Consider the following 144,179-nt stretch of genomic DNA (forward strand, 5'->3'; position numbering starts at 1 on the left):
GACGCAGACAACATGCCCCTCGTTAAAAACGACGCCCCATTTCAAACAAAAATATAATATACAAGTTATATAATATCATAAAATAAAACCAAATATGACTTTATATTACTAAAATGAAAATATGACCAAAACAGTCAAAATAGCCGAAATATGCATTTATATTCAACATAAAATTGCTTTAAAGCGCTTCAGGGACCCATCATTTAGTTATTTTCCAAACTTCTGGGAAAATGAGCTCAGGAAAGAATGACTTTTTCCTTAACAACCGAATTATTATTATTATTATTATTATTTTAATAATAATTTAATTTAATTTAGTGAGTGTTGTAAATGGTATCTTTCTTAAACCGTGCCTGCGCTAGTTATTCTGACATGCGGTATTCGTGATAATGCGGTGTTTTTTCTGTTCTCACCTGCTACCCGTCTTTAGGGGGACACTGGACTGCTGGAATTTTGTCCCGATAATGGGTTCCTTAACGTGTAAATCCCAAATGCTAACCGTCGACGCTGGATCGTAGGAACTAGCGTCTAACCAGCTGCGCTAGGCAGCCGGTCATAATAGCAGACTGTCTTAATTAAATTAAATTACATTAAGTAATAATATTAATATTATTATGATTATGATTATTATATTCGCGTTTCAACACTTTTCAACGCCCTTCCAGTTGCTGTGGATTTTAAGAGTATTTTCGTCAATGCTAGTGGTTTATATCGGCAAGAATTTCACGGCCGTAATTAAGCTACAGTCCCAGCATTTGACTGGTGTAGAAATGGGAAAACAAGGGAAATCATTTTGAAGGTTGCCAATTGTCGATCTCGAACCCACCGTCTCCCGAATAGGTCACAGTTATGCGGACCGTTCCATGCAGCCAGCACGCCTGGTTTTAAGGGACGTCTTAAATTTACTAACACAGGTCTTTTGTGTTTAACCACTGCTTAATGTCAACCGACTGCGCTAGGTTTTTATCCCATAAACTTGAACCTTAGAGGCACGAATGTGGTAAGGTCATGGCGGTCTATTCTCCGGGAATTTACTTGTGCGAATGATCCTTGAACGCGTGTTTTAGTCTGCTATTCTGACCAGCTGCCTAGCGCAGCTGGTTAGACGCTAGTTCCTACGATCCAGCGTAGATAGTTAGCATTTGGGATTTACACGTGAAGGAACCCATTATCGGCGCAAAATTCCAGCAGTCCAGTGTCCCCCTAAAGACAGGTAGCATGTGAGGACAGAAAAAAATACCGCATTATCACGAATACCGCATGTTAAAGCAACTAGTGCAGGCAGGGATTAAGAAAGATACCATTTACAACACGCACTAAGAGAGTAGACCTACTAGGGTGTTAAACTTACACCAATGCATCTTTCACCAACCATTCTGATTGTAATTACTCAAGTTTTTTCATGCTTACTCAAGATAAGTGCTGAAAGGCTACCTTATTCGGCTGCTAGATCCATATCCCAACCTCTTTTTTCCACCGCTTTTCCCACTCTGGTGGGGTCGCGGACGCGGACTGTATCGCACGTGTTGGTCTGTCCTGCTTTTACAGCTGGATGCCCTTCCTGACGCCAACTCTTTATTCACTATTGCGTATTTCTGTTATGTTTGGTAGTGGATGTGTTGTGTGAATATGAAGATAAATGTGTTGAGACAAACATAAACACCTAGTCTTGAATCCATATGAATTAACCTTCCACGGTTGAAATCTCCGGTTCGGCCTGGAATCGAACCCGGAACCCTCTGAACAGAAAGCAAGTACGTTGAACATTCAGCCAAGGAGCCGGACGATAACTGTGATGGAACACAGAAGTAGTAGGCCTACAATGCATCGTCAGAATGTGGTACTATCCTCGAAATAGCATTGAAACTCAAAGGAAAAATTGTATAATACTCTCTGGTTCAGATAGCTTGAGACTCAACATAAACACAGCTTAACCACTTGCGTAAGTGTAGGGGGCAACGCGTCCACCTGTCACCCGGCGGCCCCGGGTTCGATTCCCGGCTGGGTCAGGTGTTTTAACTGTAAATGATTAATATCCCAGGCCTGGGGACTGAGTGTTTGTGTCTTCTTTAACGTTCCTCTCCTTACATTCAACTCTACATTTCCTCCATTCCAATTACACGCAGGTTCATATCACATGGTCCAAGTAGGGGCAAAAGATCTCTATAGGTCGACGCCCCGAACAAATAGCTGTAAAAAAACTACTTGCGTATAGTGCTACTGACCTTGTGCTAACATTCACTGCCTCACCCGGTACAGCAACACATTTAACTACATTTTACAATATTACTTTGAAAATGTAAACCTAACAGGTATACTATTTAACGGTAGTTTTTATTATTTTCTTGGAGATTCCAGTATCGCACATGCTCACAAACTGATCAGTCACAAACTAGCCACTTACAAGGAAATGTTGTGCGGCTAGAAGAGTACTTGCGCGGGGGATGTTCTAACTCGTGAATACTCTGCAGTTTCATAGTCATAGTACGAATTTAAAAACTAAAAATAACTAGATTATTAATGAAAGCGAAAATATATTCTTTGTGCAGATTATTTGCATGTAGTACCAACTATATTCAAATTAAAATAATGTGTATATTTTCTCACTTAGTGGGTATGTATTACATTGGCAACCGACCCTCTATCCCTGTTCTTCAATCTCTCGCTTCACCATGTCTCAAGCTCTTTGGTATACAGAATATAGTAGATGTGTCTGACCCCGCCTCATATATGAACTGGAAACTGTATACCTCACAAAAGCCAATGAGAGGAAAGCCCAGGTAGCAAAAAATATGTGCAGGAAGAGCAAGACAAATAGGATCAGATAGGCCATGAGGAACTTGCTAAAGGTAGGCAAAAAGATAAAAAAAAGTAACAAGGTCTTGATTGAGATGGTCTCGTCATGTAGTTAGAATGAGCGTAACAGATCGCCCAAATCAGTGTGGAACACTGAAGACAGAAAACGACGACGTTATGGACCCAGAATTAGGACTTCGCACAAGTCTGAGCGGAGCGAAAATCCTGAGAGGCGAGTGAATGAATTGGAGAACAATTATCTGGAACCCTGACCCCACGAAATGTGAGCTAAGTGAGATAATAATAATAATTCATTATTTCCTGTGGCTGTTACCAGCCTGATGCAGCCTTGTAAGGCAGACCCTCCGGAAAGGGAGGGCGGCGTCTGTCATGTATAGGAAACTACGTGTAAGTGTGGTGAATAATAGTATTTGTGTGTGTTATGCGAGTTGCAAGAATGTAGGAGACAGCAACAACATTCAGTCCCCGAGGCAAGGGTATTACCGTTTAAGATTAAAATCCTTCGACCCGGCCGGAAATCGAATCCGAGGACCGAAGGTAAAGTCGCTGATCACTCAGTCATGGAGCCAGACAAGTCGACATGCACATCTGAGACGCTGATAAAAATGAGAACTTTTTAATAGGCGAATTTCTGTGAATCCGCCGTTTGGAAACATATTGTTGGAAAGTTATTGTATACTTTTTATCATTGAACTTCATAACCTCCCTTTCTTTCGTGGTCAGTATTACAGGGAGCCACGCCTACGGCTTCACGAATCTTAGAGCCACCACTGCCATCCATAGTGATGTCGAGACTGATGAAAAGCACGTGTCTCAAGCACGGTCCGCTCAGTGTGTATTTATAGTGATCTGACACTGCCGAGACTTATGATCGTGTGATTTTAATGACACATAAAAAGAAATGCTTGCTTGCCTGCATGTGTCCGGGATTTTAATTGTCATTGTGTCCTTGGAGAGAACATCAAGGGGTCACAGTGTATGGTAGTGCCAACGATGACGGTGAAGCCTTAATTCACAAGTAGTGTTCATGAATCTTCAGCTAGCTGATAAAAAATGAAATATTGCTGAGATGAGCGTGAAGGTCCAAACTGGTTCACGATTACACTAGCAAAGCTATAGGTAGAGGCTGTGAAGATCCTTGGAGGAATAGAAGGTAAAGGCCCTGTTTATTTAATCTGTTACAAGAACTCTAACGCACTGTTTGTTGGCGTTAACAATTTAGCAGCATATTAAGATTCTTGCGTTTTTCCTGATATTTCCTGGGAACTGTTACATAACGCGGTCTTAATTCTCACAAGAATCACGATCATTGAGAATCTAGAAGGCAGTGGCAGAACCATGCAGTTTTTTTAGCGTGTTCCGTTGTGCTTTTGTTGGAATACAGCTGTAAACAAAGGCGCATTAAGTCAACATTTATTATAATGTTTTGTCTTGACTGTGAATTTTCTGTAGCTCTATAGACCAGTATGAAACAAAAAACCGAAAAGAGAATGCGTGGTCCAAATTTCTCTTCTTTTGAAAGTTATTTCAGAGTGTATAGGCCTACCTGTTATAGAAAGAAAGCAAACTAATGGATCCGTGCTCAAAGTTAAAAGTGACACTTGGCAGAACATTTGTAGTGAATTCAATGTACATACCGACATTAGGCAACTTACGATCAAGCAACTGAAACAGAGTTAAAATAATCTCTTCTGTTTCTAACTCTTTCTGTAAGAAGCCTATCATATTCCAAATATTCAAGATACAGAAGTTATATGCTTTTGCTGGCAAGACCTAGTGTTTACAGTGCACTATGTCTTCTGGTATGGGCTAGAGCAATTTTGTTACTTTCATTGATCTGTCTCTGTCTTATCCTTGGCTTTGACAATATGAAAGTGACGGAGGTGTGAGCGATGCTAGTAATGTCATTCCTTCTGCAGCCAGTCCCTGCTATGAATGGTGTGAAAATGTTGCTGAAAGGGTCGGTTGGTGCATGCATTTCAGTGGGCATGGCAGACTGATATGTAATTGCAACTTCTGGCTCAGTGAGGAAAGCAACGGGAAACTACCTCACTCCTCATTTCACTAGTACGCCTCTTCAGTAATGCCTAGGCCATCTATGACAGCTGATGGCAGAGCTGTTAAGGATCCAACCAGCCTTAGGACTGAAGACGTTATGCATCTAATGCACCTACCATATTTTGAGCTAACAGAGAATTTAACTGCTTGAACGTGGGTAATTAACTGAGAGTTGAGCAGATTTTAAATCTCAACCAATGTTGATTAAATGCTAATTTGCTTAAGTTCACTGCTAAATTATTTCAACATGCCGTTAAATGTTGACTGAGGTTGAACAAGGCTTCCACTATTCGTAACCTCGGCAGTAAGTGGGATAGAGCGGTTGCCTCTACGCCTGACCACCTTTGGCCCCAGGAATTAATCTGATACTCTTCTTTGGTTAGGCTGAGTGAACATCAGGGCAATGTGCCTCTCCAGAAGTGGAAATCACGTTTCTACACCTTCGACTTCCTGAAGGGGAATTAAACCCACGCCATTCCGAGTGAACCGAACACGCATTTACCGCCTCGGCACTGTTATGTGTTCAGAGTAGTTGTAGTTTTACAAGTCTGTTGATATCGTGATGATTATACACATCACTCGTGCCAGTCTTCTGCTGTGTAGAGTGGACGGACGTTAACATATATATCCTATTTGCAAAGAACTTTAAGCTTTCGGCGATGCTGTGTCAACAATATTTCCTGGGCAGCAGTTATTTGTATGACAACACAGTGGAGTGCATAGTGATTTTTCTTTTAATATTTTGAAAATGAAAGTTAAAGAACCTGGGCAGTTTCTGTGACAGGCGTGGATGCTGTGTGGTGTAGAATTAATGAGTGATGTGTCCAAGATCTGTCACCTTTTGCGAAACTTGTAACAGTTATTCAAACATAATTAACAAAAATGTCATGTGCACAAACGAGCATGAAACAATGGCATTATTTGGAAGATAACAATTCTCATACTGACCATCATCGTACAATCCAGAGGAGTAGCCTTCATTCGAACATTTTACAACATGTAATATACCTTAAGTGCATATTAATATGTAATTTATTTTGGTAACGTTTCTTCCATGTTATGCGTTTATTGGCCTATTATTGCATTTCTTCTGCCAAATTAACGATAAAAAGTCCCGTATCAATAGTGTAGGACTTACACACGACGGAGAAGACTTAGCACTAAGCGTGTGGCGTCACAACTCTTAGTAGCAGGCTTATATCTTAAGATGGCTGTGACTAAGGCATATGGTTGAATGCATAGTCGTTGATGTATTTCTTCTTGAATTTTTTCTTTATACTACGAGGCACTTGTCTTTTACCAGGAAATTAAAGCTATGTTTTACCGAACGTGTTGGCCGTACGGTTAGGGTCGCGCAGCTGTGAGCTTGCATTCGGGAGATAATGCGTTCGGCAGCCCTGAAGATGGTTTTCTGTGGTTTCCCTATTTCACTCCAGGAAAATGCTGGGGTTGCACCCTAATTAAGGTCACGGCAGCTTCCTTCCCACTCCTAGCCCTTTCCTATCCCATCGTCGCCATAAGACCTATCTGGGTCGGTGCGACATAATGCAAATTGTAGAAAGAAGAAAAAACTATGTTTTTTGATACCGTGATAATTTCGGGATTCATTATGAATGGAAATACTTTACATTAATGAGAATAATTTGTTAGTAGTTGAACTCTTTCTGTCACACGCGGTCTGTACGTTTACTTATTTCCCTCCCATCGGTTCTTTCGCACTCTCTCGCACAGCCTGGACAGCCATGTTGCTCCTTCAGCTTGGTGGCCCTATATTAAGTAATATTTAAATGGCCTTATGCATAATTGATGTGTAGTCTGCGAGGACCATATATATGAGAGATATTAAAATCCGGGTGAGCTTGTGGATACAAGAGACCCTTAGCGTTCTGATGAGCTACCAAGTTTCAGAATCCGGAAATTTGCAAACCAAAGTAAGTGTGTACTCAGAGTGTGTTCCAAAATGCAGAATGACGACAATAGAGCCAAATATCCTATCATTGAAATTTCTCGTTATTAGTAGATGTATGGGATCTGTTGTATTTGGTCCATAACTTCAGCCAAGGTTGTAATATCTTATTACAGCACGAGCTCACAACAGATATTTTGCAGAAATCTTCTGTTAGGTTACAGCAATAGGACCATGATTTTGGGGTATTAGGCGCTTAAAAAACGGGGAATTACTTCTCCTGTAGGCTCTCTCCGCAGTTATTGGTTATCCGTTACTTTGAGTGAAGAGTTTCCTTTGTTTTTCATGCATGCATGAATTCTACCCATTCATTCGGAATGGGATAGCCTCTCCGTAGCTGCCGGTGCTTCGTAGCTATAGGCAGAGTGCATTTGGTTCATCCATTCATGCATTCATTCATAAATTGATCTATGCTCATTCATTCATTGACGCATTCAATTAGGAATGCTATCCGTGACTGGGAGACAAGTGTTTAAGCATTCATGCATGAATGCAAGTTCAGTCATGCATTCATTCATTCATTCATTCATTCATTCATTCATGAAGCCATTCATTTATTCAATTCATGCATAGTGTTTCTTGAATGTGGAGAAGGACTCTGTACAAACTTGTGACAAATAAAAATAAATATTTACTTCTCCTCTAGCAAGTTAGCATTCCTTATTTGCTAAAACGAAGGGACTGTGCAGTCTGCACAGAGCAGAATGGGATTCGGCTCACAGCGGCTAGTTTTACTAGCCTTGCAGCTCTGCATTCGGGAATTGGAGGGGCTGGTCCCCACCGTCAGCTATCTTCAGAATGGTTTTTCCTGCTTTCCATTCAGTAAGGCAAATGCCAGGACAGATCATTTTATAGGCCACGGCTGCCGCACCTCAAATCGCCGCTACAAATCGCCTTGGCCTGAGAGGGTGTTACCTTCTAGTAAGCCCGACGTACACTTCCAGGGTACAGGATGAAAGCTTTAAAAAACAGCCAAAAATACAGTCTGCCACTGCTAAGCAGCGTCTTCGAAGGGTGTAGCAGTCAAACTGATGAGCCCAAATGGCACGTTCTGGGCGAAACGCTGCACACGCACACGGCCTAACAAGGCTTGGTTCTATTGCTGTGATTTTTTAAATCTGTGGTCGTGAAATCTTTGACTAAGCGCCTGTTATTCAAAACTGACTGTCCACTGAAATTCTGTTGGAGCTACTAACAGTATCTAGAGCAATAATTTCTACATATCAAGGCTGAGAGCAATGTAGTTGTCGGTTCTAAATTTTTAAGGGAGACAGAATCTGAAAAGGTTTTCATGAAAAAAATCATGCGCAGAACAAGTTCCTTATAACAATCGAAGGACACAAACCTGTATATGAACATTTTTGATTTCTAATATTTTATTAAGGAACTTTCATTCCTCCCATTAAGCTCGGACGTTATTATTTTGTATCTGGAATCAACGCCGATGTAGATTAAGTCTAGTTTTAAGGTCATATGCCCGTCCTGACGCCAACCATGTATGGAGGGATACATTCACTAGTGCGTTTTTCGTTGGTGGATAGTAGTGTGATGTGTGTAAATGATTGTGTTTATCAACGATTACAAACGCCCATCCCCAAAGCTAGAGGAATTAACCAAACGTGGTTAAAATACCTGATCTGGTCGGGAATCGATCCAGAGGTCCTATGAACCAAAGGCCAGTTACTACGCTGACCGTTCAGCCAAGGAGCAGGCCTAATTATTACTACTACTACTGAAAAAACCTACAACCTGTTTTCCAGTCATTGACGGGTCAGGGATGTAATGAATGGATCATATATAGGCTGTTAGTACGATGGGGTCGCCACTCCCAAAGTGATCTATTAATTACTGATGGAGAGTGTTGCTGGAATGAAACATGACAGGGAAAACCGGAGTACCCGGAGAAAAACCTGTCCCGCCTCCGCTTTGTCCAACACAAATCTCACATGGAGTGACCGGGATTTGAACCACGGTATCCAGCGGTGAGAGGCCGACACGCTGCCGTCTGAGCCACGGAGACTTTCTTACTACTACTACTACTACTACTACTACTACTACTACTACTACTACTACTACTACTACTACTACTACTAATTATTATTATTATTATTATTATTATTATTATTATTATTATTATTATTCATACATACATAATCATTATAATTATAGACCGTTATGCCTTTTGGCGTTCAGTCTGCAAGCCTCTGTGAATATACTAAACGTCGCCACAATTCTCTATTTGCACCTAGTGCTGTGGCCTCATTTAGTTCTATACCTCTAATCTTTAAATCGTTAGAAAATGAGTCTAACCATCGTCGTCTTGGTCTCCCTCTACTTCTCTTACCCTCCATAAGAGTCCATTATTCTCCTAGGTAATCTATCCTCCTCCATTCGCCTCACATGACCCCACCACCGAAGCCGGTTTATGCTTACAGCTTCATCCATCGAGTTCATTCCTAACATAGCCATTATCTCCTCATTCCGAGTACCCTCCTGCCATTGTTCCCACTGTTTGTACCAGCAATCATTCTCGCTACTTTCATGTCTGTTACTTCTAACTTATGAATAACATATCCTGAGTCCACCCAGCTTTCGCTCCCGTAAAGCTGCTGCTTTATGACAATGGAGTTAATTTACCATCCTTTCCACTTCCTCACGCGTAATTTCACATCATTATTTTCCTCCTTCCCATGAACTTGCCTGTTCGCAACACCACCAGGAAGATTTCCTTTTACGTTGTGAAGATGTTCAAAATATTCCCTCCACCTCTCCAGTGATTCCCTGGGATCTATTATGAGTTCACCTGAATTACCAAAAACACTGTTAATTTCCTTTTTCCCTCCCTTCGTAAGATTCTTTATTACTGTCCAGGAAGGTTTTCCTGCTGCTTGACCTATCCTTTCTAGGTTATTACCAAAATCTTCCCATGACATCTGTTTGGATTCAACAATTATTTGTTGCGCTCTGTTCCTTTCATCTACGTACACTTCCCTGTCTGCATCAACCCTTGTTTGCAGCCATTTATGATAAGCCTTCTTTTTACGTTTACAAGCTGCTCTCACTTCATCATTCCACCAAGATGTTCGCTTTTTCCCATCTTTACACGCAGTTGCTCCTAAGCATTCCCTTGCTGTTTTTACTACAGCATCCCTGTATGCCACCCATTCTCTTTCTATATCCTGAACCTGCTTACTGTCGACTTTATCACTAATCATATCCATGTACTTCTAATTTCCTCGTCCTGGAGATTTTCTATCCTTATTCGTTTGCAGACAGATTTCACTTTCTCTATCCTAGGCCTAGAGATGCTTAGTTCACTACAGATCAGATAGTGGTCTGTATCGTCGAAAAATCCCCGGAAAACTCGTACATTCCTAACAGACTTGCTGAATTCGAAGTCTGTTCAGATAGTCTATTGCGAATCTGGGTTATCTAGCCTCCCATGTGTAGCGGTGAATAGCCTTATGCTTGCAGAATGTATTTGTAACTCCTAAACCCATACTAGCACAAACGTCCAACAAACGCCTTCCATTCCCATTAGCTTCCGTATCTTACCAACATTATTCACCATATTATTATTATTATTATTATTATTATTATTATTATTATTATTTGCCCTAACGGTGTTTAAAATACACAAATAGATTAGGAGGCTTCTTTTCCATACTCTGGAGTTGTACTTAACAATATTGTTTATGGTAACTGATTTATGAGGGTCTGCCTGGCCGTGGCGGTAAAGGCGTGCTCGGTTCGCCCGGTAGGACGTGGACTCGATTTTCCGTCAGGAAGTCGTAATATTTAAGAAATTAGACTTCCGGAGGTGCACATTTTCCTGAGGTTCACTCAGTCTACACCAAAAATGTATACCAGGTTAATTCCTGGGGGCAAAGGCGGCCAGACGTAGAGATAACGGCTGTACCCCATCAAGTACCGAGGTTAAAGATAGTGGAAACCTCTACCTTCTACCCCTCCAGGGGTCTTCGTGGCCTGTATGGAGATTACTTTCCTTTTGTTAACTGATTTATGACCACAGTAGAGTACAGGTATGCGTTGTACGACTGTTGATAACGTTATCCATGTGTCGCTCCTCGCCAAGTCAGTCCTCCGAAGTAATCTATTCTACGTTAAAATAAGAAAACTTGAGATCTTTATATTTTCTTCTTACGAAATAATCTGAAATTTCGTTTAAAAATGAAGTAGTATTTGTTAAGAAACCCGACTCAAAAACAGGTCTCTTAACGTTTACAAAGTTACAATTGTGCCTTCTTTTAATGTGTTGCTTTTGAAATTTCTCAATTTCCTAAACCATTTCAGTTACGTGTACTGTTGAAGGTCTCACAATATCACCATTTATCAGATGGTCAGCAAAAAAGCATCTCGCATAAATAGACGTCACAAAGAACATAAGACGATGTACTGGACCGTAATGAATCATTCAGATGCACCCTCAGTGCTCATTGTCGCATTCTGACACAGTACTGGATATAAATGCTCGTAGTACTGCTCTTATTTAGTAAGACACTGGCTAGCTGGCGAGGGGAGCTCACTTTCCTAGTGAAGGTAAAAAGTGTATGCATATAAATGCGTTAGGAGAATAAATATCCGGTCGATGGAGTTTTGGAATATCAGGAACTTCAACTTCGCAATCGCGATATTGTTTCTACGAATTTCCCACTACAAGATGATTGTGATCCAGAATTCTGATATGCAGTCTCTTTATATATTAGATTATTTAAAAAAAGGAATCCAACTTTTTACACATAAAAGATGCAAATGGGTGTCCCAGTATAATAATTTCTTGTGGCTATTTCTAGCAGAGTGCAGCCCTTGTAAGGCAGACCCTCCGATGAGGGTGGGCGGCATCTGCCATGCGTAGGTAACTGCGTGTTATTGTGGTGGAGGATAGTGTTGTGTGTGGTGTGTGAATTGCAGGGATGTTGGAGACGGCACAAACACCCAGCCCGCGGGCCATTGGAATTAACCAATGAAGGTTAAAATCCCCGACTCCGCCGGGAATCGAACCGGGGACCCTCTGAACCGAAGGCCAGTACGCTGACCATTCAGCCAACGGGTCGGACGGTGTCCCAGTGAGTGTGGTTAAGCATCTTTCTCTTTCCTCCACTTGATCGCTACGGGTATTTTGGTGGTACGGAAATAAAGATCTAATGTTTCTAAAATGGGTCACAGATCACTGCAGAACCGAGGACTTAGCGGGGCCAGAATGCAATGATCCACAGGGTTGGTAGATATAAAGCTGTGCTGATAGATTACTGGAAGATTGTACCCATTGCTAAACTATTATTTCGCTTGAAATGTGCCTAGAGATGTAAATTTTCCCTTAAAGTCCTAAGTTATGAGTGCTAGAAATATTTAAATGGCTTTTTGAAGCCAGAACTATTTCAGTTACATCTTACATTATCTTTAACTGACATGTCTTAGTGTTACCATAGACTTCCCTTGTCATCGTTGGGGAGGAGATATTTTGTTCTAAATCCCTGGGCTGTCCCGTTTTCAAAATTTTGCGTAAGTGAGATCGAGAATCACCCCTGTTGCTCAGTGTTACATGTTTGTGAGTTTTCACTAATTCCACTATCAAGAAGAAATTGGTAAAACCTGTACTCTTCCTTGTGTTGATAACACTTTACGCTTAGTGGCAATTTTCTCTTTGAAGATGATGACCATCTTTAGACGAAACCAACATTATACATTGGAGAATTGACCTAGGGATAAATGGCACCACCTGAAAACATGCCAATGCTACCTGTAAAATAATTTACTAGAAATTCACAATCGAAATGAGTGGTCGCAGAAATGTAATTCCAGTTTGAATACACGAGATCGCTCGAACCCGTCACTGAGTGAGAAATAACATGCCATTGATAACTGCTGTACCCATCATTGTAGAAGAAAAAGTTAAAGTGAATTTGTATTAATGGTTGAGTAGTGTCTTTTTAGAGTAGTGTCTTTTTTTTCAATACAGAAAGTTTTCTTAAAATAAAATTTTACATTGTACTCTCCATGGAACCACTACAGACTTCTCATCGACAAAAGTTGTCAGACAAAACAGACGCTGAGTTCGTGGCATTGATGAACATGTTCCAAGCTTCTTCCCTAACGCAGCAACAGAAACTACTACTACTATTACTACTACTAGTACTTTCATCTGAGCATAGGAGCCGGGTTTCTTATACTTCTAGAACGTTTCGTGAACTGCAGCAAAATGACTATTTAAACTATTAGAAAATTATATTTGATGACCTTGCGGGATTAATGTAAACTCCTAGACTTATTCCGCACATACTACAGTGTAATCTCGGAGGAATTTTGTGTACTGTAACACTGCATACAATATGAACTTTCACAAATGTTTACTAACACGATACATTTCTTTCCAAATATATCAGACTTAGGACAGTCGATGACAGTCGATTGGATACTATGTTTTAATACTAACAAAAATCCATACAAATATGAGTAATCGGCCAGTACTTACTAACATCTTTAGTATAACACTGGTGTGGTTAAAGATGTATGCTTCTCTGAAATGGAAATGGCGTTTGGCTTTTAGCGCCGGGAGTGTCCAAGGACATGTTCGGCTCGCCAGGTGCAGGTCCTTTTATTTGACGCCCTTAGGCGACCTGTGAGTCGTGATGAGGATGGAATGATGATGAAGACAACACATACACCCAGCCCCCGTGCCAGAGAAATTAACCAATAATGGTTAAAATTCCCGACCCTGCCGGGAATCGAACCCGGGACCCCTGTGGCCAAAGGAGAGCACGCTAACCATGGATCCGGACGTATGCTTTTCTGTCGTTATAGAATAAAACATTAAATTTAAATACGATTGCAATACCTTGCTGTAATACCGTATTCCTTTTACATATGAAGATCAATGTTCTGGATTTTTCTTATTTATCAAACTCCGTTTTTTTATGATTTGCTTTACGTCGCACAGACATAGATAGTTCTTATGGCGACGATGGGCTACGAAATGACTAGGACAAATAGAATAAAATTCTTTGTAGCAGCGTGGGTAAAATACTATCTTATGTTCTTCACGAAGCCTAGTAAGTACTAGACTTTCCTACATTGAATGTCGGTAGGCCCGTAAAGGATGTGCCGACGTATTTCGCATGCAAGCGAATACACCCTCTAGCTTGAAGCGAGAGAAAGTGTAACCGCCTGGCCATCATCGAACAATGTACTTGGTTCTCAGGCTCTTAGCTCGGTTGTGCTCCTCTTGCCCTCGTTAGAGTTCCAGCAGCACGTTCGACCCAGAAATAAGCAGGAAGTTAAGTCAGGTCTGTCGTTGACCTGCTATTTCTTCCCTCTGCCTGCTTTAGAGATAAATCATATCATTTACTCCCGTACACCATAACTGATGGCCCAAAGCTAATGTCATCTTCGCTGTGTAGAAAAGAAAGGCATTTTAAATCCAGACTCCTTAAAGTGATGAACTTCCGGTTTAGTTAATTACGTTGAATATCTGTCCGGAAACATAGGGAACTAAATTTCTCTTCCGTCCGGCACACTTCATACTGAGACAGTACTTTCCCATAAGATAACACTAACCATTGTTCAGTATCCTCTGGTTGTCATCATAGGAGTAACATCCATTGACTACCGAGCTCGATAGCTGCAGTCGCTTAAGTGCGGCCAGTATCCAGTATTCGGGAGATAGTAGGTTCGAATACCACTGTCGGCAGCCCTGAAAATGGTTTTCCGTGGTTTCACACCAGGAAAATGCTGGGGCTGTACCTTAATTAAGGCCACGGCCGCTTCCTTCGCACTCCTAGCCCTTTCCTGTCCCATCGTCGCCATAAGACCTATCTGTGTCGGTGCGACGTAAAGCAACTACAAAAAAAATCCATTGAGGAAGGTACTTTATTCCACTGAATGATTTATGAAATGTAACTAACATTAATTCGTTTTACTGCAAGTAATCCAGATATAGCCAGGGTTAATGTGCGAAAATATATCAATAAAATCGGCGAATATTGAAGGCACATTCATTTCGAATACTCTATTTCACACAACGTTTCAAATTTTCTTGTATTATATTTTATTATACTTGTTGTTAATCTGAACCTACAGTATTTTAGATTTCAGAAATATATTGCTCAATATATGTAGTTTTACGCGAACATAGGATTCATTTTATTTCTCAGCAATCATGAAGATATGAATACGTGAAGTAGGAAAAAATAATTATTCATGGCTCATAGTATCAAATTTGATAACATTCGAATGGGCAGAATAGGAAAATTAGATCATTAACAATTGTGGATGGGGTAGGACCGATGACGTCGATGTTTGGTCCCTTCAACGAGTACTCATCAAACATTTTGCTAAGGTAAATTAAACTAATTTTGGTCTCTCATTTTAAATCGATAATTTTCTTCTGTGATAACTGCAAACCAACAATGTTTAGTTAGATTCTTATAACATGTTTTATTGCTATCAAATGCATTAAATTGGGAGATATCTTGGTAACAATATCTGCTTGTAGTAGCATAGTAAAAAAAATTGAGAAAATACATAAGAAGAAAAACTACAAGTTGCATGAAAAAAATAAGAGATTTTTCTATCAAAACCATTTTGTGATAACGAGATAAATATAAAAAGGAAAAACATGAAAACAATAAAGTATACACGACAGATAAAAGTGAAGAGTAGTGTAACATCATATTACTTCTCTTCATATACACTACCAACAACCACAGAAACGCGCAATAGTGAATAGATTACTCTACATAGGTTTGGCGTCAGGAAAGGCATCTGGCTGTAAAAGTGGATCAAATGAACATCCAAGTACTTACCCCAGTAAATTGGGAAAATGGTCAAAGAGTAGTAGTATAACATTAATAATAAAAATGGTATGGCCTCAGCTATCGTGTGCAGGCATTTTAATTTGACGCCATCTGGCTGCCAATTTCGACGTTTCGTTTTACTCCAGGCCAACCAGATGGCAGAGTAAACTGAATCTCTCTTGGTGTCTGTAGCTAAGTTTTAATGACTTTTGTCGGGTAAAGATCATATGGATTACCAGAGATCTTTTATGTACCGACATCGTACGACGTGCAGTGTCCAATGGACTTTTCTCCGCCCTTCAAAAATCAGACTGTCTCTGCCGGTTAGGGGGACTATTTTCGCAAGTGTTTGAACGTCATTCCGACTCGGGTCATTTAGCGACGATGGGATAGGAAAGGGCTAGAACTGGGCAGGAAGCGACCATGGCTTTATTTAAGGTTCAGCTCCAGCATTTGTCTGGTGTGAAAATGAGAAACCTTCAGGGCTGTCGACGGTGGGGTTAGAATTCAGTATCTACCGAATGCAAGCTCACAGCTACGATACCGGAACCTCGTAGCCAAGTTGCTCGGTTAGTGAGACGTAAAACGGTTATTCTTCTTCTTCTTATTATTGTTGTTGTTGTTGTTGTCATACGCCTGTTCTTCATACATTATCACTGAATAAAAGAAAGGTAGAAGAGTTGGTGATTCGAGGTGCAGAAATGTTTCTTTACTGGATCTCCATGCACTGATTTAGATTTGCAAACCATGTCAGAATTCTGGTGAACGTAGTTCAATTTATTACGATAGCAGAATGGACGATGTCATACAGCCGAACTAGGATTAGATCAACTGGTCATCCGTAATATTCTGCTGGAGTTTGTTTTGAAAATAATCTCCCCTGTAAGATTTGTTTAAATTTCTAAATATTGATGAGGAGCTGCTCAGGCCAGTAACATTTTCTAGAATATTTAGACGCATTAAGAGTTAAGGGTTATTCTGCCTCCTGGAACCATCTGAATAAAGCAAGGAAAACATTGCCATTTGCAGTTCATTCGGTATTCGAATCCTTGGTCTGTGAATAAACGACTTCTATCAGGTGTTATTTACTAATTTGTGCTAAGTCACTGTTGTAAACAACTTAGTATATTATTGTCATTATTAAATTAGTACCTCGAGAGTTCAGTGATAAGGTGTAACTTAATTTTCGTATAAGTGGCCGAATTGTAGAGAGAATGTAGAAAATTTGTTCTTCATGATGTTAGCAACGCTACCCCGCAGTATAACACTCTACCATCAAGGATGTCGCGAATTTTACATTTTCAAACTCAGTATGAATAACTGTGACGTATGGAAATAGTGTTAATTAACTTCCAATTATGAATATTAAATACACCTGGTCGAATACAGATCATAGACGTTAAGCAGTGCACCAGGTTTCGGCCAGTGCCTGAAGAAGTAGAAAGTGGTTTTTAAAAGCTTCCAGAGATATTTACTATGGCATGGAGAATAATTTTAAAACCTTGATCCATAAATCACTTGGTACACCTGACATAAGAACTCTAATAGAATGACTTTTGATCAGTTGTGAACTGCAGTTGGTGAGGTTTTCATCTCCTGTGCTTAGGAATGCAGGATCAAATCCCGTTACAGTCGGTTGGTAAATCAGTCATTAAGAGAAATAGGCCCGTATCTGTAGATTTACGGGCACATATATCCTCCTTACCCCCTACCCCACTGAGCGAGTTGGCTGCGCAGTTCGGGGCACGTAGCTGTGAGTTTGCATTCGGGAGTTAGAGGATGTGTACCCCAATGTTGGTAGCTCTGAAAATAGTTTTTGGTGGTTTCCCATTTTCACACCTTGTTCAGTCAAGGCCACGGTTGCTTCCTACCCAGTTCCAGACCTGTCCTATCCCATCGTTACCATAAGACCTTTGAATGGGTGCGACGTAAAGCAAGTAGCAAAAAAAAAAAAAAAAGAAATACCCCTTCCCTCGCTCTGGCGCCTGTTATGACCGATAGAAGTTGAAAAGACATATAAAGGTATTATTATTATCTTTGGTTTCGGTGGATTTTTTGAATCTCCCACGAGTGTAAGACTTGACTGAAGGACTAACACGAGTGCATTTAGCCTCGGGTAGCACAATTGAGACGAAAAGTTGGTTGAAATTGCACTTCAACTCCGAATGATGGGATGATGCACACCATGCAAGGTACACGATAAATGTCAAATAATCACCAAGGTTATTACGACAATTAAATTGATAAAAAAGTCAACCCTCTAACTCGCAATTTCCATCCAGAGTCAACTGGGACAAGTAACGCAATGTAGTTTTCGACGAGGTCTGCGGTTCAAATATCCCTTGAAGGGACCCCCGCGATGTCTAAACCATACTTATGTTCTGAAACCCACTCGGCACGTATGTAGGGGCCATGAAACATCAAGGAAGTCAAAAATCGGAGGACAAATACAATACTTCTTTCACTCCTATCGTTGTTCGAAAGTTTAAAAATTGGAATAGACCAAGAAAAGGAACAGTCGCGGAGACTCCCTCGTGATAAATTGATGATTGCAAAAATCTACGTCACGTTACTTCCCTCAGTTGAATCTCGATGGATGTTGCGAGTGAATTGTGGGTTCCTATTCTCATTTTAATTGACCTGGTCCTCATGACCAGTGATCATTTGACGGTACTTTTCGTACACACTGTATAGCAACAGTTGGTTCCTTCTCAGTCTTAACTCTATTTAAGTAGAAGTACACTCACCAAAAAATCCACAGTTCTAGCTCTTCAGGCAAGCAACTCGATGTTGAAAACATCCTACGGATATGAGCTACGAAGTTTAGGTAAATAAAATAAAATAAATTACGAGAATATATTCTTTATTTATTCCTTAAAATTACAATCCTTTTCTTAATCATTGTAATCCAGTCGATTAGATTAGCAGTTTGCCTTTTTCTAGCACTACGAGCGCTAATGTTAGTCAGTTCATTGTTTCACTTAAGCACCAATACGAACGCTAATGTGCGTCAGTGTAGAGTTTCACTTAAACCATTATAACTACATTCGGTGTAGAGATTTTTCAAAAAATCAGAAAAACGCCTGAGGGTATTGAACAAGGAACACATTACAGAAATAATTATGTAAATAAGTAAATTTGGCTAGGGTATGAATAAAACAGAAAACTAATAAATAAACAAGCGATTTTAGGCTGTTTTTCCGGAACTGCATTTAGACCGGAAGTGATTTTCGAAATTTTTTAAAAGTTTTATAGAGCTATCAAAGACACAATTTGAAATCTTTTCGGGCCATTTCGCCCTTCAACTTTCGGCACAATTGAGGAAATTGCTTAATTTTAAATTTTTTCGTAGTATGGAGACCCTACTTTGCTAAGAAATGTTTTCAACGTTAAAAAGAAAATCAATAACCGTAACGACAACATCATATCTTTGCGAACATATTTTGGGCTCACAGTAGACGTTCCGACTTCGAGACAGTTTTAGAGCATGTAACGTAGAATTCAAATGACACGAACGTGATATTACATTATGCATATTCCACGTGTATTGGCCACTATTTCAGTCCCTGCCACTTCCATGTGGAGCAATGGCTTTCCTGAATTGCAGGTAGCGGGAAGGTGATTCGATCTAGAGCAACCAGGGCTACGGACAAGTATACGTCGTCACAGAAGTGGATGAAGTACTCGCTCGCATTGTAAGCTCCTGTGTCATGCCTCACCACTCCACTCAAGCGGTAGCGTTGAGAGTTTTCACTTCACGTATCGGAGTGACCCCTTTGGTCCTGTAATGAATAACCCTGTAGTTCAGAACATGGCTGAAGAATATATTCAGTCACTCTAATTCTGCATTGTAGAGTATGGTCATACATCTCCAATGTCGTAGCCTTAGCAGATCATCGTATCAGAAGAGTTCTGAGTTTTTAGGTAATATTGGACGTAGGCAATTCTTGCGTTTGTGACCGCATGCTGTTGGTCGTGGGAGAAGCCGAAGGGAAGTGGCCACGGTAATGTAGGTTTACATTCGGCTTAGGTTGCTTGTTCTGTGTTCCTTTGGTTTAACTAGAGAACATTATTAAGATGCCTACATACAAAATAGTCAAAGACATTTGGTAATTAATTTATGTAATCGTATTATCGGTAATTATTGGGGTAAGTTATTTTGCTACACTGCATCACGCATCTCTTGATATCTTCGCTCCCCTTATCTTCTAATGTTGGGCCGATGACCTTCGATGTTAGGCCCCTTAAAACAAACAAGCAAGCAAGCAAGCAAGCAAGCATCTTTTAATGTTTAATTTATGAAGGCCATTTAGATTGGCAATAGAATTGTGTTCACGGGATCATTATGAACGTTACACTACTGTTCACTTAGACCAAGGGTTCTTAACCTGTTCTGATCAAGATCCATACTTAACTGGGTGATAAACTTGCACCATCGACGTATTTGTTTTGAAGGTAAACAGTGATAAAATTTTGTTTAATTTACTGTACAAATTGTTTATTATTAAGTAGAGTTGTACTTTATCCGTGAATAGCCTGTGCCACAAACGAGATTCCGAAGTTTAGAATTTCCTGAAAAAATAATTAATGGTGAAACTGATGTTTCAGAATGTTCCGATCAATCTCTTTCTACACACCATTGAAATTAACTCTACCTAGAAATACAGTAGACTATTTTATTTACTTCAGAGTCTGTCTGAGAATTCATAACAACTCTCCACTTAATAGAGCAAAAGAGACTATGCTACATTATTCATCCATGCGTTAATATTTTGAGTATGACTGAAGCTTCATTTATTTCTTCTTATATACCTCTAAATAGTATTTATTAGAGAAGGCGAAATTTAAAATACTTCGTGTTTCACAATTATGTCCTTTGTGAAATATCGTGTTGCGTTATCCTTTGTTTACAGAATGTATTACATCTTAGCTTTTCTCCTTATTAAATTTTTTTTTTTTTTTTTTGCGAGTTGCTTTACGTCGCTCCGACACAGATAGGTCTTATGGCGACGATGGGACAGGGAAGGGCTAGGAGTGGGAAGGAAGCGGCCGTGGCCTTAATGAAGGTACAGCCCCAGCATTTGCCTGGTGTGAAAATGGGAAACCACGGAAAACCATTTTCAGAGCTGCCGACAGTGGGGTTCGAACCTACTATCTCCCGAATACCGGATACTGGCCGCACTTAAGCGACTGCAGCTATCGAGCTCGGTCTTATTAAAACTAGCACCTTATATTGTGATATAAGAGACTAGCAATTACCCGCGGCTTCGCTCGCGTGGATTTCGTAATTTGACCAAAGTAATCGTTCCTCAGCATTGTACTAAGACATAATCTGAAAATTCCTATGTATAAAAACTCACCCAAAAATTGAGTTTCATTTACCCCAGAAAATCTTTTTATACCATGTTTGTGGTATTACCTTTTGGGGCTAAGACGACCATGCGACAAAGAACTGTGCATGTGAGAAACAGTCTTGAGACATACATAAGTATCCCCATAAAAATAATTCAACCCCTTGATCAGTGCTACCCCCACCCCTATCTAAATGCATTTTCCGAAAACAGAAATACATGTTCCTTTATTTTTAAGGGATATTCCAATTACCAATTTTCACGTCTGTTACATCTTCAGTTTTTAAGATATAAGTATCCTCATAAAACATAATTCAAATAATTTTCACATCCTTTCACACCCCCCCCCCATTAAGTGTCTTCTCTGAAAACAAAAAGGTACATGTTCCTGTATTTTTAAAGGACTTTCCAAACACCAAGTTTCATATCTCTAACATGTTAAGTTTTTGACATATAATGTAGATATACAGGTACTGATTTTAAAAATTCACCCGCTTTTTCAGTTCTTTTCAGCCCCTCAACTGGATTTTCCGAAAACAAAAAAAAATACGTGTTACATTATTTTTAAAGGAGATTTCAAATACCAGTTTTCATGTCTGTACGTCTGTAACACCTGTATACTATTAAGAATAATTTAATTTCTTCTTCTTCTTGACTTTCCACCCCTCTCTCGCCTTAAGTAGACTTTCCGAAATTTAAAAATACCTGTTTCTTTATTTTGAAAGGAAATTCAAAATACCAACTCTCACGTACGTAACAGCTTCAGTTTTTAAGATAAAGTATCCTCATAAACATATTTCAAATCCTTATTTACTTATTTTCAACCCCACACCCCTTACGTCGATTTTCCGGAAAAAAAATGCGTGTTTCTTTATTTTTAAAGGTGATTTGAAATACTAATTTTCACGTCTATAACATCTTCAGTTTTTGAGATATAAGTATCGTCATAAAAATAATTCAACTCCTTTTTTACCCTAGCCCGTTTAGTTGATTACCCCCTCACGGCCCCCCCCCCCCCCGCCTTCAAAAATTTTCACGTGTGTAACCTTACGTTTTTGAGATGTAAGTTTCTCCATAAACAGAATTTAAAATTTTCACTTTATTTCACCCTCCCCGTTAAGTGAATTTTCCGAAAACCAAAAAAAAACTTTTTTTCATTTATAAAGGAGCTTCCAAATGCCAATTATCAAGACTGTAACATCTTCAGTTTTGATATATATGTATCCTCATAAAAAGGAATAAACTCCTTTTTCACCGCCCCCGGCCCCAAGTTGACTTCACCTCAATAATGCTTGTTTCTTTATCTTTCAAGCAGATTTCAAATACTAATTTTCACGTCTGCAACGTCTTTAGATTTGAGATATAAGTATCCTCATACAAAGTATTCAACTAATTTTTCAATTAGTTCACCCCCCTTAAGTGGATTATTCAAAGACAAAAGATTACGCGTCTCTTTACTTTGAAAGAAAATTCCAAATACAAATTTTGGTGTTTGTAACATTTTCAGTTTTTGAGATATAAATATCATCATGATACGAATTCAACTCCTTTTTCACTCCACCCCCGCCCGTTAAGTTGGTTTCCCCCACCCAAAAAATGCGTGTTTCTTTATTTTTAAAGAAGATTCTTAATACCAATTTCCACGCCTGTAACCTTCAGTTTTGAGATATTCGTTTCTACAGAAAAGGAATTCAATTTTTTAGTTCCTTTCACACTCCCCACTCAAGTGAATTTTCCATAAACAAACAGTACCGGTTTCTTTAAAAGAGCTCCCAAATACCAATTATCACGACTGTAACATCTTCAGTTTTTGGGATATATGTATCCTCGTAAAAGGTATTCATTTCCATTTTCATCCCCCGCCCCCTACCAAGTTGATCCCCCCACCAAATGCGTTTTTTTTTATTTTTAAGGTGATTCCAAATACCAGTTTTCACGTTTGTAACGTCTTTAGGTTTTTGGGTATATACAAATATATACATTCTCATACAAATAATTCAACTAATTTTTCAATAATTTAACCCCCCCCCCCCCGTTAAGGGTTCTTTCCGAAAACCGAAGAATACGTGTTTCCTTATTTTTAAAGGAGATTCCAAATACCAATTTTCACGTCAGCAACATGTTAGGTATTTGAGATATACTGTAGATACGCTAATTTTAAAAATTCATCCCCTTTTTCAGTTCCCCGTAAGTGGATTTTCCGAAAAATTTATGCTTCTTTACAGGAAATATCAAATATCAGTTTTCAAATCTGTAATATATTACGTGTCTGAGATAATTTGCAGACATAATCTTTTTAAAAATTAACCCCGTTTGTCATTCCTGTTCACCGCCTATTCTTCGGATTATCCAAAAACGCAAAAATACGTGTTTGTTTATTTTTAAAGCATATTTCAAATACCAATTCTTACGTCTGTAAACTTTTAAGTTTTTGAGATATAGATGTCCTCATTTTAAAAATTCACCCCTCTTTTCACCCCCTTAGCGACGGAATATCGAAAAATCCTCCCTTAGCGAGCACTTACATGTTAATATGAATGTATTCCCGAAATTTCATTTCTTTGTGTCCAGTAGTTTTGGCTCGGCGATGATGAGTCAGTCAATCAGTCAGTCAGGACAAGTTACTTTATATATATAGACTAGCAAGATACTCGTGCTTTGCTACGGTATTATACTGAAATTTATAATTGAATGCTTATTGTTTTAGATATATAATCCGCCGAAATTCGCGATCTGACTCGTTTACTGCGAGAATCCGCCAAAATACGCGATCTGACTCGTTTTCTAATAGATTACGGCAAGTTTCCTCCCATTCTTCAATCTTTCTCTCCAACAATCGATTTCGTACTTCCCGGGCTAGGTCCAGGTATTCCACCCGGTCAGTTGGGTCCCTAAATCTTTTGACATCTTTTCCTATAAGCATTTTTAATATGGATAAAATCCTTCAGGAGATCCGGCGTGGTGTCGTCTTGGGTGCCTTGGCGGTACTGAACTCGCGGCCGGACTGCATTCTTAGTCAGTACCCATCCAGGACTCGTTTCCAACGCGGTCCGCACGTTTGACGACGGTCCAGAACATTATTATTATTATTATTATTATTATTATTATTATTATTATTATTATTATTATTATTATTATTATTATTATTATTATTATAGATGCATTGTCATTGTTGAGATTGTGACCAGCATCATTGTCGCGCGTAGACAAGTGTGCGGGATTTCTGGCGATACGAATGACATACTTCCGTGCATTATTGACATAGAGGTGAAAAATTGGACGGTCAGTCTCATTCCCATCGATTATTTCAAATCTGTTTAAATTTTTATTTATGTGCCAGGAGAATCTTTTGTACTCTAAGAACGTTCTCCGAAGGAAAAGATGGCTCTTGAAAACGAACCCAGGAAAAATTAAAAATGATCGTTTTATGATCAGAATAAGCACATCGAAAATCTACAGCCTGTTTCCAGTCATTCGACAGGGTCAGGAATGGAATGAATAAAGCCCCCATTTAGCGGCGACAATAGGAATCGTGCCAGCTGCCGAAACCTGTCGCAATCCTCTGGGGCAATGATTAATGAATGACGAATGAAATGAAATTATATTGGACAGAGTTGCTGGAATGAATGATGACAGGGAAAACCGGAGTATCCGGAGAAAACCCTGTCCCGCCTCCGTTTTGTCCAGCACGAATGTCACATGGAGAGACCGGGATTTGAACCACGGAACCCAGCTGTGAGAAGCCGGCGCGCTGCCGCCTGAGTAACGGAGGCTCCTTATAAATACATTATGAACAGTAAAAATCAATTGGTCTCACCTCCTTATACACCCCACCGCTGTTAAGTTTATTTACCCCCTCCCCGCAAAGAAATTAAAAGAAGACTTGTTTCTTTATGTTTAAAAGAGATTTTAAACGCCAATGTTCACGTCTATTACCTTCATTTTTTAGATCAAAATAATTCACTTTTATTCATTTTCACACTCCTCCCCTCCCCCTAAATGAATGTTCCGGCAAAAAATACTTGTTTCTTTAATAGTAAAGGATCTTCTAAATACCAATTATCACGTCTGTAAATTCTTCAGTTATTTATTTATTTATTTATTTATTTATTTATTTATTTATTTATTTATTTATTTATTTGTCTTTTTGAAAGTACACAGGCAGTAAGCCCAATACAGTACCTTCTTAACACAACAGTACTTATAATGCATACATGTAAGTAAAGATAAATACATAATAATAATAATAATAATAATGCTGAAGATAATAAAGACAAGGAAGAAGAATGAATGGAAACGCATATACAGAGAAAATGACAATCCAGAGTACAACAATGATTATTTCTACACTATAAAAATACAGGAATTGAAACAAGGATATAAATAAAGTAGTAAGCGACTATATTAATAAGTTAAAGAGCACCTATTATATAGAAAAGGAGTCTGAATTTATAAATTAGAAACACAGGCCTTTAAATGTGTATTAATGACAGTGTGTGATTCTGAAAATAAATCTATTCCTGCAGCAAATCTGTTGTAAAATCGTAGCATTTTAATAAATGGCGAGTTCAAGTGATGAGATGTTCTAGATCTTGGAACTTAAAATACTGTGTTCATGCGAGCTCCAGCTCGTGGAACATGAAAAGAGATAAAATTGAGCAGTCCTGTGTAATTACATTTATTTCTTACGATTTTGTTTAACGTTTTTAGAGAAATAATGATTCTTCGGTTGCGCAACGACGTAAGGTTAAAGTTACTTCTTAAATACCGTGTTAATGTATCAAAAGGGCAAAATGTCTTATTTGTTTTATAATACAGATACCACAAAAACTTGTTTTGAACAACTTCAATAGTATGTATTTGTTCGTTAGAACACGGGTGCCAAATTACAGATGCATATTCTAATTTACTCCTAACAAGGCTAGTAAATAACTGAATAACAATCGATGATTGAGTAAATAATTGAGAACTCCTTATTATAAACCCGAGCATACGGTTGGCATCGTTCGTTATTTTTGTAATATGGGCGTTGAATGTTAATTTTTCATCAAATATTACTCCTAAGTCTCTTATTGCCGAAACTGTTTCTAGTTTGGTATTTTTTATATAGTACGACGCAATCGTACCTTTCTTTTTCCTGGTAAAAGTTTCTAATTTACATTTCTTTACATTAAGAGACATGTGTCTTCATGAAAGGAATTAAACTCCTTTTCACTCCCGCCCCCCAAGATGATTCCCTCCAAAACGGGGTTTTCTTTATTTTTAAAAGAGATACCATATACAAATTTTCAGTTCTGTAATATCTTCAGTTTCTGAGATATATGTATCCTCATTAAAGGTATTCAACCCATTTTTCACCCTTTTCCACCCTTCCTATTGTGATTTTCCGAAAACAAAATAATACATGTTTCTTTATTTTTAAAGGAGATTCTAAATACCAATCAGACATCTATAAACTTTAAAAGTTTTGAGATATTGATACACTCATTTAAAAATTTCACCCCATTTTCACCCCCTTAGCGACGGAATATCCAAAAATCCTCTCTTAGCGAGCACCTACATCTTAATATGAATATATCCCCAAAATTTCATTTCTTTATGTCCAGTAGTTTTGGCTTGGCGATGATGAATCAGTCAGTCAGTCGGTCAGTCAGGACAAGTTATTTCATATATATAGATATGTTGGGTTATGTTTAATGTTTTTAACCTTGTTTGTGTGTACCAAGCGTATTTAAAGAATAAGTTTGTTAATTATTGTACATATAGTCTATTTAACAATTGTCGGGAATATTGTAATTGGTATTCGTGACCTCTTATATTCGCAATTAATAAATTAAATAAATAATCCCAGTGGAGAAAAGGTGTAAATTACATATTATGGAACAATTAATATTTTATACAGTTTGAAAATTAAAATATTTTATAATGCTAAATGTCAGAAGTTATTATTCACATTTCATTTCTGAAGTGAGTCTAAGGCACACCAGAGCTTATTCCAGGCCAGACCACAACCAGTTAAATTCCATTACATATCGAACAGGTAATTATGAGGCTTAATTTGTTTTCATGTTCAGAAACATTACCCTGTAGGTCGAATATCTTTAGGTCAACCCAATACAAAGTAAAATCCTTGACGGAGCTGGCAATCAAACCCGTGTTCTCCTGGACAGAAGTTGGAATGTTGTCTGCGGTGTTAGTCATGTGACATTTGAACACCCTCGATCTGTGCTCATGTTCTCAGTTTAGAAACATGACCCACTAACCTATTGGAGATATTGTTAACCTCCACCGTGTGGCGCAGGCTATTAAGCAAGTACACTGTCTATTCACGTGCGTGTTCCGAAACTTGTAATATGGTGTCATCCATCACTTTACGGGAATTGGTGTTGAAATGTCCGTGAAAATCCTCGCTGAGCATTGTCATACGGACCAGAGATCCTAAACGTTCATTTTAGTCCTTTTTTTCCATTCACAGTTTCATTGCTATAAACTGGAGCGAACAACATTCATTAATGTTTCACTTGTAGCTGTGATAGACCTAGTATGATATTCAGAGCACGACAGGGTCACTGATGCTCTGCAGCACTTTCTAGCTCAGAGAGGAAATGAATCGCCAACTACCTCATTCCTCGCCTTACCTAGTCTGCTACCTGCATTTAGATTTCACTAGGAGGTGCATTTTGAGGGTCTGTCTTAGGGGGTGATGATCGTGATTTAGCGAATTCTCTTCATTTTATGAACCCTTCAATATCTCATTCCCGTTCATTCTCTACCTGTGGTGGTCTTGAATTTTAGGGTCTTGGGATATTGTAGTCGACACATCCGTGGTTTCAATGTGACTGTGTTAAGACTCTCTGTTAATCTGTTCGATTGTAGGGTTTGTACTGGTGTGTGTTTTTAATTAACTGGAAAACAGCTATAGGCTAAATATTAGTTCATGTCCCAGTATTTGTTAGCAGTTCAAGACTGACAGACATTTATACTCACTTTTCAATTTTCGTTAATATTTCAAGCCCCCATGATAAGAGTCGGGAATCGAATCTGAACCTACTGGGCGTGAAAAAACCCGTACCTGACCAGTCTTAAAATTAATATTGAGAGAAGATTTAGTATTTTTGCTTGGTTGAATGGTAGGCACTGAGGCCTTCGGTTCAGAGGATCTCGGTTACGGTTTGTGGCCGGGTCGGAAATTTTAGCCGCGTCAGGTTATTCCCCTCGGTTAAGTGACTGAGTGTTTTAACATTGAAAAATGTTTCTTGGATCACACAGTATAGGGCCCCACTAGCAAAAACGTAAAGTTGAGCTATTTCACTCAATTTTGATTAAAGTATTGAAGGCAGAGAAGTGGTGAATGTGTCGAATGCGTGTTTTGGAGAGCTCTATCAATAATGGAAAAAAGGAAATTTTGCAAATCACATCCGGTCCAAATTTTAATCACAAAATACTGCTAAAAACGGACAATTTTTAAAAACGAACTTGTTCCACAATTATTATCCGATGATCAAAATAAGTAGATTGATCCTTTGTTAAAAATGTGAACGCCAGATTTTTTTAATTTCGCAAAACTAAGGTCTCCAGTTCGATTTGAAGGGGGCCATGTATGATGTGACAATAGCGTTGCTAGTGATAGTCAACCAATGAGTTTCCGATTTGAGGTTGATACCTTTATTGTCCCTTGATTTTATGTGGAGATTTCAACTTTGACTTCAGTCATTAATTATTTACACGAGAAGCATCGTTTAACTTATACTCGTACTCGTAACGAACGACTCTCGATGTATTTTTCAGCAACACGATACCACTCAAAATTATGTATTATACGCCATACTTTAGCACTCACAGAACTATACTTGTATCGGTACTCAAACAAAAGAAATGACATGTTGAGGATAAATCACTCACGAGTCCGGCAGCTGATGAGACGATCGACGTTTATAGACATAGTTAGTGAGGAGTTCGAGAAGTAAGCTCAATCATTTGAAAAGAGAGAAGCGCAGGTATATCTTACAAAAGATGTGTGTATTTGTATATACGTATAGAAGAAAAGATTGTGTACATTGTAAGCCATCCCATAGTTCACTCCTCCTTCACGTCCTGAAAGTTTCCTTTCCCACGTTTCGTGAAGGAACTTTTTCAATGTTCGGTTGTTTGTCCACAGGACTAGAACTGTGGATTTTTGCTCGTCATAATACACAGCCCTTCATGTACACACGCAATAGGGAATACCTCTTTCCACACGGGTTGGCATCATGAAAGACGTTCGGCCGTAAAACTGGGCCAAACTCACATCTAATGCCAACCCCAGGTAATCGGGAAAAGGCCAGGGAGAATAATTTCGTTCCTTAGGTTTCTTTCCCTGTATTATTGTGAGATTCATGTAAGTTAGTTCGCTATTTATTTAGGATTTAGATGTGAATACCCAAAATCTCCTCGAATACGGTGTTTTTGACGCTGAAATGAAGTTTATGTGCATTCAGAGTTTTACGTCATGAATATCAAAAAGGAAATCTGAAATATATTCTTCATGTTGAGCAACCTTGAAATCTTTCAAGCAAATTACATTTTAATATAATAATAATAATAATAATAATAATAATAATAATAATAATAATAATAATAATAATAATAATGCTTTTATATCGCGTTAATTACTGTTATGGTTTTCGGAGACGTCTAAGTGCCGGAATTTGGTCCCAAGGAAGTTCTTTCACGTGCCGGTAAATCGACCCACACAAGGCTGGCGTATTTGAACTCCTTAAAATACGATCGCACTGAGCCGGTATCGAACCCGCCAACTTTTAAATCGGAAGCCCAGCGCTTTTCCATGTGAGCCACTTTGCCCGGCAAAACTAAATTTTATTCAGCTGTTGGGTCGATTAGTCTTTAAAGCTGCTGCTGGAGAATGAGTTCTGTTATCTGGAACGACAAACACAGATGTCGTATTGCATTCAGCTATTTTGCTACCGTTTTATCCTTAGCTTATTCTGTATTCCATGTGCCTGGTTCACGGGCTAATGTTTTTAGATAACTTCAAATCATTGGGCATGTACTTACGTAGTCGGTGAACCTCATCTCCACTTGTTGACCTATGCAGTATAGAGAAGAGCGAGAGATCCCAAAGTCCCCACTGTAATTTGGCTTCGGCGCCGTGCCTTCTTCCCTCACTTGCCTTCGGCCATGGCTAGGTTGTTCCTGCACTGCTTACTCTTTTCGGCTAATAAACTTGAGTAGTCACTAACTGCTACATTTAAGGATGAGGGTTGATAGACGTGCACAAAGTAAGAAATAGCATTTAAATATTATTATTATTATTATTATTATTATTATTATTATTATTATTATTATTATTATTTACGTGCATTCAATTATTATCGGTTTCAGGAGGGACAATAAATCTAAATCCTGTCTCTCACAGTATTTCTTCTTCTTCCTGAACTGTTTTCCAATTAAGTTACTTGAAATCGCCACTACATAGGATTAAATTAAGTTATACGACCGTATGCCCTTCCTAACGCCAACGCTATTTGGACATATTGTATGTATTCTCTATCACGTGTTTCTGTGGTGGTTGTTAGTGTGATATGTAAGTAAATGAAGATATATATTAAGGGGATTTATACATTAAAATATACTTGTTTAGGTTCAACTAGTGGATCACATCTTCCTTCGGCTGTGTACCATTTTTAACTCAATAATTTCCAGTTTTCATTCAAATGTCGTTTGCTCCAATCAGAGCAGTGAGAATGGCATGTGAGTACAACACTGCTCTGTAGCTTGCGTGACGTTGGTTGTTTGATTTACTCTCTTGGTCAGTGAATAAAGCAAGAATCTGACCTCATATTTCGTAACTTAATTGGATGATTCGCTTACAATTTTTCGGAATTCCTTAGATGAAGCTCTTCTTGCGGATGAAGCGAAATGGTCGCCTTTACTTAAAAACTAAAGGGCTTAAGGCAATAAATCACAAAAATAGCAATACTTTCAAAATTAACGTTTGAATTAAGGTTTTACTTTCCTTTTGGGGATATTGTGTCTTTTTGAAAAAAATGTGAAAAGTATTTTTAACAGCCATTATTATTCAGTTAAATCAAATAAAATAAATTTGTGTACACTGTACAAAGCACTAAATAATGTACATGTCGGCCAAATTTCAATAAACTCCCTGAAATAATTGCAGAGATTTGTATATTTTGGGAAATATACGTCCGCTACAGTGAAACTCCTTAAAACGAATACAAATACCCAGACTCCGAGCTAGAGGAATCAACCAGAGGCTGCTAAAATCCTCGGCCTGGTCGGGAAACGTGCCTAGGGCCCTCTGAATCTACGACCACTACACTGACCATTCAGACAAGAAGCCGGACTGTCCCTCATATTATTTAAACACACTTAAATGTCAGCCTGCTATGGTGTAATTCGATCCCGCAACCTTAAACACAGGAAGCGATTCGCTTACAATTCAGCAGTGCATACTGGAGTTATTGCAGTTGTGTGTTTGTTTTTCTAATATAGATTCGAAAAGCACTCCGCCATAATATACTCAGCTGTGTATGAACTACATCGCAGCCACACTTTGGGGAGTAAAGTTCCATTTATCTGGAATTGAAATGAGCAGAATTATTTCCAGGACGGCCTGGAATCGCATTAATACCTACTCGTCTCACGAAACAAGACTTCGCAGGTGACATCAATGCTCTTACTTACCTAGCCTAGCCGGCTTTCTCAAATGTGAAAATAGCTATTTCTTTTTTATTGAGAAAATATTAGGCAGCATATGCATATTATATTGTGAAGTACGAGAAACTTAGTGTTTTCCTTGTACCCAGTATGAGTACATAATGTTTATTTATCTTTGTGGGGACTGGAGTCTTCATTCTTGGTTTACTTCTAGCACCGTTCACGTATGCTTTCAGGTTACCGGTACTCATTTATCGTTCGGAAAACCATGATCATCAGTCTGGTGGCTTGTGATCCTATGGCATGAGTGTATGTGTAATTAATTGGGACTAGAATTTAGAAAGCCGAGCTCGATAGCTGCAGTCGCTTAAGTGCGGCCAGTATCCAGTATTCGGGAGATAGTGGGTTCGAGCCCCACTGTCGGCAGCCCTGAAGATGGTTTTCCGTGGTTTCCCATTTTCACACCAGGAAAATGCTGGGGCTCTACCTTAATTAAGGCCACGGCCGCTTCCTTCTCACTCCTAGCCCTTTCCTGTCCCAGCGTCGCCATAAGACCTATCTGTGTCGGTGCGACGTAAAGCAACTAGCAAAAATTATATATATATTGTTTTTTAGAAAAGTGGCCGTAGGTTTGAAATATCTCCCAACTATTAATTTTTAACTAATAAACGTGGGATTTTTTATTATGATGATGATTGTTGTCTAAAGGGGCCTAACATCTATGCCATCGGCCCCGAATGGTTCGAGGTGAAACGAAATATAACAATAATTACAATTTTAGAATGTATCCACTGACTAGTATTTAAATTAAATGATGATGAAAACAATGTTTATGAATTTAAATTAATCAGTGGATCTAATTCTCAATGCGTTATTTTCTTATAAAATAATATAAGAATAGAATAAGTCATTGCCCTTGGAGTGAAATCATATGTATCATTCAAATTAAAAGTTAAAGAACGCGTTGAAATGCACAAAGACTAAGAGTCAATAGAATAAAACGTAGTTAAAAATACAATAGAAATGTAAAACAAATAGAAAATACCGTTTTATACACTATATAAGATTCCACTATCCCTCGTAAAACAGATGAGGTCTGCTGACTGCTCGTCATCTCTGTGGGATTTTTAATTGAAGTTCCGTTCCTATGTTTCAGAGTTTTTAACGTAAAACGGTAAACCCCGTGGCTAGTGACAAAATTGAATGTCTAATCTCTCTCTCTCTCTCTCTCTCTCTCTCTCTCTCTCTCTCTCTCTCTCTCTCGATTCAGTATTAGTTGTTTAGTATCTTGAAAATATGCCCATGATCAGGAGGCACCGCTTGGAAATTCCGCTCGCATTATGAACATCGACACATTTAATGGCGCGAAAAATCGTCACATTAAAATGCTCAAGTATGTTATCCGCTTCACGGCTAAGTTGATGTTACGATCCCGTCATTCCAGTAGGCCGCGAGCTGTACGTGGCACGGCGAGTATTGAGCGATTACTCGGCATACAACTATTAATATTGGTCACTCACGTGACAGCCGCCTCTATTCCTATTGTAGCTAAGCGGATCCGCTCGCCGGATGTTCTGATTTAACAAATCCGCACGCCGCTCTGGAAATTGCCAAGTGTGCCTCGTCTTTCATAATGACGCCAAGAAACGAAAGCACCTCCTGTCCTACAGATTACCTAATATTTTGAAAAATCATATCTAAGTGTTCTGGTAATATCTGTGGTGTGGAAAAGATTAAAATATCGCTGCAATAAGTGAGTTGTAGTTAATAACGCTTCAAAGTGACAGCAGCCTAAGGATGGTATTCCGTGGCTTCTAATTTCCACACCCGAAAAATACTGGGGTTGTACCTTAAGATCACGGGGGATTCCTTCCCAGCCCAAGCGCTTAACAAACAGCGTCTCAGGAAACCTGCGGGTGTTAATAGGACGTTAAACGGCTAGCAAGGAAAAACATCTATACTAATACGAATTATAAAGAGAAAGATTTCTATTGTTACAAGTAAAACTCTGTTTCATTACTCTAATTTATTTCAGTATGACTTAATAAATGCACACACACATATATAAACACACACAATTCAACCAGCTATGAATGGCCACACTTACTATTTACTGTCTATTTACAATTCTCTTTTCTGTACACACACCAGGAAGTTCCGGCCGATGGGAATTACCTGGGGATGGCTATAATCCTTACTTTGACTTTCCAAAGTCCAGTCAATTCGTGCAGCAGCTGTGTGTAGACCGCTGGATTTGAACACAGTGCCACTGGCAACACAATACACGACGACTGTTCGTTGGTTCAACTCCACAGATAGTCCAGTACTTTACAGAGTCACATGCAGCGAAAAACTAAACAACTCAACAGGATTCAACAGCAGGACGATACTCACATCAGCGAACATTAACACAGGCCCTTTTATTCTCGCACTCACGATAGCGGGTTTCCTCGCTGGCTCACGGCGATCCTCAGTCCACAGAATTACACGAACACACAGTTCATCTCAGCGACCCTGAAACCTATGGACTCGACAATATTTTCGATTATTTTATATGCCACACCTCCCCACATCCACCCATAGGGTGGCTTACCCCCACACTGCTTTTTTTCAGACGGTCATATGTGTAACAGAACCTCTCCTTGGTCTCGCCTACATTTACGCACGTGCCTACTTCGAACCGCAGGCCTGTATTCTACTGTAGAATCATTGAGCAGACATTGCCATGGTTACGGCTGGTCATTTCTTCATCCGATTGCTAGAGAGGGATAATGTGATGGCAATATCTCCATCCATAAAGGTTGGTTTTAGGCCCTTAAAACTTGATTTTCGGAGCCCGGGCCTTACCGAGTTTTGTTCTTCGCGTCGTGTAAATCCAAGTTCAGCCCACATCGGCATGGGGGTGAGAAAGGGTGAGAAAGTCCAAAATGGCCTTGATTATGGATTTATGTGTGTGCACCCCTCTGGGCGAGGGTGAAAAGGGGGTGAAGTATCAGTCAACGTCACAATAACGAAATCTACAAACATTCGCTGCACTCATAATTAACAGGTAATAAAGTACCTAAAAGTGAAGAATCAATAAAATGCCCGGTCAGTGCCCGATAATATACCTAGTTATTTATAGTTAGGAGAGAGACTGCTGTAATTCTGTGGTTTTGAATTATTGTTATTATAGTAATTTCTTTCATGGTGGGTTTCGAACTACGAAGCCATCCATTTTGTCAAACCATAAATAAAAAGATGTAACATTTCTACTATAATGTGGTTCAAACCTCGATCACTCCATATGAGATTTGTGCTGGACAAGGAGGAGGTGGGAGAGGTATTTCTCCGGGTACTTCGGTTTCCCCTGTCATCTTCAATTCCAGCAAGACTCCCATGAAAGTGACTGAAGTACGAGCGATGCTAGTAATACCATTCCTTATGCAGCCAGCCCCTGTTATGAATGGTATGAACATACCGATCATAGGGTCGGTTGGTACATGCATTCCAGTGGGCTTGGCAGACTGATATGTAATAGCAACTTCTGGCTCAGTGAGGAAAGCAAGTGAAACTACCTAACTCCTCATTTCCCTAGTGCCTCTCCAGTACATGTACTGCCTTACTAAGCGTGACTGACGATAGAAGACAGGCTATTAATGAGCAAAAACTGACAATTCTAGTATTATTGGACTTCAGTAAAGCATTTGACTCTGTAGATCATGAGTTGCTCCTATCCAAACTTTATCGCCTAGGTTTCTCCTACAGTACTCTGAGATGGATGAGAGCCTATTTACACGAACGTCAATAACGTGTCGTCAATCAAGGTACATTTTCTTCATGGCAATATGTGTAAACAGGTATCCCACAAGGGTCAACCCTAGCTCCTTTGCTATTTTCTGCCTATATCAACGGTCTAGCTAAACAACAGACACATTGCAAACGTCAGATTTATGCTGACGTCGTATATTGTACATCCATGCAAAACCAACAGACGTTTCGACAGCAATCGAGCAAATTAACACGGACCTAGAGGCCGTAAGGAAATGATCTTCCCAGCATTAACTTATTTTAAACCCGAAAAAATCCCAAACCATAGCAATTGCCCACCCATGACTTATTTCCAGTAATTACCACATGTCCATCCCTGACGTACGACTTCAAAACCAAGCTTTGCCCTTCTGTAAGAGCGTAAAATATTTGGGAGTAATCGTTGACCAGCACCTCTCGTGGACGGATCAGACAATATCTGAGTAGACGAGTTTTTGCCATGTTGCACACTTTGAACTATTTCAAACTGACTTTCCCGTTCAGTTTAAAGAAGAAACTAGTCGAAACGCTCGTTCTTCCAATATTCGATTATTGTGACGTAGTTTACAAAGACTCGAAAGCCGAACTTCGGGATAAACTACAACGTGCACAGAATGCATGTGTAAGATTTATATGTAATTTGAAGTTTTCATATCATTTTACTCAGTCTTACGTCAATTCTCGGATGACTACGCCTCGAAGACAGGCGCACGGTGCATACCCTGACTTCATTGCACCGAATCCTTATCTTACAATCCCCATCTTACCTGTATGAACGATTTCATAGCCTTTCTGAACACCATGATAAAAACACCAGAATGCTAAACACGACATTGCTCACTATTCCTAAGAATAAATCCTCAACCTACAACAATTCCTTCACTGTTGTGGCCAGCCGTAAATGGAACTTCCTTCCGCAGGAGTTCAGAGGGATATCAAACCGCAGATGATTTAAAAGTAGGCGCTCAAAATATCTCCATGAGACGAGCTCGTAGTGTGACAATTCTTCTTCGTCGTATTATTATTATTATTATTATTATTCAGTAGTGTTAGAGTACTCAGCTGTAGTTCCCTGCATAGTTATCATGATCCCCATCTTGTAATGCTTTTTGCCCACATTAGTAACATGAAAACTGTAACATTCGTCAGTTTGAAAATTGTTTGGAATTGGACAAATTAATTGAAAATAATAGTAGGTTTATTTATATTATTGTAATTCACTGTATTTTAATCTCTTCGTAGGCATTATTTTATTGTACTTAGGAAGCAAAATGCTCATATATATTGTGTATTTTATGTAGGCCTACAGTAGGATAGCGTAGTAACTTCTCTTTTTTTTCATTTATTCAATATGTTAATATTTTTATTTTGTTATTTATGTATTTCACTGGTTAAGTTTAAGACAGGGACACGTGTCCCTAACCTTGCCAGTAAAAATATGTCTATCAAGGCTATCTATGACAGCTGCTGGCGGAGCTGTGGAGGATCAAACCAGCCTTCAGGCTGAATACCCAACATACTGTCAGTCATTAATCATTGCCCCAGAGGAGTGCAATAGGCTTCAGCAGCCGGCACAGTTCCTATCCTCGCCCCTAGATGGGGGGGGGCTTCATTCGTTGCATTCCTGACGCGGCTGAAACTGGAAACAGGATATTGATTTTCATTTTATTTTCCTACAATTATATTTCTGTATATATTACTAAATCTCTCTGCGTTTAGATTATTATTGTTCACTGCCGTTAAACTTACTGTAATTTTTCAGCTTCAAAAATGCGACTGCGGCTCTTTCTTCGTGTTACTGTATGTGCCATTTAACTGTAATTCGTTCCCGCAAACTTAAACGTTGGAAGCGGGCTCCTAATCAGCTGTGCATGTTGGACTTCATGCAAAATATCTTAGTTTTCGTAATATGGACTCGGAATGTACTACCCTACAGTGTGCTAAACTATCTGCATAAATTTGCTGCCAAATTTTGGGGAGGAGAGCTGCATTTCACCGGAACAGAAATGAAACGCTTTTCAGAATGCCCATGAGTGTGAGTTAATACCTTCAAGACTTCCGCAGTTACCGTCAGTGCTCTTCTAGTTATCTGTATAAAGTATGAAAGTAGTCGATTTTAATTGAAAAATTAACCAGAATTAGTTGAACATAAATAATAAAATAATCTTGGGTTTTTGTATAGGTGATTTCATTCAGGACATCATTTTGAGAACTTGCCGTCACAGGTACAAATGTGCTGCTGAGATGAGTGAAGATGGTCATGAAAGATCGTCTCAATAACCTTGAATGAATTCTACTTGTAGGAGAGAGAGGTATTTAAAGTCTGTTCTGAGGTCATCCGGTTTACCCGTTTGAACGTATATCAGCTGTTCAAGAATATAATTTTGCTGAAGGATAATAACCGTGCTAAGCGCTGCCTTTCTGACGGAACCTTCGCGAAATACCTAACAGATATTGGTGAAATATTCAATACGATTGGAACTTCAGCTGTAAAGTATTCATTGCACTAATTTTAACCGGCCGTAGTGGTAATTACAGATGCTCGAGTGTTGATAAAAATATTGTGATCATAAATACGCACGACAATAAGCACACCATTGTGCCATTGTTATGATCACGATACCAAGAATCAAGTAAAACTACATAATTTCTTGCTTGCATGCTTATGAAGTACGGTGCTCTGTTCATGCTATCCGTTAAACCTGAAACCTTCACACGGTTCGTTTCTAGAAGGGTTACTTAACTTTCTGTTAAGAGGTGATGATATTTTCCAAATATATTGGAGAATTCTAAGCGAATATAAGCCTGAGAGGATTTCTCCCTTTTTTTTTTTTTTTTTGAAGGAATCTATTTTGAAGTTACAAGAATATTAATGCTTCATTTCGAAAGATATTTTATGATTTATTGTAAGTTCAACAGTTTATTCATCACTGTATTAATGCAACCGTGTCAGCGTTGTACCTACCCGTACCTACACTAATTGACATCATTACGGCTGGTTACACGCGTCATGTATTGTAAGTATATTGTTAGAGAGAAGTGGAGGAAAGAGTTTTGATTAGTTTATTTATCACTAACGGTGTAATTTACTGTACCCATTACATATGATGTTATAATAAAAAGTAGGGAAGCAACGTCCAGTTCTTACATATTTACAAGATACTCATATGTAAAAGACAGCACGAATAAACAACTTGAAAACTACAAATACGTTTGAGAAGACTGGCGGATAAATGAATGAAAACCTACAACCTGTTTTCCAGTCATTGACCGGGTCAGGGATGTAATGAATGAAACTTATATAGGCTGTTATTACAATGGGGTCGCCACTCCCAAGGTGATTTATTAATGAGTGATAAATGCTATGAAATGATAATGGAGAGTGTTGCTGGAATGAAAGATGACAGGGAAAACCGGAGTACCCGGAGAAAAACCTGTCCCGCCTCCGCTTTGTCCAGCACAAATCTCACTTGGAGTGACCGGGATTTGAACCACGGTATCCAGCGGTGAGAGGCCGACGCGCTGCCGTCTGAGCCACGGAGGCTCCGCGGATAAATGAATATGATTTCTAATTAGTCTACGTAGCATACAGCAGAAAGCCAGGAGCACAACAGCTAGTTAATACCAGCTCTTGTGTATGAACCTAAGCCATAGTTACGTAATAGTTGGAAATACCAGACATGAAAGTAGCGACAATAATGAATGTGGGAACAATGACAGGAGGGTACTCGGAATGAGGAGATAAAGGCTAAGTTAGGAATGAACTCTGTGGATGAAGCTGTGCACATAAACAGCCTTCAATGGTGGGATCATTGTGAGGCGAATAGTGGAAGTTAGGCGATTTAGGAAAAATATTGGACTCGGACATAGAGCGTAAGAGAAGCAGAGGTGACGATGTCTTGGCTTTATTTTTTATGATTTTACAATAAGTGCTGTGGAGCTAACGAGGCCACAGAGTTTTAAATAGACGATTGTGGAGGCGTTTAGTTATTAACCGAGACTTGCAGACAGAATGCAAGAACGCTGAAAAGCATAACAGTCTATATTGAAAATGTATATATAATATATGTGAACGTATTGTAATTCGATAATGAAGAGAGATTACTTAGAGGGGTCCATGTGATGCCTGCGAATTTCATAAGCTGACGGGAGTAATGTATCCACCGACACGCTGATTTTATTCAGTGATCTCGGTGCATGTATAAAAATTAGTTCCTATTTTTTCGATTTTGTACGTCCGTAGTGGGAATGTAACAATTTGTTTCGTGTTGCAAGTATGCGGCAGTCACTTCAGTAAATTAGGGCAGTGCAGTTAGTTACAAACACAATTGTGTATCAAACTTGCATTTGGGTACCTTTACATAACATTGTAAATCTCAGAAATCTGAATGTAGGCCTATGCCTTATGCTCTTTTCAGTTTAAAAAAAAATCTGATGTGTATGGTAGACGCTGGCTTAACAATGTCCAAGATTTTAGAAGTGACTTCTAACTTCGGTACAGACTGTAAACCTATGACTAGTTCCGTAACATCGAAAACAATTGTTAACAGTTGTGTTTCACTGTTGGATAACTTATGCCCCTTTTATAATCTGATCATTTAAATTGGGACTTCAGTTCCAGAATGAAAGTAAACTAGTGAAACTACGTGGTGTAAATTAGCGAGATATCGAGAAGAGCTTGACAGTTCGGGAGAGGCTGCCGTGGAGAAAAGGATAGAATGCTTTCCAGATAACAATCAGGAGGAAAAAGTGCAATGATGATTTTGAAAAAGTCGAATTGCAAGTCACAAACGAGAGACCACTAACTACTGTAAGGTTTGGAACACTGCGGACAACATGTTACATAAAGGGTGCCGGGCCGGTTGGTTGTGGTAAATTGCTAGTTCACGGTACATGAATTAGAGCACATTAAAGGTCAACAAGCTATTACCTATACAGCAAGGTGACTTATTCATGATCCAACCGTAGTTCTTTGTAGCAATCGCTGAAGTCACTAAAGGCATTATACCTTCCATTATAAAAAGCAATAAGCTACAGTAGAAATAGCATTGAACAGTTTAAAATCATTTAAATTACACAAAAAAATTTACTTAGGTGTTTTACTTTCAAAGAACCGTGCATCTTCACTCGCGAGAAGATGAAGAAGGCAAAGATTAATGTCTCGATCCCATACCGAGTGATGATGATACAGTATATCATATTTAGCATATTTGAAATACGAGGTATAGGAGCAAAGGGTGCTCCAGTACTGACTGAAATATAAGATATAGGATATCATGTGAGTGCATTTTTTCAAAAATATTACCAACCGACTACAGAAACAACACGGGACTATAATGAAAGGGAAGCAAGACCAAACTTTCACTTTTTTAGTGATTGTTGATACCGTGATCATAGCTATCGACGTAATTAATGAAATATATGTGTGTAAGGTGAAATATTACTTTATTAGTTTACTCTGTCAATATATGAACTCTGTCACTAATTTAACTCGAAAATCACATAGTTATTAAATGACTCTATTAAACAAATTCCTTTTAATATTTTTTTCTCTATGCTTTTCCACACTCTGCAGGAATCACAGGGGGGTCTTTACTGACACCAATCTTTTGTGGTGGGACGTATTGAACTTCTTCGCATTTATGTGGTGGTTGGCAGCGAGTTATGTTGTGTGTAAATGAAGTAGTGTGTTTTAAGATAAGCACGAATATCCAGTCCCCGAGTCGAAGGAATTAGCCATGCGTGACCGAGAATCGAAAGTGGAACCTTCTGAACTGAAGGCCGCCGCGCTGACCAGTCAGCCAAGGAGCCGGGCTGTGATAGGCAGTTTTAAAGTATACAAAAATATTAACTCATCTATATGTAAATCCCTGAGAATAACTTCAGAATAACATCGTTGATTGATCTTTCCACAGACTAACCTTTATTCTGCTTTTTGTCTGGGATCATAACCACAAGGAATGGTACAGATCGTACGGAGAACGGAAATCCATTTGCACAAAGTAACATCAATTTAACTTTCTCCTGACCAGCGGAAAGTTGAGAATTAATTCGTGAACCTAGAATGTTTCTTTCTACATTGTTTCTGGTCAGTACGTACAGGATAGAATATTTCAACACTGATGAAGCAGTAAACATCACAACTTTCCAGAAGGTGATTTACTAGAATTTATCGCCTCGTTTGGAGGTAATTCCTGATGACATTTTGAGCTTCTTATAAGCCTTGGTACGTAGATATACAAAGAGTTGTTCATTTTGTCGCAGATAAGTAGAAATTAACCGGCTGTGTAGCGTACCTGATGGAGGCGCTCACTTTCTATACGCAGGCTTACAGAATCCGATCCTAGCGCAGTCAGTTTACATTTACGGGTGCTTGGAACGAGAGAACCATTTGAGTACATTTATTGACACTTTATATAATTCCTTCTAAGAGAAAATATCCGGTACCCCGGTGTCAAAATTTATAGCAATAAACAAAATTTTTGTACAGTCTGCTTTACGTCGCACCGACACACAGGCCATGGCTGAATGGTTAGCGGGCTGGCCTTTGGTCACAGAGGTCACGGGTTCGATTCCCGGCAGGGTCGGGAATTTTAACCATAATTGGTTAATTTCCCTGCCGCAGGGGACTGGGTGTATGTGTCGTCTTTACCATCATTTCATCCTCATCACGACGCGCAGGTCGCCTACTGGAGTCAACTCAAAAGACCTGCATCAGGCCTCTCCGGAGGCCACACGCCATTATTATTTACAGGTCTTATGGCGACGATGGGATACGAAAGGGCTAGGAGTGGGAAGGAAGCGACTTTGGCCTTAATTAAGGTACAGCCCCAGCATTTGCCTAGTACGAAAATGGGAAACCACGGAATACCACCTCCAGGGCTGCCGACGGTGGGGTTCGAACCCACAGTATTAATTATTTACGTAGATTTTAACATATTTTTCAAAGTTCTTGACCCTGTGCTTTCGTTAACCTTTGACTTAGGTGACGAGGTATTTGTACAGTATCTGTGGCATTGCTCCTCCCGACTTCGATTCTTAACAAATAGTCTAGGGCGTGGATCACAAATTTATAGGCCCTATTCATTGAGGTCTAATTTACGAAATCCTAATACTGTTTTAAGGGCCAGAAACATCAGTGTTTCAGTACCTCCGTAGTCTGGTCAGATCAGGAACACCCTGCTACCGTGTGTGACAGACGGTACTACCTGCGACTGTCTGGCTCAGGGTCAGGCGGCCAGTACCAGACCTGGCAAACTAGGGGTGAACCAACGGCTACGGGTGGATGAACTCTCCCTTAGTAGGTTTGATGAAGCCTTTGTGTAGGAAATGACACGTAAATCAATCATAGTTCAAGGTACTCTTGCCCTTGGGGCGGAAAACTTCCCCTAAAGGCGGATAAACCATATTTGGTCAACGGCATAGGAAGTCCTCAACGGCGGACCAGGCGTAAGTATTGTAAGTCCCTACTCGGCTGGAATGGCGGACGAAGGCTGCAGTAACTAGGAACCCTATAATCGTCTCGCATCTGCTTGCCATTGAAAACGGTGCCTTAGTCGTCAAGTACAGTGCGCTTGTTGAAGTGCAGCAACACTCTCACTCTAAAAGAACCTCACACACAGCAGTCTTCCAACAACAGATTGACTCTTCCAAAAGTCCTGCGGCGATCGGGAAGTTGTGACGGGGGCAGGATTGTGATGTCTGGAAGTCTCTAGTGATAACTTGGCACGTAGGCGGTAGATGTGTGATCGGTCGTCTTGCTTAGGATTGTGGCTGTAGAGCAATTCGGTTGCTGCATCTACCTCTGAGCAGTCCTATTTAGGGTCCATTCTGCTCACCTCACATGGGGAAGGGGCTAAAAAAGGTGCCCTAAACATACTCAGCCATTTCTAGTACCGATTGGATAGCTGCGTCCAATGGTATCAACTCAATGTGGTCGAACAAGAAATAAATTATATGTTGCTACATGCAACGTAAGAACACTTAATGATGACACTTCAAATGAGAGACCGGGAAGGAGAACAGTTCTTGTGGGTAGAGAGTTACAAAGATATAGACATAGCAGCACTCCAGGAGACCCGTCTTTCTGAAGGTCAGTTGAATGAAAACTGTGCTGGATACACTTTCTTCTGGAAGGGTAAACCTACCAATGAACACTGAATACATGGAATCAAGAATAAGTTTCTCAGAGACCTGCTGGAGCTTCCAACTGGACATAATGAACGCATCATAACATTAATACTTTGATTAAATGGCGACCAGCATGCCACAGTAATTTGCGCATATGACCGCACATTAGACTCTGATGATGACATCAAAGGAACATTCTATTCAGATCTGGACGACATCCTACCAAACATCAATCGCCTAGACAAAATCATCTTGCTTGGTGATTTTAATGCCAGAGTGGGAAAGGACCACAAAGTATGGAATGGTGTCACTGGCAAGGAGGGAGTTGGCAGTGAAAACTCCAGTAGTATTAGACTCTTCTCAAAATGTGCCTAACATGGATTGATAGTTACACACACTATCTTTCGCCAAAGGGATCGCTTCAAAACATCATGGAAGCATCCTAGATCGAAACACTGGCACCTCATTGACTATGTAATCGTGCGCAAGCAATATCTACGGGATGTTCTCATCGCCAAAGCAATGACGGGAGGTTATGACTGTTGGACAGATCACCGACTTATTAGATCATTGATGCTTTTGTCACTGTCCACCTAGAGGAGGAGACAACAGAAGAGCTGCAGACATTCTTTTGACACCGAGAAGTTTGGCAGTACAGAAATAACTTCAAAATTCAGAGAGCTTCTTCATCGGACTTTGCCGAAGGAATATCAATCTGATGTAACGCAACACTGGGAGAGTCTGAAGACCACTATTCAAGATGCTCGCAAAGAAACATTAGGATATATGACCAGGAAACCTCAGGATTGGTTTGATGAAAATGATGAATAAATTGAAGCATTGATCTCAGAGAAGAGCCTTGCAAGCATGTCGAAGGGACATGAACCTCACTCTAAGAAACAAGCTGTAAGCATTGCCAACGCAAATGTCCAAAGAAAAACTCGTGAGCTCAAGAATGCATGGTGGACAGCAAAGGCAAAAGAGTTGAAGTATCTAGCAGATAAAGATACACGACAGTTCTTCCAAGTGACAAAAGCAGTTTATGGTCCCACCACCTTTGGGAGGAATCCCCCTTGGTCTAGCGATAAGAATACACTTTTAAAAGATAATACTCCATCATGAATAGGTGGAAAGAGCATTTGAAGACGTCTTGAACCAGGAATTGATTATTGATGAACGAATGTATGATATATTAAAACAAGCTTCCATCAATGAAGAACTTGACTCCCCGCCAACACTAGATGAAATTAAGCATGCTGTCAATCGAGCAAATTGTCACAAAGCCTCTGGTCCTGATGGTATACTAGTGGAAGCTTTCAAAGAAGAAGGTGAGGAACTCATAATACACAGACATGAACTGATTGTCAACATTTGGAGTACTGAAGAAATGCCTCCTGATTTTTAGAGACAGTCTGGTAGTTTCCATATTTAAGAAACTGCAATAACTATCGGGGAATATCCTTACTGTCGTGCCTGGGAAAGCTTATTGCTCGAATCTTGGCAAATCGTATTGTACCCCTGGAGGAGAAAATACTTCCAGAGAGTCAGTGCGGCTTCAGGCCTTCTAGAGGAACCACAGATATGATATTCACAGCTCGTCAACTCCAGGAAAAATGTAGAGGAGAAAACAGACCTCTTTATATTGCCTTTATTGATTTTACCAAGGCATTTGACTCTGTGAACCGAGAAGTTTTGTGGAAAATTTTAGATCTATATGGCTTTCCGCAGAAATGTATTGCCATCTTGAAATTGCTCTACACTGATATGATGGCAGCTGTCATTGGCAACGGCTCTATTGGAGAGCCTTTCCATATCAATACCGGTGTTAAGCAAGGCTGTGTGATAGCCCCCACTTTGTTTTCCTTGTATGTTGCCGCTGTCATGGAACTTGTCAGAGATGATCTCCCTCCAGGAATACATATAACTTACAGGGTGGATGGTCAACTATTTAATTTGAGCCGTTTAAAGGCAGACACTTGGACATTCTCTGCACCATTAGTCGAGTTACAGTACGCTGTCATAGCTCAAACACAAGAAGAGCTTGTGGTAATTGTGAATGCTTTTTCCGCTGCGTACAACAAGATCGCGCTCAAACCGAATACCAGCAAAACACAGGTCCTATTCCAACCAGCCCCTGGGAAAGGTCAAAGAGATATCAGTGTCACAAATGATGGAGTGAGCCTTCAAGTTGTAAACACCTCTCCATACCCAGCACCCTCTCATCAAGCGCAAATATAGATTCAGGAATCCAACACAGAATTAACCGTGCCATGAGCATCCTTTGCTAAGTTAAGATCTCGAGTTTTTTACAATCATGATGTCAATATCGCAACAAAGATTCTTGTGTACAATTCTGTTGTAGTTCCAACATTACTCTATGGATCTGAATCCTGGACAATGCCACAGTTGACACCTTAAGAATCTTGAATAATATCACCAGCGTTGCTTTAAGAGAATACTGCAAATAACTTGGCAAGGCAGGCGTACAAATATCAGCGCTCTTAAAGAGGCACACACCACCACTATAGAATTGATGGTTTTAAGACGCCAGCTACGATGGACAGGGCACGTAGTTCGCATGCCCAATAATCGCATTCCCAAACAAGTGTTTTACTCTGAGCTATCAGTAGGTAAACGCTGTGTAGCCGGTCTGAGGAAGCGATTTAAAGATGTAATGATCGCTAACTTGAAGAGATTTAACATTGATGTTGATAACTGGAAGAACTTCGCCCTTGACCGTTCATCCTGGAGATCACTAGTCCATCATGGCACACTATCTTTTAAAGAAAACCGCCGATGTAGGTCCGGCTCCATGGCTGAACGGTCAGCGTGCTGGCCTTTGGTTCAAGGAGCCCCGGGTTCGATTCCCGGCTGGGTCGGGGATTTTAATCTTAATTGGTTATTTCCGCTGGCTCGGGGACTAGGTGTGTGTGTGTGTGTGTGTCGTCCTTAAGCAGAAAATGAAACGAAAACAAGGAAAGAATGAGAAAAAGAGGAAATATCGGTAAAAGTAAAAAAATTCTAAAAATATTTTTTTTTAATGTACAGCGAATGACAAGAGGCAACGTAGCAAAGAAAGAGAAATGCTGAGGAGAAATATATACATGACTGCTCCACCTGGGACTACTGTCATCACTGTGGCAAATTGTGTAACTCCCGCATTGGACTGTATAGTCGCCTCCGAACACGTGGATGAAGAGGCATCCTGTCTGGAAGACAAACCTATTCGATTACGAGTGTTTGCTATCATCAGTCTGAACGATCAATAAATGACAGTTGACTGCTTCCTGTAACATTGCCTGCCTTTTCTTAATAATGTAACAATAAAATTTACTGTTAAAATATTATGAAATATTTGTTAATTTGGTTATATGAAATTTGCCGTTTGAAATTACAAGTATTTTCTTTATCGAGCGGATTGGCTGTGTGGTACGGGCCTCGTAAATTTAAGCATAGATTCAGGATGTGGTGGGTTCGAATCCAATTATCGCAAGCCCTGAAGATAGTTTTCCGTGATTTCCCGTGTTCACACCAGGAAAATTCATTAAGGACATGGCCGCTTCCTTTCCAGTCCTGTCCCACCGTCGCCGAAAGGCCTGAGTTGGTGTTCCTATGAATATTGTTACCGAATTCATTCATTTATAAAATGTCAACTATGTAGCCTTAACGTCTGTTAAGAATAAAACAATTTTATAGTTCCACTGACAGAAGTTGCATATTTCGAACGGAGCAATTTTCATAAAACTTAACATAGACTTAATGCTGTGCTAATTTACGATGTTTATGCATCTTAGAAACATAGTACACGGAATATTATCATTTCACTTACACATTGAAATTAATTATCCAGCATTGCACCGGAATGAACCCTGTGAACTTGATCCGACCCTAGGGCTACCAACTTTTATTTATTTATTTATTTATTTATTTATTTATATATTTATTTATTTATTTATTTATTTATTTATTTATTTATTTATTTATTTATTTATTTATTTATTTAGTTAAACAGCGAGAAGCGAATTACAGAGTTCCGCAGTGAAAAATACATTTACAATGGAGTAGCATACTGCAAACATAAGAAATAACAAAGTACAATGAGGAAAAATGATCTAATCATAAAAGTAGCGGAAGAAAATTAGAAACTAACAAAATAGCAGTAGACACACAATTAACAATAAAACATAAAGGCAAAAGAAAATAACGAGGAAAATTAAAGATTGAAAGTAAAACGAAGAGAAGAACTTAGAGCTAGGCACAGTAAGATAAATACAAATATAACAAAAGTGTAACGGTATAGTGCAGTAAAAAATGAATAAATATTACATTATGTACACTAGAGGGGGCAGCAGTGAGAAGATAAAAAATTAATATGATGAAAATGAGCTAGATTAAGTTAAGGAAGAATCGATTAAAGGAAGTGCATAGGTTCAGCAAAATTCATATTAGAAACCCCCTGGGGTAGCTGCCATTCATAGCGAATTAATAAATGACCAGTTATTGTACTCACTATCTTGAATAGCTGTTGTTTTAAGGAACATACAAGACGGAAATGTAACTGTAATGTTTTATGTTTCAGGTAAGGCTGTGGATGTTCATCGTGGTCCTAGTATCTCCAGTTAATTGTAAGTGGTTGACATTTATGTAGAAATAGTAACTGAATCGCTGTGTTCCAACATGTACATAGTCACCAATTTATGGGTATTGAATTTCAGCCAGATGTCTAGTTTATAAGCAAGAATAAATCTTTCCCGATTCCATCGGTTTTATAACCTACTGTATCGTGTGAAATATGAAGAAATGTAAAGTGTGGCGTCAGCAAGGAAACGACAATCTCGGATCAAGGTAAACCAATCTGCTCTCCGGTGACCCTGAAACAATGTTAGTGCTGATACGATCTTTCTAAAACTGTAAATGCCAGACTGAGTAGCACAGACGCTAGAGTCTGGCCTTCGATCCCAGCTCGGGCGAGTAGTTTTTGAAGTTGCTCATATACGTCGGTCACGTGTTGGCAGATTTACTCGCACGTATTTAGCGGGACGTACAATGAATAATACATAAAACTACAAGTTTGAAATTCGGTTCATAGTCTGTTCTATACTTCCTTTTTAACAGATCATTTAGAAATTTCATTTTCCTTTCGCTTGCTTCTCGTGATACGATAAATGTACCCAAACTATAAGAATGCCACAGTATTTAATTCTGAAATTGACGTATGTTTTTATTAATTCACTGCATTGCTGTTATTTTCAACTATTGGAATTTTCATAAGAACTTTAGCAAATCGTTCTTTGTCAAAGCCGTAGTCCGTTTTTTTCTGTATTCCTTTTAAAAATAGAGAATGATATGTACTCGTTCAGAATATGGCGGTTCGTTGTTTCATTTATGGTTATTATTGAACTGTGAATTTCCCTCTAGAATCGTGTTCACTGATTATAGAAATAGTTCAGGATTCATGCTAAGTAATCCCTGTGGCTCTGTGGAAGAATATTTGTAGATTTGAGCTGGAAGCTGATCATTTCACACTTCTCGTTCCCCGTGTTTAATTTTTTTTTTTTTTCAGACTGGGGAAGTAAATGCTGGTTTTAAAGACTGTAAGACCGAGCTCGATAGCTGCAGTCGCTTAAGTGCGGACAGTATTCAGTATTCGGGAGATAGTGGGTTAGAACCCCACTGTCGGCAGCCCTGAAGATGGTTTTCCGTGGTTTCCCACTTTCACACCAGGAAAATGCTGGGGTTGTACCTTAACTAAGGAAACGGACGCTTCCTTCCCATTCCTAGGCCTTTCCTGTCCTATCGTCGCCATAAGACATATCTGTGTCGGTGCGACGTAAAACAGATAGAAAAAATCTAGGTCTAAGGCAAAAAGGAGTTTGATCTCGCTTGTAGCCTAAGCTATCAGGGGCGGGTTGAATATAAGGCCATTTGGGCTACCTCTGCTCGGGTTGCCTTTAATCAGCAAGCCAAGCTACACAACTGGTATGAGGCAATGTTATGGTAGAAGATAATACATATACGTAGCATTTAATCAGTCTAGCCAACACCTTCTAATACTAGAATCAGTCTAACTCCACTTCTCGGTCAGCGGACGAGAATACTCCGAGTGAAGTAATAAATGAACATGTACCGGAAAGCAATTTAATGTGTAAGATCGATCGCCGATTTGCTTGCAAGTTACAAATCGACATTAATTCGCTTAATTTCATTTAGTTTTGAAGTAATGCGAAATTCGTATAAATGTATAATTTTCAAAACAAAAATACGTGTAATCATTTGAGTGACGAGCCGATTATTTCCTCTTAACGACCGATAACTTGACTGGTGATTTTCTTAATTTATAATTACTCGTTTCCTAAGCTGCGTTGCATGATTTTTATGGAAAATAACGATCAAGAAGAAAAGTATGCATTTCTGAGAATAATTCTAGTTATAAAACTGAGGAAGAAAACCTGTAGAAGTCAGCGAAGAATAAGCTTCTCTGGTTGTTTTTTTTTTTTGCTAGTTGTTTTACATCGCACCGACACAGGTCTTATGGCGACGATGGGATAGGAAAGGGCTAGGAGTGGGAAGGAAGCGGCCGTGGCCTTAATTAAGGTACAGCCCCAACTCATCATCATCATCATCATCATGATAAGTACAGTTTTGTCGTATAGAATTGGAAAGCTTGGAAATGACTTCCATGCCAGAAGTATATGATTGCCAGTAACTATACAAGCCGTGCACCCGCAAGCACACTGGACTAATGACCAGGGATGTCCCCATCTCATGAAAATAAGCGAATGCTACAATATTATACATAATGCGGTTTGAGCTGATCCGTTTCTGAAAATGAAATTACCCCCTCGTTAATTCATTCATCTGCAGTCAGCTTCACAGCTTCATCTGTTTTTATATCCTTCACATAACATTTTAGGGTTTCATTACGATGTTTTAATGCGAGTTACTTATACGTCAAAATTCTGTAGTCACACCATAATTCTTTAATAATAGTAATCATTAAGAATGAAATCAAGCGTAACTTCATTAAGGCCTACTGGATCGAAAGAGGAAGAGGGGGGTGACGGCTGACACGATAGACACAAATGAGAATTATGGCAGATCTCAGACCCTCTTGCAATAAATAAAACTCCTAAATCGTGGCTATCCATTCACTTTTTATACAATGCTATATTATTTCGTTGGAAACTCTTTTACTTGCAGTATAAACATGCATATTTATGGCTTTGCGACGAAAATAAATGGAAAGTAATTACGGGACCCGTCGCACGTCGGTAATACAGTGATCTGCCGTACGACCCCTTGCTATGTTTTTAGCGAGCCACTGTGGAGTTTTGCTCGTCTTTCTAGCTTCTCAACATAACTGCCCGTGCTTCGACACGCCATGCCGTGTAATTCGAAATGGAAATGAATTGCCCTGTAGTTCGGATTCCACGCAATACTGCACTATAAGTGCGAGTCGAGTGAAAACGAGCTAGGACGATCTTTATAAGGAATATACAGAGCTCGATAGCTGCAGTCGCTTAAGTGCGGCCAGTATCCAGTGATCGGGAGATAGTGGGTTTGAATCCCACTGTCGGCAGCCCTGGAGATGGTTTACCGTGGTTTCCCATTTTTTCACCAGGAAAATGCTGGGGCTGTACCTTAATTAAGGCCACGGACGCTTCCACACGTGGATTTCCAGAAAGATAAGCATAATTATTTACTTACAGTTGTTGGAAGTATAATCCTCCAATATTTAGTATTTTGTAACGTGCCTGCATCTTCTTTTATATGTTTAAGTGGTATAATGGCTGTGTCCATCTCTGCAGCTGGCACAACCTTCTCTTTGCTCCATCGTTTAACAGTGGGCAATGACACATAGTGCCATGAACACACGGTTTAAATCGGTAGATTCTAAAAAAGTACAAACTTGACTCGCTATGAAAGGACGAGCACGAACAGTAATGCTCTCAGATTTCATTGGAACTCCATTTCCAACCAGCGTACCAGTTCTTCTTTCAGATTATATGCGATTTTAGCCTAATTTCTCAAAAATACTGATTAAAATATATAATTCGTATTTTTTACCTGTCTTATTTAATAAAAAACTTGTATGACCTGTAAATGTTTAATGACTGCGTGGCTGATAGGGCCAAAACCAAAATTCATTTTTTTAAATTGAAAAAATGAAAGAACGAATACTTCCGTTGCGTATCATAGTCTTCCCTAGTGTTCCTAACTTAAGAAATACTGGTGTAATAATGTCATCTCTCGGAACGCTCACTCAGTCATGCAGAGACTACAGTAACGCAGGACTGTCTGAAGTTATCCCAATGTACCAAGTATATAGGACGTAAGCCGATAATCGCCAGCTCCCGTCAAGATCCCTGATTTAGGCCCGAAGTTCGTGAATGTTCCTTCACTTCACCTGCCGGCCAGACAAGGCAGTAGGTATTCCTCGCTTGTCTCTGAGGACAGTGAGATGCTGCCGTATCGCGTCAGGTGTTTAAATGACCTCCAGGAGAGGTATGTTGTAAAGGACCCTTAAATGGATGATGATTCTAAGTCCTTCACTGAAGGGACATCCTGTATTCTGAAGGGGTTCAGTTAGTAAAAATGTTGTTTAAACATTGCTCCTTGATTAGACAGAGAGAGAGTGAGAGTGAGAGTTCGGCAAATTCTAGTGAGTCACTATTCGCGTTTGTGCTGGATGAGTGACGTTTTTAATTTATTTTTGCCTATTTCAGTCATATGGCCCACTGTCCTAAACATCTCTTGCTTTGCTTCACCATGATCAAAGTAGATTTCAATTTGCGACTTAAGACTGTGGCCAGGGGCAGGGAAATATTATGGAGACTTCAACATTCTTGAATAAAAGCGATAAAATTGTGTGCTAAAAGAGAGAAATTGCTAGGTCTCGTAGATTGCATGACTGATATAAATTCGAAGTGTTTCTTTTCTTCTTAAATCAGGCTTATTCCGTGAAATTCTCTTATAACAGAAACTAAACTCGTTTATTTTCCCTCGATTTGATCATTTGATCGCTAGAAAACTGTTTCACGTACACTGCCAGAGTGATATCTGGCAGGATTGAACTTCACAGTTTTTATCCACACAGCACTTAATAGTGGCTATGAGCAATAAGGCTTTCAACTTCCGACACCACCCGATAAAAATTAGGTATTTTATTATAAACTGGTGATCAGTTTCGGATTACCTATCTATAGTTGATGTAGTTTCTAGTTTAACTAACCGATAACATATAACGATGTATGCACAACTGCTACACCAGTGTCCAGAAGTTAAACATAATCACTAAACGAGGCCATGCAGCCTGATAGGAATGTCAGACGGATCGCTGAACTCACACACCATATGTCACACAACTTGTCCAAGAAAACAGTGTCAGAAACATTCTGATAGCTAAGATACACCTTTGACAACAACTAACAAAACTTGGCAATGTCTTTCACAACAGATACGGTGTATGGTTACCCCTAACGGCCACACATGCTTCGCATGGTCCAAGAGCTCTTGTGGCAGTCGATACCATTCCTCCGAAAGGGCAATGCGAAGGTCTTGGAGGGTCCTTGGTGGAGGCTGACGGGATGCACTTCGCCTCCCCAATGCAACCCAGGCATGTTCTATAGGATTCAGATCCGTAGACCTCGCTGGCCAGGCCATGTGGTGAATGTCTTCCCCAGCCAGAAATTCAACCACCAGAGCAGCGCGGTGCGGTCGGGCATTATCGTCCATTAAGAGGAAGTGTGGACCAACCGCACCTCTGAAGATTCGAACATGTGGTCCCAGTACCTCATCCCTGTATCTCCAAGCGTTAAGTGTTCCTCGGGCCACCCATGAAGATGTGCAGGTCCTTACGGCCATAAACATGATGCCGCCCCACACCATAACGCCACCACCACCACCACCATACTGGTCCCGTTCCACGATGTTCCTGTGGTTGTATCGGCTACCCGGTTCTCTCCAGATTAATGTGCGACGGGAATCGTTCTGCAAACCGAAGCGGGATTCATCTGTGAAGAGGACATGCCTCCATTCATTCATGGTCCAGTTTCGATGTTGACTGCTCCACAGTAAACGGGCCCGTCTCTGTGCTGGAGTGAGCGGGACGCTCAACGCTGGACGTCGGGCAAGCAGCCCTGCTGTTCTGACTCTCCAGTACACAGTTTGCCGGGAAGCCCTGAGATGGCTGCAAGCTCCGTCGACAATTGTCTTGCAGGTGCACTCCGATTTCGACGGGCGGTTACGGCCAGATGTCGGTCCTGCTGTGGGGTGGTTTCCCTTCGTCGACCTGGTACTGGCCTACGACTAACATCTCCTGTGTCTCGAAATCGTCTCCAAAGCCTGGTAATGACACGTTGGCACATTCAAGGATACGGTGACTTCGGTCTGTGTCTAGCCTGCTTCCAGGGGGGTCGAGTATTCTATTCTGCAAAACGGGATCCAAATGGCGTCGTTGTGCCATTATGTTGTCACGTTCACCACGAGGCAGTACTCTGCACACTATAACAGGGCAAACACGACTGAGAGAATATGGGGCGCAGGCACTGGCTGTGTTTACCTAGCGATTATGCCGCTAGTCGAAGCAGGGAACACTCCTTTCCTATACAGAACGAACACGGAAGGTTGGTAGTTGCATATGTCGTGCGATTTGCGGTCTATTTCCTGTTGGCCTGCTTACTCGTAACTTACGCTTATTTTTTGGATACTAGTGTATATATACGAAATATTTCCGTTCATTTGGTTTCAAGTCTGGAGCTTGGTGTGAAGTCTGGTTCGCAGTAAGAAGAGCGTCAACTGTTCCTGTCCACAACGTCAACAAGCAAACGTTGTTGTTTTACGTGACTGCTTATGATGTGATCGAAGTCACGAGGTCGCTAGTTTTGCCTGGAATCCGAACCAAAATTATGTGACTCCCGCATATTCTATATTAGCCGGGGACTGAATCATGGCTGCCTCCCCAAAAAGGCAAAGACGATTTAATTTGGCGTTTATGTTACCCTTAGTCTTCCATTTCGGAAGAATAGGGATTCGTAGGGGTATTCGCTCATATCGTGCATCTTTTATTGGGGCGATTTTCCCCTGTGTGTCGTTACGATTAATTTTTAATTTCCAGATGTACATAAATATGATCACACCAACAAAAAAAATACGATGAGCGTTGTATAATTAAACTGCTCACCGCACTGGGATTATAATAGTATGTTGTTCTTAGCACCAGAATCTGATACCACTTTTGCTCCGGCGGGCTGAGTGGCTCAGACGGTTTAGGCGCGGGCCTTCTGACTCCAACTCGGCTGGTTCGGTCCTGGCTCAGTCCGGTGGTATTTGAAGGTGCTCAGATACGTTAGCCTCGTGTCGCTAGATTTACTGGCACGTAAAAGAACTCCTGCGGGACTAAATTCCGGCACATCGACGTCTCCGAAAACCGTAAAAGCAGCTAGTGGGACGTAAAGCCATTATTATTATTATTATTATTATTATTATTATTATTATTATTATTATTATTATCTTCATCACTCTTGCTCCTTTCAGAACTCTATCCGATAAGGTTTGCGGATCCACCAGTTCCATACAAGGGATTGAGAATCTCCTTGTTTTGCCTCATTAAAACCAGAGAGCCCAATCAAGAGCCATTAGCCTTGCGAATAAAATAACATTATGAGTTTCAAAAATTCACTATGAAGAGGACAATAAACAAGAATACATCGCGATACGAAACAAGGAGATATGTTGATGATAGGGTTCATATTGGCCCCTTGTTCCATTCAAGCATTAAAGTAGTTTAGAATGTCAGCAGTCTTCTAATAAATTGCGGTGTAAACTTTGGGCTTCAAGGTAGGAATTATTGCAGCTTCATTGTATGTGTGATATGGTGCCATTAATATTTAAGGCAGCTAAGAGAAACATTTTTTTATGAAATTGTGTCGCATACCTAAGATTCAGATTACTAGAAGTCCTGTGGCTGTTGTCACGATAATAAGTCCCGTAAAACGGCTGGCTGGCTAGCTTGCTTGCAATACCATTTGGAAATCTAATCTATTTTTTTTTAAATAGGTTAAATTCATAGATAAATGAGGTTTGGCGATGTACTTGCTTAGCTGTCAGTTACCTTTTCATGCTTTCTTTGTATTACTAACGATGAATATTATAAAAGTGGCCGATGGGGCCTAATATAACATACAAAGAACTAAGTGTAATTGTACCTAAGAACTAAAATTATATTTCGTGTGAACCAACTGAGGGATAAACAGCCTAATAAAGGAAAAGAGGGGATAGGTACATTCTCTAGAACATAAATACACCAGCGCTTTCTTGTGGACTTTTCCCAGGCTAGTACGAGTCTAGGTGAGAGTTGTTGGAATTAACGTCGCACAATTCAGACGCGGCATATCTGCAGTATGCCCGTAAATTATTCCTAAGATTTAAAAAAAAACTCTTGTCCTCATTCCGAGGTGGTGCAACTCTTTTCAGGCACACCCCTAATGGAGGTGAGCTGCATGTCCCATTTCAACCACATACAAGCCCTTATGCCATTCTTAAATTTCTGGCAGTACCGGGAATCCAACCCGGGCCCCCGAGAACGGCAGTTAATAACACTAACAGTTACGCTGAGACGGGTGCTCCTAAGATGCCATGAACCATTATCTAGGCGGTACAAGTCGCCTGGCGATAGTGTAGATGTTGTCCCGGACCATAGCAGAATTTAATATCTTTAATAATTTGCACCTTTATAAAGCGGTGACAAAATGTTTGAGCGTACGTGTTATATTAACATTCTCGTGTTGGAAACATAAAGCCTTCAGTTTTCATGCTAATTTATTAAATAGTACCCCCTGTAGGGGGGGGGCACTGACGAAGTATCCACCCACGGTATCCCATGCCTGTCGTAAGAGGCAACTAAAAGGGGCGACCAAGGGATGATCAAATTAGAACCATGAGACTGCATGTAATTAGTACCATAACGCAGGGAACACCATGGGTCGCTTTTACTTGCGTATAGTACCACTATGTTAGGTACCAAACAGGTTTGTGATTAGTAGAGACAGTGTGTGGCTCAGGATGCATTTTACAGTACCTGTGATTCTGTACCTATATGAGCAACACCATGGTTCTGCCTTGCTTATGCTTAGTATCCACTATGTGAGGAACACCACGGGATAGTGCGGGTCTCTGTGGTTAGTCCCTTTATATGAGGAACGCAATAGGTTAGCGTTGCCTGTAAATAGCGCCGCAGTGTGCGAAACACCATAGGTCTGTGTTACATGTGCGAATTTCATTACCTGTGAGTAGTACCACTATGTGTGGAATACCGCGAGTCTACGCTACTTTTGATTAGTAGCGCAACATGACAAATACCATGGTTCTATTTTCCTAGCGATAAGTATTATTATGAGGGGCCGATGACCTGGGTTTTGGACCCGTTTCGACTACAAGCATCATCGATTCAATATTGTACTTTAGGAGCAGTCCCTTGGTCAGTAATACTCTTGTTTACCGCTAGTTTCTGGGAATGTGGGGCATTACGGGTCGGATCCACTGATTGTTTTAACTTCATATCCATCTGTTCATTCTTCGTCCTCACGTTTTCGCATTCTGGTCAGTGGAGGATGATGGATTTTTAAAATGCCATAATATTTCGTCTCATTTCTTATAATTAGGGACTGATGACCTAGATGTTAGGCCCCTCTAAACAACAACAATAATAATAATAATAATAATAATAATAATAATAATAATCATAATCAATTTATTAAATCTTAAAATTAAAACATTTTCCTGAAGTAGTATGTGTTGAAACCTCTGCAACATTCAGTGCATTTTAGGTGTCCTAATAGAAATCTTCGCGCCGGTCTGAGTGGCTCAGACGTTGAGGCTCTGGCCTTCTGACCCCAACTTGGCAGGTTCGATCCTGGCTCAGTCCGGCAGTATTTCAAGGTGCTCCAATACGTCAGCCTCGTGTCGGTAGATTTACTGGCACGTAAAATAACTCCTGCGTGACTAAATCCCGGCACCTCGGCATCTCCGAAGACCGTAAAAGTAGTTAATGGGACGTAAAGCCAATAAATGTTTTTATTATTATTATTATTATTATTATTATTATTATTATTATTAATCTTCCTTGGACACAGACGACACTGAAACATGTGTCTTGTGGTTTCATCTTCTCCACACCAAACACTTCGAATCTTGCTTTGAAAGTCCCCATTTTTAAGGTTGTCTTTGGACCTTCCAACTACTGATCTCAGCCTGTTAAAGGGATTTCGAAGTTCTCCAAATTTCCCTAAACCCAGTGGGAAGACGAACGTCTTCAGTCATCCGTCCAGAGACATGTGAAGTGGACATCTTCCACAGTAATAACCTTGCCTTCTCAGACGGGACGGGAGAGTTTTACATAATGTTCACAGGAAACCCTTCCTTAGCCTTCATAGTGTCAATGACCTGGCAGTGTACAGTCGCCTATCCCCCCCCCCCCCGCCCCCTTCGCCCCGCCCAACCAGAAAAACCCGCAGGTACAATTTTCTCAAACAGATCAACCTATAGATATGTCTGCTTTTTAGGCAAATTATATTTTGATAATTAAAATGTTAGTCTGACAAAATATTAAATGGAAGGTGCATACATGCAATGCTATGCGCTCTTTTATCTTTTTGAGAGACTTTGCAACTTTGAACATCTTTGTTCGCGGCCATTTTTCTCCGGGTACTAGGTGGTGATATAGCAACCAGATAATGAAGTTTCTAAGTTGGAGTAGACTTGTCAACCCGCAGGTCTCGTATCTGCACCCGAACGGTACCAGGATATTGGTAAGCGTGTATTCATTAGTTGAATAACACAGGCATTGCGGTATTTTGAATGGTTTGAGGTTCTGTGCCTCCCTGTGACTCAGCTAAACTGCATAGCACATTAAGAGTAGAGATTTTCAGCTTCTTGATGATGATGATGATCATAATAAATAATAATAATAATAATAATAATAATTTCGTGTAGCTATTTTAACTTTGATTTAGTCCTCCTTATGCATGGTGGGTGGCGTTTGCTGTAGGAGGTACTGCTTGTACCTGTAGTGGTACAACATCTCAAATGTTGTGAGTTTCAAATAAGTGACCGTAGAAACAGAACAGTCACCCAGTCCCCGAACCTTTTTTAACCATCCGCGGTTAAAATCCACAGCCCGACTGGGAGTCAAACTCGGGTTCGCTTGGACCAAAGTCTAGCGCGCTACCACTCAGCCAAAGAGCCGGACAGTTTGTTGTCCTTGCAGAGCGTCTTAACTGCAAAAACTCTGTCGAGAGTTGCTCGTAGGTATCTGGAAGTGTGGCGGTGTTGTAATTCACTGCCTGAACATCCAATTTATGACTTTGCAATTGGCTTTAAGTCGCACCGACACAGATAGGTCTTATAACGACGATGGGATAGGAAAGGCCTGGGAGTGGGAAGGAAGTGGCCGTGGCCTTCATTAAGGTACAGCCTCAGCACTTGCCTGGTGTGAAAATGGGAAACCACGGGAAACCATCTTCAGGGCTGTCGACAGTGGGGTTCGAACCACTATCTCCCGAGTGCAAACTCACAGCTGCACCCCTAACCGTACGGCTAACTCGCCCGGTCTTTAAGCTTTCAACAAGAGGTACATGCATGAGTGAACTATTTATGTAGAGGATTTCAAATTAAGTGTACGCAAAGAAGAGTGCACACATTACAACTCAAGGCAACATCCCTAGTCTAGTGATTCAAGCTCCCTTCATTCTTCTTTATAAAAGGCATAATCAAAGTCAAATTCTCAATTTTTTTTTCATGGTTCTGTGAACAGTTCATCCGATTAATACACAACAACCAATAAACCTAATCTAATAATTTCAGGACGATTGATGCAGTAGTTTTGAGATAATGTACTATATTCTCATGGATATGAAAGTATTGAAAAATAGCCATGGAGGACAGTCGTCAACATTTTAACAATAATTTTTATATTTTAATTTTTTCCTGAAAAAATAAATTAACATATTTAAAATCAGCCTTACAGTAAATTGTGATAATTTTTACCCAAACTTAAGTTAGTGCACCGGGTGGCTATGGTCGTTACGGTGTCAAAATCTGTACGGTCGACATCGCGGATAGCTGGTTCGAGGCCCTTCGGTGGAGAAAAATCATCAGAATGTTGGCCGGCTGGGTAGGAGAGGTGGCGGAATACAACTTCTAATCATTAGATTACGTGCCAAAAGCCTGGATTGAAGTCCGAACCTCTCCGCAGTGTTCATATGGAGTGAGCATATCACACTTGGTGATTCGTGCGTCGGATGGAAACTTTAAGCCTTGAGCAGACCTCTTGATGTTATTCACTAAGAGAAGGCTATATGCCGACAACGGGTTTCATACCTTATTATCATAATCTGACACAGAAGTGCAGGTCTCCCATGGGTGTCAAACATAAAGGCCTTCACCAGGTGAGCCGAGCATGTCCCCGGACATGTGCCACATTAAACAAGTAAAGTTGTACTGATCTAGGCTTTCGCGAACAGCTAGTAAACTCTAGTGTAAGGCCGCGTCCAACATTTAATCTTTTCTGACGATTGTAATCCACTATTACTTTCCTGGTGGCGTTGGTTAGTTTCAGCACTGTGTTCAACTTACAAACTCAGAAGACGATTTACTCGTGAAGCCGCAGTTTACTCTAGCAAAGTCCTTAAGCCTTATGGTTTTACGAGAGATTACGATGGCATTGTCCAAATATTGAAATTGCGTGAAGGTAAACAGCCTTTCCTCTGCCTCCCACACTCCGAGCTGTACAGCAGTATCTCTGGGAATCAAATTTTATTAAACATAAGCTGTTTTTAGCTATTTCTCTAAATAAAGGTCAAATAGGCTACAACGTATGATAGCACTGCAGGTCCAACATATGTCTACCGGAGTCGCTCAGACAGGTGGAGTGATTTTATGTTGGAATTTGGTGGCCTTTCTCCAGGGCGAAATTCACTGTTCCCTTGTCACTGGGAATTATTATTATTATTATTATTATTATTATTATTATTATTATTATTATTATTATTATTATTATTATATTATTATTATTATTATTATTATTATTATTATTATTATTATTATTATTATTATTATTATTATTATTATTATTATTATTATTATTATTATTATTATTATTATTTAAAGTACTGACCTGTTATGTCAAATGTTTGCATTCTTTGCCTCATGTTCCATCGTTTTACACCACCTGATTTTACTCAGCACCCATCAAGCAACATCAAGCGAGGAAACGGTCAGCTGTTGATGGTGCTGTGTCTTTCAGTTGTGATAAAGTAGTTGTTACTTGGAACAAATTGGTGTATGAGTGATCCAGTTAGTGGAATAAACAGTTTGTATTGGCGTTTGCAGGTGGTAATCAAGATTAGTTATTTTTTACATTTTATATTAATTAATTAGTTCGTTCGTGTTCGGTAGATTAGGCACTGTAGGTTACTTAGGTTAGGTTTGCTATGTTTCGTACCTAGGTTGGGAGAAACGGGAAATATTATTCAGTTTTCTGATTTTGTTTAAATATCTATACTTATAGATAGGTTATTATACGGAGTGCCGGCCCCGTGGTGTAGGGGTAGCGTGCCTGCCTCTTACCCGGAGGCCACAGGTTCGATTCCCGGCCAGGTCAGGGATTTTTACTTGGACCTGAGGGCTGGTTCGAGGTCCACTCAGCGTACGTGATTAGAATTGAGGAGCTATCTGACGGTGAGACAGCTGCCCCGGTCTAGAAAGCCAAGAATAACGGCCGAGAGGATTCGTCGTGCTGACCACACGACACCTCCTAACCTGCAGGCCTTCGGGCTGAGCAGCGGTCGCTTGGTAGGCCAAGGCCCTTCAAGGGCTGTAGTGCCATGTGGTTTGGTTTGGTTTGGTTTTGGTTTATTATACGGAGTACCTTCCTCACTTTCTACATTTATATTCGTATAGGCACTAGACACGATATTTTGTATAGCACTTTAAGATCCGTTGCGCCTATCACCACAGTTTCTTTAAATAAAATAAAATAAAACAATACCGGTACCATTGTAAATGTAGTTAAAGAAAAAACTTCAAGAGAAGAACTTACAAGGTGTTTTGCTGCCAAGATAGGTAACATTCTTTGCTTTGTTGGTGCACTGCTGCTCTTCGAATTCAAATATTCCGCTTTTGGTACATGGTGGATTGACTCAGGTGATTGGTATATTTCCATATTCGTATTTCACATCTGCGACATAGTTTCGACAAACGTTATTGAGCCACTGTTGTAGATGACTTCCCTTGTACTTTCGTTATTTCGGCATTTAAGGACAGTTCTTATTTCTGTTAGCGCGTAGGTAACTCTGAAGGTAGTTTTCCGTGGCTTCCCATTTTCACAGTAGGCATATGCTGGGGCTGTACCTTAATTAAAGCTACAGCAGCTTCCTTCCCACTCCTAGCGCTTTCCTATCCCAAAGACCTACCTGTGGCGGTGAGACATGAAGCCAGATGTTAAAGAAAAAAACCGCCTAATTGAGGACTGTGTTCAAAACGTTATATAACTTTTCAATGGTATAGGCCTGTGCGGTGTTTTGTCTTCTTAAAGATAAGTACACGGGTGCCATAACCATACAGGATGCATAGGGGCTCCCTAGTGTGGTTAAAGAAAATTACAGTATGCTGCAAGCTTACATTTAATAATAATGTTATTTGCTTTACGTCCCACTAACTACACTTTTACGGTTTTCGGAGACGCCGAGGTGCCGGAATTTAGTCCCGCAGGAGTTATTTTATGTGCCAGTAAATCTACCGAGACGAGGCTGACGTATTTGAGCACCTTCAAATACCACCGGACTGAGCCAGGATCGAACCTGCCAAGTTGGGGTCAGAAGGCCAGCGCCTTAACCGTCTGAGCCACTCAGCCCGGCAGGCTTACATTTTGGTAGAAAATGACTGCTTGATGTTAACTTACTTTGTTAATGCTATGTAAGTCAAAGGAGCTTTCTATTAGTTTTGTTTCAAATTCCAAACCGAATTCGCGGTGGTATTCTTGATGTTATAACACTCCTCCCATGGGTTCCGCGGCACACACTTTGGAAAGCTCTGTGCTAGGAAAATCCACCTTGCAGACTGATCATTTACTGTCTACCTAAACGAATCAAGGGGCCGATGACCTTCGATGTTAGGCCCCTTTAAACAACAATCATAATCATCATCTAAACGAATGAAGAAGGGATAATCTGGAGACATGCCCCCAGTTTCCCACTTTCTGCAGGATCATTCCAGCGACATACACATGGATTTCCTCATTCTATAAATCTTAGTCTCAGACTGTGTTTCTTAATGATTGTGGAGCTTGGTACGAGGCACCTCATTTTATCGATCAATTAGACAATAAAGGATATAGCATATTTTGGATTGATAAGATGCGTACCAGTCTGTATTCTATACTTTCATTAATTGCACGTAATATCAATTTTAATTCCCCTTAGTAAATTAACTCCGTGAAATGACATTTTAATGGGCTGTAGTCCATAGAGAAATGCGTCAGTCATAGCAACAACGTGATGTTTAATGGTGCGCCTACCTTGTGATGGAATGCAACCGGTACTAAAGAATTGCAGTTACTGACGCGTGAGTCACCTCTGGTTTCCGGTATGTTGGATTCGATAGTGCAGAAAGTTAGGACCAAGTCGAATTTATTAAAAGTATATCCTGAAGAGTCCGGCCCCGCGGTGTAGTGGGCAACGCGTCCGCCTGTCACCCGGCGGCCGCGCGTTCGATTCCCGACCGGGTCAGGGGTTTTTTAATTGCAATGATTAATATCCCTGGCCTGGGTGTTTGTGACGTCCTTAATCTTACTTTCCTCACACACAACATTCCACACTACCGCCATTCCAATTACACGCAGGTTCATACAATATGGTGCCAATAGGGGCAAAAGATCCACATGGGTCGACGCCCCGAACAAATAGCATTTTTTTATCTTGAAGAATGACGCTCGCAATTAGTAGTATAATAGACGGGTTCGGCGGCCTCCTCCTCCTCCGGCTCTCGGAAGAGGCCTCCTCCTCAGCCAGTGGCCTCCTCCTCCTCCTCAGCCAGTGGCCTCCCAGTGGCCACCTCCTCCTCCTCCTCAGCCAGTGGCCTCCCAGTGGCCTCCTCCACCTCAGCCAGAGGCCTCTTCCAGTGCTGCCAACTTAACCTAACTAGCGCGAGATAAACAAAGCCACGTGCTTTTTGACAGACAACAACGCACCGCTAACCTCAGTACTGCCATCTTGACGGGCCTAAACCTCAGTAGTGCCAACTTAACCTCACAAGCGCGAGGTAAACAAAGCCACGTGCTTTTTGACAGCCACGTGCTTTTTGACAGATTTGTAAACAAAGCCACGTGCTTTTTGACAGACAACAACGCATCGCAAACCTCAGTACTGCCATCTTGACGGGAATAAACCTCGGTGGTACCAACTTAACCTAACTAGCTCGAGATAAACAAACCTCAGTAGTGCCAACTTAACCTCACAAGCGCGAGGTAAACAAAGCCACGTGCTTTTTGACAGCCACGTGCTTTTTGACAGATTTGTAAACAAAGCCACGTGCTTTTTGACAGACAACAACGCATCGCAAACCTCAGTACTGCCATCTTGACGGGAATAAACCTCGGTGGTACCAACTTAACCTAACTAGCTCGAGATAAACAAAGCCACGTGCTTTTTGACAGCCACGTGCTTTTTGACAGCTGTCATCCGCCATCTTTAAACTACAGAGCGCTGTGCTGCCCTCTTTCGTCACCTGTCATCGGCAGTGCTGCCATCTTGGCGGGCCTAAACCTTAGTGCTACCAACTTAACCTCACTAGCTCGAGATAAACAAATCCACGTGCTTTTTGACAGCCACGTGCTTTTTTGACAGCTGTCATCCGCCATCTTTGAGCACAGTGCTGCCCTCTTTAGCTACTTACCTTTGAAATGTGGTGGCGGATAATTTGAAAAATGCTTTTTGACAGCAGCCATCTTGCATCGCAAACCTCAGTGCTGCCCTCTTTAGCTAGATACCTGTGGTAGCAGACAATTCCACGTGACAGCAGCCATCTTTAATCAAGAGAGCACCGTGCTGCCCTCTATGTGGTGGCGGCAAATTGAAAAATTCCACGTGCTCTTGTTTGGAAACAAACTCACGTGCTTTTTTGACAGCTACCATCCACCATCTTTAATCAACAGAGCACAGTGCTGTACTCTTTAGCTAGATACCTTTGAAATGTGGTGGCGGCAATTTGAAAAATTCTATGTGCTCTTGTTGGGAAACAAAGCCACGTGCTTTTTTGACAGCTGTCATCCGCCATCTTTAATCAATAGAGCACCGTGCTGCTATCATGCGGGCAATTTCATCACCTATCACCCGCCATCTTTAATCTACAGAACACCGTGCTGCCCTCTTTATGGCTACTACCTTAAGCATGTAGTAGCGGGCAATTTGAAAAGTTCTGTTAGCTATCATCCGCCATCTTTAATCAAGAGAGCACCGTGCTGCCATCTTTAGCTAGATACCTTTGAAATGTGGTGGCGGCAAATTGAAAAATTCCACATGCTCTTGTTTGGAAACAAACTCACGTGCTTTTTTGACAGCTACCATCCACCATCTTTAATCAACAGAGCACAGTGCTGTACTCTTTAGCTAGATACCTTTGAAATGTGGTGGCGGCAATTTGAAAAATTCTATGTGCTCTTGTTGGGAAACAAAGCCACGTGCTTTTTGACAGCTACCATCCGCCATCTTTAATCAACAGAGCATAGTGCTGCCCTCTTTAGTTTGAAATGTGGTGGCGGCAAATTCTACATGCTCTTGTTTGGTAAACATAGCCACGTGCTTTTTTGACAGCTATCATCCGCCATCTTTGAGCACCGTGCTGCCCTCTTTATCGCAGTAGATGTAAATTCGTCACCTGTCATACGCAGTGCTGCTATCTTTAGCTAGATACCTTTGAAATGTGGTGGTGGATAATTTAAAAAGAAAAATTCTACAGCAGTCCTCTCTCGACGCTAATTGCATAAGATGGCGGCTATACATGACTCCTTAAGGGTGCTTACGCAAGATGGCTGCTATACACAGGTTCTTATGAGACGCCCTTGGGATGCTTGCGCAAGATGGTGGTTATACAAGGCTCCTTATGAGACACCCTAGTGATGCTTGCGCAAGATGGCGGTTGCTCTTATGAGGCGGCTTAAGGGTCCTTGCACAAGATGGCTAGAGACGCCCTAAGGATGCTTGCGCAAGATGGCGGACACAAGATGGCGGCTATACACGTCTCCTTATGAGACGCCTTAAGGGTGCTTGCGCAAGATGGCTGCTGCTCTTAGCTTAGAGGCTAACGTGTCGTGCTAGTTCGATTCATTAAATTTAGGGCTTAAATGCAAAATGTTAAATATCTCGAAAGCAGTGCACCGTAGAGCAAAACGGACAAAATTTTTCTGCCTAATACCTAGGTTCGCAGTATGAGGAACAAGAAAATCATAGTCTAATGATGGGATCAACGGTTCGGTTCCTACTTAGGCCCTTTGGCATTTGCTCTGTTTTAGCTTGTATTGAAGCGAGTCTTCGTAACATGATCAGGTTTAGCTATGGTAGAGAGTATAACGTGCCGTGCAGGTTCGATTCATTAAATTTGGAGGCTTAAATGCAAAATGTTAAATATCTCGAAAACGGACAAAATTTTTCCGCCTAATACGTAGGTTCGTAGTATCAGGAACAAGAAAAAACATAGTCTATTGATGAGATCAACGGTTCGATTCCTACTTAAGCCCTTTGGCATTGGCAGCTATCTATTTCTACAAGATGGTGGCTGCTCTTATGAGACACAAGATGGCTTGAGACGTCCTAGGGATGCTTACGCAAGATGGCGGACACAAAATGGTGACTATACATAGCTCCTTATGAGACGGCCTAGGGGTGCTCGCACAAGATGGCGGCTACTCTGATGAAGAAAGCTAGCTTAGAGGCTACTGCGCAAGATAACAGCTGCTGTCATGCATGCGGTGGAGGGCAATTTGAAATTCTATGTGCTTAATCAACAGAGCACCCTGCTGCCCTCTTTAGCTGAAATGTGGTGGTGGATAATTTGAAAAATTCTTTTGACAGCTATCATCTTTAAAAACAACGGCGACTATACATAGGCTGTTAAGGCCTTATCATTCTCCTCCTCCTCCTCCTCCTCCTCCACCTCCTCTACCTCCTCCTCCGCCTCTTATGTCAAGGCATAGCTTTATATCGAACAAGTTTAAACCTGCATCGCGAAGGCAAGCGTGTGCAGCGATAACATTATTGTGCATGTTTAGACTTTCGAAACATAAGAAGAGTAGAATCAAACGCTGTACTCGATACGACATGTGATCAGAACATTGATTGATGCGTTCAGAAAAACAAAATAAGTGATCAAGACTAGAATCGAACAATGTACTCAATACATCATGTGTTTAGAATATGTCAGGGGATACGCTTGTTCTAAGAAGATCAGATTGAAACATAACAAGACTAGAATAGAACACTGTAATCGATGTTGTTAACTTCAACATGTGATCAGAACATTGATTGATGTGTTCAGAACACAAAATAAGTGATCATGACTAGAATCGAACACTGTACTCCATACAACATGTGATCAGAACATTGATCGATGTGTTCAGAACACGAAATAAGTGATCAAGACTAGAATCGAACACTGTACTCAATACAACATGTGTTTAGAACATGTTAGGGGGTACCCTTGTTCTAAGAAGATCAGAATGAAACATAACAAGACTAGAATCGAACACTGTAATCGATGTTGTTAACCTCAACATATGATCAGAACATTGTTTGATGTGTTCAGAGCAAAAGTACAATTTTGATGATTTGCGCAGCTAACTCGCTCGGTAAACGATATAGCCAAAGTATAACTTCAAATTATTTACCTTCCATCATTCGTCTTGTGTGTAAAAATCAGTCGAACAAGTTATCGCATAAACATGGCTGAAAAAAAAAATCGTGATAGGGTATGGAACCTAGGGGTTACATCTTGTCAGAAGAGCAAAAAGGATGAAAGGACTCTTCCTCCTCCTTACCGCACATTCCTTGGCTAAAGGGCTAATGGGCTAAAGGGCTAAAGGGCTAATGGGCTAAAGGGCTAAAGGGCTAAAGGTGCAACAACCTCGTCGATCGCTATCAGCAAGAACGCTTGTACTTTGTAGAAAATTAATCTTTATTTGTAAATGGTTTCATGTTCAGAACAAGGAATGGAACCTAGAGGTTACGTCTTACGTAATAAAATCCCCGAGGTGCGATGAATTACGTTTTTCGAACTAGTGTTTGGAACACTGAACTTTTCAAGATGATAGCAGAGAGTTTAGCAATGTTCTGTTGTTGGATTTTAAATTCCGCGCTACAACATGCATAAGGTGGCAGCCCTTGAGGTTTACTCCCGTAAAGATGGCAAGAGTGAGGTTAGCAATGTTCCGTTGTTGGATTTTTAAAATTCCCCGCTATAACATGCATAAGGTGGCAGCCTTGAGGTTTACCGCCGTAAAGATGGCAGCAGTGAGGTTAGCGACGCTCTATTGTCCTTCAAAGTGAGGTTAGGGTTCGTCAAGAAGACAGCTGTCAAAAAAGCACGTGGCTATGTTTACCAAGCAAGAGCACGTGGTCGTGACGTCACGGTCACGTAATCAATCCTTAGCTCGACGTCGCTAAGAGCAGCATTAGGATTAGCTATTCTTAAAAGTCTTGGGAACAGAGCAGCAGTATGAATTGCTATGTTTCAAAGCGTGTGCACATCACCTATCGATTTTACATACATCGACCATCGAACTAAACTTCATCCGCTAGATCGTGCTGCTATCTTAGCATGACTTTAAAGTACAATGAATAGCCATGTTTCAAAGCGTGTACACATTACCTATCGATTTTGCATGCATCGACTCTCGTACTAAACTTCTCCCGCTAGATTGTGCTGCTATCTTAGCATGACTAAGATGCATGAACTGAAAGTACGAAGAATAACCATGTTTTAAAGCGTGTACACATTACCTATCGACTTTGCATGTATCGACTCTCGTACTAAACTTCTGCAGGTAGATTGTGCTGCTATCTTAGCATAACTTATACGCATGAACTTAAAGTACAGAGAATAGCTATGTCTCCAAGCGTGTACACATTACTTATTGATTTTGCATGCAACAAATATCGTACTAAACTTCTTCCTCTAGATTGTACTGCTATCTTAGCATAACTTATACACATGAACTTAAAAGTAGAAAGAATAGCCATGTTTCAAAGCGTGTACACATTACTTATTGATTTTGCATGCATCAAATCTCGTACTAAATTTATTCCGCTAGATTGTGCTGCTATCTTAGCATAACCTATACCAATGAACTTAAAGTACAATGATTAGTCATGTTTCAAAGCGTGTACACATCAACTATCGAATTTGCATGTATCGACTCTCGTACTAAACTTCTGCAGGTAGATTGTGCTGCTATCTCAGCATAACTAAGACGCATGAACTTAAAGAACAAAGAATAGCTATGTCTCAAAACGTGTACACATTACCTATCGATTTTGCAAGCATCGACTCTCGTACTAAACTTCTTCCGCTAGATTGTGCTGCTATCTTAGCGTAACCTATACGCATGACCTTAAGGTACAAAGAATAGCCATGTTTCAAAGCATGTACACATTACCTATCGACTTTGCATGCAACAAATATCGTACTAAACTCCTTCCGCTAGGTTGTGCTGCAATCTTAGCATAACTAAGACACATGAACTTAAAGTGAAAAGAATAGCCATGTTTCAAAGCGTGTACACATTACTTATTGATTTTGCATTCATCGAATCTTGTACTAAATTGCTTCTGCTAGATTGTGCTGCTATCTTAGCATAACCTATACCCATGAACTTAAAGTACAATGAATAGTCATGTTTCAAAGCGTGTACGCATCAACTATCGATTTTGCATGTATCGACTCTCGTGCAAAACTTCTTCAGGTAGATTGTGCTGCTATCTTAGCATAACTAAGATGCATGAACTTAAAGTACAAAGAATAGCCTTGTTTCAAAGCGTGTACACATTACCTATCGACTTTACATGTATTGACTCTCGTACAAAACTTCTTCCGCTAGGTTGTGCTGCTATCTTAGCATAACCTATACGCATGACTTTAAGGTACAAAGAATAGCCATGTTTCAAAGCGTGTACACATTACCTATCGACTTTACATGTATTGACTCTCGCACAAAACTTCTTCCGCTAGGTTGTGCTGCTATCTTAGCATAACTCATACACATGAACTTAAAGTACAAAGAATAGCTATGTTTCAAAGTGTGTACACATCACCTATCGATTTTGCATGCATCGAATCTCGTACTAAACTTCTTCCGCTAGATTGTGCTGGTATCTTAGCATAACTTATACCCATGAACTTAAAGTACGAAGAATAGCCATGCTTCAAAGCGTGTACACGTCACCTATCGATGTTTCATGTCTCATACTAAACTTCTTGCGCTAGATTGTGCTGCTATCTTAGCATAACCTGTACGCATGAACTTAAAGTACAAAGAATAGCCTTGTTTCAAAGCGTTTACACATTACCTAATGATTTTGCACGAAACGACTATCATACTAAACTTTTTCCACTAGATTGTGCTAAAATCATGTAAGTGTGCTGCTATCTTAGCATAACCTATCGATTTTACATGCATCGACTATCGTACTAGACTTCTTCCGCTAGAGCATGTAGCAATCGCTTTTGTGTATCCCAAACCCATGTGCACGAACTTAAAGCATAAAGATGAGCTATGTTCTAAAGCGTGTACACATCACCTATCGATAATGTATGCATCGACTGTCGTACTAAACTTCTCCTGCCAGAGCGTACGACTATCGCTTGTGTGTGCACGAAATTAAAGCATAAAGAATAGCAATGTATAAAAATCTTGTAAACAAAGCAGCAGCATTACGTATAGTCAAGTTTAAATGCGTGCACACATCATGTATCCATGATGCACATAGTACTAAACTTATTCCACTAGAATGTACAAAGTTCGCATGTGTTTGTGCTGCTATCTTAGCATAGCATATGTGAATGAACTTAAAGCATAAAGAATAGTTATGTGTAAAAAATCTTGTGAACATAGCAGAATGTTTACTACGTAGTTGTAGACATTAAACTTTGCATGCTGAGGCGGCATACTACGTGACCGTGACGTCACGACCACGTGCTCTTGCTTGGTAAACATAGCCACGTGCTTTTTTGACAGCTGTCTTCTTGACGAACCCTAACCTCACTTTGAAGTACAATAGAGCGTCGCTAACCTCACTGCTGCCATCTTTACGGCGGTAAACCTCAAGGCTGCCACCTTATGCATGTTATAGCGGGGAATTTTAAAAATCCAACAACGGAACATTGCTAACCTCACTCTTGCCATCTTTACGGGAGTAAACCTCAAGGGCTGCCACCTTATGCATGTTGTAGCGCGGAATTTAAAATCCAACAACAGAACATTGCTAAACTCTCTGCTATCATCTTGAAAAGTTCAGTGTTCCAAACACTAGTTCGAAAAACGTAATTCATCGCACCTCGGGGATTTTATTACGTAAGACGTAACCTCTAGGTTCCATTCCTTGTTCTGAACATGAAACCATTTACAAATAAAGATTAATTTTCTACAAAGTACAAGCGTTCTTGCTGATAGCGATCGACGAGGTTGTTGCACCTTTAGCCCTTTAGCCCTTTAGCCCATTAGCCCTTTAGCCCTTTAGCCCATTAGCCCTTTAGCCCATTAGCCCTTTAGCCAAGGAATGTGCGGTAAGGAGGAGGAAGAGTCCTTTCATCCTTTTTGCTCTTCTGACAAGATGTAACCCCTAGGTTCCATACCCTATCACGATTTTTTTTTTCAGCCATGTTTATGCGATAACTTGTTCGACTGATTTTTACACACAAGACGAATGATGGAAGGTAAATAATTTGAAGTTATACTTTGGCTATATCGTTTACCGAGCGAGTTAGCTGCGCAAATCATCAAAATTGTACTTTTGCTCTGAACACATCAAACAATGTTCTGATCATATGTTGAGGTTAACAACATCGATTACAGTGTTCGATTCTAGTCTTGTTATGTTTCATTCTGATCTTCTTAGAACAAGGGTACCCCCTAACATGTTCTAAACACATGTTGTATTGAGTACAGTGTTCGATTCTAGTCTTGATCACTTATTTCGTGTTCTGAACACATCGATCAATGTTCTGATCACATGTTGTATGGAGTACAGTGTTCGATTCTAGTCATGATCACTTATTTTGTGTTCTGAACACATCAATCAATGTTCTGATCACATGTTGAAGTTAACAACATCGATTACAGTGTTCTATTCTAGTCTTGTTATGTTTCAATCTGATCTTCTTAGAACAAGCGTATCCCCTGACATATTTCTAAACACATGATGTATTGAGTACATTGTTCGATTCTAGTCTTGATCACTTATTTTGTTTTTCTGAACGCATCAATCAATGTTCTGATCACATGTCGTATCGAGTACAGCGTTTGATTCTACTCTTCTTATGTTTCGAAAGTCTAAACATGCACAATAATGTTATCGCTGCACACGCTTGCCTTCGCGATGCAGGTTTAAACTTGTTCGATATAAAGCTATGCCTTGACATAAGAGGCGGAGGAGGAGGTAGAGAAGGAGGTGGAGGAGGAGGAGGAGGAGGAGGAGAATGATAAGGCCTTAACAGCCTATGTATAGTCGCCGTTGTTTTTAAAGATGATAGCTGTCAAAAGAATTTTTCAAATTATCCACCACCACATTTCAGCTAAAGAGGGCAGCAGGGTGCTCTGTTGATTAAGCACATAGAATTTCAAATTGCCCTCCACCGCATGCATGACAGCAGCTGTTATCTTGCGCAGTAGCCTCTAAGCTAGCTTTCTTCATCAGAGTAGCCGCCATCTTGTGCGAGCACCCCTAGGCCGTCTCATAAGGAGCTATGTATAGTCACCATTTTGTGTCCGCCATCTTGCGTAAGCATCCCTAGGACGTCTCAAGCCATCTTGTGTCTCATAAGAGCAGCCACCATCTTGTAGAAATAGATAGCTGCCAATGCCAAAGGGCTTAAGTAGGAATCGAACCGTTGATCTCATCAATAGACTATGTTTTTTCTTGTTCCTGATACTACGAACCTACGTATTAGGCGGAAAAATTTTGTCCGTTTTCGAGATATTTAACATTTTGCATTTAAGCCTCCAAATTTAATGAATCGAACCTGCACGGCACGTTATACTCTCTACCATAGCTAAACCTGATCATGTTACGAAGACTCGCTTCAATACAAGCTAAAACAGAGCAAATGCCAAAGGGCCTAAGTAGGAACCGAACCGTTGATCCCATCATTAGACTATGATTTTCTTGTTCCTCATACTGCGAACCTAGGTATTAGGCAGAAAAATTTTGTCCGTTTTGCTCTACGGTGCACTGCTTTCGAGATATTTAACATTTTGCATTTAAGCCCTAAATTTAATGAATCGAACTAGCACGACACGTTAGCCTCTAAGCTAAGAGCAGCAGCCATCTTGCGCAAGCACCCTTAAGGCGTCTCATAAGGAGACGTGTATAGCCGCCATCTTGTGTCCGCCATCTTGCGCAAGCATCCTTAGGGCGTCTCTAGCCATCTTGTGCAAGGACCCTTAAGCCGCCTCATAAGAGCAACCGCCATCTTGCGCAAGCATCACTAGGGTGTCTCATAAGGAGCCTTGTATAACCACCATCTTGCGCAAGCATCCCAAGGGCGTCTCATAAGAACCTGTGTATAGCAGCCATCTTGCGTAAGCACCCTTAAGGAGTCATGTATAGCCGCCATCTTATGCAATTAGCGTCGAGAGAGGACTGCTGTAGAATTTTTCTTTTTAAATTATCCACCACCACATTTCAAAGGTATCTAGCTAAAGATAGCAGCACTGCGTATGACAGGTGACGAATTTACATCTACTGCGATAAAGAGGGCAGCACGGTGCTCAAAGATGGCGGATGATAGCTGTCAAAAAAGCACGTGGCTATGTTTACCAAACAAGAGCATGTAGAATTTGCCGCCACCACATTTCAAACTAAAGAGGGCAGCACTATGCTCTGTTGATTAAAGATGGCGGATGGTAGCTGTCAAAAAGCACGTGAGTTTGTTTCCAAACAAGAGCATGTGGAATTTTTCAATTTGCCGCCACCACATTTCAAAGGTATCTAGCTAAAGATGGCAGCACGGTGCTCTCTTGATTAAAGATGGCGGATGATAGCTAACAGAACTTTTCAAATTGCCCGCTACTACATGCTTAAGGTAGTAGCCATAAAGAGGGCAGCACGGTGTTCTGTAGATTAAAGATGGCGGGTGATAGGTGATGAAATTGCCCGCATGATAGCAGCACGGTGCTCTATTGATTAAAGATGGCGGATGACAGCTGTCAAAAAAGCACGTGGCTTTGTTTCCCAACAAGAGCACATAGAATTTTTCAAATTGCCGCCACCACATTTCAAAGGTATCTAGCTAAAGAGTACAGCACTGTGCTCTGTTGATTAAAGATGGTGGATGGTAGCTGTCAAAAAAGCACGTGAGTTTGTTTCCAAACAAGAGCACGTGGAATTTTTCAATTTGCCGCCACCACATAGAGGGCAGCACGGTGCTCTCTTGATTAAAGATGGCTGCTGTCACGTGGAATTGTCTGCTACCACAGGTATCTAGCTAAAGAGGGCAGCACTGAGGTTTGCGATGCAAGATGGCTGCTGTCAAAAAGCATTTTTCAAATTATCCGCCACCACATTTCAAAGGTAAGTAGCTAAAGAGGGCAGCACTGTGCTCAAAGATGGCGGATGACAGCTGTCAGAAAAGCACGTGGCTGTCAAAAAGCACGTGGATTTGTTTATCTCGAGCTAGTGAGGTTAAGTTGGTAGCACTAAGGTTTAGGCCCGCCAAGATGGCAGCACTGCCGATGACAGGTGACGAAAGAGGGCAGCACAGCGCTCTGTAGTTTAAAGATGGCGGATGACAGCTGTCAAAAAGCACGTGGCTGTCAAAAAGCACGTGGCTTTGTTTATCTCGAGCTAGTTAGGTTAAGTTGGTACCACCGAGGTTTATTCCCGTCAAGATGGCAGTACTGAGGTTTGCGATGCGTTGTTGTCTGTCAAAAAGCACGTGGCTTTGTTTACAAATCTGTCAAAAAGCACGTGGCTGTCAAAAAGCACGTGGCTTTGTTTACCTCGCGCTTGTGAGGTTAAGTTGGCACTACTGAGGTTTAGGCCCATCAAGATGGCAGTACTGAGGTTAGCGGTGCGTTGTTGTCTGTCAAAAAGCACGTGGCTTTGTTTATCTCGCGCTAGTTAGGTTAAGTTGGCAGCACTGGAAGAGGCCTCTGGCTGAGGTGGAGGAGGCCACTGGGAGGCCACTGGCTGAGGAGGAGGAGGAGGTGGCCACTGGGAGGCCACTGGCTGAGGAGGAGGAGGAGGCCACTGGCTGAGGAGGAGGCCTCTTCCGAGAGCCGGAGGAGGAGGAGGCCGCCGAACCCGTCTATTATACTACTGCAATTGTTCTCTAAAAGACGCTGATGAATTAGGATGGGAGAGTTAAAAGGTTCTTGCATAGCCATCAGTATAATTCACTTAATCATTCCAAACCGATATTGTTTTTGTTTTAGGTGTATTAACCCCGAAAACATGAAATAGAGGTATTCACGGGTAAAGTGGTTTGATATTTTCTGATGCTATAACTCTCGAATTAGTAACAAAATTTCTCTAATAGGGAAGGCATTGATACTAATTGTTGTTTTATCTTTTCATTTTTAAAAGATACTATATGATAATGGTGTATGACCTCCGGAGAGGCCAGGTGCAGGTCTTTTCAGTTGACGACCATGGGCAACCTGCGCTTGTGTGAGAATGGTGGGTCCTATTAAAGATGAAATCTAATGTTGAGGACGGCACACACCACACCCAGTACCCGAGCCATAGGAATTAAACACTGTCCGGCTCCTTGGTTGGTCAGCGTAGTGGCCTTGGGTTCAGAGCGCCCCGGGGTCTATTCCCGACCGGGTTGGGAATTTTACCTTTGTCTGGTGAATTCCTCTAGCTCGGGTGTTTGGTGTTCGTGATAGTCTTAATACACTTCCTCATCAAACTACAAACCATCATAAAAACATGCAATGGAAAGGCATCCGGTCGTAAAACCGGGCTAAATCCAAACAAAATGCAGACCCCCAGGTAATTTGGAAATGGTCAATGGAAATGCATTTTGCCGTGCCCCTTGTCCATACTAATCGCATTCATAATCATTCACATACACATGTACTTTTCTGCTAATCAAAGCAAAGCAAAGTCATCTCCGTACAAGCCATGAAGGCCCTTGGAGGGATGGAAGGTAACCTCGGCACGTGATGGGGTAGAGTGATTAGCTCTACGCCCGGCCGCCTTTGCCCCCAGGAATTAACCTGGTACTCATATTTTATGTAGGCTGAGTGTACCTCAGGGCCATGTGCACCTCCGGAAGTGGAAACCTCGTTTCTTAAATTTGACGACTTCCTAACGGGGGATTCGAACCCATGTCCTTCCGGGCGAACCGAGCACGCCTTTACCGCCTCGGCCAGGCAACCCATTTTCTGCTAATCAAAGCCGGTGTTAAGATTTGTGAATCTGAGAACTTGCTCTGCAGGGCAATCATCACTGCCCGGATTTTTATGCAGAAAGATGTTGGATTATGCTTACATCCTTATTTACCTAATGTCTCAGAGTCCGCAGTACAATTCTTTTGCAAGAACTGCGTAAATAGGTGGCGTCCTAAATTCCAACGTTTGTGCAGATCTTTTTACGGAACTGGGGTAAGGGCTGGGGCACCTTTTCTGGTTACTGTATATAACACTGTAATTCCAAACCGAATTATACAGTGTTGAAAAAATGTTGCTTTTAATAAAATAAATACTTTCTTTAATCTCAAGGTATTGTCCTATGTGTGATTTGAACGCTTCAGCGTGTCATTTTTGACGAGAGATATTTGTAACAATGAGTAATAAACAACATAGAAATATGTTTATTCAAAAGTAATATTAATTCATACGGAGCCTCCGTGGCTCAGAAGGCAGCGCGTCGGCCTCTCACCGCTGGATACCGTGGTTCAAATCCCGGTTACTCCATGTGAGATTTGTGCTGGACAAGGCGGAGGCGGGACAGGTTTTTCTCCGGGTACTCCGGTTTTCCCTGTCGTCTTTCATTCCAGCAACACTCTCCATTCTCATTTCATAGCATCTATCAGTCATTAATAAATCACTTTGGGAGTGGCGACCCCATCGTACCAATAGCCTATATTAAGGTATTAAACATCTCTTTATTGCCCACCCTAGTTTACACCTTCGGTTTACAGGCAATAAAGACAACGAAGGCAAACATACAAACATATAATATATGTTATAACTCTCCTAAAACTACCTAAGTACCTCACTAAATCTACTACGATGCTCCTAACAAGGGCGGATGTCCTGTCCACATGTTAGGGCACCCACTAGCAATAGCCTATATCTGCTTTATTCATTCCATCCCTGACCCGGCCAATGACTGGAAAACAGGTTGTAGGTTTTCATTTTTAATATTAATTCATGACTTTGTAATTAGAAACGTATATATTTTCTACACTGTGAAAAATAAACCTGAAAATTATCATCTTGTATGTTTATATAAGAAACTAACAAACTAACCCCATGGCACTACAGCCCTTGAAGGGCCTTGGCCTACCAAGTGACCGCTGCTCAGCCCGAAGGCCTGCAGATTGTAAGGTGTCGTGTGGTCAGCACGACGGATCCTTTCGGCTGTTATTCTTGGCTTTCTAGACCGGGATCGCTATCTCACCATCAGATAGCTCCTCAATTCTAATCATGTAGGCTGAGTGGACCTCGAACCAGCCCTCAGGTCCAGGTAAAAATCCCTGACCTGGCCAGGAATCAAACCCGAGACCTCCGGGTAAGAGGCAAGCACGCTACCTCTACACCACGGGGCCGAATATATAAGAAACACTGACATAAAAATATCGTTCAAAGCTCATGAAAATTAGCAATAGGCCTACAGTCCTACTGTACAATATAATTACCCGTGTTAAACTTTCTAAATAATCTATTTGGCCAGTGTATAAAATATCATTGGTTGAATGGTCAGCGTGCTGGCCATCGGTTCAGAGAAACGTGGGTTCGATTCCCGAACGGATTGAGTATTTTAACTGCGTATAGTTGATTCCTATATTTCGGGGATTTGGTGTTTATGTTCGCCTTAGTACCTACACATCTTCATTTACACAGTCCGGCTCCATGGCTACATGGTTAGCGTGCTGGCCTTTGGTCACAGGCGTCCCGGTTTCGGTTCCCGGCAGGGCCGGGAATTTTAACCGTCATTGGTTGATTTCACTGGCACGGAGGCTGGGTGGATATGTCGTCTACATCATTATTTCATCCTCATCATGACGCGCAGGTCACCTAAGGGCATCAAATGAAAAGATCTGCACCTGGCGAGCCGAACATATCCTCGGTCACTACCGGCACTAAAAGCCATACGCCATTCCATTCTTTTCCATTCATTTAAACACATGACATCACACTACCAGCAACACCGAGAGAGTTGGCCGTGTAGTTAGGGTCGCGTAAATATGAACTTTCATTTGGGAGATGGTGGGTTCGAATCCCACCGTCGGCAGCCCAGTAGTTGCTTTACGTGGTTTCCCATTTTCACACCAGGCAAATGCAAGCAGGCATTTTCACACCAGGCCATTACGCCCACAGCCGCTACCTTCCAAATCCTAGCACTTTCCCATCCTCGTGTGTGTGTTATATGTAAGTTACGCCGGTTCGCTAAGAATGTAATTATGGCGCTGCCGCTAACTTTCGAAATAATACTGATCACGCCGCTCTTATGTTCTTCTTGAAGAAAGTGTTGTGTTATTGTAAAATGCAGTGGGGAGAGGTGATGCATATCTGGACTTAGCCAACAGTACGTAGAAAGCCTGTTACCGATTACACAGTGTTGGACACCTAAAAACCCCTGTGTTTCGCAGCCGAGAACAGACCCGTTCAATCTCTCTGTAAACCGTATTCATCCCTAGCTTTTTTGGACACGCAGGCTCAACATATGCCATGTTGACACAATGAAATGAAATGGCGTGCTGGTATGGCTTCTAGTGCCGGGAATGTCCGAGGACATGTTCGGCTCGCCAGGTGCAGGTCTTTTGATTTGACTCCCGTAGGCGACCTGCTCATCGTGATGAGGACGAACTGGTGATGAAATACGACACATACACACAGCCCCCGTGCCAGCGAAATTAACCAATGATGGTTAAAATCCCGACCCTGCCGGGAATCGAACCCGGGACCCCTATGACCAAAGGCCAGCACGCTAACAGTTAGCGATGTAGCCGGACATGTTGACGCAAGTTTACTGTGACAAAATGTGAAACTAGCTTTTAAAATCCCATTTTCATCTTGTTAAAGACTTCCGTGGCTAGTTGTGTGAACCGTTCCAATAATGATAATCAGTTCACTTGGCCAAGTATTTGAAACCATTTCTCACTGTTATCTGTGGATCTTGTATATTTGCGAGATGAAACTCCATATTTTTCATTGTTATTTCCCTCTGTTACCTTCAGTCATTTGTGTTCCTGTATACTTAGATTGTATGGTGCTGCAGGACATTACTCAGACGAATTCATTCACAGACAGATCCATGCACTTCTAATCAAACCTTGTGTTGCTAGTTATATTTGCGAATGAATGAACATTTGGAATGGAATGATTCCCATATTTCAACATAAAAGGTACGTATTTGTAAAATATTATGATTGGTCATGTCGTTTTAATTTGACAATTATAGCAGGCATAAAATAACGCAAAGTAGTCATAAAAAGGGTATTACCACGAGTTGGCGTTTGCTTGCCATAGAGTTACATTAGTGATATTAGAGAAGTGGTGGGCGTGTGTAGATGTGTGTGAATGTTTGATGAATAGTAGTTGGTGTCCTGCCTGCAATTCTCCCGCCGGACTACGTGAATGTTAGTGTTATTACAAACTATATTAAAAGTTGTATCGCAGTTTAAGTGAAGTGAACTGCGCCGGTAAACATGGTAGCTGTGGTAGCGGAGCGGAACGCGAGGGGGTACTCATAGAAAAACAAAAATTGTATTCGGAAGCAGATGATATCGCCAACAGGCCATATCGAGTACAGTTCTCGCTTTTTGTCTGTCGTTATAAAACAGAGTTCTGCGTGCTGGACAAGGCGGCCCAGTGGTATGGCGGACTTAGCCGATTTGTAATAAACAGATACTGGTGAATGGAAATATATAAATCGGATCCTTGATACGTTGACAGCCTAGATCAAAGTATAGGATAATTGAATCCAGACGTCAGTGTAGCTGGAACTCTTCTTCACATGGCTTCTATGCTTAGCTGATGCAGTACCAACCTCTTTAGTGAAGTTCTACATTCCCTCGCATGTTGAGATTGCCCAACGCTAAAGAGAACCAAGGGACACTAACATGATTACGAGAAAGGCTGAGAAAACTTCCGACACATTCCTAAAACTTATTTACTTTCAGTATGATCCCATTGCATGGATGCAGTTGTGGAAGGATTTACCTACCATTTACACACAGCAGAATTTGTGGAGCAATTTGCTAATAAGACGAGAATGCTTGATTTTAATTATTTCATAATTAATGTATTAATGATTGAATTTGAGTATTTTACACTCAAACCTTGCTATGCACTACGGAAACCTAAAATTTAAAACACTTCTGGGTAGATATGTGCATTAAAATGCCCTGTTACTGTTGTTTTTAATTTTTATTTTTGCTATTTGCTTTACGTCGCACCGACACACATAGGTCTTATAGCGACGATGGGACAGGTTAGGCCTAGAAATGGGAAGGAAGCGGCCGTGGCCTTAACTAATGTACAGCCCCAGCATTTGCCTGGTGTGAAAATGGGAAACCACGGAAAACCATCTTCAAGGCTGCCGACAGTGGGGTAATCCCTATTATTGTAAGAGCTGAAGTATTTGTATTGTACCTACATTAGTACACTAAATAATACAACTGATTACTGATCAAACAAAAATTAAACATTTTTATATTACTGAAGTATTTTTTAATGCCACTGAATAATGTAAATTAAATTGTCCTTCATCGCTGAACCTTCAGTTAACCTGCATTAGCGTGGTCATCATTTCCTGTTTTTAATTCACTTCCTCCTGTTGGAGTAAAAACTTCGTGGTTGTTTGTAGCATGGTCGAGAGAGTGCTTTATGTTTTCGCTCGGTGTCATTAACTCCTTTTTAAACAAGGAAAAACGTTGGTTCAGTTCAGCCTAAGATCATTCCTTTTTTAATACATTATTATGTTAGTTGGGCTTAGTGTGATGGACATTTCATGAAAATCCAGGATGTGGTGTGGAATGGAGTGGTTGCATTATTCAACAATATTTCACAAAGTGATTGACAGATTTGGGCAATCAGCGGTTTTTTTCCTATACATTATCAGCCTTTTTTTTGTCTTTCGCAGTTCTGATCGATAGTAAAACAATACCATGTAACATTGAGTTGTGGTGTACAGTACTAATTAGATTATGTATTCACTGTGTAACTTCCCCATGTTATTTAGATGACCATACGACATGCTATTAAAGTTTTGAGTCCGCTGCCTTAGTCTGGGAAATGAGTTAATACTAACTTCCATAAACAGCGATCGTTCAGTCGGAGCGTCCATTGTTGAGGGGTAGGCTAAGGTAATACAGGGTTAAGATTGTTTTTGCTAGTTGCTTTACGTCGCACCGACACATATAGGTCTTATGGCGACGATGGGACAGGAAAGGCCTAAGAATGGGAAGGAAGCGGCCGTGGCCTTAATTAAGATACAATCCCAGCATTTGCCTGGTGTGAAAATTGGAAACCACGGAAAAACATTTTCAGGGCTGCCGACAGTGGGGTTCGAACCCAGTATCTCGTGGATGCGATCTCACAGCTGCGCGCTCCTAACCGCACGGCTAACTCGCCCGGTCAGGGTTAAGACAACATCGACCTCTTTTTAATGTTGAGTCCTCGGTCCGAGGCTGGTTGTGTCATAAAGAGTTCCACCATTAGCTGCCATAGAACTTCAGAGAATTGCCGAAGAGGCATACTAAAGACATTATGAGTGAGCTAGTTTCCCGTTGCTCTCCTAATCTAACCAGAAGTTGCTATTACATATTGCCCCCTTGTAAGGTGCCATCTTACCAAATTCACTGAAATGTGCTCACCAACAAAGTCTACAAGCCATACTTCCACACTTCATCAGAGGGACTGACTGCATAAGAAATGGTGTTATTTTCACATTACGTAAGTCAAAGAATCAGCCTGAAACAGGTCGATATATATATATATATATATATCCCGTATCAGATGGATCACCGGACGAGTTGGCCATGCGGTTAGGGGCGCGTAGCTGTGACCTTGCATCCGATAGTGGATTCGCACCGCGTTGTCGGTAGCCCTGAAAATGTTTTTCCGTGGTTTCCCATTTTCACATCAGAGAAATACTGGGACTGTACCTTAACGAATGCCATGGCCACTTCCTTCCCATTCTTAGCCCTTTCCTATCCCATCGTCGCCATAAGACCTATCTGTGTCGGTGCGACGTAAAGCAAATTGAAAAGGAAATAAATTCCAAATCTCATCGACCCTATGTTTCTATTGATGCGTGGAATAGAACAGGAAGTATGTCGCATCAGAGTAAGTTTTGTGAAATTAAGATGGGTATTTTCAAAAAATATATACAAATTGAAATACTAACGAACTTCCTCTCTCATTAGAAATGATTCTACTATGTTCAGTGTAGTGGAAAGAGAACGTGATGATGAAAATAATAATAATAATAATAATAATAATAATAATAATAATAATAATCAGCATCATAATAATTTATTATTGATAACTCGCCGTTGACGTTTTAGTCTTTGTACAGTTGCAGAGAATGTATCTTAACCATTCCTTCAGCAGTAATGTAATCTAGCGGAAATGAGTTGCAACTGACAGAGGACAGCTCGACTAACGTAAGTCAGTGTACAGTTATTGCCATCGCAGTTAACGGGGAGGTTCGTGGAAAGTAATAATCGTAAATGTCTCCGTTATTATTCCTTGCATTGTGAAGACTCATAAAGCAAAATATCTGAAATTATATTTTGTGCATCTTTCTATTGTATAGAGCCAGTTTTTCGACACAGCTAATATAAACGGAGAAATTAGATATTTCTTGTTTTGGCCCCATTAATATTGCTACGCCTCAGTATACTAATGAAGATATAGCCTAGAATACAATCCCAGCCATTCCTGAACTTAAATACTGTATAGGGTTTCGAAAAATGTTAAGCAGTTTTCCCGTGATGTGGAATAGACAGACAACCCTTTCGACTTTTGCATATTTAATCAGAGATAAAATCTAAGTACGAGGCAAGATTTTCAAGTTTACACAAACAATTATAATTTTACTTACATTATTATTATTATTATACGTAGAGTTGTTCACGCTGTCTCAAGTCCCATAAATGTAACTGGAACAAGTACATTCTACAGCATAAACTCAGAGGGTAACACTTGCGATTCTCCTTAGGCATTGTCTTCTTGATTTGGCTTCACCTCGTGACATCTGCTTAACCAACCTGTACCGTAAAGATTACTCCTCCTGCCTGAGTCACTTTCTCTTTGGCGGATCTGAGAGGTTGAAGGCCAAGTTAGCTCTGAGCTATTGGCTCGGTGAGGCCTGTCTTACGATTCTGGGGTGATGACTAAATCATTCAGATATGTCCCTAAAAATGTACTCTTCGAAATAATTTAAGAAGATATTAGGTAAACAGCTGCCAGTCCATGTTGAGGCTGACCGTGGTGCACACTTTGAGCATCTCCTGTGGTGTGACCACAGTGCTGTACGTCCTGTAACTCGCTAATAACTATCCTAGGAATCACTCCACCCCCAACCCCGCGACGTTTGTTGCAAATGTTTAGATACATTCTCTGTGCCCCAAACCTGCCATCTTCTCTTGATATCAGCTACTATATCCATTCCTTTATAGAGGGCTTCCAATTCGCGGGTTTTACGTATCCTGCAATATCTATCGTCCACCACAGTCCCATAAATACGTCTTAAGATTTTTCTTCCCCATTCTTACATTCCCACCGGGCGAGTTGGCCTTGTGGTTAGGGGCGCGCAGCTGTGAGCTGACATCCGTGTGATAGTGAGTTCGAACCCCGCTATCGGCAGCCCTGAAGATGGTTTTCCATGGTTTCCCATTTTCACACCAGGCAAATGCTGGGGCTGTACCTTAATTAAGGCCACGGCCACTTCCTTCCCATTCCTAGGTCTTTCCTGTCCCATCATCGCCATAAGACCTATCTCTGTCGGTGCGACGCAAAGCAAATAGCAAAAAAACTTACATTGCCATCATATCGTTTCTGTCAATGGTCGTGTTTCTCGCCTTGTCTTATACAGTGTATTCGCATTTTGACTGATGTAATAACTGCACTACGTTTGAAGATATTTTTAATGATATAGTAATATCTGCTACTAGCAACAATCCTCTATCCTTTTCCTTCACGTCATTCTTAAACACGAACTACCTTAAACTTCGTTCCTGTGGCTAAAGCAATGAAATGACCAACATGCGGTGGCCAGTGTCCCTGGAATCAACAAAAATTTTGGTCTTGAACTTATGTAGAGGTTGTTTTAAAAATTCCATGCAATAATAACAGGCCGTGATAAAGGGAATCAGAACAGTTAAAATGAGAATAACTCGCAGTTATCACCCAAATTCAAATTTCCCCAGTCGACTTTAGATGAGAATTGTGAGTTGGAGGGTTGGTTCCTAAAATCATTTTCATTGTTCTGATCCCCTTTACACCATCAGTGATGATTGGACGGTAATTTTCCTTCATCCTGTATATAATATACTGTATGTACTCTCGTTGGGTAGTTTGACGAAGCCACTGCGTTCATTCCCATCAGTGAATTCGTTCCTCCTCGACCTTTATTCATTACTTGTGGCCGCATTGCGTCCAGCGAGAGAACTATGTCTGTGATGAATAATTTGCTGTCTCGGTATTTCACAATTCTCCCACAACCGAAGTCTGAAACTAACTGGTATGGCTCTCGAATTAATCGACGGACCATAAGTTAAACAGTGTGTCTTCTCAAATCAAGAATACTATATACCTGCGACTGTCGGTTCTCCCTTCTTACAAGGCTTCTCAGAGGAATTTTACGTAGTATCATGCCATACCTCTAATCCACGTATTCTGCTAATTTCCGGTCGATGCGGTGCGTCTTTTTGATGTTCCAGTCTTAAAGTTAGACATTCTTTTCTCGTACTTGTAATACCTTGTATGCGGAACCTGTCAATTTCTACCATCGAAGTCGTACGTAATGAGAAATCAAATTGTATTCGGAGTAGGTTTCTAATTGCAAGACCTCTGCTGCACACACTGCATGTAGTAGGAATAATTTTGTCGTACAGTGGCTGACAGTCTCGAGATGGCACAAACTGCAAGCTGTGCTCTTTCTGCTTGGAATATATCGCTGCACTTCCACTAACAGAGTTGCGTTGTCGGTGGTTATGAAAGTGAATGAGCCACTATAAATCCCTTTAACCTCACTGTTCAACTGAGCGCAGTTAGCAGGCTCTAATGAACTCGTACCCAAGTGTTCATTCAGGCACAAAAAGTTATTGGTGGAAAAAGTTGAAGTCCCGTGGATAGTACAAGGCAAGAAAACATTACGTGAAGAATGACCTTCTGAACTATGACGGAATTGTTAACATGGAACTTCCCGCTCCCACTTTTAATGATAAAACATTAGCTAATATCTGGTTGTTGACTGGAAAATTGTATATGAAAGATGTTAATGAATAAGCCGTCAGAATGTACACGCGACGGCAAAAAAATTGGCACCGGGCGAGTTGGCCATGCATTAGGGGCGCGCGGCTATGAGCCAACATCCGGGAGATAGAGGGTTCGAACCGCACTGTCAGCAGCCCTGAAGGTGGTTTTCCGTGGTTTCCCATTTTCACACCAGGCAAATGCTGATGCTGTACCTTAATTAAGGCCACAGCCGCTTCCTTCCAACTCCAAAGCCTTTCATATCCCATCGTCGCCATAAGAGCTATCTGTGTCGGTGCGACGTAAAGCCACTAGCAAAAAAAATGGCCGTCGCAGAATCCTCTTGTTTGAAATAGGATGGGAGTATTATGCAGGTGGTAGGATTCCAGTATCTTTTCGGCCACCGGCTGTCTGCAATTTACGAATTTGCTCGCATTTCTAGAATTATAAAATTAAATATTCCCTTATAGGCCAATTTTTATGCCATTTAGTGGTGCATCCTTCGTTTCAGCTACTTAATCTATGACTAGAAATAAATAAAGCTCGGAGTGTGACCTTACCATTAATTTCAAGTCGTAAGGCACGAAACCTACAGTTCTGTGTAGAAATACGAACCATTGAGACGTGACTTTTCACTTCGATAATCTCGCCTATATTTTCCAGGTCTTTTTGGGACAAGCTAGTGATAATAGCACTGACCTGTCATGTCTAAACATAAAAGTACTGTAATAAATGTATTCAGTGATACAGTATATTGTGTCTTGATAATACTATTAATAATAATAATAATAATAATAATAATAATAATAATAATAATAATAATAATATAATAATAATAATAATAATCGTTATTTCAAGAAATTACACCTCGGTTTCATGTTTTTTGTATCACTCGTCTTTGGTACGGACCCAGCTGTATAGCTGAGCGTATTTTCAGGGGACTCAGACGTCCAGAGTGTCATTCTAGGTCAATAGCCGGTCGAGTGTAAATGTAATCACAGTATAAGTAACGCAGTTATCGGGACGTTCACCTCCTGGATTCAAGTTTGCGTGATGGAATCCCGACGCAATCCGATGTCTTTTAAAAATATTTGTATATGGGAACCATGTCGGTAGATCTACTGTGTTTCATTAAGGAACACCTATTCAGGACAATATCAGTCGTTTCTTAAGACTGATAGTGATTGAAGGGATGTTACACATTCTTCTTGTTTCGTTTCGGCCAACTAAGGACCACGTCATTCCAACTGTTTCCCTTGAGCTTTAATGTTGGTCCAGTACTCCTTCATTCGTATACGGTGTTGCTCCTTTCGTTCTTCTGTCCATGCCTTTCCAGTTTTCATCTTCGGCTTTGGTAGGAAACTCTGATGTTCTTGGAGTTTTTTCTTAAGTGGGACACGCTCCTGGATATCTTCAAATGAGATCCCAATCTCCTGCAGATCTTTCTGTACCTCACTGAACCATGCCCCCTTTGCCTTTTTCTCTTGGAGGAAAGTGAAAATGCGCTTGGTTAACCGTGTTGAATTCATTAGGGCCATGTGTCCATAAAAAGTAATCCTCCTCTTTCGCATCACATCAGTTATTTTCTCCACATGCGAGTACAACTACTGGTTGTGCCGTCTCCTAAACTTGCCGTTGTCTTTGACTGGACCTAAGATTTTTCTCAAAATCTTTCTTTCCTTGGCCTCCAATTTCTCCATCTTGCCTTTTTTGTTCATGGCGAGACATTCCGCAGCATAAAGCCTCTGGCCGGATAACAGTGCAATAGTGTTTGATTTTTGCATTCAGAGATATAGATCTTTTGTTATAGACATTTTTAGTCAGATGGTAAGCCATTTCCATTTTATTCATGCGTGAAGAAAAGGCTTCATTTTCGGACAAGTTAGGTTCTATCCATTCACCAAGATACTTATATTTTTCAACTCGCTTGACTTTTCCGTGAGTCCCTTGTAGCTCACTTGGCGCCAGTTTGATGTTTGTAATGAATTTCGTTTTCTCAAAGGAGATTTGGAGGCCCACCTTTGCAGCTTGTGTTTGAAGCTGGTTGATCTGCTTCGTGGCCACATCCAAGGAATCAGCGAAAACCGCGAGATCATCTGCAAATGCTAGACAGTCAATTGAAAGGTTCTTGTTCTTGTGGCCTAGTCTGACTCCGCTTTCGACTCCTTCATAACTCATTTCTCTGCGCCATTCACGGATCACTTTCTCAAGAACGCAGTTGAACAACAGAGGCGAGAGACCATCTCCTTGCCTAACTCCTGTCCGTATTTCAAAGGCCTCTGAAATCTCTCCTCTAAACTTCACTTTTGAGATGGTGTTGGTGAGAGTATGTTGAATGATCGCTCTTGTTTTACCGTCCAAGCCAAATTCCTTTAAGATCTGAAGTAGGGTATTTCTATCAATTGAATCATAGGCCTTCTTAAAGTCTATGAACGTTACTACAAAAGGCTTGCTCCTTAGTTTAAGATACGAAAGGACAGATTTCATATTCATAATCTGCTCCACACATGACCGTCCTTTCCTGAAACCTCCTTGGTAATCACCCAGCTCTGGATCTAGCTGTTCTTCTGCCCTGATTTGAAGAGCTTTCGAGAGAATTTTGTAGGTTATAAGTAGGAGGGAGATGCCGCGATAGTTGTTAACATCCGACTTGTCGCCTTTCTTATGAAGTGGGTGGGTTAGGGCAGATGTCCAGTCATTTGGAAGTCTTTCAGTGTTCCAGATTTCATGTATGATGTCCGTTAATTTTTCCACTGCATTGTCACTAGCAAACTTCCACAATTCAGCTGTTATCGAATCTTCACCCGGCGCTTTATTATTTTTCAAGGATTGGATAATCTGTCCGACTTCCTCTTTCGCAGATGGAGCTGAATCTCGGTGAACTGTTGTTTTATCTTCAAATGTGAATCTGGACATTGGGGCCTCGCAGTTAAGAAGGGATTCGAAGTATTTTGCAAGGATCCGGCAGTTTTCCTTGTCATTATGGGCTAGGTTTCCATTGGAATTTCTGAACTGCAGGCTCGGTAGGTCGTATTTCCTCAAGTTGCTTTTAAATGTTTTATAAAAGTCGCGTGTATTGTTCTTCTTGAAATCCTGCTCAATTTGAGCCAGCTGGTGTTTATCAAAAGCACGTTTAACGCTGCGGATGGTTTTGGCTGCACACACTCTCTCATTCACGAAGTTTGTCCAGTTGACTTGGTTCTTTAGCGAGTTCCATTTCTTCCAGGCGAACTGTCTTTGCCTTATCGCTGCATCGCATTCACTGTTCCACCAAGCATGCTTCCTGGGCTTAGTAAGCTGAACCGTCTCTTTAGCTGTTTTGACCAGGGCCTCGCGCAGTTGTTCCCAGTTCTCTGCATCCAGCGATTGTAGTTTCTGAGTGAAAAACTGTAGAATGGGGTCGGTGATATTTCGCACCGACCAAGGTACTACCAAGGTTGTGAGCCTTGGAGCCCCCAGCACTGATCGGTTCACCGACCCAGTTTCCCGCTGGGATTGGTTACCCAACCTTCCACTGGGTTGCTCGGCTTAACAGGGGCACCTCTTGTAGGTTACGTGCTGGAGTTGGAGTGAAAGAGGCTAGTTGGATTCTCTTGCTGAATCCAATAGTTTATTGTTGCAGATGGTCGCAACGACGCATTTCACTCCCATTTGCCAGGGCCGTGAAGTCCCTTCCTAGGTTGACTCCTAGGACCCGGATGTTACACATTATTATTATTATAATAATAATTATTATTATTATTAATATGAGATATTATACACACATATAACACATGTTATATGTTCGGTCCCGCAGGAAGTATCCTGGATGTTCTTTACCAATGAAATTAACTAGCCGCCGCCAGCTTTCGATATGTTGGTTTTAATGGTGACACGTTACAGTATATTCTTACTATTGTGTGGATGACCATCAAAAATACACTGCGCCAATATTTGCAGCCAATTTTGGTGATTAACATGTGACAAATTCAGAACCCTTCCAGGAGAACATACAATAGTGGATTTCAGAGGGAATAAACCTGTAGAGTTGCTGTTGCTTTCTTATTGTAAGCGGCTTTAGAGTATTGTCTTACAGAGAGAGTTGTCAGCGCTGAGTAGTTCAGATGGCAGAAGCTGAATCCAGGTTAGCGGATTCAATCCCGACTCAGTCCGGTAGTGTTTGAATCTGCTCAAATACGTAAGTCTCGTGTAGGTAGATGCAGCAGTATGTGAAAACTCCTACGGGGCAAAATTTCGGCTTGTGGGCATTTTTGAAAAAAAAAAACGCAAAAATAATTTGTGCGACGTAAAACAAATTATTATTATTATTATTATTATTATTATTATTATTATTATTATTATTATTATTTAAAGATTGGCGTTCGTTTTTCCGCACAGAAGACCGCTCAGGAAGTGTCCTTCATTAAGGGTAGGATTCAGTAGGAAGCGGTCGTAATCGGTATGTTAGGAGTCCGGCTCCATGGATAAATGGTTAGCGTGCTGACCTTTGGTCCAAAGCGCCCTGGGTTCGATTCCCGGCGGGGTCGGTGATTTTAACCTTCATTGGTTGATTCCGATAACTTGAGGGCTGTGTGTGTGTGTGTGTGTGTGCCATCATCACTAGAATTCATCACAGATAGGGCCCCATCCTCACAGACGCGCAGGTCGCCTCTGCGGCGTCAACTCTAAAGACCTGTACCAGGCCTCTTCGGAGGCCACACGCCATTAAATTATTAGTATGTTAGGAATCATCCAGGCATCAGCCTCGAGTTGGAGCTAGGACAGCTGGAAATGAAAATGTTACCCATGTCTGTTCCCGAGACTGAATGCACCCCGTTCTAGGCACTGAAACCAGTCTTAAATTCGTGGATGAACCAGGAAGCGAACCGGGGAAAATCAGACGAGAAGCTACTCTAGAAGCCCTTAGACTGAAGAAATGGTGTATTTTATTACTCATTTCTGTAAGAGTTTTTACATCCTTTGTTACCCTCATCTTTCATAAGAACGTGTCATTAGAAATGTATACAATCTTTCTTTCTTTCTTTCTTTCTTTCTTTCTTTCTTTCTTTCTTTCTTTCTTTCTTTCTCGTTATTTTTGAAGACTAACTGCCACAGTCAACCACATTGACAGTAGCAATTTGTGCTGGTAAAATGTAGCATGGGTTCACACGAAGGAAGTGTTACTCTTTACGAGAACCGTTTATCTAAGGTAATGGATAGTTAGGATCGTACAAGTACACCATAGTATGTACCTACAAATTGTATTTGTAGCTATTGCTTGCCACATCCATCCATATTGCGGTAGGAAAGGAACTTCCTCAAGCCATGTTTCACTACGATACATAGACCACTGCTTTTTCTTCTATTCTGGAATGAATGCTCTTGAAGTCTAACAGCAGTCCTTCCTTTTCAACTCATTCGGCGTCCGTTGGTAAGAGAAAATTTGTATGGAGGAGTTTATGAAGTCGCGGATAATGGACTTCTTGCAAAATATGATGATGATGATGATGATGATGATGATGATGATAATAAGAGGAAGAAGAAGAAGAATAACAAACATCATTATAGACCGTTATGCCTTTCTGCGTTCAGTCTGCAAGCCTCTATGAATTTACTAAACGCCGCCACAATCCTCTATTACAACAAGTGCTGTGGCCTCATTTAGTTTTAAACCTTCTTCTTATTCCTCCGCGTTTCCCACGTCTGTGGGGTAGCGTAGCGGGTGCGAACTATGACGCACATGTGGATTTGGTCATGTTTTACGGCCGGATGCCCTTCCTGACGCCAACCCTATACGGAGGGATGTAATTACTATTGCGTTTTCTGTGGTGGTTGGTAATTTAGTGTGTTGTCTGAATATGAAGAGGAAAATGTTGGGACAAACACAAACACCTAGTCCCTGGGCCAGAAGAATTGATCAGACGCGATTAAAATCCCCGATCCGGCCGGGAATCGAACCCGGGACGCTATGAACCGAAGATCTCAACGCTGAAAATTCAGCCAATGAGTCGGACTATTTAGTTCTATATCTCTCATCTTAAAATCGATAGAAACTGGATCTCACCATCGCCGTCTTGGTCTCCCTCTACTTCTCTTACCACCGAGCTCGATAGCTGCAATCGCTTAAGTGGGGCGAGTGTCCACTATTCGGGAGATAGTGGGGATAGTGGGTTCGAACTCCACTGTCAGCGGCCGTAAAGATTGTTTTCCGTGGTTTCCCATTTTTACACCAGGCAAATGCTGGGGTTGCACCTTAATTAAGACTATGGCTGATTCCTTCCCACTCCTAGCCCTTTCCTGTCCCATCGTCGCCATAGGACCTATCTGTGTCGGTGCGTCGTAAAGCAACTTGTAAAAAAAAAAAACTTCTCTTACCCTCCATAACAGCGTCCATTATTCTCCTAGGTAACATGAAAATGAAAATCCACAGCCTGTTTCCAATCATTCGACCGGGTCAGGAATGGAATGAATGAAGCCCCATCTAGCGGCGAGGATAGGAATCGTGCCGGCTGCCGAAGCCTGTCGCACTCCTCTGGGGCAATGATTAATGAATGACAGATGAAATGAAATGATATAGAAGAGTGTTGCTGGAATGAAATATGACAGGGAAAACCGGAGTACCCGGAGAAAAACCTGTCTCGCCTCCGCTTTGTCCAGCACAAATCTCACATGGAGTGACCGGGATTTGAACCACGGAACTCAGCGGTGAGAGGCCGGCGCGCTGCCGCCTGAGCCACGGAGGCTTCCCTAGGTAACATATCCTCCTCTATTCGCCTCACATGAGACCACCACTGAAGCCTGTTTATGCGTACAGCTTCATCCATCGAGTTCATTCCTATCTTTGCCTTTATTTCCTCATTCCGAGTACCATTCTGCCATTGTTCCCACCTGTTTCTACCAGCAATTATTCTCTTTACTTTCATGTCTGTTACTTCTAACTTATGAATAAGATATCCTGAGTCCACCCAGCTTTCGCTCCCGTAAAGCAAAGTTGGTCTGGAAACAGACAAACGTAAAGATAGTTTCGTCAGGGAGCTGACTTCCTTCTTACAGAATACTGTTGATTGCAACTGCGAGCTCACTGCATTAGCTTTACTGCACCTTGATTCAATCTCACTATTTTACCATCCTGAGAGAACACACATCCTAAATACTTGAAATTATCTATTTCTTCCAGCTTTGTATCACCAATCTGACATTCAGTTCCCTTGGATTTCTTACCTACTGACATCAATCTAGTCTTCGAAAGGCTAATTTTTATACCATACTCATTGCACCTATTTTCAAGTTCCAAGATATTTGACTGCAGGCTTTCGGCACAATCTGCCATTAAGACCAAGTCGTCAGCATAGGCCAGACTGTTTACTATATTTCCATCTAACTTAATTCCTTAGCTCAGATGGTAGAGCGCTGGTCTTCTGAGACCAAGTTGACGCGTTCGACCCCATCTCAGTCAGGTGGTATTTGAAAGTGCTCAAATACGTCAGCCGCTTACCGGTAGGTTTACCAGCAAGTAAAGGAACTCTCTAAAAACGGGAACAATAGTTAACTTTCATTTTACGTCCCAATATTATTATTATTATTATTATTATTATTATTATTATTATTATTATTATTATAGAATCCAGCATGAAATAGATTTTGCCTTTTTTTCGTACGTAAGAGCAGCAAACCATGATCTACGCTAGGACTAGAAAGCTCAAATTGAATGGCTAGATCGCAGGAATTCCAAGCTAGCTCTTTTGTAATCCTGTTTTCGGAGCAGTTTACTTGTGCGATAGCTCTTTCAGATGTTAGAGCTGTGCCCACTTATTACCTTCATTAATGTTTAACCTTTTGGGGGATCATCTCCTTGCTCTGAGAGAACACTGTTGTTTTCTGCGTAGCTAATTAGGAGCTAGTGAGGACTACGTTAGTAGGAAAGCAATAACAAGCTAGAGGCAGTCTTTGTAAAGATCGAGTTTCGTATTTACTCAGCTGTGAATGTTAACGTTTGTTCCTGGCTTAACTTGTGCACAAGTGATACTTGGAGTAATAAACCCACATGTCACATAATTTGTCTACCATGAAAGATATTAGTCATTTCTTTGTGGATACAGATCACAGTATTGCAGCTAACAGACCCACTGCCGGGCTGAGTGGCTTAGACGGTACAGCGCTGGCCTTCTGACCCCATCTTGGTAGGTTCGATTCTGGCTCACAAGGGGGCATCCCCTACTCGTCACCACCGATTTCGCTCAAATTTATAGAACATGCAGGGCTTGGCTAGAAATGAAAGTACCCGAAGTGGGAACTCCAGATGGCCAAGCATATAGAAAATAAACGTAAAAATGTTGACGCGGTTCTCGCACGGCATAAGCCACTTACGTTAGTGCGCACGACGAACAGTAGTTGGCGTAGCGGTAGGAGCTCGGACTGGTAATTTGATGGTCGTGGGTTCAACTCCCCGTGTGGGGAGTTCTGTCAACTTTTATATTATTCATTTTCCAATTAAGCAAAGAGGTGAAAAATTAATTTTATTTATTATATATTTATACGCAAAAGGCATAAAAAGGTAAAAAAATTGAGGTTTAATTGTCAGACTTTTTTCTACCTGCGCCAAGAATCTATTGCTTGTGTACAGCTGCCAGGAGCAACCTTCACTTGTCAGGTGAAAACGAATCTTACAGGAAAACGACTATTCACTTTATGGCACATTCTCCAAGGAGAGAGAAAGCCAATAAAGGAGAAAAAAAGAATAATTTCTGTTTGAACACGTGGGGAAAGTTCGCAACTCCAAATTTTCTACAATTGTGGGCTCATTACAAAAATGACGTCCTATATGCCTTTTGCACACAAATAAATAAAATAAATTAAAATAAATGAATAATATAAAAATTGAAAAAAATATTCTCGACACGGGGAGTCAAACCCACGACCTTCGAATTAAAACTCCAAGCTCTTACCGCTACACCAACTACTGCTCTGCGTGCGCACTAACGTAAGTGGCTTATACGATGCGAGAACCGCGTCAACATTATTATTTTTATTTTTATTTTCTATACGCTTCTTTTACGTGCCAGTAAATTTACCTACTCGAGGCTGACATATTTGAGCACCTTCAAATACCACCGGACTGAGGCAGGATCGAACCTGCTAAGTTGGGGTCAGAAGGCCAGCACCCCAACCGTCTGAGCCACTCAGTTGGGCATTTTCACAGTTACACTGCAGGCATCTAACTTAAGGCCTTCCTCACCCTAACCCAGGGCATGAAATTTGAAGTCAGAAGCTGGTAGCCACACTGATTTAGTTGCCACTACGTTTATTTCTCAGAAATATAATCGAAGTTGCAAAATCGTTTTGTACCGCTTTTCCCACACCTTGTGTGGTCGCAGGCGTGACTTGTGTAGCACAGGTGGATTTGACCTTGTTTTACGGTCTGATGCCTTTCCTGACCCCAACCCTATCTGGAGGGATGTAATCACTACTGCGTGTTTCTGTGGTGGTTGGTAGTGTGGTGTGTTATCTGAATATGAAAGGAGAGTGTTGGGACAAAGATAAACACCCAGTCCCCGAGCCAGAAGAGTTAATCACATGTGATTAAAATCCCTGACCCGGCCAGGAATCGAACCCGGAATCCTCTGAACCGAAGGCCTCGACGCTGACCATTCAACCAAGGAGCCGGACTTACAAAATATTATTCCCCCTACTTATTTTAGTTTCTTCTATGTAGAGGACAAATATCGTTATACAACAACTACCCAGAATTCTCTAACTTACCCTTTAAGAGAAAATGTTTTGACGTCTTCACATTTATTTTTCAGGCAACAGCAATGTGAACTGATTTCAACACTGTTATAGGCAGATTCACTCTCCCCTTCTTATGGAGATGCTTGTGTTTGCAGGTGGGATACAGTGCGGTCATCACCAACTTCTTTGTTGTTGGCTATTGCTGGCCTGGTGCAGCCCTCGTTTGGCATCTGCCTCGTAACTTGCAGGAAGTGTTGTGTGTGATTTTCAGAGGTGTTGGGGACAGAACAAGCACCCAGTCCCCGAGACAAGGGAATTAACCATTTAAGATTAAAATCTCCTACCCGACCGGGAATCGAACCCGGGGCCCTCTAAACCGAAAGCTACCACACTGATCATTCAGCAAAGGAGCCAGACAACCTGCGAAAACTACCGCTACCTAAAGATTACCGGAAAACTAAACAAGATTTCAAATACCGAAATAAAGTGTAAGAAAGAACTGCCGTCCGCTGTCGTCTTTCGCCATTGTGTACGAAAACGGTGACCTAACGACCGGAAATGTCGCACCCTGTCCTAATCTATTCCTTCCCGAAGTCCTACCCTTCAAAAAGGCATCGTTCGTTCTAGCGGACTACTGTAGTAGCCAGATTCAGTGTATACCAAGCTCCGTGACAGTGCCTCATGGTGGTATTTAAATGAAATCCCTTGCTGAGTCCGAGGTTGAGTGAAAATAAAGAAAATCCAGGTGTTGACAGTGTATGTTTTGAATTACATGCTCCCACGCTTCCCGACAAATACTGTGCAATTCATATAGATTCAGGGCGATGCTGGAATTCGAAAGGGCTTGGACTGGGGAAGAAGCGGCTTTAGATTTTATTAAAGTTCAGCACTGGCATTTGCCTGATGTGGAAATGGGAAAAATACGTAAAATCCCCTTTAGGGCTGCAGACGGTGGGTCTCGAATCCCCATTGCCCGAATGAAAGCCACGAACCTGCTACGCAAGCGTAGCAAGGGGAGAGGGGATACTCCCACTTGGCGCGTCCCAGGTGGCGGATAGGGGGGTCCTAACCGGCTTGCCGGCGGACTTGAGGGAAATAAAATACCTCTCGCGGACCAAACACACTACCCCCTGCGGGTGGGGGACGCACATGTAGAATACACTCGCGGTATCCCCTGCCTGTCGTAAGGGGCGACCAAGGGATGATTGAATTAGAACCATGAAACTACTCTTGATTTGTACCATCATGCGGGGAACACCATGGGTTGCATGTACTTGCGAGTAGTATCACTAAATTGGTACGAAATAGGTTTGTGATTAGTTGCAGTAAAAAGCCTGGCCTGGTGGATTCCAGTACCCGTGCGTTGTACCCATGTGGGCAACACCGCGGGTCGGGGCGTAGCCTGTGAGTTGTACCGCTATATGAGCGGCAGCGTAGGTCAGCGTTGCCTGTGATTGGTACCCACTATGTGAGTAACACCACGGGAATACCGGCGCCCGTGACTAGTACACCTAGGTGAGGACCCTTACCGGTTTGCGTTGGCTATGAGTGGCGCCATTGTGTGAGAAACACCATAGGTCTGCGTTACCTGTACGAATTGCAATACTTGTGCGTAGTACCATCTTGTGTGGAACACCGTGAGTCTTCGCTACTTTTGATCAGTACCCCCAAAATGACAAATACCATGGTTCTACTTTACTCGCGACTTGTACCATTCTGTGGGGCCTTAGACGTGAATTTAGCACCCCTTCAGACATCAAGCATCATTGTGCTTTATAAATGGTCCCGTGGTCAGTAATACTCTAATTAACTACCTTCTTTTTGAGTCTGATCCACTGTTTTTGTTTGTTTGTTTGTTTGTTTTTTTCGTAGGGTTCATGTCTATCCATTCATTCCTCATGGCATTTTTTATTTTATTTTGGTCATTGGATGAATTTGAATTTTTTGTTATTTCATTTCGTACCATTAGGGGCCGATGACCTCGATGTTAGGCCCCTTTAAACAACAAGCATCATAATCACCAGCCGAACGAAAGCTTAGCCTACTGCTATGAGACCCGTATTGAATAGTCAGCTCGCTTGGTGCTCCTTTAATTAAAATCAGTCGCTCGTCGCCATAAGACCTATCCGTGTCGGTGCGACGTAAAGCAAATCAAACAAAATTATTTGCAAGAGTCGTCGGAGATCCCGAATTTGGCTCTGAAAAGGAGATACCTAATGTACCATGTAATTTCTGTACTTCCATCGAGGTTTCGGATTGAAGCACTTTTAAATGATGCAGTTCGATCCCACAATCGTGATAATAGGAGGCGAGCGTCTAACAAACTACGGTACGCAGCCGGTTCATATTAAACATTAATGAAAGGTATAAAGGAAAAAAAAAAAAATGTAGTCGGGGGAAGCCAGAACATTATATAGCTTTTTCTTTTCATAGGCCTTTGCTTTCATAACATTGCTACTTTAAGCTCATGCTGGTCGAAAATAAAAATTAAACAATTATAAAAATGTTGTGAAAGCTTAACTCTTCATATACTTGTTGCTTTTCATGTATGTTAACTGGAATGCAAACTTTCGTGGATGTCGCCGCATATACTGCATGCATTACGCAGCTATTACTACGCAGTTCTGTTTTATTCGCCACTGTGTGCAGGTCGGATAGCGAACAAATTGCGAACAAATAATTAGTGTTTTAATGAATTACACTATACAGTCCACAACTTCTCGCCTTTCAGTGGATGCTGTCACTGATGCCACCTTCTTTCTACACATGAACGGTTAACTCCATCACAACGAAATCGAATTAATGCTCCGAAATTCGACATTTCGTTTTTCAAACGTCGGTACTTTTAGCGCTATATCTAATTTTCAAATTTTGATCACTGCAAATGGTTTCTTTCTTTCTGCACAACGTTAAACTGGGGTCATTTTTCACGATCTCCAGTGTTTGCTATACCATTCATTGTTGTCACTCATTTATCAAACGTGCAGTCCTCTTATTTCCCTACCGCTTTTTCCCACACCTGTGGGGTTGCGAGTGCGAACTGCGTCGCACATGTGGATTTGGCCCTGTTTACGGCCGGATGCCCTTCCTGACGCCAACCCTATATGGAGAATAGTAATTACTATTGCGTGTTTCTTTGCTGTCTGAATATGAAGAGGAGAGTGTTGGGACAGACACAAATACCCAGGCCCCGAGCCAGAAGAATTAATCAGAAGTGATTAAAATCGGGAATCGAACCTGGGACCCTCTGAACCGAAGGCCAGTATGCTCATCATTCAGCCAATGAGTCGGACTATTTATCAAACGTGCAATATAGTCTAATATGTTTAAAGCAGGTCCTACGAGTTTTGCTGTAATGAATTGATAAAATGATGTTGAGAAACTTTGAACCTGTGTCTGCTCTCGTAAACATTGTATCATATTCTCTGACGCGTGACCTTTCTTCTTTCCCGCCATTGGATAAATTGGACGTTCTTGTTATCACATTAAGTTATGGAACTTACGGAGTATAACTGATGTTAGAGACGCAGTCAGTTGATTATAGACGTTGATCAAATACGTTTGCATTCTATCCTATTCATGCCTATAATTCCCATCTCTAACTCCTCCTCCTCCTCCTCCTCCTCCTCCTCCTCCTCCTCCTCCTCCTCCTCCTCATCATCATCATCATCAGTGCTCTCCATTTAAAAGTTCTGTGGGATAAATTGCGTTGGTCTCTGACCTATCGATTTATTTTAATGTTTAGGGACGTCTTTGATTTACGTAACCTGTCTGATTAGATGTTTTATTGTGCCGTATTGTCTGTAGTAGTGTACTAGCAATTATTTGGGTATGGAATTGGCGTGTTTCATAAGACGACAGTAAGCCACTACCTCAAGATTTGTCTAGCTAATATGGAGAAAAAGAGCATTCACTATAGTTGCTTGTGGTATTGGGATGCGAACGTCGGATCTGAATGATGCAATTTGACAGTGTTGTTCAATCGGTTGATCTACACTAGTTGGTTCATAGTTTCGTTACTACTGTTTATTGGGACTGGGTGATCTCTGCGCATACTTTACACACATGAGTCCTTGGCACTTCCTACTCTATATTTGAATTCAATCGTCTCCGATGATTCTCATATAATGTATACGTTAGGTTTCAGGACCCCCTACGCTTTTCATAACTTGTGTAACTTCGGTTTCAGAGCCCCTACACTTTTCGTACCATACGTCCTTTGTGATTTTGAGCCCGCTGTGCTTTTCGAACTATGTGTCTCTTCGGTTTCACAGTTCAGTACGTTTTTTAATACCTTTTATCCCGCCTAAATCTGAGTTCCTTGCGCTTCTGATACCACGTATCCCGTCAATTTCTGAACCACTTGCACGTCCTATACCATAGGTTTCTTCAGTTTCTGCACCATGTACGCTTCTTATAGCGTGTTTCTCTTCAATTTCTCAACCCTCTGCGCTTTTCATATCATGTTCCTTCATTTTGGGGTCGCCTGTGCTTTTCGTAGAATGTGTGTTAAGTGACTGCGAGTCCTTGTGTGACTGGCAAGTAGACCAGTTGCCAGTCCTTAAATAGTGTAATTAACAAGGCATATCACGCGCTTACCTATTATTTCAATTGCTATGAATACTGTTTCTCATTTTACGTTTTTGTGATGTTCTCATATATATTGGCGTGTGAGATTGTGTGTGTGTTCGTAGTTAGAACATCATGTAAGGGATTCTCCTCACTCCGTTACGTGTTCGCCTTGGTGAGTTTGACCTGAACACGCGAGGGCTCGGGAGTCCCAGAGAGGTTCATACATAATGCAAGAGGATTGTATGACGGATATCTGGCCGATAGCTTCCCCAGTGTAATGGAGCGAAAGACTTGACACTCAAATACCGAAATTGGAACTCCTTTCCGGGCAACTTGGCCCTTCGCTTCCTTTCTCCCATGCTAACTCTCAAGACTTGCGTGATATTATTATTATTATTATTATTATTATTATTATTATTATTATTATTATTATTATTATTATTAGGTATCGTGCCTTCATAACAGATGCCGCAATAGCGGAATGTTATACTTGAAAGTGGTTATTTAACTTGATAGTGAATCTACCGACACGCATTTTTCGCATGTAAAAATAGGCCTACTTAAATGCGAATCGATTATGCCGGGATTCGTTCCCTAAACCTTGGGTGTTGAAAGGGAAGCTTAACCAACTACATTTCGCAACCAGTCGATCTCTGTGAAAAAGCTGAGAGGATGAGTGTATAGTCCACAGTCGGACTACTTTTGAAATAACAATATTCTAAAAATAAATGTGACTTCGTGTGTATATTGTGCCGGACAAACCGAAGACCTGGTTTTCTCCGGTACTTTGCTTCCAGTAACACTCCGTTACATTATTATTATTATTATTATTATTATTATTATTATTATTATTATTATTTACAACAAATGCATTGATATTGGCAGATAGCACCGGTGAAAATGCCTGCTTATAGTAGTATAGCAGCGAAATTAAATTGATGATGATCATGATGATGATGATGATGATGATGATGATTCTTGTTGTTTAATGGTGCATAACATCTAGGTCATCGGTTCCTATGAAATTTAATTAAAACATAAATTACATTAGTGAAATATAGTTAAGTTAAATAATATTACAAGGTGTTATATCAAATAACTGATTTAATGATAACTAAAGGAGGAGAATGCCAGGAATACATTATAACGAGATACAAAAAATATGAGAATTAAGTTACGTAGGAGTGATGTAACATAACTAAGACATCGCATAGAAATTCATGCGGAATTGACAGAAAATAACTTAAAATGTGGCGTAATACAACTCGGTCATTCAAACATTTTCACGTAGTTTACAAAATACATCATTGTCATTGTCTCGGAGGTATAGAACAGACTTCATCAGCCGGCACGTTTCTATACTTTCGTGTTAGTTGCCGGTACATCGCCTGATTCACTTTCATCACTCGACTAGAATCAAGTAGATTATTAAAGTGTATTAACTTGGGGTTTCCGTAGATCAGCACATTGAAAGTTCCAAATTTCTTTGGGCATGAGATCAAATTAAGCAATATCGATCATTTTTAGATAGAAACAAAGCAGTAGGTAAAGACATTTGCATAAGCAACTAACAAGAAACAAATATAAACGACCCGAACGATTGTGAGAAATAGGGGCCGATGACCTAGATGTTAGGCCTCTTTAAACAAGAATCATCATCGTCAGATTGTGAAAGATAAAAAAGCCCTTCGACTAGAAATGCACATGTTACAAGAAACAAAAAATATTCTACGTAAGATTACAGTATCCTCTTATATGAGTTAGGGGCCTATTTCGTGTTCTGTTGCCAACGGCGTAGCCTTATCCAAACACCGGATTCCATGGGATCTCTGAAATTAAGCCTAAGATCAGGGCCTCTCAGGGTGCATGGTGCAAAAGACGACTTCGCTTGGTTGACCAGAGTGCAGATCCCCACTTCTCGATTTGGAGCAATAGCGCTGACTCTCACTTTCCCCACGCCTGTCTCGCACGCTGTCTCCCTCTTCCTCACTTGCTCCGTAGCGCTCCAAATCCGAGCCGAGTTGAGCCGAGCTTAGCCGAGTCGCCCCGAGACGACGCGCTGGTCTGAGCCGAGCCGAGTGGGACCAATGCACTGTGCACAGGACCTCTGCGCCTCAGTTTGCACGCGTGAAATTTTGGACGTTTGAGAGGCCCTGCTTTAGATTGTAGCGCACGTGTAGATAGCTAAAGGAGCAGCTCCTGGTGTGAATATACCTGATATGCGACCCCTTGTTCTAGCTGGCGAGACGTAGGCCTATTAGGCTACCAGTGCATGTTTGATTTTCTTTCTTTTCTTACGTATGTAAATGACTTAAGGTTTGTTTTACTTCTCTCTAACAGATTATTTTAAAAAGTCACCTTGCCAATGTAATTGGATATAATTATGACATCCTGACCTCTATTCAAACTAAGTACATTATATTAACTTTTCGTTGGTCTAACAGTCTGCATTTACATTATGTGTAAAATGATATTCACTTGAGTTAAACTGCAGAGCTTTCATATACGCATAGGTACTCGTTGGAGTTTCAGGAATGGGATAAAATTTGGGGAGCGAGGCCTGTAGTTGAAGTCAAAAACTGTTTCGGTGAACTCTATCGTTAACCTGAGCGCTGCACTCACATATTCGACCACTGGAGTTACGAAAGAAAGCTCGATCAATGGAGGGTTGATATTTTAACTCCAGCTAAACAACAATGAAAAATATGGTTTATATTTAAGCCAGCTAGATTCTTATAACTAAACTGATGGTTAACAAGTACAGCGTCAATATCCTCAGTATTGGGTTCCTTAAAATACTATCCTCAAACATGAATTCCTACACGTAATCGGTCTCTTTGTGAGTTGTAGCAAATTGTTATTCTAGTCGTTAATTTTTAAATTCACTTATAAATTAAATCTTGATTAATTCTCCCCCAGATCCATACGTATGACGTAGCCTCCTATACACGCTCTGTCAGTGAGTATGTACTGTACAGTCGTTCAGATAAAGAATGAGTGCATGGTATTTTATGTTCCTCGCATTCAATGTTTTATTAGACTTAATTTTAAGCATTATCAAAATATAATTCACCTCCCTTGTAGATACAAACCCTGTGAAATGAAATGGCGTATGGCTTTTAGTGTCGGGAGGGTCCGAGGACAAGTTCGGCTTGCCAGATGCAGTTCTTTTGATTTGACTCCCGTAGGCGACCTGCGCGTCATGATTAGGATGAAATGATGAAGACAACACATACACCCAGCCCCCGTTCCAGCGAAATTAATCAATGATGGCTAAAATTCCCGACCCTGCTGGGAATCGAACCCGGGACCCCTGTGACCAATGGCCAGCACGCTAACCATTTAGCCATAGAGCCGGATGATACGAACCCTGTGGATACCCATAACAAATATATCTGCGGGTTCAGTTGTTTCTGAGAAACGTGTACCTGCGAGGTGCTTCTACAATACAATGCACTCATTCTTATTTTAGTGACTGTACGTACTTTCGAGACTGTCTGTACACATGCATGTTCCATTCTATAGCATGCTCCATTCAGATTAAAATCCACAGAACTTTGATTCGGGAGATGAAAATCTGATTCTTTGGCAGCCCAGGCCCATTGATAAGGGTCCGTGGCAGTATCCGATATCACGGCAATGTACTCCGCTAGCGTGCCGTAAAAACTGCACATCTACTGAGCAGTAGCATCTATTGTCAACTTAAATGAGCCAAGACTTAATGAGAAACACCGGATCGAAATGTATGGCCCATTAAAACGAGTTACTTTCATTGAGATTGTGACTCGCCCCTGTTCACGTGGGATGTCATTCTGCCTTGGAGTAGGGCTGTTACGAGATCATGACTGCTCCTGAACACAGAACAACAAGGAAGGAACAGGGTCCATAAAATTACTGTCCAGAAACTGTATTCTAGTTTCACTACTATCAGGACATTTTACTCCCATGATGCATTTCCTCCCAGCGAGTTTGCTTCGGGGAGGATACGTACCGGTATTATAGACATCCCAAGTTGTATTTTCTGAATGTGAATTAAATTGCATTTATTAGTTACAAATCACCACTGAGGGTTAATGGGCCCCTTCATATAGCATCTACAAAATGAAAAATGAAATAGCGTATGGCTTTTAGTGCCGGGAGTGTTCGAGGACATGTTAGAGTCGCCAGGTTCAGGTCTTTTGATTTGACTCCCTTTGGCGACCTGCGCGCCATAATGATGATGAAATGATGAAGACAACACATACACCCAGCCCCCGTTCCAGCGAAATTAATCAATGATGGTTAAAATTCCCGACCCTGCTGGAAATCGAACCCGAGGACCCTATGACCAGAGGCCGGCCATGGAGCCTGACATAGCATCTACATATTTTAATATTTTAATGAATATTGGATGTTCCTTTGTGTTATCAGTCCTGGTTTTGGATGCTGATATGAAAAATACATTCTGGATGGTTCCTAGGTGCTTGTGATATTCAGTCCTGCAGAGATGACTTCATTGCTTATTTTTATGATGATAATTTAGTGTGTTATGCATTTTGTCTAGAGAAGCACCATTTCAGTTTTTGCTACCATTTACATGCATATTTAATGTCGGGCTGAGTGGCTCAGATGGTTAAGGTGCTGTCTTTGAACCAAGTTTTATCTTGGCTCAGTCCGATGGTATTTGAAGGTACTCGTATACGTCAGCCTCGTGTCGAAACATAATAAAAAGCCCTCCTGCGGGATAATATTCAGACACCTCGGCGTCTCCGAAAACCGTGAAAGCAATTAGAGGGATATAGAACCATTAACATTATTATTCATATTTAGAGATCAAAGGTGGTTTGTATATCAATGATATGATATATTATGTAAACATATTTGCTCTAAATATAAATGGATATCTTATTTGAGTAGCCATTAATTTGTCACCTTTTCACAAAAGTGTCCCACATAGGATGTTCTTATTGACACTTCCCTGTAGTGAAATTTGAAGAAATGAATATACATTCACCATAGCCACTGTGATGTTCAAGTTTCAGATGGAAAGCCTGTGGACGGCGTAAGTCATATTTAAAGTCACATTGTGTTGATAACTACAAAGAACAAATATTTCCTTTCCGAATGGTGCGTGAAAATATCGTTAAATGCTCCATTCGTTCTTAAGGAAATAAGCATATTATTAGTTTCACGTCCCACTAACTACGGTAATTTTACGGTTTTCGGAGCTTATGAAAATATAAATCCTTTCTGTAATTCCTCTGTAAGTCACTACGCCTCACTTAAGGTATCTTTCTAAACGCCTTCTTCATTGCCTGTATTATGAATTCCAGAGATGAAATTTCCACGCACATGCATGCTAATCCCGCTCACACTGGGAATAGTATCCCTGTCTAAGATTACTGCACATAGAGCCTGATAGGACTTCCTGGCGATGACTGGTGGTAGGAGAATCAATCAAACTCCGGTAGCAGTCGCATTACCTCACATCGTAAAAGGGGAAGTGACGTGTAGTTTAGATATTTGAAGATACACAGTTGCCGACAAATCAATATATGCAATTTTCCCTCGGCTGTATATATCTCTGACGTTGGTCCGTAGCCAAACTGTAATAACATCCTACATTCATATCTTGTATGTTTTGTAGATGTCTGCTTCTTGTGCACACGTGTCTCCATAAACCCCTTACCTGCATAGCTGAGTGCACGAAAACACGCTCCGTTATAATAATTGAAATGGGAAGCTTTCCTTATATCATTTTTCTCCAGAAATTTTATCTGAAGACACGTTTCTTGAGCACTTTTCTCCATATGTAAGATACTTAGTGATGATGATGATGATGATGATCATGATCATGATGATGATAGTTTTACATTCCACTAACTACATCAAGGTTTTCGGAGACGCCGAGGTGCCATAATGTTGTCCCTCAGGAGTTCCATTACGTGCTGGTATATCTGACACAAAGTTGCTCATACCAATTCACTGAGTCGGAACATAGCCTGCCAATAAGGATTCAGAAAGCCGGTGCTCTACAGTTTGATCTACTCGGTGCTATTGTTTCAATTCTTGGCGGTAATACTGTAGATCTTCACTATTACTGTCGCTACAACAAGGATTGAAGTTTATTATGCACTAGTTCATGCGATGATGATGAGAAATATTCTTAGCTTTTAAAGCAATTCATCAGTTACTTTTTTAACAAGTTGTTCTGCGTCGCACCAACACAGATAGGTCTTACGGCGACGATGGGACAGAAAGGGGACTAGGAGTGGGTAGGAAGCGGCCGTTACCTTAAGATACAGCCCCAGCATTTGCCTGGTTTGAAAATGGGAAACCACGGATAACAGTCTTCAGGGCTGCCGACAGTGGGGTTCGAATCCACTATCTCGCGAATACTGGATACTATCCGCACTTAAGCGACTGCAGCTATCGAGCTCGGTAGTTACTTTATTCATACAAACAGTTCGAATATGGACAAACTTATGAAATGCAGTGTTTCATTCGTAAGTTTCGTAGTTCAAAGACAAATTATAAATTACGGAAAGGCTCATGGTAGTTCCAAAATCTGGCCTTCAGGTACTCAGTCTTTCCAAAAAGATAACAGGAAAGAGAGACAGCAGGTTTAATCCGTGGTCTTGTATTGAAGGTCACGGTGTTCTAATAGAATATTCATCGTAACGTTTCCAGTAGTATAGTTTATGAACACTCTGTCCTATCGACGGAACTCTTCTTGAAATTGCACTTTGTTTACGTATAACGGATCTAATTTCTACGTTGAACTAGTTATCATAATTTATTAAATGTCATTTTGTCATTGCCCTTACATAGTACATGTCATTGACCTTTAAATTCAGAAGACTTTGTACTCCTGTATTTTCGGTGTCATATCCGTATCGTATGAGGAGAGTATTCGACACATATCTTCAACGTTCTTGATGTTAAATTCCATGTAGATTGGTTTTATTAGCTACTAGCAATGTTCTGTCTCCTACACTTGTTAAAATTAACTGCACTTCGTGACAATAAGGTAAATGTGTAATCTTTTTTATTATTTTCAGTTAATTGACCTTTGTTGGAACAACATTTGGTCATGCTCCATGTACAAGGAGCACTCACAGCACACACAAAATATATAAATAGTCAGTGTAAAGTGCACATAAGAATGAAAACCAAATCGTGCACAGTCTTGAGGAGGGGGGGACAAAAAACAACACAAAAACACAACAAAACGCAAAACACTGGCAACAGTGCTAAGGGCACAAAGTCAAATTCTTATTTCCGTGGTTCTCAAAAAGTCCATCACAGCATTGAAAACTGAATTGTTTTCACCGTGCAGCACCAATGCAGCGCTGGTCGGGAACGGCACTTGTAGATCAGATAGTTCAGATAAAAAGCGGCTTCGAGAAGCATCATAATTGCCACACTTAAACAAAATATGGTTGAGATCTCCATGCTCCGCATACTGACATCGACAGCGCGGTGAAGCTGAAACTCCTGTGAGATGGAGATGTGAAGGGAATGATCCATGATTGAGCCGCATTCGGATTACTGAAACCGTTAGACCTCGTGACCGATGAAACTTATACCACCATGGCTTAGGAGGGATGTTGGGTTGTACGAGAGCATAAGCTCTACCTTTATACTGTCGAGATGTTTCCCATTCCGTAGATCATTTGTGACGAATTTGTTGTCGAATAGTTGAAATGAAATGGGAGTTGCAGCGCTGTAAGTAGCCCTTCCGATGCACCACGTTTGGCTGGTAGGTCAGCTTTTTCGTTGCCAAAAATTCCACTATGTCCTTTGACCCAAAGAAATGGTATGGACCAACCTGAAGAGTAACCATGCATTTGGAGATTCCACTGGAGATTTTGTAATTTCTTCATAACACTTTGGGAGTCCGTAATGATGAAAGCGGAATCGAGTCGCTTGATTTGACAAAAACTTGGTGCAGCACATACAGCTAAACTTTCAGCTGTATAAATGGACGTTTCGGGCTGCAGTTTGAAGCTACGTCACTGGGGGCACGAAAGGCAGCAGATAGTGTTTTCGGACGAATTGTTTGTTTGAAAATGATGGCCGCAGTTTTCGCTGCAGACAGGGGGAGAGGCATTACAATGACTGCGTTCGCACAAGACATACAGCGCCAACTCAATGCCTTATGGTGTGGGGTGCTATTGTGTACAACTACAAATCACAGTTGGTTCGTGTCCAGAGCACTGTTATCAGTTTGACCTACGTGAATGACATCCTGCAACCCGTACCTATACCCTTTCTGCAAGACACCCTGGACGCCATATTTCAGTAGGACAATGCGCGACCACATGTTGCTGCTCGAACACATGCCTTCTTGTTGTGACCCAATGCCAACCACAAAAGATGAACTGTAGAACCAGGTGAATGCAGTATGGATTCGCGCCTTATATGCATCTATTGTCCATCACGTATTGTAATTCAGCGAGGCGAATGGGACAGTTTATTTAACCAACTGGAACCTCCATACATTATATGTTGAGACCTGAACGCCCATAGTGTAGCTTGGGGGTGTGCTTATAGGGACCGTGCTGGAATAGCCCTTCAAGATATGATGGATGACTACCACATGGTCATACTCAACGACGGTAGTCCTACCCTTATATCTCGGCCTGGTCATAGACATTCGGCAGTAGATGCAACTATTTGTTCCCCAGCCAGTAAATCCAAAGACCCAAGGGTGACGTATTTGAGCAGCTTCAAATACCATACCTGCCAAGTTGGGCTCAGATGGCTAGCACTCTACCGTCTGAATTACTCAGTCCGGCTATATCGATCTCTGATTACTGTGGCGAACATTATAGTAGCCGTAACACACCAATTTCCGCCAAGATTCAACGGATCCACGAACTGTGCATTCGATTTACAGCGATAAAAGGAAGTCTTGTGTATTGCACTGAACATAGGGGAAAGTTAGCTATAAAACTGTCTTTTCTACCTAGCAATACAAAAGGATGAGAAAATAAACATTTAAAACTCGTAACATGAGCGTAAATTTCTGCGTTATGCAACATTTTTTAGCATTGTAATTTAGTTAACAATGCCTTATCATATACTGTAGGCGTAAATCGTCGCGATCACTTAACTCGTATAACTATCCTCGGTTCAGCCGTTGTAACGCATACTGAAACTAACTACCCGGAAGTATCTTACCTCACTCCCCACTTCCACTATCAGTCATTTCCATTTATCATTCCAACGAATTACTGTGTTATGTATACCCTGTTCACCAATCAGCGCGCTAGAGTTGTCCTCGACATTGAACCTAGAATCGTCTATCAGCTGAAATACAACCAATTCAGAGTGTTTGCACGTAAAGAAGAGTGCCAGCTAGAAACCATAATGAAAAGAGTATTTCATATTTCCATGTACATAATAAAATATTCGGCTAAATATCCGATAATTAGAAGTTCACATCAAGTTTAATCATGACCGGGAGAGTTGGCCGAAACCTCGTTTATCTCTAATCGTTTGCTATACTCTATGCACTCTTTACTGAGGGCATTGTGTTGACCTTGTGACGTACCCACTTTGCCCACAGATGTATGACAAATTTATAACGTGGCGGGTCACTTTAATATTAAAATAAATAAATGATATGTCATTGTTTCTCCAGAAACAGTATCCCAAGGGCGCCAGTCTTCAAGCTTATGGCTTGAAAACAAAAGTAGATAACTAATAATAATAATAATAATAATAATAATAATAATAATAATAATAATAATAAATAAAAATACGTAATGAGACTCAAAAAACTCCCAGGGGTGGGGTGAACGGAACACAAATCATCAAGTACACTAACTTGGAATTTAAGGATCATTAATAATCATTTCATAAAATACAAATTAAAACAGCTATTTATTAAGATGAAAACGTGACGTAACGGCGTATTAACGAAATCTGAACTTACGGAAGCAAAAGAAAAAGTGAATGAAATTAACTATAAGAAAATGAACTGTTGCGCGAAGACTTGCAGTAACTTCTGCCATAAGCTCACCAAATGTAGACTCTGTTGTCTTGAAGCTGAAGATGGGTGGATTTCTCGTACAGGCTGCCTCATCTGTTGTTGGATTCCAGTCCTACATCCACATTTCCTGTCTTTAACACTTCCTATTGTACTCCTTACATAAAGTCGTAATGAGTCCTAATTTTAAGTGCAAAACCACCATGGGTTATGTTCATGGAGAGAATACCTTCGTATTCCTCCGTATTACGGAACAGTAGCGTAGCTAAATTCATAATAAAAGCTCTCCTCTCCTATACCAATCAGAACCGGTCTCCCGTTGACTACCTCTCGTCATTGAGATAACAAGTCCCAATGAGAGTAACTTTTGAGTAGAATATACTCAGATGCGAAGTGAACTAAGTTAAAATCTTCTCCGATGTGTAGACGTAGAATCGTAGTAAGAGTATCTTCCAAGCGTGAGAATCAGAATCAGAATGTCCGAATCTCCGAATCTGAATGTGAGTCTGAATGAGAGTCTGACTGAGAAAGTTAGTGTCCTCTCCAGCCCTTGTCGGTGGTATATATTGGTTCAAAAGTCTCCTTCCATCAGCTATATCACATGGTCCAGTAAGATTCGAGGTCTCATCCCTTCTCCCTTGTATAGCTGTGCATCCATCACGTTGCTTCATTACGTTCATTCACATAGGCTGAACTTTCCCGCTGAAATAAAGCGTCTCGAAGCTGAGTTTGAAAAGTGGGTGTTAATAATGTATCAACTGTCTTTTCATGAGGTGGAGAGGGTAATATCTCTCGTAACCTCAATGACGTACTTTTCCTGGAACTGGGCTGAAATTAGCCTGCTGACTCTGGTCACCTCACAACGGCTATTGGAAAATTTACTGCAAGTTATAAATATGCGTGATGTTGAAATACTTTACCCAATAATTTGTTCGTTCAGAATACGTTATAGCCGCGATACAAAGAAATGAAATGATGATTGAAATGGATGTTAAAAGCCCTATATATATACATATTAATTTAAAATGACCTATCAGTGATTAAATATATACATATTATCAATTAAATATATAGTTCAATAATTAAAAACATTCAGTGATGTCCCAAACATCACAACCTTGACAATGTACGCACTGAGGCAGAGTGAGCAGGTGTTTGGAGCGTGTGACACACCAGTTATTGCGCCTATCCTGAGAGCGACAGTGTTTACTAATGTGTCCGAAGCGCAAGCAATTGTAGCAAATACGTATTGGAGTAGAACTATCGCACCAGTTTGCTGTTTATGCTGAATGAAATTTCATTTTAAGACGATTTTTCCCGATGGAAGAAATATCTTTGATATTTCGACGTTGAGATGGACACTCCCGATAAATCATTTTACCAAACGCCATCGGATGTAGTTTACCTGTATTTCCTTCTTTCCCTTCTGTTGTATGTCCGGCGCTCCCTTCTCGCTCCGCCAGCCAGCTACACGCGCGCCAAGTGTCATTCTTCTAGCCTCGACGCGCAGCCCTCAGTGCGCGTGCCTGAACCATCGTGTGTGTACTATAAAGCGGAACTCCCAGCCTGTCCTGATGCCCACTTGCCCCGGTGTCCAGCTCCAGAATACACCCTACGTCGAGCACGGAGGCTACTCCTCTTGAAAATGTGCTTCGGCCAGGTGGACTGAATTTCTGGCAGTACGAGGTCTCACCTCTGGTCATCGCTCCTCTTCCGCTGCCCATATCCAGTCATACTATTACATACCGTAATATTTCCCAAATTAATGCAAGCTCCCTTGGTTTCGCCAAGTAAGAATTCTTCCAACATTGAACTTGCTTTTATGAACTCAGCAAGGAAGGACTTTCCAAAACATTTATGTCAGTACTTCTGATAGTTTTCGACTATCGACTTTTCATATATCAAGGACTATCTTTTCGAGATAGTAGTGGATGTAAATACTGCAAACTTGTATATAGTGTGCAACAGCTAGACTCTTTCTCAAGATTCCTAATTCATTTTGCTTCAAGTTAAATTTCAGTTTTATTTGTGTAAATAGTGTATTTTGCATTTGAAGCGAATAATAAAGTTGTGTTTTGTAAATCTCAACCTTGGTTACAACACCTTCCACATAAATGTAGTAAGGCCCTGAAGAATCAGCGTGATACCGGTTAGCTTTGTTATAAACATATACACTGAGCCGAGGCGGTGCTCCGGTATTTTGAGGAGGTAGCACAGCTGGTACCGCATTCAAGTCAGAAACACTATCACCTTCATTAGAAGCTGAGCTAGACCCTGAATCACTGGGAGAATATATCTGTTGTGAAACATTACCAGTAGAGTTTTCTGGTGTAATTGCTTGTTTCTTATCGATGTTACCTGAAGGTTCTTCTAATGCTCGCTTGTTTGCCGCCACAACAGATAGAAAACTCGCCTCCATATTACAGTCGTAGGTAGGTGGTGGATTTAGAACCGTCGACGCTATGAGACACCTGCTGTATACTGTTCGGTATGAGCACATTAGACGATGATTTGGTGGGGGGGGGGGGAGGACCACCCTCCCCATATAGGCCCCCTTCCACAGTATTAACTGCTAATCAAACTGCAAGGTATGTCATTAGGCTACACACTAGCAGACTTAAGTCACTGAAAGGCACGAATAAATATCCACACAACTACTAAGTCCGTACTGCCGTACGGTACGTGAGCGTGAGTCACACGGAGCGAACCCACAATAAATGCACGCCACGAAGGTTACGAACACACTGATGTGTAATATTTATTTCACTGTCAGCTTAGGCATGGATCCCTTGTCTCTTCTTGAGACTGATTGTGGGTGCAAAAAGAAAGCAGGCGTGAAGTTTCACGTGACTTAATATGTGATCATAGCCATTGATTTTCCAGTTTTATGTGGATTCCGTACCACAGAGACGTGACCTTTAATTTCAAATATCCCACGTACATTGGCCGAGATTCGAACAGCAGTTTCCTTGGTGAGAAGTCAGTGGTGATGTCACTCTGTTACGCTTCACTGATTACAGGTGTGACTTTACTGACTGGTTCTGATTTGGTAATAAACCCCAGACATTTCTGTGATTTCTATGTTGCTGTTGAGAAACATCGTTCGCATCCAAGGCTCTCCTGACATTTTATTGTTCCCCGAAGTTGGCATATCTGTGGAACACCACAATTTTCTGAAATTGTTTTTTGTATGGCTTTTTGTGCCGGGAATGTCAGAGGACATGTGCGGCTCGCCAATTCTGTAGCTGCTTATCGCGATACTCTGCATGGTGTGAGCTACGTTTACCGCTGTCTGTGGGTATAGCGTGATTGTATGGGATAGAAATGGGAAGGAAGAGGCACTGACATTGAATAAGGTAGCATTCCAGCATTCACGTGGAGTTGAAATGGAAAACCTCAGAAAAACATTTCGTGGATGGCCAACGGGGTATTTGAACCCACCTGTCTCTCGAGTACGGAGTTAACAACCATAACTTGGCTTGGAGCAACGCATTGAGCTAACTTGTATGATTGTGTCTGGTGATAATCTGACGTAGTCCGACTAGTTGGCTGAATGGTCAGCGTACTGGCCTTCGGTTCAGAGGGTCCCGGGTTCGATTCCCGGCCGGGTCGGAGATTTTATCCTTCATTGGTTAATTCCAGTGAACCGGGGGCTGGGTGTTTGTGCTGCCCCCAACATCCCTGCACCTCACACACCACACACAACACTATCCTCCACCACATTAACACGCAATTACCTACACATGGCAGATGCCGCCCACCCTCATCGGAGGGTCTGCCTTGGCTAGAAATTGCCACACTAAATAAAAATCTGACATATACAGGGTTTATCAGAAATATATCGACAAAAAAATACGGATGCCGTTCGTGTTGTGTTAAGAACGATGGTGCAATCGGATTGGCGGAGAAAATGTTTCTTTTCGAGAAAATGCTGTTTCTTTGTCACTTCTGGGCGCGTGTACACGAAGAGCATCCCTGATTTTCTTTGTCGGTATAGTTCTGATACACCCTGAAGAATAATGTCATTTGTTCACATCCAGCATCCGGGAGATAGTGAGTTCGAATCCCACTGTCGGCAACCCTGAAGATGGTTTTCCGTCGTTTCCCATTTTCACACCAGGCAAATGCTGGGGCTGTACATTGATGATGATGATGATAATGATGATGATGATAATAATACTGATAATAATACTAATAATAATAATAATAATGCTATTAACTTTACGTTCTTCTAACTACTTTTACTGTTTTCGAAGACGCCGAGGTATGCACAAGGTTCCTCGTTCGACTTGCACAGGATTGTCCTTGTCTCTCACAGGCCACGGCCGCTTCTCTTACCATTCCTAGGCTTTTCCTGTCCCATCGTCGCCATAAGACCTATCTGTGTCAGTGCGACGTAAAGCAAATAGAAAAAAAATTCACATCCAATCAATAGCTACAGATATTATGATACGCTGAGTGACTGGAATTTTGTCCCGCAGGAGGTCTTTAACATACCGGAAGCCAACGGCAGAAGGAGTTGCATTTAAGCACCCGAAAATGTCACTGATATCAGCTAGGATCGGACCTGCTATCTTAGGAGCAGAAGGACAAAGCCAGATACCGATTGCTGGCTTGTGTACATTAACTTCCCTTCATTTACCTTCAGGCCATAGTCCTCTTAGCTCTTCCTTCATGAGAGGCTTGATAGCACTGTGGCATAGTCGCTGGCTTTTCACCAAGGCGGTCGCGGTTCGAATCTCGGCTAATGCATGTGAGATTTTAAAAATGAAGTCACGTCTCTGTGGCTCAGATTCCTTGTAAAACAGGTTATCTCATGGCTACGTTCACGATATCAACAGTCGCATAAAACTGTGAGGTTGCTTGCTTTTCTTCTTCCTTTATGCGGGTCAGTTCCCATACGGTAGCATATTTTGTTACTGTAGAGCCTATTTCCACTTGATGATTCGATAGTTTCATATGATATTGTTGAAACATACTGTACCACGCCTTTCAACGACAGGAAGGTGATTGACACACCCGTTAGTTCTTAGTGGTATGCTGCGAGCTGCCACTGTTACTTTTAGCACGCAAGTTGCTAACATCCTGGGCAGTCAGTTACCCTCGCTTGGTCTGACTGATGGACACAGTACAGAGTATTTCATCTGCCCGGTGCATTACAGAACATTAGCTTGAGAGATACGGAGATGATGGTAGAATTAAAAAAGGCGGAAAGAGCCTCATTACCCTTAGTGCTGATCGTGTAGAAGCAGCAGAAAAAGAATCATCATCGTAGTCCGCTTGAACATAAATGTAAGCAAATTTTCCTTTAGGATAGAAGATTCATCTCAGACATCCCGATCTATAAAATTACTTTCTGAAATGTCACTACTTAACAATGATATTGTTTTTCACGTCCCAAAAATTACTTTTTTTACCGTTTTCGGAAAGCTTAGTTGCCGGAATTCTGTCGAATTGCGGTTCTTTCACATGTTGGTAAGTCTACCCACCCCGATCTAGAAGGAATAACGGCCGAGAGGATTCGTCGTGCTGACAACACGACACTTCACAATCTGCAGGCATTCGGGCTGAGCATTGGTCGCTTTTTAAGCCAAGGCCCTTCGGGCTGTTGCGCCATGGGTTGTAAATATACCTACACGAGGTTGACGTATTTGAACACCTTAAAATTCTCTACCAGTCTTTGCTCTCTTGAGGTAGCTTTGGCATTATGAAATACTAGAAGAGCTGTTTCAAATAACCTTCAGAAAGCTGTTGATTTACGTATATTCGTAATTTCTCATTATGCAATCACGTAAATGGAAATTGCCTTCTTGCCAACTGACACTTTGCTTACAGAATACGTATTTTAATACCCTCATATCTCGTGTAGACATTATCTTTTGTGTTCCAAATAACCTCTCAATCTCTGAGATGAACTTTGTTACAAGAATTTGCTTCTGTACAGTTGACTAGAATGATTTGTATCAGACGGGGAAAACAAACTGCATAATGAACAATATAATGTTTTTTTTTTGTTTAACATCCCTTACACATTCCCGTCTTAGTACCGGAATTTTGTCCTAAAAGAGGGTTCTTCATCGTCCCAATCCTGTCACTGATCTCTTCAGTTTAAGAACCCATTAATGCTCAACGTATTTTTGCGTCTATCTTTTGGCGACGTTATGGAAGGCACTAGTCATAGAACCAGACGTGCTGTAATAACACTAACTGACCCAGTGAAGGAAACAACGGTAAACTACCTCACCCATCATGCTTTGTATGTCTCGTTCTGGCATCACCTCCGGTTTTTTCAGGTTCCCTGTAACGGAATAATCTTTGATGGTGCTATTTGAGAATTCAATCCACTATCTCCCGAATGCAAGCTCACATCTGCGCGCCCCTAACCGCACGGTCAACTCGCTCGGTGAATCAGAATGCATTCAATATATTTTGATTAATGTTAGCACGTGTGAGTTTTTTTTCAGAAATAAGAGCGCAGAAGTGTACAAAAAACAATCACCCCGTAGAAACTTGCTTAAAGTGGGCATATAACACCGCGATCGGTAAGAAACTGAAGTACTGGCGCCTCCGAGTGGTCTGCCAATGAAACCTATGTCTAAAAATATACATGGTGCTGAAATAAGGTACTTTTGATGGCTTTGGATTTTGTATTCCACGCAGCGCGTAGTATGCATGGAAATACCGAGCACAACCGCCATTATTATCTAGAAACCAACAGTGGACTTAAACGTGTTATCGGTGGCCCGCGATGGAAGGCGCTGACTTCTACAATTTGTCTTTACGTCGCACTGACACAGATAAGTCTTATGGCGACGATGGAAGAGGAAAGGTCTATGAGTGGGAAGAAAGCGGCCGTGGCCTTAATTACGGTACAGCCACAGAAAACCATCTTCAGGGCTGCGGACAGTGGGATCCGAACCCACTACCTCCCAGATGCAAGCTCAGAGCTGCGTGCCCCTAATCGCACGGCCATTTCGCCCGGTCGTTGTTCACTTCGCTCACGCTGAGACTGCGTTCTTAAGGTTGATAATGTTGGTTCTACGCTCCTACTTAACAAACGGAGATAACGTTAAGTGCAAAGAAATTGTAGATGTTTGTACTTTATTATTGACAAGTTTCACGAAAAATGGTTTAGCAGTTTTCACGTTTATTCGGTCTAGACCGAATGGCAGACGGACAGATAAAACTTTCAAACATGATCGATAACACATCGTGCATACTATCATCCCTCTCAAAATTATACATTTTATATTAGTAAGATGAGATTTGTAGAGTCAGTACTTCTCCAGTGTGAGAGTAAGTAGACAAAAAATAGCGAAATATAACGTCGTTTTCGAATCAAGAAAGGGTTATAGTTCTTTAACGTCGCACCAACTCGTCTGACAGGGCTTCTTGGTGACTATGGGATAGGAAAGGTCTATGAGTAGGAAGGAAGCAAAGACCTTAATTAAAGTGTGCCTCCAGCATTTACCCGGTGTGAAAATGGGAAACCAGGACTGACGATAGTTGGGTTCGAACCTACCCTCTTCCGAATGTAAGCTAACACCTTCATGCCCGAACCGTGAAGCCAACTCTCTTGATATTATTATTATTATTATTATTATTATTATTATTATTATTATTATTATTATTATTACGGGGCTACCCGTGGAACGCAGAAGTGAAAGAAGGTGCGGGCTGGAATAGGTCTATCCACAAAGCCGAGATATGAATTAAAATTTCACTAAGGTTATATTTTCGAAAATATCAAAACTTCACAATTTTCACATAAAATTTCAACAAATAACAAGAAGTCAAATCAGGTACAAGACCAGGAAAGCCATGATTTAGAGACAATTTAACAGTCTGGGCCTCAAGCCCTAATTTTTACAATTTCTGAGCTCTCAGCTCAAAATCACATATTTACCAAAGGGCAGAAAACCCCTTCATTCAAGGAGCTTTGGCTCCAAAAACCCTATCAGGCCTCCTAGAGGCACTTTTACCACATATAAAAGAGCTGACCCGCTCTCAATTTTCTGAGCCTATCAAAGGCCACTACGGACTTTACCATTAACTGCCCTCAAGGCACACTTACAAAGAAACAGGGGTATCTTGTTCCCAACCTAATGGGCCTTAGTAGAAAAATAATAGGTTAAGTTAATGGCCCAAAATGCAAAACTGAATGGAGGCCTGAATCTGCACTCCTGCATGAAACTTCTTAAAACCTAAGAGGCACTAGACCGATGAAATAGAGGCTATTCCCGAGCTATGGAGGTGACTCGTATACAGAATAAATTTAACACATTAAGGAAGAGTAGAGAAACGGTTACGAAAACGTAGTCACCTCAAATCCAAAATGAAGGGGAGCTCGAGAGGGTAAAGCACTCTCTATCCTCGATTTAAGTTAAAGATATATGCAGTTTTACAAGAGCGACGGAAAATTACATTTTTTGAAGATAGGTTACATAGTAAAGGTTTAGGACCTTCCCCGCGGGTTAAACTGCTGAGCTAGCAAGAAATAAAGATGTTAAGCGGCCATTACCTTATTGAAGAGCTGCTGCTTGAAGAAATAGGCGCTTTTCGCTTCCCGCTAGATGTCCATACACTAAGCTAAATGTTGAGGATGTGGCCGAGAGACAAGAAAATCAGCAGTTTTTATACCCTCGAGGAAAATTCGAGACCTTTCATGAATAATTAAGACACACCCACAGGCTTTTATTGGCTACAGTACACAGTTACATACAAAATCGAAGAAGAAAGACACGATTGGTCAAAAATTAATTACAGAAATAATTGATTGGCTAACTTCAAAACTGGCGGAAAGAAAAGATTAATATTGCCAACCCACAAATGAAAGAACGAAATTTAGTTATAGGAAAACTTATGAGTACAAAATATCTTCAAGAAAAGTTCCTTCACTTCGCACCAGGGTGCATGATAGTTTTTTTAGCAGAGACATCTATAAGAGAATGTCCACACTTCTTGATCAATGGAAAACAAAACAAGTTGAACTCCACACAGTATCGACAACTTCGTAATCACAAAATTTACTGTAGTGACATCTGAGAAACTAATGAGTTGATCCAGTTATTAAAGTTCAGAGTTTCTCCTGTAGAGGAGTACTTTAAGGCGGAAAATTCAAATGTGCGGCGTAGAGGTGTACCAGCCGGTACAATTATTATTATTATTATTATTATTATTATTATTATTATTATTATTATGTACATTCATTTAGCCCCTTAAGGAGCACGTGGAACCATTAAATAGCAGTGGTATTATTCATCTTCTTGTTCTTCTTATCTTCCCAAAACTTCCTCATCCTTTCACTATGGGCCTGCCGTCTTTCTTGTGTCCATGAGCTTTTGAGTTTCAAGCTTTTCTCAGATGGATTCTTTGGTGCAAATTTATGGCTGTTTATCTTTTGTCTATATGTATTCCTTGTGGTTGCCATTGGATCAACGTCGACTTCTGCGAGGTCCTTTTGTGCATCCACTAGCCAGCGAACTTCGGTTTGTCAGTTTCCATTGATAATAAGAAATATTTTCTTAGTCAGTTGTGAGTCATCCATTCGTGCTAAATGTCCATAAAATTTCATACGCCGTTTGCGTGCGACTGAAGTGAATCGCTCAGTTAATGCGTAGAGTTCTTCAGAGTTTTTTCGCATCCATATTATTATTATTATTGGTGGTTGTTTTGAACATATTAGTTCTGTATTACTCAAACGTTTTTGAGGTTGAAATACATATCTTAACAAAAATTTGGAATGCTTTTGTACATGTTTTCCGAGTTACCATATTAACATGTCATTTACCGCATTTTACTGAAATAAGATCATGTTCTTCCTCCATTGTGCAGTTTAACTGTGCTATATGTGGGATAAAATCTGGTTGAATTCGGTTATTTTAAGCTGGTAGGCTAATATTTTGTTGAAATGTGTAATTTTGACTTCCATCTATTCGAGGTACAGATACATGGCCATACCCATGATTAAACTCTTTTTTGAATTTGCTTTACGTCGCACTGACAGATAGCGTCTTATAGCGATGAGGGGACAGGAAAAGGCTAGGAGTGGGAAGGAAGCGGCCGTGCCCTTAATTAAGGTACAGCACCAGCATTTGCCTGGTGTAAAAATGGGAAACCACGGAAAACCATCTTTAGGGCTGCCGACAGTGGGGTTCGAACCCACCGTCTCCCGGATGCAAACTCACAGCTGTGCGCCTCTACCCGCATGGCCAACTCGCCAGGTCATGATTAAACTTGAAGTGAACTTCTGATTATTGGATATTTAGGTAAGTATTTTATTATTACATACATGGAAATATGAAATCCTCTTTTCATTATGGTTTCTTGGTTTTTTAAAACATCTAGTACTGGCACTCTTCTTTACGTGTAAGCTCTCTGAAATGGTCGGATATAAGCTGGTAGATGATTCTAGGTTCAATGTCGATGACAACTTTAGCGCGCTGATTGGTGAACAGGGTATACACACAGAGTAATTCGTTGGAATGCTAAATGGAAATGACTGATAGTGGAAGTGGGGAGTGAGGTAAGATACTTCCGGGTAGTTAGTTTCAGTATGCGCTACAACGGCTGAACGGATAGTTATCCGAGTTAAGTGATCGCGACGATTTAGGCCTACAGTATATGATAAGGCATTGTTGTCTAAATTACAATGCTAAAAAATGTAGCATAACGCAGAAATTTACGCTCATGTTACGAGTTTTAAAAGTTTATTTTCTCATCTTTTTGTATTGCTAGGTAGAAAAGACAGTTTTATAGCTAACTTTCCCCTATGTTCACAAGACTTCCCTTTATCGCTGTAAATCGAATGCATAGTTCGTGGATCCGTTAAAGATTGGCAGAATGTGGTGTGTTAAGGCTACTGTAATCTTCGCCACAGTAATCAGAGATCGATATAGCCGGACTGAGTAATTCAGACGGTAGAGTGCTAGCCATCTGAGCCCAACTTGACAGATACGGCATTTGAAGCTGCTCAAATACGTCACCCTTGTGTCGTTAGATTTACTGGCTTGTAAAAGAACTCCTGCAGGACAAAATTCCCGCACCTCGGCGTCTCCGAAAACCATACATTTGTAGTTAGTGGGACGTAAAACTAACATAATTATTATAATCCCAGATGCGCTGATGCTAACGGAGGGCATTCTGAACATTTCGTGTTAGAAAGATGTTCATATGGTAGGCTGGTACGTTACTGTACTGTACGTTAATCTACTATGCAGAGTTGTAAAAAGTGAGTTCTAACATGGTAACAAAACGTTCCTGGACCCTTATCTATTTTCTTCTGTGTGTGAGGAGTGTGTTCTGAAAGTTTGCCGTACATTATTACTACACCTTATATAAGCCTCACCAGCCCCGTTTTTCCAAATTACATGACACATTAGGAATCGTCTAGCTCTGTACTCATTCTCGTATTCGCACTCTTATTTTATTTCCGTTATTTTCAAGATATACTATGTTCACAAAAAACAGAACACCTTAAAAGACTAGAAATAAGAAGTTCATATTCACAGGACATATTCATTAGTATGTCCTGCATAAATGATTAGCATTTTAGTCATATAGGTTCAGCATGTGTCCTGTTGTTTAGCAGGCACTGGGTCCTACATGGGCACTAATAACTTGTTCCTTGCGTGATGGCATCGACGCATATAAGGCGTGAATGGCGTCTTGGTATAGCCATCCATGCTGCATTCACCTGGTTCTACAGTTCATCTTTGGTGGTTGGCATTGGGTCACAGCGCCGTACTCGTCGTTTCACCATATTCCACACAGTTTCGATTGGCGACAAGTCCGGTGATCGGGCGGGCCAGGGCGACAGTCTGACACCCTGTGACAACAAGAATGCACGTGTTCGTGCAAAAACATGTGGTCACGCATTGTCCTGCTGAAATATGGCGTCTAGGGTGTCGTGCAGAAAGGGTATAGCTACGGGTTGCAGGATGTCATTCACTTAGGTCAAACTGATAACAGTGCCCTGGACACGAACCAACTGTGATTTGTAGTTGTACCCAATAGCAACCCACACCATAAGGCATTGAGTTGGCGCTGTATGTCTTGTGCGAACGCAGTCATTGTAATGCCTCTCCCCCTGTCTGCAGCGAAAACTGCGGCCATCATTTTCAAACAAATAGTTCGTCCGAAAACACCATCTGCTGCCTTCCGTGTCCCCAGTGACGTCGTTCCATACACCATTGCAGTCTAGCCTGTTTATGCACATTAGTCAAAGGTAGGCTGAGAAGTGGACGACGCGCCGGTAACCCAGACGGTAATAGACGGGGACGGATTGTCACTCCTGATAGTGTACGATGTGTTACACTGTTTCACTGTTGCGCCAGAGCCCAGGAGGACGCAGATCTGTCCTGCAATGCCATTCTAATGAGGTGTCGATCTTCTCAGGGGTGGTGGTGCGACCAGTCCCATCTCGTCGTGTTATACGGCCTTCTGTGAACCAATCTGTACACACCCGTTGCACTGCCAACACACTTCGTCCCACAAGAGCAGCAATTTCCCGGATGGATGTATCACGTTCTCTCACGCCAATAATGAACCCTCTTTCAAACTCGCTCATTTGACGGTACGGTTCTCGCATACATCTGCGAGGCATCCTGCACGTCTGCTTAAGTCGCACTGATCCTTTACCTTCTGTTTATAGCGACAACGAGAACCGCAGGCACATTTTTAAATAATAATAATAATAATAATAATAATAATAATAATAATAATGTTATTTGCTTTACGTTCCACTAACTACTTTTACGGTTTTCGGAGACGCCGAGGTGCCGGAATTTAGTCCCGTAGGAGTTCTTTCACGTGCCAGTAAATCTACCGACACGAAGCTGACGTATTTGAGCACCTTCAAATACCACCGGACTGAGCCAGGATCAACCTGCCAAGTTGGGGTCAGAAAGCCAGCCCTTCAACCGTCTGAGCCACTCAGCCCGGCTTTTCTTTTGCTTTACGTCGCACCGACAGAGATATGTCTTATGGCTACGATGGGATATTTAACGCCTAGGAAGTGGAAGAAAGCGGCCGTGGCCTTAATTCAGGTACAGCCCCGGAATTTGCCTGGTGTGAAAATGGGGAAACCACGGCAGGCACATTTTACCAGTCGGTGGTGGTGCGCCGAGATATCGAAGTGGACCTGGACCTTGACCCTGAGGGCAGACATGATTCAAATGCTTATTTCTTCAGAACATACTAATGCACATGTCCTGTGAATATGAACTTCCTATCTCGAGTCTTTCAAGGTGTTCTGGTTTTTATGAATATAGTATATATTCGTAGGCATTATCATTAACAATGGGCGCGTGAAGGTAGGTATCGGTGGTTGGCATATTCTCTGTCAGGAGCTACAAGTGGAACTTCGTGAAGTAATGTTGGAATTTATGTCTGTCATTCATTTGGATTTGATGAATTTTGATGAACATTAGTTTACTGTAGTCTCGATCCACTAGTATGAATGTGTGCAAGGGCTTTCACGTTTACTATAGCGTATTCCTCGTTAAGAAAACGGTACAGACCTACAAGCAGTGAACACATCTCTATGACACCCATAATTCCTCGTGATTAAGGGATATTGTACTGTACTTTATAATGTATTATGAAGGGTAAAAAAATGAGGCATTTTTCCCTGAGTTATTAAAATAACTACATAACATTTTCTTTTTCATATATATACTGTATATATCTATTCGTAGGGAGGAAGCACAATGGCAGGAACAGCCATCACATCGTTGCCGTCCAATATTTTCCTTCTTCTGTGTTGCTCTGGTACAAGCCTCGTGTAGTTCCTCACTTTGTGAACCGCCGGCAGCTCACTTCTGTAAGGAAGTCATCTACAGTACTTACTTGTTTTGTGTGCATTTTTAGGCTTTAAATCAATGCGTACTTTTCTTGCGTTCAGTGAGAGTTGGTTGTATATCGCATAGTATTTGTGTGTATTTTATTATTTCGTACTGTACAGAAGTTGTTACTGAAGGTTTTGGTGTTGTGTGCAGCGATACGTCATAGCAGAGCTTGTAATGATAAAAAAAATATATCGTATGCTTTATTTGTGGTGGTTTTGTTATTTGCCTGTTCTTCGTTAAGCACATTTTTATTTTACCACTTTCTTTCACGGCGCATTAATTTTTTTATATTGCTTTGTAAGCGATACGACAGCACAGTCGTACGCCTTGACTGGGGAAATGTATTAAATGCGTCCCTCACCCCTCCCCCCCCCCCCGGCCCCCGAACCAATACAAATATTTTTCTGTTTTCTTCCCCAATTTGCCCTACACTTCAATATGAGGTTATTTTATGTGCCGTAGTTTACCTCTGATTCTGGACAAACCCAAAATAGCCCCTGTAGCCCCCGTCCCTTTAATTCATAAAAATAATTTGCTAATTAGTTTCTTCCGCTTTTTATCTTGAAATTAGATACTGAATTTCACAAATTTTTTATGCCGCACTTTACCCATGATGGTGCTGAGCAGTCGTTCGATATGGCAACCCTGTTGTCATAAGAGAAATACTGTTTATTAACATGGAACGGTGGCCTCGTCCTTGCAAGGAAGTGTGTACCACGACTAATTCAACCATCTTCATTCTGGGCCATCTTTTCGGGGAGCTTCAGCTTGGAACTTTAATTTATTGAGTGAATGGCTGATCAGTCGCCTGACTAGTAGTTGTACCGGTATCTGGGTCGGGGCTGAGCTGTAAAAATTAGGACTTGCATGTGTATTAACGCGTGTTTTCGATTAGGCTCTTCTACATCCAACTTTTCCTTTCGTGAAATCAGGAGGTGGGCGAGTCCAAATCCCATCATTGTATATTTAGCTGGTTTTCTGTCGTTAGATGGTTCAACTCAAGGAAATGCTAGAATTCTTACGTTTTCATGCAATAGACTTTCTTGCTGCTTTAGTTCCAGTTACAATGCATATCGTAGTTACCGAGCGAGTGGCCGTGGTTTGAGACACGGAGCTGTCGGCTTGCATTCGGGGGATGGTGGGTTCGAACCCCACTGTCGGCAGCCCTGAAGGTGGTTTCCCATCTTCCCACCAGGAAAATGCTGTCTGGGGTTGTACTTTAATTAAGGCCACGGTGGCTTCCTTCCCGCTGCTAGCCCTTTCCTATCCCATCGTCACCCTTACACCTAGCTGTGTCGGTGTGACGTAAAAAATAATCGTTTATGACACTTATTAACTTACTTGCTCCAGATCTACATATAGCTGAAAAGTCTTAAAATGAAGTGAAAAGTAGAACCACTGAGCTATTGCAACCCGAAAACACCAATTAGGAATACCTTCTCACTACGGTGGACTAGGTGCGAACTGGTAAAGAAAAGTTCTGCGTACTGAGCTTGCGGTAGTACCAAGCTGTCTGGTTGCGGCCACGTCCGAGGTGAACGAACCTCTAGCACACCCTGCCCTACAAGTATCAGCTCTACAGGAGCTGTCTGAAAATCCTTCCGTTCTTTCTAAGGAATCCGTATGGAATATCTCGCTGAGCAATGCGAACTCTTACCATTTTTCCCCGCTGTATTCTGAAAGAGATCTCCACGAGACACTGATATGGCAAACCTGAGCAGTGCACTACTACTCTACGACTACATCCTCTCAGGAGAGACCCGCGATCTTCAATGACCTTGCTGTTTTAAATCCTTATGTATATATGAAATCATCCGGTGAATTTTCAAAGGACCGAAATCTGAAGAAAATCTTAAAAAGACACATAGTTCGGAAATTTACCCACGTACGTCGGACCATTACTAGACATTTATTATTTGTAGGTCAAAGAACTTACCCGTCTTAATTTCCACAATTGAAATAGTCGCTAAAATTCTGACGCATGGCTCTTACCTGCTACTATGCTACGCATATAGCAACGTATGCATCTGGACCAGAAATTCAGGCTTACTGGAAAGCATTGATTATTCATATGGGACGAATAATAGAAATCTCGTTGCTTATTTCATTTTCATATATTACACTTTCGTTCCTTAATTTCAGAATTTGAATATCTAACATATAAATGCACAGTATTACCTACATTTAACAGACCAAAATCAACGTATGCTTATTTGCTTTTGAAGGGCGAGAGTTATAATCTAAATTATCAGAAATGTTTTATGCTAGTTTCAGAATAAATTTTAATGAACACAGTGATGAATGAAAATAATTTTAATTTCATTTCAGTCAGTAGCTGTGAACTTGCATTCGGGAGATGGTGGGTTCGAATCTCACCACTGGCATCGCTGAAGTTCGTTTTTCAATTTTCACACCAGGAAAATGCTGAGGTTGTACCTGTAATTAAGGTCACGGTATTAGCAATCTCGTGTTTAAGGGTCATCTAACCTGGCGAAGTAATTTAGTTTTATATTTAAAAAAACTGATGATAATGATCCCGTAGCGGAAATGCTGGACTTTTCTGAGGCATCAAGCTCAACCTTTGTGCATTTGTGTTCGGTACGTCAAGCGCAGAAGCAGAGCGTGCATAACTACCTGCATGCCTTTGCCCTTAATTAAGTGTCTTTGGTATCACGCACGACTCTGGCTTTGTGCTTGAAGGGCATATTGGCTTTTTGAGTAATTGAATTCTTTTGAAGTGAAACCTCAAATCACATTCTGGCAAGACATAGTATTTACAGCGCACTATGTCTACTAGTGTGAGCTAGAACAAATTTGTAATTTTCATTGACCTGTTTCAGTCTCATTCTTGGTTTTGACCATATGAAAGTTTCCGAGGTATGAGCAATGCCATTCTGTATGAAGCCAGGCCTTGTTATGAATCGTGTGAAAGCGTCGCTCGTAAAGGCGGGCTGGCGCGTACATGCGTACATTTCAGTGGACTTGGCAGACTGATACATAATACCACATTCTGGTTCGGTGAGGAAAGCAACGGTAAATTATCTCACTCCCTATTTCCATACTACGCCTTTTCAGAGACTCCTGGGCTAATTCTAACTGCTGATGGTGGATCTCTTGGGTATCCGACTAGCCTTTGTGGTGAGGACTATGCAACCTATCACGATAAACTACGAATAGATGGTACATCAAACACACGTCCTCTATCAAAGGAAATGGGAGGATAGAAACCGATGGTTGTTAATGACGCGGGAAGAAAACTCCACAGGATAATTGAATTTCATGAACTGGACGTTTTATTTTCTTCAAGGATACGTGAAGAGTTCTCTCTTCCTACAGCTTTCTGTAGCAATATTCCGTAAAACTATTTCTAAATTGATATATTCACTTGGGGATAATTTGCAGCTTTAAACACAGTTCGTAAGTGTACTGAAAAATGATCTTTAAAGGCCCATGACTACCAGTCACATCAGTGGAGGAAGAATTTGGTATACTTCAATGATAAGGGAGTCTCTGGAAAATTGATCGTGAATCTATGAAACCACAAATGGTGAAGCCTTATGGTTTACGAGGGCTGAGAGCGATTCAGTTATTATATTTCGGTGGGAAGTTGTTTTGTACCTTTTGTTCTCAAGTTATCACTTTTTCCCGAGTCTGCAAAGTCTCCAAATCGCATTTCACACTCACTTCACTAAGTAGGATTATTTTATTTTATTTCCTTATAATAGCTGCCTTTTAGGATTGTTTCCTTACAATAGCTGCTTTTTACTCCCAACGCAAATCTGAGACAAGAAAGTTATTCTTGTTGTTTTATTCCGAAACTAAGACCTCCTGGACTTGAAGTCACTGGTGGTTACTGTCTCAGGAGAGTGTCAACGCAAAATTCGGTTAGATTTCTCTTTTATATTGTTACTCAGGCATCGATATCGTAACTGTGGAATTATACAGGACATGTGCACTAGTATGTTCTGAAGAAATGATAAAAATTTGAACCATGTCGGGCCTCAGATTCAAGGTCCACATAGATTTCTCGGCGCACCACCACCGACTGGTAAAATGTGCCTTCGGCTCTCGTTGTCGCTATAAACCGAAGGTAATAGATCAGTGTGACTTGAGCAGACATGCAGGGTGCCTCACAGACGTATGCGAGAACCCTACTGTCAAATGAGCGAGTTTGAAAGAGGGCGCATTATCGGCATGAGATACCGTGATGCATCAATCCGTGAAATTGTTGATCGTGTGGGACGCAGTGTGTCGGCAGTGCAATGGCTGCATGCGGAATAGTTCACAGAAGGCCGTATAACATGACGAGATGGGTCTGATCGCACCACCCAGACCACCCCCGGAAAAGATAAACACCTCATCCGAATGGCATTGCAGGACAGATCTACGTCCTCCTCAACTCCGGCGCAACAGTGGAACAGTGTAACACATCGTACACTATCAGGAGTGGCAGTCCGTCGCCGTTTATTACGTTCTAGGTTACCGGCGCGTCGTCCACTTCTCCGCCTACCTTTAACTAATGTGCATAAACAGGCTAGACTGCAATGGTGTATGGAACGACGCTACTGGGGACACGAATGGCAGCAGATAGTGTTTTCGGACGAATCCAGATTCTGTTTGTTTGAAAATGATGGCCGCATTTTGGTTCGCCGCAGAGAGGGCGAGAGGCCTCACACTGACTGCATTCGCATAAGACATACAGTTCCAACACAAGGCCTTATGCTTGGGGTGCTATTGGGATCAACCACAAATCGCAGTGCGTGTCCAGGGCACTGTGACCAGTCTGATCTATGTGAATGACATCCTGCGACCCGTAGCCATACCCTTTCTGCACGACACCCCAGACGCAATATTTCAGCAGGACAATGCGCGACCACATGTTGCTGCACGAACACGTACATTCTTGCTGTCACAGGATGTTAGACTGTTGCTCTAGCCCGCACGATCGCCGGACTTGTCGCCAATCGAAAATGTGCGGGATATTGTGAAACGACGGGTACGGCGCTGTGACCCAATGCCGACCACCAAAGATGAACTGTGGAACCAGCTGAATGCAGCATGAATGGCTATACCCCAGGACGCCATTCATGCCTTACAGACCTACGCTTCGATGCCATCACGCAATGAAACAGTTATCAGTGCCCATGGAAGGTCCAGAGCCTACTATGCAACAGGGCACATGCTGAACCTATATGACTGAAATGCTAATAGTTTCTGCAGAACATACTAATGAACATGTCCTGTGAATATGAATTCCTATCTCTAGTCTTTCAAGTTATTCTGTTTTTTTATGATCATGTGTGTATTTAGTGAATCTTGTGACATGTCTTCCCCGAGTCGTGTCTTTGTATTGCTTTTCTTTACTAAAGGAATTCCTGTGTGGGCACTGTGTGTGATCCCTTAGCTAGTTCATATCGTTACAACATCACTACCACGAACCTGACGGATTGCCAGTCATAAGTGTTGTTTTCGTTTGCAGTTGTCCTCTCATGTTCCGATTCGGGCATTCCGAACACCAGTAGTCACTCTTTTTATTATACAAGTCCATACAAAAACATGTGACACAATTTCCTAAAATATGTAAAATATTACCTTTAACGATGGTTAAAATCCATATAGTTGATGCGTACAGTTCAAAGTAATGCTTCGTTATACAGAACCTAATTATATGAATTTTCTCTCTCGCTCGCTCTCTCTCTCGCATTTCTCCCATCAAATGGAGTTCGCTTTTTTGCTACATTTTCGCCATATGGCCCTGTCTACGATGTCGTGAGGGTTGACGTCCACAGAACGCATGATGTTCTGCATCCAGTGCTTCGGCGGTCTCTTTCGTGGTCGACGTCTTCCTGGGTAAAGTTGGAGGGCCACTTTCATCACATAATTATTGTTTTTCATGACATGGCCATACCATCGGGGTCGAGCTTTCTTCGTATTCTCTATGACTGGTGGCACACAAAGTCTACATCGCGCATCTTCCTTTCTGACATGGTCCGAGAGAGTCGGTCCCAGTGACCATCGCAACATTCTCGTCTCCATAGCATGGAGGATCTCTTTGTGTTTCCTCGTCAGAGGGCGACTTTCTGCTGCATTGAGACGAACTGGTTTTTCCACTGTCTTGTAAATTTCGGCCTTCAAGTATTCGGGCTTTTTAATTCATTTTTTCTTCGCAGAGTACACCCATTACATATAGTTGATGCGTACAGTTCAAAGTAGTGCTTCGTTATCTAGAACCTAATTATATTAATTGACCATGCTGCGCTGACCCTTAGCAGGGTATAATCATTATCTGATGTTACCAGAGATCCAATATATTTAAAGCGGATGACTTTCTGTAGCGTCTGACCGTCGCATTGATGGTGATGATGCCATTGGTTTGGAGGACCACATTCTAGATATTCTGACTTTCGTATGTTGAGTCGCAGCCCATTCTCGCCTTACTTCTTTTTCCAGTTATCTACCTGGTGCTGAAGTTCAAGGCTGCACTTCTATGAAAGTACGTCATCCACATCTAGGAGTGTCGAAGGATGCAGAGACTGAATGTCACCCATTGCTATATCTGAAGAGGAAGGGCGAGAGGGCTGAGCTTTGATGAGTGCCGACGGTAATATCAAAAGGTGGTGAGAGTCCAGTCGGACATCGAATCACGCTTGTGACGTTACAGTACAGAAGTTGGATCTATCCTACATATAACTCTGGAACCAAGTGGCTGCGAAGTGCTCGCCGTATGAGAACGTGCGGAACTCGATTGAAAGCAGTTTCCAGGTTTAAAAATACTAAGTGCACGGTTTTCTTAATTTTTCTGTGCCTCTCCAGCACCAAGCGTGTGGCAGGGGTCGCATCTGCAGTCCTACATCCCCTGACATTTTGACAATTATATTTAAATATCTCCTCCAATATTACGTCATATGTAACCGACAAAGTACCCAGACAAATTTTATTTACTTTAGCCACAAGTACACGCACAAATAATGGGATTTGTAACACTTGTGATAAATTAGAATTACGTAATTTTTCAGACTGACCTTTAATTTTAAATTAAATTTATGCGACAGTACTGTCTATATACGGTTCCAGCACGTGACTGTTCCAAGACAATAATTCTTTTAAATGCAGGGGCTGATATATATATTTTTTTTTTTGCTAGGGGCTTTACGTCGCACCGACACAGATAGGTCTTATGGCGACGATGGGATAGGAAAGGCCTAGGAGTTGGAAGGAAGCGGCCGTGGCCTTAATTAAGGTACAGCCCCAGCATTTGCCTGGTGTGAAAATGGGAAACCACGGAAAACCATTTTCAGGGCTGCCGATAGTGGGATTCGAACCTACTATCTCCCGGATGCAAGCTCACAGCCGCGGGCGGCTGATAATTTAAGGCTCGTTAATACTGTAATCATTTCATAATACATTATTACCGGGATGAGTACCTAAGACTGTATTTTTCGTTATGTTACGGAACTCTCCTCCAGAGCACCGGAATTCATTCTTTTAATTATATAAATCCATACAGAAACAATAACCCCTGATTTGCTAACAAGGATAAGATTACTTTTAATGATGGTTTAAATCCAAGGTGGGCTTTATGAGCCCAGTTTGGCTGGTTCGATCCCGGCGCAATCCGGTGGTATTCGAAGGTGTTCAAGTAAGTCAACCTCGTGTCAGTAGATTTACCAGCACCAAAAGAACTCATGCGGACAAAATTCTGGTGCCTCGGCGTTTCCTACAAATGTAACATTACGGTAGTTTATGTAACATAAAATTATTATTATTATTATTATTATTATTATTATTATTATTATTATTATTATTATTATTATTATTATTATTATTATTCCAATGAGCCAGAGGAATTAACCGTACAGTTATAAACTCCGGCGCGGACAGGAACTGAACTCGGGGCCCTGTGAACCGAAGGCCATTACACTGACCATTCAGCCAAGAAGCAGACCTTCCTTCACATTTATTCGAGGAATTTTTTATTGAAGGAATTGATATCAGCAAAATGTGCAAGACGTGGTGCTATTTATAAAGTGAAAAGTTGTGTTAAGATAATTATTTCAGATGCACTAACTTACTGAAATTGGAAGTAACTGCATCTGGTGTACATCTCACCAGTGATTAGTGGGCGCTGCCAACAATAAGCAGAGTTTACGAGTAGTTCTCACGCCTGTCTGCCGAGTTCTGAGGTAACCGCTTTGTTCTAAAACGTGGTCTCCTGTATGCTTCAGTTAAGTAAAGTATCCGGTGACCAATGAAAGAGCTTAAAACTCTGCACTTTCTTGAAACGGTGACTTTCCTCGACAGCCTTTCAGAGTACCCCGAGAGGAATTACTCGGATACTCGCTTGTACTGCTGGTTCAGTTGACAAAAGACTGCAGGGAAAGTAGAATAAGCGTGCAGCTACCCTGTCTCTCATGGCTGTTTTTATTAATAATCAGTTCCTTCCTTCCTTCCTTCCTTCCTTCCTTCCTTCCTTCCTTCCTTCCTTCCTTCCTTCCGAGTTAGTGGCACTTCCGTACTTTCTACATTACCACTCCAGACGAATGCCGTTACTGAGTATACAGGCTACAGTCGCCTACTTCCCAACCGAGCAAGTTGGCCATGCGTTTAGGGTAGCGGACTGTGAGCTTACATTCGAGAGACTATTGGTTCGAATCCGATCGTCGGCAGCCCTGAAGATTTTTTCCGTAGTTTCCCCTCTTTACACCAAGTGAATGCTGGGACTGTACCTTAATTAAGGTCACGGCCGCTTCCTCCCCAATTTTACCACTTTACCATCTTTGCTTCGCCGAAACTTTCAATGTGTTAGTGCGACGTTGAACCACTATCACACAAAAAAGAAAAAAAGCCCCTTTCCTAATTTTAGTACCAATCAGTTACAAATGCACACACCCAATACGAACGCCACATCCACACAGGTTCACTCACAGTAGTACACAATAGCACATGATGCAACAGAATAATATATTGTACTATCGACCATTCCCCGTCACATATTCGACCAGTTGTGTAGTGTAGTTAGTAAGTAGTTAGTCTTCTATGTTTAGGGTTGCAAGATAGATTCCTGGCACAGTCCTTTGATATTTAACTGCAAACATGTGGGAGACTGTTAGCAGATTTACTACTATGACGAAGAATTCCTTCTTTGCAGGAGATGAAGCTGGCATCTCTTGAGATCAACAATTTAATGGAAAATTATTATTATTATTATTATTATTATTATTATTATTATTATGCCGGAAGGTACACCCGCCCCGTTTATTCAAATGACTGCCATCTACAAGCTAAAACGCGCAACAACTAATACAAGAAGGTTGGACATTTCCCTACAGATGTCTCTACTACAAACTTATGTTATGCCCTCTGGTGTGAAGATTGACTGTTAAAATTTAATTTGATATTTTAAGGTTTACTAAAGTGAATTGATTATCCTTTGTTTTTGGTGTGTTAAAGTTTGCAACACCTCTATCTCTTCCCGCCAACTTAAGATGTTGGCCAATAGAAAATGTTTTATATTTATTTTTCAGCCAATCAACTGTGTCTTGTATTTATTTAATTACCCGATCGAAATTGGGGGGGTCCTTAGCCCAGAGTTTTCTGGAACTTTCCCCTCGGGTATAAAATCTGGTACATTTTCGGACCAGATTGTGTTATTGATCGTTCCAGTCTGCAGAGTGTGTGTTCATAAATGAGGCGGGGGGTGCCTCGTCCATCGTCGAGAAGTCCATCAGCTCAAGGTAATGGCAGTCCTGGTTTAACTAAGTGATAGTCTTTCAAAACTAGCTCGAGGGGAAGGTTTCCAATCTTTAATAATGTAACCGTACATTTCTAAAATGTAAATTTCAACTTTAAATGTAAATTTCAAACTTCTAATGAAAATTTCAAACAAGCCAAAGGAACTTAACCGAAATCAGTGAATAGAGTGAGCTACCGTCTCGTGTTCCCTATCTACTTGATTTTGAGGTGACTACGATTTCGTAACCTTTTTCAGTTTGTAATCTCTGTAACTTAAATATTTTCTCCATCTAGTCACCTCAGTAGTATAGGATTAGCCTCTGTAACTTCGGGCCATTAGCCCTAATAGGGTCTTGAACCTTTCATTTCAATTTATAAGGAGCGGTAGTGTCCGCATCCTCACCATTTCGATTTTTGGGCCAGTAACTTAACTTATTGTTTTTCACAAAGGCCTGGTAGAATGGGTACTCGATACCCCTGTTAGACTATTTCATTCCTTTTATGTAAAGATGTTAGACTGTTGAACATATACGACAGTGAATACTGCTTGAAATTGTAAAATGTAAGTTGGGCCTTTGATAGGCCTGGACGTTTCTAGAAATAGGTTCCTATAAAGCATATATGATCTCTCTATTAGGGTAAAGGTGTTAATGTAAATGTTGAATGGTGCCATTGGAAGGCTGGAAAGTAGTAATGTTAGGAGAATAGTCTCCTAGATATATTTTCTGGAGCAAAGGTGCTCTTGTCATTTATTATATTACTTTTATATCTCATTATTGTACCTGAAATCTTGTTTTCGCTTAGCGAATTATTTGTTAAAATTTGACATCTGAAAAGAAACTTTAAAAAATAGTAGAGAACGGAATATAGCTCTAATTTTAAAAATTAATCTTCTGATTGTCTTATATCGACCCATTCATGCCCGCACCTTCTCTCACCCCTGTCCACCACGGAATTACGGTGGCTATTATTATTGTTAATAATAATAATAATAATAATGATAATAATAATAATAATAATAATAATGATGATAATAATGATAATAATATTTATTTATTTATTTATTTAAAATTTGCTTTACGTCGCACCGACACAGATAGGTCTTGTGGTGAAGATGGGATAGGAAAGGGCTAGGAGTGTGAAGGAAGCGGTCGTAGCCTTAATTAAGGGACAGCCCGAGCATTTTCCTGGTGTGAAAATGGGAAACCACGGAAAGCCATACTCAGGGCTGCCGTCAGTGGGGTTCGAACCTATTATCTCCCGAATGCATGCTGATAGCTACGTGGCCGAAATCGCTCAGCCACTCGTTCGGCCAAGTTTTTATTATTATTATTATTATTATTATTATTATTATTATTATTATTATTATTATTATTATTATTATTGACAACTGGGCTGCAGTGAGAATTGATGGTAGGAGTTCAAGGTTCAGGGTCCTTACAGGATTTAGAAAAGATCGTAATCTTTCATCTCTGTTGTTGATAGTTTACGTGGGTCATCTACTGAAATGTATTAAGTGACAGGGAGGGATTCAGTTAGGTGGAGATGTAGAGTAAGCAGTTTGGTTTATGCCGACAACTTGGTCTTAATGCCAGGCTGTGCTGAAAGCCTGCAGTGTAGGTGCAGGGAGTACATGATATGAAAATTAGACTTTCCTAGACTCAAGTGATGTCAGTAGGGAAAAACCTAAGAGTTTAATGTCTGGAACGGGTATATAGTTTTAAGTATTTAGGACTATATTCTGTCAGGATGGTAGTAGGCCTATAATAAGTGAGATTGAATCAAGGTGCAAGAAAGCTAGTGCAGTAAGCTGCCAGTTGCGATAAACAGTATTATGTAAGAAATAAGTCAGCGCCCAGATGAAACTGTTTTTACACCGGCCTCCTGTTTTCAGAGCAACTTCGCTGCACGGGAGTGAAAGCTGGGTGACTCAGGATATGTTATTCACACACTAGAAGTAACACACATGGAAGTAGCGAAATTGATGCCTGGTACATTTTTTTTGCTAGTTTCACGTTCGCACTGATACAGATAGGTCTTATGGCGACGATGGGACAGGAAAGGGCTAGGAAGTGGGAAGGAAGCGGCCGTGGCCTTAATGATGCCTGGTACAAACGGGTGGGTACAATAGCAGGAGGGTACTCGGAATGAGGAGACAAAGGCTAAGTTAGGAATGAACTCGATCGATGAAGCTGTACGCATAAATCTGCTTCGGTGGTGGAGTCATGTGTGGCGAATGGAGGAGGGTAGGTTATCTAGAAGAATAATGGACTCTGTTATGGAGGGTAAGAGAACTAGAGGGAGACCAAGACGACGATAGTTAGACTCTGTTTCTAATGATTTACATATGAATTATAGAACTAAACGAGGCCTCAGAGCTAGTTAGTGGATTGTGAAGGTCGTTAGTAAATTCATGGAGGCATGCAGACTGAATGCTAAAAGGCATATGTCTATAATGAATATGTAGGTACCGTATGTGTTATTTACGTAAGTTGGTTGACAGACATAGTTAGGTATTGCACCTTGTCACATTTTAGTATAGAGCCTGAGTTTTTGTGACTTCCCACATTTTTTTGTCTTTTTTCCTCGCTACGTAATAACCTTATATAAGCGTTCTTTTTATATTCGCTCTGATGCTCATTTAGAAGTATTCTTCTCGCGATGTTGAATTCATACCTAGGGCGTACATCCGCCTCGCTTTAATGGGCTACACCGTGATTGAAACCTTGCCTCAAAGAGAAACTAGCATGTTTTAAGGTTCAAAACATCTCGTCGCTGTCGAGATAAGTAAGCATTTCATTGTGTGTGTGTGTGTAGGAAGAACGTAATCTACGAAGTTTCTCACGTAGGAAAGAAAATTTGCTTTTGCTGATGTTAGTGGCACTCTCGGCTCAATTGAATTAACTCAGCAAGTGGTGATGTCGTCACAGAGGGTGATTAACGAGGAGTTACGGAGTTCATTTCTGAAGGCACTTGGATCCCATCTTCTGTATTTGCCGAGTTCCACCGGTTTAAAACTTGTTTTTGAAAGATCTAACTTTTTGTAGGTAGAGGTTAAGGTTAAGAGCAAAAATAAAGAATTGAACGTTTCAGAAATATATTTCGATCAGTAAGTATTGTGAGCTTGGGAGAGTTTTTATGAATTATCTAATTGCACTGATCAGTGAAATCGAATTGAGCAGCCAAATCCCGATAAGTTAAGGAATGAGAACCCAGAAAACGATTAGATTCTGTACAGCCACCGAATCTCACTGTTGCCCAGAATTGAGCCATTTTCAATTAATATAGTCTAAATTTAATGCTGATAAACATTTTGGCGTAAAATCAATGATAATGTTATAATTAATTGCTAAAACATGGCTGAGCGGCTTGGAGTAGTAGCTGATGACGTAGAATGACGTTCAGTATGCATATGCCAGTAGTTCCGTTTTAAAGTTACATAAACATTTTATACCGGAAACAGATATTTTGACAGCACGAACAGAATTTCACATTCTACAAACCTATTTTACTAACACGTACAGGGTATGTGCCGGCCCCGCGGTGTAAGGGTAGCGTGCATGCCTCTTAGCCGGAGAACCCTGGTTCGAGGTCCACTCAGCCTACGTGACTGCAGTTGAGGAGCTATCTGACGGTGAGATGGCGGCCCCTGTCTAGGAAGCCAAGACTAACGGCCGAGAGGATTCGTCGTGCTGACCGCACACGACACCTCATAATCTCAGGCCTTCGGGCTGAACAGTGGTCCCTTGGTAGGCCATGGCCCTTCGGGGCTGTTGTGACATGGGGTTTGGTTTGGTAAAGTGTATGAATGCATCAATATATTTGTTTTAATACATCCGTATCGTATATAATGGAATTTTAAGTACTGTATTGTGCAGTACGAAATCTTATTAATCTATACAAGATGTTCCCAAATATTAGGGAGGTATTCGAAGAGTGGATAGAACACCTCAAAACGACACAAGTCCCTTATGAACATATGCCTTACGGTCGATCTTGTACGAAACTGTCGACTGTAGAGCATATGTTCATAGGGACTTTTTTGTTGTTTTGCAGATGCACTATCCACCCCACCTCACAATTACTTCCCACATGATTGGGAACATCCTTTATTTAAACGGGCATACTATAAATATAATCTTTTATTAGCACTAACGATGAAACTGCCGGATTCCTGTTCAGAATCTCTCATTTTGCCATACTGTGGGCTGCCTCTGTACCAGTGGTAGGTTTGCAGCGATGTTCTGATGTCTTAACTGACCATCTTACCTAGTTTCATTGCAGTCGATCTTGTCCAGCACAAACATTTCCTTTGTTAGTGAGAAGTATTATGAGGACAGGTAGGTTATGTTAGAAGAGCATTTCCAAGTTTTAAGTTGTGCGAATTGGAAAGAAATCTAAGAGGATTGTACACTGACTGAGCAAATGTCATGGGATAGCCGAACACTGATGCGCAGGTGTTTTGTCTGCGCATCACACGCCCCCTGTGCCAGCGGCAGTTGTATAGGGGATTTTGGGAGCAGTGCATGTGACAGGTGTAACATGGAACGTCGTCGTGAGCTGACCCCGTTCGAACGGGTTATGGTGGTCGGTGCCCGACGGATGGAAAGTGCGATTTCGGAAGTGGTGCGGGAATTCGGCTTCACACGATCAACCGTGTCCAGGGTGTATTGTGAATGGTTGAATGCGGGTGTCACCGTCCACAACAGACGAACGACCGGCCGTCCAGCCACCCTCGATGACCGTGACCTGCGACATCTGAGACGGATTGTCAGTAGTGACAGACGGGCAACCGTGCAACAAATCACGACTCAATTCAACACAGGCCGTGCTAGACACGTCTCCCAGTGGACAATCCGCAGGAACATGGGTTCTATGGGGCATTTGAGCAGCGCTGCACACGGGTGCCACTGTTAACTCAACGTCATCGGGCACAACGACGCGCATTTGTCGCCAGTCACCGGGGATGGACACTGGAAAAATGGCGTAACGTGATATGGTCGGACGAATCGCGATTTCAACTGCACCATGCCGATGGGAGGCACAGTGTATGGCGCAGGCCACATGAAGCGATGGATCCCGCCTGCCTCGAAGTTGTGGTCCAGGGCGCTGGTGTCTCTGTTATGGTCCGGGGTGCATTTTCCTGGTATGCAATGTGCCCCCTAGTTGTTCTGGAGGAGACTTTGAATGGTACGCGGTATGTTGAGCTGCTCGGAGACCATCTCCACCCACTTTTGGCCTTCCGGCGCCCGGACGGTTCTGCGGTGTTTCAAGATAACGCGTCGCCACATCGCTCCCACGTCGCTCGGGAATGGTTCCAGGAACATGCAGCGGAGGTCCAACGACTGCCATGGCCACCTAGGAGCCCCGATATGAACCCTATAGAGCATATCTGGGATCTCCTGGAACGCAGACTCCGTGCCACGGATCCTGCACCCACGAGCAGACCAGCATTGGCGGCCACTCTGCAAATGATTTGGTGTCAGCTGCGTCCAGAGGACTACCAGGGACTTGTCGATTCACTTCCACGGCGTCTCACTGCAGTTCGCAGGGCCTGAGGAGGCCCCACACGCTATTAGGCGACTATCCCATGGCATTTGCTAAGTCAATGTATATCAGGCATGGAGTACGCAACCGGAACTGATGGATCATTTCAAGTATTTAGGAACTGTATTCCCCCACAACGGTCGTATAGCAAGTGCAATTGATTCGAAGTGTTGTACGGTGAGCTTGCCGTTACCATCAGCCGTTTTCTATTTTAAAAAAGTCAGCTCTCGGACGGCATCACTGTATCGCTCTGTTTGCAGACGAACATTTCTGTACGGGATAAGTTGGAAGTAAGACATGAAAGGAGCGAAAATGATTGCTGTTACAAATAGACGGGAACAGGGGCAGGATGATACTCGAAATAAGGCTGTTACGAGTGAACTCTATGGATGAAGCTGAAAGTATAGGCCTAAACCGGCGTCGGTGGTCGGGTTACACTACGTAACAAAAAATTGTTTGTTTATTTCGTTGTGTTTATTGTATAAATCCAACGTGCTGAATGCGAATATGCCGTTAGTTTTTCTCAAATGTCAATACTTTTTGATATTTTAACGGTTTGTGAAAAATTGCGAATTTACCACTTTTTCTGGCAGTCTAACGTACTTTTTGAATGTCACCATTGTTGGATGAAGATTCAGTGTTATTCAATATTTTTGCACTTATTCCCACCAATTATTGAGGTACTGTATGGTAGATTTCTTTTATAGGACTCTAGTCGTATTAAGTAAGCATGCAATATTAATAGCTTTTAAGAAAATTGAAACTTTCATTATTATATACTAAATATTGACACATAAGAAAAACTACTTATATATTTATAATCAGCACCACCAAATTAGGCAATAAATGCACAAAAAATAAGATAAACAAAAACTTCGTCAAATTTTGTTATGTAGTGTTTGTAAGGCGAATAGAGGAGGATGGATGATGGATTACCTAGGATAATAAATAGACTCTGCCATCGAGGGTATGAGAAGCAGAGGAAGACCAAGGCGACGATGATTAGACTTAAATATGAATGATTTAAAGGCAAAAGGTGTGGAACTAAACGAGCTTTGTAGGGAATTTTGTTAATTCGCCGATGCTTGTAGACGGTATAACTGTCTAGAATAAAATGTACACTAGGTCTGATTTAAGCGTGCATTACTTACAACCATGAAAGTAATATATTACGCAAAAGCGTATTCGATTCAATGGCTAGAATTTCGTTCCCATTCTGTCAAATGAAAGGAGATACACTTGGTTTGGTAAATTCATTTATATATCACCAAGCCCGAAATGTCATGTGGTGAGTGTTTGTTAAATTTATCGATTCACATAAACGGCAGTTGTCGAACTGTTACGACGATGTCCTTCCACCTAAAGAAGCAGATTTTGACCACGGTGTCCAAGGATTTCGTTAATTCAAGAACTTTCTCTGTGGTAAAGGCAGACTACATCCCTCATCATGAGATGAACTTGTATATCCTCGCTTGAACCTTAAATTTACCGGGACCAAACTCGATAGCTGCAGTCGCTTAAGTGCGGCCAGTATCCAGTATTCGGGAGGTGTGGTTTCGAACCCCACTGTCGGCAGCCCTGAAGATGGTTTTCCGTGGTTTCCCATTTTCACACCAGGCAAATGCTGGAGCTGTACCTTAAGGCCACGGACGCTTCCTTCCCTATCCCATCGTCACCATAAGATCTATCTGTGTCGGTGCGACGTAAAGCAGCTTGCAAAAAAAAAATACCAAACGAGTTGGTCGTGCTGTTAGGGGCGCGCAGCTGTGAGCTTGCATCCGGGAGATAGTGGGTTCGAGCCCCACTGTCGGCGGCTCTGAAGATGGTTTTCCGTGGTTTTCCATTTTCACACCATGCAAATACTGGGGCTGTACCTTAATTAAGGCCACGGCCGCTTCCTTCCCACTCCTAGGCCTTTCATATCCCATCGTCGCCATAAGGCCCATCTGTGTGGATGCGACGTAAAAAAATGTAAAAGGAAAGAACCTTACATTTAACAATGAAGTTGGGTATGAGCAAGGTATCCAGTTACTGAAAGGTGTTCGTACTCCATTTCCTAATTACAAGGCTCAGGGCATTTTTCACAGTCGTAGACTCAATTACGGTTGTTCGTATTACTACTGACTGATCCCATTCTCACGTAGCCAAGTATAGGGTAGCGTAGAAGTTACGCATGTGTTAGAATTATTTGTAACTTTTTGTTTTGAAAGAGATGTCAGTTTCTGCGACACACATTAAAGAATGCTTTGGAAATATATACCTACTACCTGTGAAAAAACATGTCTTTGAAATGACCACTATTCGCTTCCTCACAAAGACAAGCTCTTTGACCTCTTTTACAGTTCATTTTATAACTTTGTCAAGAGTTTCTGACTGCAACACATCAATTTTGGCTCAAATATTATCATTGTTCTTCTCAATGGTTGATGAATTGTCGATGTACACGTCTGTATGGTAAGTTTTTTTGTGTGTGTGTGTGTGTGTGTGTGTGTGTGTGTGTGTGTGTGTGTTTTACTAGTGGCTTTACGTCGCACCGACTGTTAGGTTTGTAGCCCAGAGGCTGGGTAGTTGCTCAAATAGCATCACCAAAGGTTACCTGGTTGTAGGGAAACCACCCTTTGTTGGGGCGCCATTCTAAGGCGTACCAAGCATGATGATTGAGGTAGTTTGCCGCAGTTTTCCTCACTGGGCCAAAAAGTACAATTTTAGCATGGCTGACCCTATGAGTAGCACCTGTCATAACATCCAGACACACTAATCATGCTCCGAATGTCATTATTTAGCGCCAGTCGTACCACAGCACCTTCCATATTGTCACAGCCATAAATGAGACTGAGACTTCGGTGGGAACTACATTTCATTCTGGCCTGTACCAAGAAACAGGTGCAAAACTACTGCATCCATCAAAAGATAGCAACAGGTGGAGATATACACGTATTCCATGAGATATCGCCAAAGAAAAAAAAACGAAGCTGACAAGTCTGGGGGTAAGACAGATTTACAAAAGTAGAGTTCAAGAAATTTCTTCTGATGTTCGGTGCTCAACTTTTCCATATTTATTTCCCAGGTCGTCCTTCATAAGACTGCGAAAGAAAAGTACAGACAAAAGTTAAATATTTCAACCCATGCGCGACTTCTGCACCACTCTGCACAGGGTTGTTTGAATTACATTCAGCAGCTTAATGCCAGCATCTGCTGTAGATATTTGGACATACATGAATGCCATCATACTGAATGAACATCCTGTTTACTATTTAGGTCAGTTTTACGGATTCATACCAATTGTAATTGCGGAATGTAAATGAGATTTCAGTATTCCCCGGGAAAAAGCAGACTGTTACTTTAATTTTCACCGTAGTACGCGGACTTCGTGAACAGCCAGCGTGGTAGGTCTACCTGCCGACCGATATCACGAGTGTAATAAGTGAAGGTTTTGCTTACCAAACACTTCAGTTTTCCATCCTTGAGATTTTGATGTCTTCAGTCTTGATACGTAGGTGGTCTCGTTTCATCTTGTGCGATAAAGATCATTCGAATTTGCTTCTGTTAGGGGAGTTTGACTTCCTGTGCAACGAGGAATGCGGCAGTCATATAGAAGGGAAGGCTACATAACGGGACAACGTGTGCGCTGAATGAGGACAGACAACTAATAGTTCCGTAAGTTGGCGTTAGAGGTGGGAGGATTGCTTGCTTCAAACAGCAAAGAATAAAATGTGGAAACTTTGTTTAGAAGTCCTATAGTCTCGCCAGGGAAAAAAAAAAAAAAAAAAAAAATCTCGAGGATTTTCGATCCGTAAACACGTTAAAAATTTCATCCTTGTAACATCAGCCGGGATCAGCTACATCAGTAATGTTCTTCCAATTTATTGGAGCCGGCATTAGATGTAGATTTGGCTCCATTTTACGGCCGGATGCTTATCCTGACGCCAGCCCCGTGTGGAGGGATGTGTTCACTATTGCGCGTTTCTGTGTGGTGTGTTTGTAGACGAATATAAATGTATTAAGACGGACACAAAGACCCAGTCCCCGAGCCAGGGGAATCAACCGGACGCGGCTTAACTCCATAGCCTGGGCGAGAATCGAACCCGTGGCCCTGTGAACCGAAGAAGCCGTACTCGTGTATATGTAGTTATTACATTTGTTTGGATGGTTATATAATGACTGTGAGCTTTTATTCGGAAGATGGTGGTTTGGAACCCTGCCGTCGGGCGGCCGTTAGCTTCCCAATCCTATATATTTTTCATCCTTGCATCACCGAAAACCTGCTGTGTCAAACCACTAGCAAAAAGAAAATGACAAGTAGGCCTACGTATCTGTAAGGGAAGGCTATGAATTTGAAACAGTGTGATGATTGGAGTTTCAACAACATTAGGGGGAGGAAAATGTAATAGGTCTTACACTTAAAATTTCATATTACGAAAACAGAGCCTCCGTGGCTCATGCGGCAGCGCACCGGCCTCTCACCGCTGGGTTCTGTGGTTCAAATCCCGGTCACGTGAGATTTGTGCTGGACAAAGTGGAAGCGGGACAGGTTTTCCTCCGGGTACTCCGGTTTTCCCTGACATATTGAAATATCATTTCGTTTCATCTGTCATTCATTAATCATTGCCTCAGAGGAGTGCGACAGGCTTCGGCAGCCGGCACAATTCCTATCCTCGCCGCTGGATGGGGGCTTCATTCATCACATTTCTGACCCGGTCCAGTGCTGGAAACAGGCTGTGGATTTTCATTATGAAAACAGCGGCTCAAACGTAGCCTATTTGTCCTTCTGTTGATACAAAGAATTGAAATAGTTATTGAATAATCTCTTATGGACTTCTTAATCAAGCTGACTCTGTACAGACTATATTAATTAAAACTTAAAATGTTCATGTGACAGCGTTTCGCGCAACATCTCTTTAAAACTGTTTACTTTTTATTCACCTCCACATACAATTTGATTAACTACCGGTACTTTCAGTCTCTGAATACATCAAAACTGAAAACAACATTTAGCGAACCGTTTGTGAGATCAGATATTGTTCAGAACGAGATATTCGTATCCCGTATCCTCCTAAAAGGATAGCAATTGTTCGAAATTCACCCTGTGTAATAAAAAATATATTTCCCACTGGCATATTATAGGTCTTCCGCGCTGGTGGAAAAGGGAAGACAGTGGTCTTGAAAGTGTACCCCAGTATTTGCCTGGTGTGAATATAGGAAACCACACCTTGTGGTGAAAGGTGCGTAGGCTGGTATTACACTGTGTGTGTGTGTGTGTGTGTGTGTGTGTGTGT

This window comes from Anabrus simplex, chromosome 2 (genome assembly GCF_040414725.1).
Source record: "Anabrus simplex isolate iqAnaSimp1 chromosome 2, ASM4041472v1, whole genome shotgun sequence".
Taxonomy (NCBI): Eukaryota; Metazoa; Arthropoda; class Insecta; order Orthoptera; family Tettigoniidae; genus Anabrus; species Anabrus simplex.